General features: G+C 38.1%; 1 protein-coding gene, 1 long non-coding RNA gene and 2 pseudogenes across 6 annotated transcripts; 1 reads left to right on the top strand and 3 right to left on the bottom strand.

Annotated features, from left to right (window-relative positions):
• Nucleotides 1-41003: 41003 nt before the first annotated feature.
• Nucleotides 41004-41492, bottom strand: LOC122009898. Its single transcript, XR_006119697.1, has 3 exons — nt 41469-41492; nt 41138-41260; nt 41004-41051 (listed from the first exon to the last, which is right to left on the bottom strand). It is a non-coding gene; the product is annotated as an uncharacterized LOC122009898 (long non-coding RNA).
• A 17554-nt stretch (nt 41493-59046) lies between these two features.
• On the top strand, nt 59047-64269 carry LOC122010033 (type I inositol polyphosphate 5-phosphatase 10-like). 5 transcript variants are annotated; one of them, XM_042566399.1, is made up of 12 exons: nt 59047-59308; nt 59401-59509; nt 59649-59718; nt 60761-60823; nt 61330-61411; nt 61513-61617; nt 61724-62339; nt 62434-62624; nt 62705-62813; nt 63121-63269; nt 63605-63815; nt 63928-64269. In XM_042566399.1, exons 2-11 carry the CDS (start codon nt 59477-59479, stop codon nt 63804-63806), a joined length of 1620 nt encoding a protein of 539 aa, XP_042422333.1. In that variant the 5' UTR covers nt 59047-59308; nt 59401-59476; the 3' UTR covers nt 63807-63815; nt 63928-64269. The 5 variants fall into 5 exon arrangements, with proteins under 5 accessions (XP_042422333.1, XP_042422332.1, XP_042422334.1 ...); XM_042566398.1 differs by having other exon boundaries at nt 59047-59304; nt 63605-64269; XM_042566400.1 differs by having other exon boundaries at nt 61336-61411; nt 63605-64269.
• Nucleotides 64270-66077: 1808 nt separating this feature from the next.
• LOC122010034 lies at nt 66078-103070 on the bottom strand (annotated as a pseudogene).
• A 16825-nt stretch (nt 103071-119895) lies between these two features.
• LOC122011154 lies at nt 119896-123150 on the bottom strand (annotated as a pseudogene).
• Between the last annotated feature and the right edge of the window lie 21029 nt (nt 123151-144179).

The raw sequence follows: 144179 nt of genomic DNA, 5'->3' as shown, positions 1-144179 counted from the left end.
ATTCTATGGATTTGATCTAATCTAAGGCCAAAAGTAATTTCAAAATACTAAGTAAATGAAAATGTTTAGAAAAATATAAGTAACTAATTTACCCTAGAATTTGTAAAATAATTGAAAAAGTATTTTGAAAATATCAGTCCTAGTCTAAAAAGAAATTTCCTAAAATAATCAAATAACATAAAATTAAGTCATCCAAATATGCACTGTATAATAAGGTATTAAAACATAATCAAGTATGCTCATCGTTAGCTGGAGGAGGTGGGGGTTGCTTAGGTACTCGCAAAGTTTGAAGAATCTGTTGAAATCTAGTGGTCATCTCCTCCCAGATAGATGAGAATCTGATGGTCATCTCTCCCTGAATAGTGTTGAATCCATCTGAGACTAACTGCTAGATCTGAGCAGAGGACTCCTCAAGTCGAGCAAGACGGACCTCGATAGATAACGAAGTCGAGGGTTGGGTCGAAGAAGGTCCAAAGAGCTCCTTGGCTGTAAATGATAGCAACTCCTCTCCCTCGGCTAGAATGATAGGTGGAAAATCGTCATCGGCCTTGCCTGGAGCGTCTAGCTGTGGTCCCACTCTCCAAACTAGCCCCCCATGAGCGGTGACATCTATATGCACTAATGCAAGCTAACGTTGACCAATATCGTCATACACACTAAGGGAAGTGGACGGTAGGTCATATCTACCCCGATAGTCAAAAATATATATATCAAAATGTGACAATAGGGCATATGAACCTGCTTCCTAGTGATGAGACTGGATGCATGGATGATATTCTGAATTATGTGCAATGCAATATCAATGTCTAGACACTGGCATAGTGCATACAAGAAGAAAGAGTGGGAGGGTCACATTATTGCAATGTTGCGAGATGTGATCGACAGAATATAGGTGGTCAAGACTTGATACAGGACATAGTCCTAAACCTAAGGGAAAGTGACCTAAAGTTAGTCATAGTAGGTAGTCTCTCCTCCCTAACAAAAATACATCTGGATAGTATCCAATGTAACGTGGGAGTAGGGTTCGCCAAATGACAAATCCCTAATAGGGTAACACAAAAATAGACAGGTAGACCTCCTAAGTCCTAAGCTATCATGTAGGAAAGTGGGAGAGAAACTAAAGTCCTTCCCATCAACTCTAGTGGAGTATGTCAGATTGTCGATCTTGACTAGGTTGCTGTAAAACTATGCACATAAGTCTACGTTTACTGAATAATATAGTAAACTATCATATATAACTAGTAAAGTCAATGACATCAATGATAGGTACACAATATCTGGTGAAAATGATGTTGGGTTTTTCGGGCCGCGAAAACCGCTTTTTCGCGTCGCGGAAACCCCGAAACTCCCTAGCCAACGGATCCGTGCAAAGAAATTTTTTAAAAAACCTACGACTACGAGTTTACCTAGATCTACACTTAGATCTACATGGAGAAAATCTTATACCTTTGATGCGTGCCCTTCGCGAGTCCCGCTTGTCCAAGGAGATGCCGGATCTCTAGTTGTCAAAGTAGACAACTCTCTAGAAGTATCCACACGAACAAGATGTGTTCTCTAACACACAAGGATGGAGAAGAGAACACCACAAGTGTGCTAGCACTTCTTGATGCTCTCGGATGGGATTGGAAGAAGAAGAAAGGAAAAGAAGAGAACACACTCCTCTAAAATCTCTATGTGACTTTCACTAACCTTTCTTCTTGGATTAGATTCACTCTCCTTTCTTCTCCCTTGCTTGAAACCCACGACCAAGAGAAGAGAAGGAGCAAAAAGAGAGCTTGAGGAAGAAGATGATGTGAATGTGAGTGAATGAAAAATTCATTCTCATTCAAAACCAAAAAGGTAACCCCCATTCTCATTAAATGTGGCCATTAAAGAGAATAGATTTATAACCCCCATGAGGTGGCACACTTTGATGATGTGGCACATCATCATTAGTTTTCCTAATGCCAAATCACTAATGATGTGGCAAATAGGCAAGTCAAACTTGACTCTTCCTCTTCCTCTCAAGTCAAGTCAAACTTGACTTAATCTCTCTCATGGTTGATCTAATCCAACCATTTAATTCAAGCCAATTTAATATAATGAATCTAATTCATTTAATTAAATTGATTCAATGAGTCATAATCTAAATTAGACTCATTGAACACATGAATCAACTTGAGTCCAACTCAATTAGCCCAATTAGGATTACTCTTAATCCAATTTGATTCATCACATGAATCTAATCCTCTTGGTTCATAATATGAACCTAATCTCCATCCACTTGTTCTTTGTGTGTGACCCAATAGGTTCTTGTAACGTTGGCAATGCCCCTAAACTCATTTAGAAGCATAAGTAATGAGCGGTATCTAGCAATACATCATTACTACCCAAGTTACAAGAATGTTGAGATCCAACATCACCTTGTGACTACTAATTGTGACTGCTCACAATATATGACAAGTGTCCTTCTATCCTAGACATCTAGATTGATCAATGTGAGGCATAGACCGTGTCATCCTCTAATCAATCTAAATCTTGAACTCCAAGTAGACTCACTCAATCAAATGAGCTCAATATCTCATATTGACTCATTTGGGCATGGCCATGCACTTCGTGGTCTCACTCTATCAAAAATATCGATGTCTCTCCCGTCATATAGGAGGGATAGATCCCATCTACATCACTCACATCCCTCTGCATAATTTATTACATAATCAGTAATCGCCTTTATAGTCCACCCAGTTACGGGTGACGTTTGACGAAACCAAAGTACATAACTCCTTATGTAGGGAACCATGGTGACTTCAGGTCTAAGGACTAGTAGTCATACTAATAGCCACATGAGAAAGTATATGACACTCATATAACGATCCATGATACTTTCTCATGGCGGGTCATTCAGTATACATTCTCCAATACATACCCATGTGTCAACTTGATATCTCCATATCCATGACTTGTGAGATCAAGTCATCGAGTTGACCTACATACTAGTCTTATTGCATTAACATTGTCCCTGAATGTTAATACTCGACCAGGAATGATTAAGAGTAGTGTTCCCTATATCATCTCACTATCAGTTCAACTAACCGATTGATATCGGTGAGAACCTTCTACTCAAGGACGCTATTATACTTAGTTTATTTGGCACCAATACAAGTAAGTATAATAACCAAAACAAAATGCCTTTATTTATATAAGAATATGATATAATGAGTCCATAATACAATCATCAAATGATTGGCTCTAGGGCTCTAACTAACAAATGAACCAACTCAGAAACCTAGATTTAAGTGCAATATATGTATGCTATAGAAAATCTAGCCTAAATCGCTCAGTGGAAAATCTAACATCGGCAAATTGGGTGTTACTCGAGGTAGAAGCAACATTTCCATTTCCTAAAGTAGCACAGTGTCATATGCAAACACAGATTTACAAAGGAAACATACAAGCAGCCAAACATTAACTAGATAGATTAAGCTAGAATATACCTAGGAGGCATTATTGAGCCTTGGAGGTAGAAAACTTGAGAAAAGGGTTTAACTTGTTCCTATAAGGCGCCTTGATAGAGGGGAAAACGCCAATAGATAAGGTCTTTGTTCACTGTGAAAAATGTTGGGGTCGAAATGTAGCTAGAGGGGGGGTGAATAGCTCTTCGCGATCGTCGTGCTCGTCGTTGCTCGCTTCTTGGGATGATGTGCAGCGAAAAATACAAGAGCCAAAATCAACAACGCTAACTCTAGGGATTTACTTGGTATCCACCTCAAGAAGAGGTGACTAGTCCAAGGATCTATACACTCACGCACCCTCCACTATGAAAACACTCCTTTATGGTAACTACCGAAGGCGGAGAAGCCTTACAATCTCACAATACAACAATAAGAAAGAAGGAAGCCAAATACAAATAAATCTTACAAGATTTTATACAATGAAACTCTAGCTTCTTCTTCTTCTTATCGTAACTCGCCTCTTGACTTGGGCGTGCCTCCAAGAACCTTTAAGAACTGGTGGTGAGGATGAAAGAATCGCTGTGGAGGTTTTTCTGTGATCGCCTGTGGAGAAGGAATGAAGCTCTGTCGAAGAAAACGCTTGCCAACGTCTATATTTACGCCAACGGTCGAATCCCAATTGATTGCATTGCTCCCAATCGATTGGGGAGGCTTTGATCAATCGACCGATCAATCCAGAGTGCCTCTATGCTCTCTGGAATCGCCCTGAATCGATTGCCCGATCGATTCAAGGCTTCTCGAGCGATTTCCAGTGCTCCAATCTATCGACCAATCAATTGGAGGCTTCAATCGATCAATTGATCAATTCAGAAGCTTACTTTTTGCTCAAAATCTCTCCCAATCGATTGACCAATTGATTGGGAAAGTTTCGATCGATTACTCAATCGATCCACAGCTTTTCTGTACAAAATCACATCGCCCAATCGATTCAACCCCCCAATCGATTGGCCAATCGATTAGGAAGTAGAAATCTGTGTAGAGCTTGAAATTAGCTTCGTTTTGCATTTGAGATCACCTCATTCCGATATCCGAGTCAAAAGTTATGGTCTTCGGAAGTTTACTACGTCCGAACTTCCTAGTTCCATGCCAACTCCCTATTGGACTTACGACCGCTAAGAGTTCATCAACTTTTGATTCATCTGGTCTTTCTCTTTGTGCAAGTGTTCGGTCCTCCATTACCCACTTGGACTTCCTTCCACCAGATGTCCGATCAACCTTGATCCATCTGGATTTCCTCGTGCCAAGTATCCGGTCAATCCCTTTGACCTACTTGGACTTCCTAACACCAGATGTCCGATCAACCTTGATCCATCTGGATTTCCTCGTGCCAAGTATCCAGTCAATCCCTTTGATCTACTTGAACTTCCCAACACCAGATGTCCGATCAGCCTTGATCCATCTGGATTTCCTGTGTCTGGCTTCACTCATCAGGACTTCCCTTCTGCCTAGCTTTACTCACCAGAACTTCCCATACTACCTAGCTTCACTCACTAGGTCTTTCACAACTGCCTCGCTTCACTCACCAGGACTTTCAACTGCCCGGCTTCACTCACCGGGACTTTCCTTCTGCCTAGCTTCACTCACTAGGACTTTCCACAACTGTTTGGCTTCACTCACCAGGACTTCCACCTGGTTTCACTCACCAGGATTTTTCAGTCAAGTATCCAGTCAACCTTGACCTACTTGACTTTCTTTCACAATCTCCCCACATGAACAATCGCACCCGTAATCTCCATGTGTTGTCTACATGTATTGTCAAACATCGAAACTTAACCATCAAGACTCAAGCTTGACTCAATTCAAGCTCAGTCAACCAGGTCAACCTTGACCTAGGGAATATTGCACCAACAATCTCCCCCTTTTTGATGTTTGACAATACCTCCTTTAAGTTAGGCTAATCTCATAGCCTCAACCTCCTTCATGCCAATATATGAATGAGGATTCCCTCCATTCTCCTCCTTTTCTAGAGGGCAACCTCCCTCTTAGGTAATGAAGACCTAACTTAACCCTACATTCTCCCCCTATTGGCACACATCAAAAACTCTCCCCCTGAAGAGTTACCTAACATTGTTCACAACTTCACTCGTTCTTCACAGCACAATAACGAAGGTCTCATACCCTTCATTATTCTTAACGCTCAACCTTGAGCATATACCCCGTGAACAATGAAGATATCCACTCTCCATTGTAAGCAAATGTCCAACTTTGAGCATTTACGCTAAGGAAGGTTAACCACCTCCCAAGGTGTATGAAAAATAGATTTTCATGTCCTTAAAAAGTAACTCCCCCTAAAAACATGCACGCCACTTCTGTCATTGCACCAACAATGACTTGGAATCCCTAAATCTTTAGGAAACCCAAATTTAGAAGTTTTGAGGTTCAAAAATTCAATAATGAAACCAAACCTCAACCTAAACCTCTACTTAGTCTTCCTTAACCAATCCATCCTTGTTTTCATCATGAAAACTCCCCCTAAATGTATATAAATATGTTTCAAGGGGTTAGGAATGGTTACCTAGATAAAAAAAATGGTTTAAATCACTGAAAACAAGCTTTCCCAGCTGAAATCAGTGATTCAATCGATCAATGGATCGATTCAAACCATTTGGATGGATCGGTGGATCGATCCAACAAGCTTCTACTTGCGAGAAAACGCCTCTCAATCGATCACCCAATCGATTGAGGCACTCCAATCTATTGGGTGATCGATTGGAGGCCTGAAATTGTTGAAATTCAATTTCAGTCAACTTCAGTAACTCCTCAAAAATTCTACAAAATTCGAAAAATCATGAAAATTCATGTAGACACTACTTAGGGTATACACTATCAAGGAAAAATAGTTTTCTATGAAAATATTTCCTATTTTCAAATATTGACATAAACTTGAAAACTTGTAAAAACTTTAGTGTTTTCTTCCAAGTTTGTGCCTAACTATTCAATGATGATTACTATCAAAAGATAGACTTCATCAAGGTTTTCCGAAATCATTTTAAAATCATTTTAAAATCATTTTAAAAACCAATATCCAACCATGTTCCTTGGGCTCAATGTACATGACTTGTACACTAGCTTTCCCAATGATTGGAAAGCACATAACTATGTGTTTTGATGAACATAAAACTCAAAAGAATGTACTAAATCAACATCTTGAGTTTTGTTCATCACCCTAACATCTCACTTGTATTTAATGTGCACGAAAACACACACAAGTCTCCTTATAGTCCTTTTGTGAGATGCAAAGTTCGGTTTTGACCTAAACTAGGGATCATGCATATCTATCTAGGCATTTTAAAATATAAACATCCACCAAAAATGTTACTTGTTAGTAAATGCCATTTAGTCCTTAATTGCAAGGAATTAAACATAATGCATGATATATTATGGCATACATCAAAATAAAATAATTTTCAAAGGAAGATTTCCTATAACTACATGATGTACGTATGTCATGATATGATATTTTTGTATTTTTCATAATAAAACATGAAAAAAAACAAATAAATAAATATGATGTCATGACATATGATGGTCAAGCAAAACATGGCAAATTTGCATAAATATAATACCTAGATTATCTATCTAAGTATCCTTATCCTTAGTTAACTTAAAATTTGATCCTACATTGCCCACTATTTCCCAAGAAAATACCAAAATCCCAACTTGGCATTTCTTTACACTTGATTTCTTATGCCAATTAAAATTATATCCAATTTTTCAAATTATGGCACATCTTACCCTTTCCAAGAGTAACTTATTTATCCATTTCATTTTCAAAGGTTAACAACAACTTTGAAAATACTCTCCGAGTGTCAACTTTATCATGATTAAGTTAACCACCCTTTCAATTTGAGTTGACACTCTCTAATCCATCTAAGGGGTAGAGAAAATGCTCCTAGGAACCCAAAATCTATTGGTGCTCCTTGGATGCTCTAGGTACTCACTAGGGATAACTTCCCTAGATACCTTCCTAGTGACCTTGTTAGGCTTCTTAGAAGCCTTGGTCACATGTTCTAGGTCAACTCTAGGAATTACTTCCCTTGTGACCTTCTTAGTGACTTTCTTAGACCTTTTAGAAGTCTTAGTCATATTTGTTGTTGCAAAAATACTTCTAGGGATAACTTCCCTTGTATTTTTGACTTGACCACTAGGCCTAGAGTTAGTTCCATAACTATATGGAACTCTATGGTAAGAGGGCACATCCTTTTTGGTTTTAAGTTTGTATCCCAAACCTCTATGACCTTTGGATGATCCTTGTTGTCCTAAACTTAGATTTTGCTCATTTTGCCCTTTTAGGATATTTTTCATCATTTTTAGGGTCTTTTCTAATTTATCAAGTCTTGATCTCAAGACTCGATTTTCTCTCATTAAATCCTTAGTTTTTGGTTTTTCATTTAATCCTTGAGCATTTTTAATTTTAGGCTTGTAACTAAAATCCTTAGAATTCTTGCCTAAATTTTTATCTACCTTCCTAGACCTAGGTGTGGTAGTTTTAGCATGAAGAGCTACATGTTTTTCCTTAATACTATCATTCTTCCGATTTTTATGGTAAATAGCATTAAAATGATATAAATTAGAACTAGCATGCTTTTTTACTATAATTTAAAGAGGTAGGCTCAATAAATGATACCTTGCATTTTACCTTTGAAGCTCCCCCTTGATCCATGCTTCCTCCTTTAGCTTTGACCGCTTTTTTCCCCTTAGGACATTGACTCCGGTAATGTCCTTTTGTATGGCACGAGAAACACACAATGTGCTCCTTGCTCTTCTTTGTAGCGGAGACGGTCTCCTTAAGCTTCTCCTTGTCCTTTAGTGTCACTTGGCCCTTCTTCTTTGCCAAGTTAGGGCACTTACTTTTGTAGTGCCCATGTTTCCTACACTCAAAACATATGATATGATTTTTATTTTTAATTGAAATACTTATACCTTCACATGTAGGGATGACAATTGCTCCTCCTTTTGATGTTTCTTGATTTTTGGAGGATACATTGTCTTCTTCTCCATTTGATCCGGATGTAGAAGCTTCTCCTTCTTCTTGATCCGATGTCAACAAGGGTCGCTCCCCCTCAATCCTAGAGGTGGAGACTTCTTCATCTTGTACATGGAACAAGGAGTATGCTCCCTCTTTGCCCTTTTCATTGTATTCCTTTGAAGATGAAGCTTCTTGGATTTCTTCTTCAGAAGTTGAGCATCTCTCAACTTCGGAATCCTCTTCCTTTTGATCTTTCTCCATTGAGTCGCCCTCTTTGGATTTTTCTTGGATTGGTACAGTGGAGGGTTCTTCATGAAGCTTGGCCAACTTGCTCCATAGCTCTTTGGCATCCTCAAATTCTCCAATTTGAGTCAATATATTGCTTGGCAATAAATTGACCAAAAGCTTGGTCACTTTATCATTTGCCTCGCTCCTTTGAATTTGCTCTTGACTCCATTTGCTTTTCTTGAGGATCTTGCCCTTTGAACTTTTTGGAACTTTGAAGCCTTCTATTAGAGCAAACCATTGCTCTATCTCTATCATAAGAAAATTTTCAATTCTTGATTTCCAAGAATCGAAACTCGTGGATACATATGGTGGAGGCACCCTTGTGTCGAATCCGAGTCCATCTCGGAATTCCATCTTGAAGTTGAGCTTTTGATGAAGTCTTTGACTTGTAGAATTGCTCCAACTTCTTCACCCTCTAGATTTTTGCCCCTTCCGGCGATGATTCCGGTGAAGAGCAACCTCGCTCTGATACCACTTGTTGGGGTCAAAATGTAGCTAGAGAGGGAGTGAATAGCTCTTCGCGATCGTCGTGCTCGTCGTTGCTCGCTTCTTGGGATGATGTGCAGCGAAAAATACAAGAGCCAAAAACAACAACGCTAACTCTAGGGATTTACTTGGTATCCACCTCAAGAAGTGGTGACTAGTCCAAGGATCTACACACTCACGTACCCTCCACTATGAAAACACTCCTTTACGGTAACTACCGAAGGCAGAGAAGCCTTACAATCTCACAATACAACAATAAGAAAGAAGGAAGCCAAATACAAATAAATCTTACAAGATTTTATACAATGAAACCCTAGCTTCTTCTTTTTCTTATCGTAACTCGCCTTCTTATCGTAACTCGCCTCTTGACTTGGGCGTGCCTCCAAGAACCTTCAAGAACTGGTGGTGAGGATGAAAGAATCGCTGTGGAGGCTTTTCTATGATCGCCTGTTGAGAAGGAATGAAGCTCTGTCAAAGAAAACGCTCACCAACGTCTATATTTACGCCAACAGTCGAATCCCAATCAATTGGATTGCTCCCAATCGATTATGGAGGCTTTGGATCAATCGATTGATCGATCCAGAGCACCTCTGTGCTCTCTGGAATCGCCCTGAATCGATTGCCCGATCGATTCAAGGCTTCTCGAGCGATTTCCAGCACTCCAATCTATCGGTCGATCGATTGGAGGCTTCAATCGATCAATTGATCGATTTAGAAGCTTACTGTTCGCTCAAAACTCTCCCAATCAATTGAGCAATCGATTGGGGAAGTTTCGATCGATTACCCAATCGATCCACAGCTTTTCTGCATAAAATCATGTCACCCAATCGATTGATCAATCGATTGAACCCCCCAATCAATTGGCCAATAGATTAGGAAGCAAAAATCTATGTAGAGCTTGAAATTAGCTTCATTTCGCATCCAAGATCACCTCATTTTGATATCCGAGTCAAAAGTTATGGTCTTCGGAAGTTTACTACGTCTGAACTTCCTAGTTCCATGCCAACTCCCTATTGGACTTACGACCGCTAAGAGTTCATCAACTTTTGATTCATCTGGTCTTTCTCTTTGTGCAAGTGTTCGGTCCTCCATTACCCACTTGGACTTCCTTCCACCAGATGTCCGATCAACCTTGATCCATCTGGATTTCCTCGTGCCAAGTATCCGGTCAATCCCTTTGACCTACTTGGACTTCCCAACACCAGATGTCCGATCAACCTTGATCCATCTGGATTTCCTCGTGCCAAGTATCCAGTCAATCCCTTTGACCTACTTGGACTTCCCAACACCAGATGTCCGATCAGCCTTGATCCATCTGGATTTCCTGTGCCTGGCTTCACTCACCAGGACTTCCCTTCTGCCTAGCTTCACTCACCAGGACTTCCCATACTGCCTAGTTTCACTCACTAAGTCTTTCACAACTGCCTGGCTTCACTCACCAGGACTTTCAACTGCCCGGCTTCACTCACCGGGACTTTCTTTCTGCCTAGCTTCACTCACCAGGACTTTCCACAACTGTCTGGCTTCACTCACCAGGACTTTCACCTGGCTTCACTCACCAGGATTTTTCAGTCAAGTATCCAGCCAACCTTGACCTACTTGACTCTCCTTCACAATCTCCCCACATGAACAATCGCACCCGCAATCTCCATGTGTTGTCTACATGTATTGTCAAACATTGAAACTTAACCATCAAGACTCGAGCTTGACCCAATTCAAGCTCAGTCAATCAGGTCAACCTTGACCTAGGGAATATTGCACCAACAAAAAACAGGGTTGAAGGCGCCTTCAACCTGATGGAAGATATCTCCCATATGCTATGGAGGGTGCCTTCAACCGACTGAAGGCGCCTTTAGTTGGTTAGGGCGGGATTTTTGCTACCCATCTCGAGGGTGCCTCCAATTGGGTCAAAGGTGCCTTTGGTGGCGGTAATAGCATTTTTTTATTTATTAAGTGTTTTAATTTTAATTAATTTGAATTTGACTTTTAATTTTAATTTAATAGAATTTAATTTAAATTTAAATTTAAATTTGATTTTAATAAGAGTTAATTTTAATTTAATCCTTAGTCATCTCACTCGATCTATATTTTCAATCAGGAAATCCTATAATTTTGTGAGATAAGTTAGGTTGAAATTTAGAGTTTGGTTTAACCTTGTTTTAGATTCAAGTTTATCTTTGGGTTCAACAAACAAGCATTTTTTGGATAAACTTCTAAACTGTGGTGAGTCATCTGGACATCATTAGAGTAACCATGCCTTCAAAGTTTTTCAAATAGTTCTATTCATTGAAATTAATACAAAACTCTAGTCTAATCAGTTAGGATTAGTAAAGGGTAGCTTCAGTTAGTTCCACTAAGCCAAATGCACCAGGTCGAAGTCATATCTTCCTAGACATATATAGGCATAGCTTCCCTAACCTACTATCATCCAAAACTTCACCAGTACCGTTTATCAACTTAAACTTTTGTCCCTATTTAATCTAGTCCTAATTACCCACTTGGGTAAATTATTATTTTTAGAGGTGTCAATTAGTTTGGAGTCTCCCCTAAATTATTGGACTTTTGGATTTAGGTTTTAAGTTTGTGTCAATTTTCTTTATAGTTATAGTAGGCTTGGTTATAGCTTGAGTTTATATTGATTTTGTTTTTGTTTAATTTAGGTTTATTTATTTTATTCTTTAAATTTATTTGTGAGGTTAAGAGTGATTTATTTGGTTTATATGGATTTATATAGTGAATTTTATCTTTTGGTATATAGTATTGATTGAGTCCTACTTGTGTAGTTAGACACGCTTTCACAACTCAAGCTTTAGCTAATTTTGAATTTTGAGTTAAAGTTAAAAATGATTTAATCGTGGTGTTAGACTTGTATCCAAGTCCATTTTATTGTACACAGCTCTTTAGGATCCAAGCATCATATTTAGATATTTGGTTCACGAGGTAAACTTTTCCAACTGCCCTTTGAGCTTGTTGGCTTGACTTTTCAGGATAGAGTTTTCTTCCTCAAGTTTTGTAACTTGAGTTGAATCTTTGTCTTGAACTTAGCTAGTCACTGAGTTTATGTTCAGTTGTTTCTTAAGGATGTTATTTTCCTTTAGGAGTTATTTAGTGTGTTCCTCGATTTTAATTAATCTTTTGTTTAGGCAAGCAATTACTTTAAATGAATTTATGTTGATAAAAGAATTTACCTCGGGTCGGTCTAACCCGGATGAAGATTCATAGCTTGACTCGTATTCAGACTTATCTTATTCGTCCGAGTCAACTCCGGTTGCCATCAGTACGAGGTAGGTTGCTTGCTTCGTTTCATCTGCTCCTGATCCATCCAAAGACTCATCCCAAGTCACTTTTAGTGCTTTTTTTTTTTTGCTTTGTCTTCTTGACTTGGTCTTCATTCATGCATTCATGTTTAAAGTGCCCCTTCTTATTACAGCCGTAGCACATGATATTTACTTCTGTGTTGTTGGATGCAGACTTGGACATCTTCTTCATGTCCCATTTGGTGAAACTTCTCTTGCATCTAGTGAACATTTTCCTTACCAGGTTCACTAGTTGCTTTTCTTTGTCTAACTCTGATTTGGATTCAGTCTCAATTTCAAGTTTAGTTCCTTTCGATGTACTTGCAAGAAAGGCAATTCCTTTCTCGACCTTTTGGCCATTAGTTTGTTCATGCAATTCAAGCTTGCAAAACAATTCATTTAATCTTGACTTGGAGAGATTCCTCAAAACCTTATAAGCATCTATAATTGATGCCCACATGCATTCTGAGGAAATGAGTTAAGTGTGTACCTTACTACGTCTCGATTTTTGAGCTGGTGTCTGATTAAGTGAAGGTCATTGAGGATGTCCTTGATTTGAAAGTGAAGTTGATTCACGATTTTACCATCCTGCATTTTAATGTTAAATAATGAATTGAGAAGTATGTCGCATTTCGTTACTTTCGAATTGGGAGTTCCTTTGTGTAGCTCGATAAGCTTGTCCCAAAGCTCCTTTACCTTCTCGCGCGGACCGACTCAGTTGAGCTCTTCCTTTGTGAGTCCGCACTGGATCATGTTCAATGCTTTGGAGTCGATCTGAGCTTTCTTTTTATCTTCTGGACTCTATCTTTCTGGATTGAGTGGTACTTTTGTTGCTTCATCTATAGGTGCCCGGTACCCTCATCGGATGATGAACTATTACTCGATGTCCATCTTCAAATAAACTTCCATCCTTTTCTTCTAGTATAAAAAGTCATTTTCGTTGGAAAGAGGAGGACGAGCGACGCTAAATCCCTCAAGTTGGGCCATTTGATGTGCTAAAAGAGAAAAACTGAAAAACGTACCAAGACTTAGTCTTGGATTAGTAATGTTTGAGAAAATAAAAAATGTGTCGGCAACTCGAATGGTGTTGCACCAATTTTCAGTAAAATTGAACGAGAAATAATTACTTGAAAGGGAAAGTTTTGTTGGTGCAACATCCCTCAGGTCAAGGTTGACCTGGTTGACCAAGCTTGAGTCTTGGTTTGGGTTTCGATGTTTGACAATGCAAGGTTGATTGAAGAAGAGTCAAGTAGGTCAAGGATGACCGGATACTTGACTGGGAAGTCCTAACTGGGATGTTAGGCAGAAGGAAAGACCTAGTGAGTGAAGCTAGGCAGGAGGAAAATCCTGGTGAGTGAAGCCAGGTGAAAGACCTAGTGAGTGAAGCTAGGCAGGAGGAAAATCCTGGTGAGTGAAGTCAGGTGAAAGACCTAGTGAGTAAAGCTAGGCAATTGGGAAGTCCTAGTGAGTGAAGCTAGGCAGGAGGAAAATCCTGGTGAGTGAAGCTAGGCAATTGGGAAAGTCCTGGTGAGTGAAGTCAGGCAAGAGAAATCCAGATGGGTCAAGGTTGACCAGACATCTGGTGAGAGTCCAAGTAGGTCAAAGGGATTGACCGGATACTTGGCACGAGGAAGAAAAGTCCAAGTAGGTCATAGGGAGTGACCGGATACTTGGCAAGAAGAGAAAAGTCCAAGTGGGTCAAAGGGATTGACCAGACACTTGGTGAGAGAGTCCTAGCTGGTCAAGGGTGACCGGATGCTAGGTCTTATGTACCAACAAGTCATGGTTGACTAGATGTTGGTTTAGGGGGCTTTGGACTTGGTTTTGGGCAAAAACCAAGATCTGGATTAATCAGTCGATTGATCCAATAGGTTTGGATTGATCCGTGGATCGATCCAGCAGATCTGGATCGATCCGTGAATCGATCCGGCAGATCTGGATCGATCAGTGGATCGATCCAGAAGATCTGGATCGATCGGTCGATCGATCCGGTGAGTCCCCGCGAACAGAACCCCTCTGGATCGATCGGTGGATCGATCCAGAGGTCCCAATCGATCAGTGGATCGATTGGGACGCTGCTGCTTAGCGCGATAAGTGCTGGATCGATCCGTGGATCGATCCAGGCGTTTTTCCATAGCACAGAGGCGCTCTGGATCGATCCGTGGATCGATCCAAAGCCTCCCCGATCGATTGGGAGCATTCCAATCGATCGGGATTCGACCGTTAGCGTCGATTTAAGCCGCAGGCGTTCATTTCCTTCGGCATCTCTTCACCGATTCATTTCAGATCTTCACCAGCGTCTCCATAGCTCTTCTCAATCTCGAGATCGCCAATTCTTGAAGGCTCTTGGAGGTTCTTCCAAGTCAAGAGGCGGATCAAAGCAAGAAGAAGAAACTAGGGTTAGGGTTTTTGCTCTCATTGTAAGCTTGTAAGCTTGTATTTCATTACCTTTCCCTTTCTTCTTGTATTGAGTCTTGTAGGGCTTCTCCGCCCTTGGTAGTTACCATAAAGGAGAGTTTTATTAGTGGAGGGTGTGTGTGTAGGTCTGGATCCTTGGACTAGTCACCTCTTGTGAGGTGGATACCAAGTAAACCAACCTTGTTAGCGTTGTGTGGTTTGTTTCTTGTATTTCCGCTGCACATCTTTGAAGAAACAAGCAACGACGAGCACCTAGCGAGCAACGAGCTATTCACCCCCCCTCTAGCTACTTTTCGGTCCCAACAAGTGGTATCATAGCGAGGCCGCTCTTCACCGGAATCATCGCCGGAAGGGACAAACAAAACAAGCAAAGCTAGAGGGTGAAGAAGTTGGAGCAAATTCATCAAAGTCAAAGAATTCAAGAAGCTCAACTTCAAGATGCAATTCCAAGATGGACTTGGATTTGACACAAGGGTGGCTCCATCGTACACATCCACAAGCTTCGATTCTTGGAGATCAAGAATCGAAAATTTCTTGATGATGGAGATAGAGCAATGGTTTGCTCTCATGGAAGGATTTGAAGCTCCAACAAACTCCAAGGGCAAGCCTCTCAAGAAAAGCAAATGGAGTCAAGAGCAAGTTCAAAGGAGCAAGGCAAACGATAAAGTGACCAAGCTTTTGGTCAACTTATTGCCAAGCAATATTTTGGCTCAAGTTGGAGAATTCAAGGATGCCAAGGAGCTTTGGAGCAAATTGGCAACAATCCATGAAGAACCCTCCACTGTACCGAATCAAGAGGAATCCAAAGAGGGCGACTCATTGGAGCAATATCAAGAGGAGGACTCCGAAGTTGAGAGATGCTCAACTTCCGAAGAAGAGGAAGTCCAAGAAGCTTCATCCTCAAAGGAGTGCAATCAAAAGAGCAAGGAAGGAGCATATTCCTTGTTTCATGTACAAGAGGATGAAGAAGAAGGTGAAGCCTCCACCTCTAGGATTGAGGGGGAGCAATCTTCATTGACACCGGAGCAAGAGCAAGAAGAATCCTCCACATCCGGGTCAAGAGAAGATGAGGATGAAGAAGCTTCCACCTCCGCAAGTCAAGTAAAATCGAATGGAGGAATATCTTCGGATCAAGAGGAAGCTTCTACCTCCGGATCAAAAGGAGAAGATGTCACCCCTACAAGCAAAGGTATAAACATTTCAATTAATAATAAAAATCATATCATATGATTTGAATGTAGGGAACATGGGCATTACAAAAGTAAATGCCCTAAATTGATCAAGAAGAAGGGCCAAGTGGCACAAAAGGGCAAGGTGAAGCCCAAGGAGACCATCCCCAATACAAAGAAGAGCAAGGAGCATATTATATGTTTCTCTTGCAATCAAAAGGGGCATTACCGAAGTCAATGCCCCAAGGGGAAGAAGATGGTCAAGGCTCAAGGAGGAAGCTCAATTCAAGGGGGAGCCTCTAAGGTGAAAAGAAAGGTAACTTTCATTGAGCCTATTCCCTTGCATAATGGTAAAAAGCATGCTAATTCAAGTTTATATCATTTTAATGCTATTTATCATGAAAATAGGAGGCATGATAAAATTAAAGAAAATCATGTAGCTTATCATGCTAAGACTACCACACCTAGGATTAGGAAGATAGATAAAAATCTAAGCAATCACACTAAGGATCATAGTTATAAGTCTAGAAACAAAAATACTCATGGGTGTAATGAAAAATCAAAATCTAAGGATTTAATGATAGAAAATCAAGTCTTGAGGTCAAGGCTTGATAAAATGGAAAAGACCCTAAAAAGGATGGAGAATATCCTAAAAGGGCAAAATGAGCATAGCCTAGGTCTAGGAGCACAAAGGTCATCTAATGGCCATAGAGGTTTGGGATACAAACCCAAGGCTAAGAAGGATGTGCCCTCTTACCATAAGGTTCCATATAGTTATGGAACCAACCCTAGGTCTAGTGGTCAAGTCAAAAATACTAGGAAGGTTATTCCTAAGAGTATTTTTGCAATAAATGTGACTAAGACTTCTAAGAAGTCTAAGAAAGTCACTAACAAGGTGACAAGGGAAGCAATCCCTAGGGTTGATCTAGAAAAAGTGACCAAGGCTTCTAAGAAGCCAAACAAGCTCACTAGGAAGGTATCTAGGGAAGTTATCCCTAGTGAATACCTAGAGCATCCAAGGAGCACCAATAGGTTTTGGGTTCCTAGGAGCATCTTCTCTACCCCATAGATGGGTTAGAGAGTGTCAACTCTAAGAAGAAGGGTAGTTAACCCAACTTTGAAGAAATTGACACTCAAGGAGCATTTTCAAAGTTATTATAAACTTTTGGAAATGAAATGGATTTATGATTTACTCCTTGAAAGAGTAAAATGTGCCAAATTTGAGAAGTTTTGGTTTTATTTTAAAATGGCACATATTGGAAAATCATAAGACCTACCAAGTTGGGATTTTGGTATGTTCTTAGGAAATTAAAGGTAATTTGAGCCTTAATTTAAAGTGCTACTCTTGTGGAAAAATAAAATATGCCAACATTTGTGGAATAAGCTTAATTTCAATTGGCATAAATTAATCAAGAGAATTAGAAATGCCCCTTTAGGTTTTGGCACTCTCTTGAAGCACTTTGGGCAATCTAGGGTTTAAGTTTTAGGATTAGCTAAGATTAATGATACTTAGATAGGTAATCTAGGTACTTTATTTATGCTAGACTTTGCCATGATTGTTTGCTCATTATATACCATGGCATCATGTTTTATTTTTGCACTCATGCCTTATCATGAAAATACAAAAATATCATGTCATGCTATACATACATCATGTAGTTATAAGAAAATTTTCTTTTGAAAATTATTTCTTTTTGATGTATGTCATAACATTATCATGCATTATGTTTATTTCCTTAAAATTAAGGACAAATGCCATTTATAAACAAGTGGAATCAACAAGTAACATCCTTGGTGGATGTTTACCACTCAAAATGCCTAAATAGATATGCATGATCCCTAGATTAGGGCAAAACCAAAATTTACATCTCACAAAGACTTATAAGATGACTTGTATGTGTTTTGTGCACAATAGATACAAGTGAGATGTTAGGATGATGAACAAAACTCAACATGTTGATTTAGTGTATTTCTTTGAGTTTTAAGTTCATCAAAACACATAGTTATGTGTTTTCCCATCATTGGGAAAGCTAATGTACAAGTCATTTGCATTAAGCCCAAGGAACATGGTGGGATATTGGTTTTGAAAATATTTTTAAAATGATTTTGGAAAAACCTTGGTGAAGGCTATCTTTTGATAGTAATCACCATTGAATAGTTACACACAAACTTGAAGAAAACACTAAAGTTTTTGCAAGCTCTCAAGTTTGTGTCAATCCTTGAAAATATGATGTATTTTCATAGAAAACTATTTTTCCATGATAAATTATACCCTAAATAAAGTCTACACAAATTTTTACGATTTTTGGAATTGTGTAGAATTTTTTTTGGGGGTTTCTGAAATTGGCTGAAATTGAATTTCAGAAATTTTAGGCCTTCAATCGATCAGTGGATCGATTGGAGTGCCTCAATCGATCAGCCGATCGATTGAGAAGGCATTTCTCGCGAGCAGAAGCTCACTGGATCGATCCAAGAAGACTGAATCGATCAGTGGATCGATTCAGCAGGGGTCAATCGATTGGAACCCAACTCCAATCGATCGAAGATGTTGATTTTGGCTGGGAAGGTTTGATTTCAGCATCTTTGAACTTATTTTAGTCTAGGTAACCATTCCAAACCCCTGAAAATATATTTGTATACATAAAACGGGTATTTTCGTGTGGAAAACAAGGATGGATTGTTTAAGGAAGGCTAAGTTGAAGTTTAGGTTGAGGTTTGTTTTAAAATTTTGAATATTTGAACCTCAAAACTTCTAAAATTGGGTTTCCTAAAGTTTTAAGGATTCCAAGTTATTGTTGGTGCAATGACAGAAGTTACCACCATATCTTTATGGGGACGGACTCTTTAAAGACATAAAAATTATTTTTCATGAACCTTGGAAGGTGGTTAATCTTCCGTTAAGAACATGCTCAAGGTTGAGCGTTTGAACCTTAATGGGGAGTGGATATCCTCATTGTTCAAGTGGTTTCAAGTGGATAATGCTCAAGGATGGGCATTTGCCTACATTGGGGGAGAATGTAGGGTTAAGGATAATGAAGGGTATGGGACCTTCATTATCGTGTTGATCACAACGAGTGAAGTTGTGAACAACGATGAGCAACTCTTCAGGGGGAGAGTTTTCAACAAGTGAATTTGTTGATGTGTGCCCAAAAATGGGGCATGGTTTGATGTGTGCCAATAGGAGGAGAATAACTGGGAAGTTAGGCTTTTATCACCTAGAGGGAGTTTGCCTTCTTAGGGGGAGAATGAAGGGCTTAACTTATGTATTCATTACCTAGTGGCATGAAGAAGGTTTAGGCTATGGGATTAGCCTAACTGGAGCTGTGGTATTGTAAGTGATAGTGTTGGTATTGTCAAACATCAAAAAGGGGGAGATTGTTGGTGCAACATCCCTCAGGTCAAGGTTGACCTGGTTGACCAAGCTTGAAACTTGGTTTGGGTTTCGATGTTTGACAATGCAAGGTTGATTGAAGAAGAGTCAAGTAGGTCAAGGATGACCGGATACTTGACTGGGAAGTCCTAACTGGGATGTTAGGCAGAAGGAAAGACCTAGTGAGTGAAGCTAGGCAGGAGGAAAATCCTGGTGAGTGAAGCCAGGTGAAAGACCTAGTGAGTGAAGCTAGGCAGGAGGAAAATCCTAGTGAGTGAAGCCAGGTGAAAGACCTAGTGAGTAAAGCTAGGCAATTGGGAAGTCCTAGTGAGTGAAGCTAGGCAGGAGGAAAATCCTGGTGAGTGAAGCCAGGTGAAAGACCTAGTGAGTGAAGCTAGGCAATTGGGAAAGTCCTGGTGAGTGAAGTCAGGCAAGAGAAATCCAAATGGGTCAAGGTTGACCAGACATCTGGTGAGAGTCCAAGTAGGTCAAAGGGATTGACCGGATACTTGGCACGAGGAAGAAAAGTCCAAGTAGGTCTTAGGGAGTGACCAGATACTTGGCAAGAAGAGAAAAGTCCAAGTGGGTCAAAGGGATTGACCAGACACTTGGTGAGAGAGTCCTAGCTGGTCAAGGGTGACCGGATGCTAGGTCTTATGTACCAACAAGTTATGGTTGACTAGATGTTGGTTTAGGGGGCTTTGGACTTGGTTTTGGGCAAAAACCAAGATCTAGATTGATCAGCCGATTGATCCAGTAGGTTTGGATTGATCCGTGGATCGATCCAGCAGATCTGGATCGATCCGTGAATCGATCCAGCAGATCTGGATCGATCAGTGGATCGATCCAGAAGATCTGGATCGATCGGTCGATCGATCCGGTGAGTCCCCGCGAACAGAGCCCCTCTGGATCGATCGGTGGATCGATCCAGAGGTCCCAATCGATCAGTGGATCGATTGGGACGCTGCTGCTTCGCGCGATAAGCGCTGGATCGATCCGTGGATCGATCCAGGCGTTTTTCCAGAGCACAAAGGCGCTCTGGATCGATCCATGGATCGATCCAAAGCCTCCCCGATCGATTGGGAGCATTCCAATCGATCGGGATTCGACCGTTAGCGTCGATTTAAGCCGCAGACGTTCATTTCCTTCGGCATCTCTTCACCGATTCATTTCAGATCTTCACCAGCGTCTCCACAGCTCTTCTCAATCTCGAGATCGCCAGTTCTTGAAGGCTCTTGGAGGTTCTTCCAAGTCAAGAGGCGGATCAAAGCAAGAAGAAGAAACTAGGGTTAGGGTTTTTGCTCTCATTGTAAGCTTGTAAGCTTGTATTTCATTACCTTTCCGCCCTTGGTAGTTACCATAAAGGAGAGTTTTATTAGTGGAGGGTGTGTGTGTAGGTGTGGATCCTTGTACTAGTCACCTCTTGTGAGGTGGATACCAAGTAAACCAACCTTGTTAACGTTGTGTGATTTGTTTCTTGTATTTCCGCTGCACATCTTTGAAGAAACAAGCAACGACGAGCACCTAGCGAGCGACGAGCTATTCACCCCCCCCCCCCCTCTAGCTACTTTTCGGTCCCAACAAGTTTTACTAATTTAAGTAATATGTGAAAAACCAAAAAAAGAATCCAAAAAAATGGTTCGCCTGACTTGATTAGTGGTTGTACCAATTTAGAGCAGAACCTGCTCTGATACCACTTGCTCGATAGAGACACGCGTGAGAGGGGGGGGGGGTGAATCACGTGGTTTTGAAAAACTTTTTCTTTTTTATTTTATAAAATCAAGTGCATAGCAAAAAATTAAGGACTCAAGCGAAATAAAAGAACGAACAACAAAACATGCGGTCAATTTTACTTGGTTCGGAGCCTTCAGCAACTCTTACTTAAGACCCAGGTCCTACATACCTATCGATGGATAATCCACTAAATAACTCTTCTGGAACCGCCGGAAGAGTAATCAAGTACAAGGAAAGTCAAAGAAGTGTAACATGCTACACTTCTTATTTGTTGAAAGTAAATGTATTAATTAACTTGTTACCAAACACTTGTTTGTAGTCGATTAGCTTCAGCTCAGTGTTTAGGTGGCTTCTCAGCAGCAGTCGGGCATAGCAAAGTTGTAGCAGAGTAACAACAGTAAACCGGAGTAGTCGGAAAGTCGTTCGGACGTATAGAAGCTCGTATAGAAGTAGATGAAGAAGCCTTGGGTGAAACATCCTTTTATTGAGCATGGAAGGCCCCTTTTATAACCTTGAAGGCACCTCCAATGTGAGAAATTTGATTCCGAACCACCCGCTCCTTAGCTGCAATTGTTAGTATTAGCCGTAGTACCAATTATGAGATGATTGTAAAAGGCTCATTTTGTATCATATTTCATTATTAAGAAAAGCCAAAGTTGGTTATTATATTTATTTCAGATCAGTGTCGATTGAATAAGTATAATAATGTCCTTGGGTAGTAGGTTCTTATCTACAGCATATCAATTAGTTGAATTGAAAGTGAGATATTATAGATATATATAGAACACTACTCTTAACTATTCCTAGTTAAGTATAAATATACAAGGATAATATTAATGTGTTGAGGCTAGCATGTAGGTCAACGGATGACTTAATCTCACAAGTCATGGATATGAGATATCAGGTTGACACATGAGTATATATTAGAGAATATATACTGAATCACCCGCCATGAGAATGTTTCATAGATCATTATATGAGTATCATAAACATTCTCATGTGACTATCGGTATGAATAGTCCTTAAACCTGAAGTCACTATGGTTCCCTACATAAGAAGTTGTGTATTTTGGTATCTGCAAACGTCACCTATAACAAGGTGGACAATAAAGTTGATCACTGGATATGCAATGAATTATACAAAGGGATGTGAGTGATGTAGATGGGATCTATCCCTTTCATATGACGAAAGTGATATCTATGGACCCATTAATTAGTAGGACACAAGAAAGCATGACCATGCTCAAATGAGTCAATATGAGATATTGAGCTTATTTGATTGAGTGTGTCTACGTAGAGATCAAGAAACACAAAGGTTGATAAGAGGATGACACGGTTTATGCCTCATTGATCAATCTAGATATCAAGGATAGAGGGACCAAGTCATACAAGATAATAGCCACGGACAGGTTAGGTCGGATCTCGACTTTCTTGTCACTTGGGTAGCAATGATGCCTTGCTAGATGTCACTCATTGCTTATGTATCTAAATATTGATTTGGATACATTGTCAACGTTACGAGAACCTATTAGGTCACACACAAAGAACAAGTAGATTTGGAGATGGGTTCATAAGATGAATCATTGGATTAAGTCTCATCCGAATTGGACTTATTAAGTTAGAGTCAATTGGATCTAATTATTGGATTCAGTCCAATTCAAACTAGACTCAAGGAGACAATTCAAATTAATGAAATAGTGATTCATTGAATTTGAAATTGCATGAGATTAATTGAGTAAGACTCGATTGAACTAGACTCAAGTTAGACTCAAGTGAATTAGACTTGAGTTAGACTCAAGTGAGGATTAATGGAGATTAATTCATTGAATTTTCAAAATTCAATGAATCATTCAATTTTTGAAATTGAATTAAAAAATGAGGAGTTTCAAGTGTGGTCCTTAATGGAGAGTGAATGCTCATTAAGGCTCATTGATTAAATTAATGCTCATTAAGTGTTTTCATTGGATGAAAATACTTAAGCAATTTTTCTCTCATTTTTGATTACTTCTTCATTATCCTTCCTCTTCTCTACTCCTCTTGGCTGAAATTACCTTACTTGGTTGCTAGCATAACCTTAGGTAATTTTCTTCTCCATTTTTATGAGTTTGTGAGACAAACGGAGATACTTGTTCGTGTGGATACTGTAGAGGTGTGAACGTGTGATCGTGCTAAGATCCAAGCTGTCTGGAGTCTGTGAGCACGCATCAAAGGTATACTATCATGTTGTTGTTCAGACTTAGTATATTTTTCTTTCCCTTCGCATGGATCTCCTAGAGGAACTAGAAGTTTTCCGCTGCGCTTTCATGTGTTTAGCGCCCTAGTTCCTTACAGCAATGAGGTCTGAATTTTATCCTACGGAAGGCATCTTCCACAACATCGAAGGCGCCTTCCATGAAGAGTGTGAAAGCGCCTCGAGTATTGTTCACTCAAGGAATTTTATGCTCCTTTTGCCCTGCAAAATGTATTAGTCCAATAACCTACCAGACAAATATTAGCACAGTAATAATAATAAATAGAAATTAGACCCTGTCTCCTCGAGACCAGGATCTAGTCAGGGTTTCAATTTAGATTTCTAAAATAGACCTAAATTGGACCGACGTCTAATGTCCCTTCGAATGAGGATGCATCCTCACTTAGTCATTCTCCTCTAATGATTTACCTATACTTACCAGGTGTAGAGTTACCTTCTAGAATCAAACATTAGGACTTTAGGAATCAAACATCCCAACTTACCAGAATCACACATCTGGTCTTCTCCAATCGGGAATCATACATCTCGACCTACCGGAATCGCACATTCGGTTTTCGGGAATCCCACATCCTGACCCTTGCTAGAATCCCACATCTGAACTTCAACCTGTCAGGAATCAAACATCCCAACTTAGCAGAATCACACATCAGGTCTTCAACTAATCAGGAATCGAACACCCTGACTAGGGTTAGTCAACCCTGCACACTCGGTAACAAGGTTAGATGGCAACAACACCTAACTTAACTCACTTGTCATTCATCAAAACTTGAGTTAAACTTTTAGTGCAAATTGCACCAACATAGCCTATCACCCCAATCATTCGCTTCCTACGTATTCATTAGTGCACGTCAGAAATATGAAACTATTATGAATACAAAAGGTAAAGACAAGGAAGCAATGCAAACTCTAACATGTTCATTTAATATTGTTCGAAGATAAAGCTCCTACTTCACGGCTGTTCGGAAGGTAAACGATCCCTATCCGTCGGTGGATTAGTCTCCGACAAACACCAGCTAGCACAATCCTCCTTATCGATGAAGAAACCTGCCACAAACGCAATCAAGACTTTGGATTGTACTGAGAACTTAGAGACTCTAATTAGGAGTTGACCACCTCTAATTTCATCACCAAGGCTAGCCACCCCAAGCTCCATTATATAGAGCTTAGGGAAATCAGTAAGCTAATTTACCATTTTCAGTCTACTAGTCCTTGTACCAATCAACCGGTGCTGGCCAACGGTACTCCATAGAATCCATGATTCTGCCAATAGCTCTTTACCATCCAACTGGTAACATCATCAGTCGACTGGTGTCTCAGCCGTTGTGCATAGAAACATTCTGTGCTTTACCCCAATCGACTGGTCCAGTTGCCAGTTGACTGGTAAAACCCTAAATTCAGGGTTTCCCTTCCCGAGTATATTTCTTTAGCACTCGGACCCTCATAACTCACTTTACTCTTCCTCGTAGCCTTGATGTCTTGCCTTCAAGCCTCCTTCCTTTGGCTTTCATCCCTCGGATGCATTCAAGCTCGTGGCTTGTCCCAATGTCATCCTTTGTATATGCCTCGAAGTGCACTTTCCTCGGCTTGTCCTTGCTACCTTGTCCACGGTCCCTCGGATGCTCCATCCTTCACCGGACCTGAATCCATCAAGTTAAGTCATATGTGTATCCTCTAAACCTGCACAACTCAAATATACATATCAAATATAAGGGTAGACCTAATTTAAACTCTTTGCTCAAACATCAAAACTCATGGTCACACCGAACCCTTAAGATTACTTCCAACAATCTCCCCCTTTTTGATATTTGATAATACGTTTAAGTTAGGAAAAACATAATAGCAATTAACTATGCTAATGAAATATGCAACATGCATTGGAACCTATCACAAGGCTCCCTCTACACCTAAGCTTCCCATTAAACTAAGAATTTCTCATCGTAAAGGTATTTAAGGTTTTCCACTTAAACCTTAATTCTCCCCCTTTGCCTAATATCAAAAAGCTTCTAATAATATCCCAATTATTGAAACTTGATCATCTAAATTGATCCTAAACTCGTATATGTATCCCCAAGGATCTCATATACCTATGCAAGTTGTCCTGGTCAAACTCAATGTTGAGAAATAGTTTCAGACTGTATCAATCGACAGCTATAAACCCCAGTCGACTACCCTCATCGATTTCAACTCACAGAAACATTCTATAGTCGATGAACACTGTTATCAATCAACTAGTATTTGAGCCAGTCGATTGCCACCTGTTTTCAACCTAAATTGCATTTTGAATCCAATTTCAAAAATATACCAGAAATTCCACAGACCTTTAAAAATTTTCAAAATTTATAGAGATGTCTGTTTTACCATTATCTACTTAGGAAAAATATATTTAAAAATATATCTATCATAGATCCTAAGATTGACATAAAATCCAAAATTATCTAAATAGTTCAATTGAATCTTGACCTAAAATCCTAGTTTTGGCTCTCTCTTGATGTATTTGCCCATACTAAATCATAATACATTTCTAGTATTAGTTTATATGACATCTATACATCTAAAATTAAATTTCATGCAATATGAACCCAATATCATATTTCTTACATGATAACTCAACTTAATTGTGACAATTCTTTAGATTTGAAATTCAGTCCGTCTCCAAACCACTTGATACATTCCATGACTCATCTAGAATCCCAAGCAAGGTCCACTTGAGATACATTGACCATGGATCTCATCTTAACTCTTTGAACTCCTCCTAGAGCTCTTAACCTTGGACATCTCATCCTTGCCATAATTATATGCTATCCTTGCGTATTTCTTTTCATTGGTCTTGCATGACTCTCCCTTGCCCTTGGTTGCTTCTCCCTTACCATTATCATGTGCCACCCTAGTATATGATCTCTTTTGTCCTTGGAGGGACTAGATCGGTATCCCAAATCCGATCTATTATTATTGGATTTTTTACTACCTAAAATCTTATCTAACCCTATAGATCCAATCTTAAATCTTTCTAGGATTTTCTCCAAACTATCAAACTTTACCTTCAAAGCTTGATTTTCCTTTTCTAGACTTCAAATTCTAGACTCTTGTTGTCCACCTTGGACATTCCTAGACCTACACATCTTTTTGGGCATGTGCCTCCCCTTCTTGGAATTTTTGACTAGATCCTTCATTGCCTTCTTCTCCTTAGAAAATGAAAATCTAACTTGTCTAGGTTTATCATGCATAGGTACCTCATCGTTAATTCCAAAATTTACCCTACTTCTATCATGATATCTAAATTCAAAATTTTTCAATGTTATATGATGATAATCATTATCAATCCTAGCATGTATGAGAAAATAACAATTTAAATTACAATTCAAATTAGGGTATACCTCCCATACCCTTGAAGTTCTCTCTTGACTTGAGCTTTTCATCTTCTCTCATTTCTTCAAATGCGCTAACTTCTTGATTTCCCTCTTCTTAGGGCACTTGGTATGGTAGTAACCTTTCTCCCCACACGTAAAGCACACAATGCACATTCTCCTCCTTTCGATTCTTCATCCCAACAACCCATATTAGTATCTAAAATAACTTGAGTGAGTTTAGGATTTACCTTCTTCTTACCCATTGGGCACCTACTCCTGTAGTGCCCCTTCTCATTCCAACCGAAGCAAATGATGTGGTCACTTGACTTTGATGGATATGCTTGCAAGGTTGACTTCCAAGACTTCCTTTTCACTTATCTTAGATCCTTCTTCAACCCTTGAGGATGTAGATGACACTTCCTCAGCTTCCTTCTCCTAGGAAGTTGAACACATGTCAACTTCCGATTGCTCCTTCTCCACTTGAGCCACTACGTTCCTTTCCTCGGACTTTTCTTCTTCATGTGTAGGCTTAGGTTCTTTACCTCTAACCATCTTTACCTTGCTCCACAAATCATTGGCGTTCTTGTACTCACCTACATGACTCATCACGTCATTAATTAAAATATCTATCAAAATTGATATTACTTTTTCATTTTCCTTTGATCGTGAACTTTGCTCCTTGGTCCAATATTGTGGCCGGAGTCTCTTCCTTTTCTTGTCTTTTGGAACTTCAAACGGCTCCTCAACAACCATCATGATGTCCTAATCCATCCCAAAGAAGGTCTTCATTTTCACCATCCAAAAGGTGATATCCCATAGATGTCCTCCTTTATACTTTGATGAGACAATCAAATTGACTATCTTTAACTTCCTCAGCGGTTAGTCCAACGAAGAGCAACTTTGATCTGATACCACTTGTTGATATCGTTGCCCAGCTAGAACGAGGGGTTGAATAGATGATCATCCCAATTGTTCACTTTCTACATATTCGTTAGTGCACATTAGAAATACAAAACTAATATGAATACAAAAGCAAAAGACAAGAAAGAAATGCAAACTCTAACACATTTATTTAATGTGATTCAAAGATATAGCTCTTGCTCCATGGCTATCTGTAAGGTGGGCAATCCCTATCTGCTGGTGGATTAGTCCTTGATAAACTTCGGTTAGCACAATCCTCCTTGTCAGTGTAGAAACCTTACCACAAACTGGATCAAGACTTTGGATTGCATTGAGAACTTAGAGACTCAAATTAGGGGTTGACCACCTCTAATTTCGTCACCAAGGTCAGCCACCCCAAGCTCTATTATATAGAGCTTGGGGAAATCAACAAGCTGATTTTATTGTTACCAGTCGACTAGTCATTGCACTAGTTAACTGGTGTTGACCAATGACACTCCACATAATTCTCGATTCTACCAAATGCTCTTTACCAGTCGACTGGTAACATCATCAGTCGACTAGTATCTCAGCCGTCGAGCACAGAAATGTTTTGTGCCCTGCCCTAATCGATTGGTCTAATTGCCAGTCGACTGGTAAAATCTTAAACTTAGGAGTTCCTTTTCCGAGTACATTTCTCTAGCACTTGGACCCTCACAACTCACTTGATTCTTCCTTTCAGCCTTGACCTCTTACCTTCATGCCTCCTTCCTTTGGCTCTCATCCCTCGGATACATTCAAGCCCATGACTTGTCCCAATGCCATCCTTCGTGTATGCCTCAAAGTGCGCTTCTCTCAGTCTATCCTTGCTTTCTTGTCTACGGTCCCTCAAATGCTCCATCCTTCACTAGACTTGAAGCTATCAAGTTAAGTCATATATGTATCCTACAAACCTACATAACTCAAATACCATATCAAATAAAAGGGTAAAGCTAACTTAAAATCTTTACCCAAATATCAAAACTCATGGTCACACCGGAGCCTCAATATTGCTTCCAACACCAATTACATTTTTATTGGTGCAATCATGCCCTAAAAGTTTTAATGTATTGATAATTATTTAAGTTTAAGTTAATACATTGGATCTAATATGAGTTACGAGTTTGCAGGAGAAGTCCTTGCAGGTCGGAAGACCGAATGCAAGGGAAGAGAAGTCCAAGGAGGTTGAGGACTGGATTCTTGGCAAGAGAAACCCTTGTAGGTCGAAAGGCCAGATGCAAGGTAAGAGAAGTCCAAGGAGGTCGAGGATCATATTCTTGGCATGAAGACTTGAAGATGAGGAAGCTCCGAGCACAAAGTCCAAGGAACAGGAGGTTCATCTGGCATGAGGTACTTGGAATAATTTGGGTTTAGTTATAAATTGAATTGTGAGCTGAAATGTGTATTAATCAATTGACTGACCAATTGGGAAGCCGACAATCGATTGGTTAATCAATTAAGAAGCACCTTCATGAGAACAGTGTGCTCCTAGATTGATCAGCCAATCGATTGGCCAGACATTTACATAAAAGTACAGTGTGCTCCTAAATTGATTAGCTGATCGATTGAGAGCAACCAATCGATCAACGGATTAATTGACCAGGCTTTTACGCGAAAGCACAGTATGCTCTTGGATCGATCAACTGATCGATTGACTAGGCTTTTATGCAAAAGCATAGTGTGCTCGTAGATCAATCAACCAATCGATTGTGAGCCTTTTTCACGAAAAGAAATAGAAGTTTTAATCGATTAGTGGATCGATTAGTGAATTCACTCGATTAAGACTTTAGCCCAATCGATTGGGATTTAAATGAAATAATCTACACCGTTGATCTAGTGTTGGTGGCGCTCAACGAATAATTCTGAATCTATTGGAGATTTACCCCAATCGATTCATGGCGACATCTCCATGAGAAACGGCTATATTTTTGAAGATGTTTAAAAGAGCTTCTCAACAAAAAATGTTATAGGCTCGCGAACACTGTTTCATTGCTCTCAAGTGCTCAAGATCAACTCAAGCTCTCCTCCTTGCTAGGTTTTCAAGCTACTCAAATACAAAGAAGTTATTTCAAGGTTTGTGTTGTTGTCATGAGATATTTCTTTTAAGAGAGAGAGCTATAAATCTTGTAAGGTTTCTCCACCTTCGACGTAGTTTCGAGAAGGAGAGGTTCCATAGTGGAAGGGTGACTGTGGTGTAGATCCTTGGACCAGTCATTTCCTCAAGGAGAATACCAAGTAAATACAAGGAGTTAGTATTACCTTTAAGTTTTCGTTGCGCAAAATCAAGTCAACCAAGAAATCAAAGTGACCCATTCACCCCCACTCTAGCTCAACCGGTCCTAACAAGTGGTACTAGAGCTTGGTGGATTTTGAGGATTCACCTCTAAGGAAGCACAAGTTTAGAGTTACAAGATGTCATTGAAAGAGGGGCATAACACTTCACGACCACCATTCTATGAAGGCAACAACTTTACTTACTGGAAGAGTCGCATGGAGCACTATCTCATGACTAAAATTAACATGTGGTTCTCAATCATGGAGGGATTCACGACACCAACCGAGGATGGAAAAGTGCTCGAATCATCAAAGTGGACTATTGAACAAAAGATGAAGACTCAAGTAAATGCTAAGGCCATCGTGACTCTTCAATGTGGGTTGAGCTTGGAGCAACTCAACAAGGTTAGACCCTTCAAGAGTGCCAAGGATTTGTGGGATAAGCTCATTGAGCTAAATGAAGATACCAAGAATTGAAGAATTCCAAAGAGAGATCTCCTAATAAATCAACTTCAGAATTTCACAATAAAGGATGGAGAAACGTTAAGTTCACTACATAGGAGATTCAAGGAACTTCTAAACGGTCTCAATTCAATTGGAGAAAGTGTGGAGAACCGAGATCTCATAAGGTATGTACTAAAATCCTTCCCAAGAAAATCATTATGGTCATCCATGGTGTGTGTATATAAGGTTTTAGGAGACTTGAATTGCATGAGCAAGCTAACACAAGCCATAAAGAGAAAGGTATATCATTGGTTGCAAGTGAAAAGAGCAAGAAGAAGCACAAAGAAAAGAAGAAGGAGTCATCTTCAGAATCTGAGTAAAATAGTGATAGTGATGAAGAGTTATCATCAAGTGAAATGGTAAATTTTGTTCGAAGAATGATGAGATGCTCAAGGAAGTTTGACAAAAAGAATGTTAAGAAGATCTTCAATTATGATAAAATAAAAGATAAATCTCTTGTGGATTCAATGTCTAAAACTGATGTAATTTGCTATGAATGCAAGAAAAAGAGGTACTACAAAATCCAGTGTCCAAAATTGAAGAAGCAAGAAGAAAATATTAAGAAAAAGGCCTTGAAAGCCGCATGGGATAAATCATTTTCAAGCTCATCGGAAGAAGATGAAAGGAAGAGCTCAAGGTATGTGACACTCATGGCCTTAAGACATGTGGAAGATAGCGAAGGTGAAGATAGTCATGGGGAGAATGCAGAATCTTTAAGTGAGTCACTATCTAGTGATGACGAGGTAATTTCTCCCAAGCTTGGTAGGATGTATGCTACCATTGCATGTTTAACTAATGCTCTAGCAAAATCAAAAGATAAGGCTAGAAAGTTACAAAATAAATTGAAATCATTTAAGAATGAATTGTGCCATGTAAAATTTGCATGCATCATGAAAATGACATGATTGAATTTGATGACCTTGAGAATGAGAATGCATCTTTGAAATTACAAGTTGATGATCTTAGGGGTGTTTTACAAAAGTTTACTTCAAGCTCTAAATATTTGGGCATGATTCTAGGAGTTCAAAGGGGTGTTTACAACAAAGCGGGTTTAGGGTTTAAATCAAAATATAAAGAAATCAAATTCATGTCTTTAGTTAGTATAAACCATGCTTTAAGGATTAAGATTGTGCAAGCTTGGGTACCTAAGTAATTTGTTGTTGATGCTACCAGACCCAAAATTTGGGTACCAAAATATTTGATTTATAGTGTTTAAATAGGCATGCACCGAGGGGGAGCATCCAACAATATGATTTATAGATAGTGGATGCTCTAGGTACATAATGGGAGATTCATAAAAATTCTCAGCATTTAGACACAAAAGTAAAGGTACCATTTCTTTTGGTAATAATAGTAAATTAAAAGTCATAGGAATTGGAGATATTAGAATTTCTGAAAAATTTGTAATAAAAAATATTTTATTAATGAAAGGCACGACTTTTAATCTTCTAAGTGTTAGTCAACTATGTGATTCGAGTTATACAATTGAGTTTAACTCATCTCAATGCCTAATCAAGAATAGAGAACTAAACACCATTATGCTCATAGGCCATAGAAAAAAAATATTTATCAAATTAAATTATTTGGTGCTACTAATGTGTTTGCTAAGTATCTTATGTCTAAAGAAGAGGAGACTTAGCTTTGGCACCAGAGACTTGTTCACACCAACATGAGGAATATCAAAAGGCTTTCAAAGAAAGAGTTGGTGCAAGGATTGCCAAAGTTGAAGTTTCAAAAGGACAAAATATGTGATGCATGTCAAATGGGTAAGCAAATCAAAACTACCCATAAAGGTAAAAATGTTGTAAGTACTTCAAATACATTGGAACTCATTCACATGGATTTGTTTGATAGTAGTAGATATGTTTCCTTAAATAATAGTAGGTATTGTGATTGTAGATGATTACACTAGATATATATGGGTATTTTTCTTGAAACATAAGGACCAAACTTTAGATACCTTGATTGCTTTGTGTAAAATGGTAGAAAATGAAAAGAATCACAAGAGAAACAAAATAAGAACTGATTGTGGAGGTGAATTTGAAAATGATAGGTTCACAAATTTTTGTATAGAAAAAGGTTATAAACATGAATTTTCCACCCCTAGGACTCCTCAACAAAATGGAGTTCTTGAGAGGAAAAATAGGGTTTTGCAAGAGACCGCTAGAGAGCATATTAAATGAATATTCACTTCATAACAACCTATGGGCCAAAGCAATTAATACGACTTTTTATGTACAAAATCAAACATTAATACATAGTGGTGCGGTGATAGAGGGAGGCCTACCTGGCACGGGGTCAACTACCAGGGTGGAGGTCAAAGTCAAGGTTGTCAATGCCCGGGTGTCAAAGGGTCGAACGGAGGATCATTATAATAGTCGATCAAGCGATTAGGCCCCAACCGACAGGAGATGGGTCTGAGCCGACCCCTATTTCGGATCGGGATGATAGGTAAGACAACTGACACTCAATACGGAGCAGCAGGATGCCAAGGGAGACCGCATAGCTAGTCTGAATAGGAGAAGATATGTTACTACATGGTCACCACATAGAAGAACCATGGAGGCTGACAGAACGGAGGAGTCCCGGCCGAGCGACTGCCCCGCTCGGCCAAGCAACGAGACCTGGCCATGGACGGAGCAGAGTCCTGGTCGAGCGGTTACCCCACTCGGCCAAGCAACTGGACCACTGTAGCATCTCTCGACATCCTTTTCGAAGATAGTGTCGCTGACACGAGGCATGGTCGACAGGCGGATCGTATGGCAGAAGCTTCTACTATTGCCTCAGGGATATGTATGCCCTGTTAAGGTATGATGTTAGAGGTACTTTCCTGACAATGCCCTTTCATGGGACACATGGGAGGGCGTGTCCATGCCTCGAGAAGTGCACATGCTGCCCACCAGGGCTCTATATAAAGGGAGGCCTTCACCAGTAGAGGTATGTGTTATTCTTAAGTTCTACTATTGCTACTGTTGCTCCGCTTTTCTCCACATTCCGGTGATTGACTTGAGCGTCAGAAGACCAACACCGAGGACCCCTTCCCTAGCTTGACACTGACACCATTTGTTTTGCAAAGCAGAGTGAAGTTCACTTCCGGTCAGTGAAGTCGCCACCTCCCAGCTTTCCAGCTTCACGCTTTCTGACAGGATCATTTTGGTGTCGTCTATGAGAATGCAACCTGCATCCAAATGGGGAGATGGAAGATGCTGGATGATTCACAACGGTAATGTTGATGCAAGAGGAGCTTGACATTCTGATACAAGCCCGAGTGGCGAAGATAGTGGAACAACAGCAACAACAAGCGCTAGCCGAGCACCAACAGGCAATGGTTGAATGCCATGTGCAGGAGCCTATAGCCTCAGCTATAGGTCGTTCGGCTGAGCAATGTGACCGAGCGGACTGAGTCCGCTCAAGGTAATAGCAAGAAGCCTGTCGGCATGTATGGGGGTGTGCCCAATGTGCCTATCTCCTGCCACCGAGCGATGTTCAAGGGAGCGGGGCTAAGCGCACAAGAACCGGGGGTCATCCTCAAACGACGCGCCCATTCGGGAGTGAGGAAAGGGAAGGAACCCAGAGAGGATGATTCATCTAAGTGGGGCAATCAACAGTTTTCAAAGGAGATTTTGAATGACCCTCTATCAAAACACTACACTCCTCTAGCGATCGGAGAGTACAACAAAACCACCGACCCGGACGACCACTTGGACAAATTCGACAATGCGGCCACACTTCATCAGTACACCGATGGAGTTAAATGTCGGGTCTTCCTTACCACTCTCTCCAAATCTGTACAACATGAGTTAAAGAGATTGTCAAAGGGATCAATCCATAGCTTCAAGGACTTCCGGACGGCATTCTTTCACCACTTCGCCAGCAGCCGCCGCCACCAGAAGACGAGCGTGAACTTGTTCTTTCTCAAGCAAGGGCCTAGAGAGGCATTAAGGGCTTACATTCAACGCTTCAATCAGGTGGCAATGGACATCCCAGCGGTCTCCTCGGACGTGTTGTGAACACTTTCACCCAAGGGCTCACCGAAAGAGAGTTCTTCCGATCGCTCATTCGAAAGCCACCGAGGGACTTCAGCCACCTACAAAAGAAGGCCAACAAATACATCAATGTGGACGAAGCTCAAATGGCAAGGAAGAAGAGACGCCCGCCGAGCTCACAGGAGCGTCTGAACAGCGGTAGCCGAGCAGTCATCAACCCCCTAAGGGGCCTCAGTCGGGAGGAGCTCTACCACACCACGAGCCCAGAATACATGTCGTGCAGCATGTGGCAGTCGCTCACCCAAAGGATGCAAAGATAAGATGTGGACACCAATGTTCTGCTCCTTCCACCAGTCGGTGATGCACAACACTCAGAATAGCTACGACCTGACAGCTAGCAGGCCGACCCTATGGGAATATCGCCATCGATCCCCATCCCCTGATCGGTGACACAGGCGCTAATCAGCCGTCCGAAGGGAGGAGGAAATGACAACAGTCGAACCACACCACCATCATCCCCAGCGAAGGAACAACCCAAGCCTTTGCCGAGTCAAATAGGCATTTAGCTCGAGAAGAGGAGAACGGGAGCAACATCGCTTGGGGAGAAATAGGAATGATCGTCGATGGGTCGACCGATAGTGATTTTAACTGAGCGAGGAAGTCACACGCTCGACGACTTCAGATTCACACCGGGGGTTGCAGCAAAGAGAGGGTCGAAGGACCCGAGATCAACTTTGACCCCAAAGATTTAGAGGGAGTGGAGATCCCTCACGATGATGCACTGATCATCCAAGTTTTACTATTCATCAAACTTTTGTTGATATAGGGAGTTCGGTGAATATTATATCCAAGAAGGCATTCGCTCAGTTGCAAATTGACCGGACCAAGTTGTTGCCCATGATAACTCCGCTCTACAAACTCACAGGCAATGAAGTGTTACCGATCGGCCAAGTTCGCCTGGTCGTCTCGCTCGGGGAGGAGCCGCTGAAGAGGACAAGGACCACCAACTTCATTGTGGTTGATGCATTGTCGGCCTAAAATATTATATTAGGCCGACCGACCCTCAACGAGTTTCGGGTGGTGGTATCCATCTATTGTCAGAAGATCAAATTCCTAATGGACGACAAGGTGGGTGAGGTCAAAGGTGACCAGTTGGTCATTCAACGATGCTACATCGAGATGATCAAATCAGAAGCAAGGGTCGCTCGAAAAAATCCGCACTTGGAGGTGAACGCTATCACGGAGAAGCCTCCTACGCTGATTTATGAAGAAAAGGAGGAAGTTCATATCCACCCCAGCCGATCAGAGGCAGCTACCTTCATAGCCGCCAATCTAGAAAGCGCAAAGAAGGCAAAGTTGGTCGCCTGCCTTAGATAAAATTATGATGTGTTCTCTTAGTCGACACATGAGCTTCCCAGCATCTCGCCGAGTGTGGCTTAGCACGAGCTCCACGTCCGACCGGGCGCTCGGCCGATGAAGCAAAAGAAAAGGAACTTCAGCGTGGAGCAAAACTTGATCATCCGGGCGGAGATAGAGAAACTACTGGAGGTCAGCCACATATAGGAAGTCCAATTCCTGAGCTGGCTCGCTAACGTCGTGCTGGTCTCCAAGCCGGACAACAAATGGCGGGTTTGCAACGACTTTCGCAACTTGAATAAAGCATGTCGAAAGGATTTCTATATGCTACCCCAGATAGACCAGATGGTGGACTCTGCGGTGAACTGCGAGCTGATCTACATGCTCGACATGTATCAAGGCTACCACCAAGTGTCGCTTGTCCGAGAGGATCCAGAAAAGGTCAGCTTTATCATGGCCGATGGAATGTTCTACTACAACGTCATATCGTTCAGACTAAAGAACGTCGGCACCACCTACTAGAGGCTCATGAACAAGGTGTTTCGGTGGCAGATCGACCGCAACATGTAGGTATATGTTGACAACATATTAATAAAGTCACTCCGAGCTGCTGATCTATGTGCAAATATCAAAGAAACATGTCGAACCTATACGGGATAAAGCTGAACCCAAGCAAATGTCTATTCAGCATGAAGAGTGGACGCTTCCTCAGATACATCATGACCGAACGGGGCCTCGAGGAGAATCTAAGTAAGGTGAAGGTGATATATGATATGCCTCCACCTCGCAGCTTGAAGGAGGCCCAACGGCTGACCGGACGGATAACCGCGCTATCCATATTCATCTCCAAGTCATCCGATCGAAGTTACCCATTCATCAAGGTGTTGTGCCGAGTTAGAAAGTTTCAATGGGACGCGGAGTGGGACCGGGCGTTGGAAGAGCTCAAGGAGTAGCTTAACTCTTTGCCTGTGTTAGCTAAGTCGAGCGTTGGCACTACAAAAAAAACTGCAAACGACAATGGATATTATCCGTTGTCGTAGGGTCAAAAAACCGTTGTAACTGAGGGTGTTGTAGAATGTATTTCCCTACGACAACAATTTTGAATCCGTTGTCTTTGTAGACATTTGACAACAGTTTTTATCCGTTGTCTTTGTAGACATTTGACAACAGTTTTTATCCGTTGTTGTTTATATGCTCAAAATTTGTTTACGAAGGATACGACAACGTTTTAAAACCGTTATGGTAGATAATTTCAACAACATAAATAAACCATTGTGGTAGACTCTTTTTACAATAGATTAATTTTAATATATTTTACAACAGATAAAACTGTTGTCTTTTATCACTTTTTATATTAAAAAAAATCCGTTGTGGTTACGTACTTTTTACAATATTTCAAACCGTTGTCTTTAATGTTCATGTTGTAACATGATAATAACAAACAACCAATCTTTATTTAATATAAACAAACCACCAATACAAAACTAAATATTTACTACATTCAATCCATGAAAATATTATATTCAAATTTCAAAAATTAACTACACAAGAAAATTAACAAACAACCAAGCTTTAAGCTTCTGCTTCCATTTCAAGGAGGCCTCTTTATGATCCAGAATTCTCTTCTTCTTCTTCTCTTTAATGAATTATAGGAACTTCTTGCAGTCCATTTGATACTATACAAGAACAACTTAAAACCTGCATATCCATGAAATGATGTAAGGAAGTGCATCTCACAAAGAGAAAAAATTAATGTTAACTCTTCTAGGATATCATGAGTCAAAACACCAAGGATTCAGTGCATCATAAAGCATAATCTTAGTATTTCTAAAATGTAACTACCATATAGTGCTCAATTTTCCTACCATCTATGTTATACGTCATGTATAAGTGAGAAAACATTTCTAGACAATCATATTGCTAATATTGAAATTTCAGACAGATACTACATCAATTTTTATCTATAACCACGATAATAACTTTTTGACAACTGCCCTAAGATTATAGTTGGCAAAATAATAGATCCCTAAAGTAAATGCCCAGCATTGGAAACAGTAAATTCTGTAAATTTTTCATCTATAGACTAACTTTTGGAAAAATAGCAAAGAATCAGACAGATATGTATGTGTTTGAGAGGTATTGAATACTAAAAGATTCATTAGAAAGAAAATTGCACACTAAGGAGGAAATATAGGGTCAAATTTTTACTTTATGTAGATGTGAGAACGCACACTTGAACAAACAACCAATTCACTTCTTGGAACAGATCAATAGGAATCTCTATCACACAGATGCAAAATATGCTTAGAACCTGTAGACTTTTAACACTATCAAGTGCAAACTAAATAGCTAAAGAAAAGGCATGCAAATGTAACAAAATCCAGCAAATTTGCAAGTGTATTTAAAGGAAAGAACTGTCATGTATCTGCAAATGAAAATTTGAAAGAACTTCCAGAGTCAAATATAGAGCAGAATAAGACTAAGGCGCCTAGCTATTATAATAGTGGATCTCCCTAACATGAGAATATCCAGAGCCTCTTGAGCAACCTTTTCGGCCTCAAAATCAAGTCCACTTGTGACCTCATCCAGTAGAAGAATAGAAGGATTTGAAAGCACAACACGAGCTATTGAGATTTTTATTTTTTGTTCTTCAGTCAATGTTAAACCAGTCCTACCAACCTATATTGCATCATGTTCAATAAGTGTAATGCAAAATAGAATATCAAAGGAGACTCAACCCAAAATTAAACATGATCAAAAGACAAGCTCAAAATTAAACATGTGCAAGATCAACCTGAGTTTCGTATCCCATTTCAAGAGAAGTTATGAAATCATGTGCATGAATTGTTTTAGCAGCTTCTTCAATCTGATCAGATGTAGCAGATCTTCCATAAGCTATATTATCCTTGATGCTCAAACTTAACAAAGTTGGTTCCTGGGTAACTAGTCCAATTTGGCTTCTCAACCATTCCAACTTCAGATGTTTTATATCTCCCCATCCAATAGAACTTCACCTGCATCAAGAAATCAAGACGAAACTATCAAGCATCAATGAAACATACATTAGTGTATGATAGGAAAACATAGTCAAAGAAGACAAACCTAAGGTAAGATCATAGAAACGCTCCATAAGAGGAATTATACTACTTTTTCTAGAATCATTCCTACCAACAAGGGCCACAATTTTTCTAGCAGGTACATTTCCACTCAGTATGAGAATTTCTAGACGTGAAAGATAGCTGAAGTAAATATTCCTGAACTCAATATTTCCTTGCATTGTAGCTAAGGTACTTCCATCCTGATTAAGAGAAGAATTTGAACAGCTTATCATCTCAAAAAGTTTGTAAGCAGCAATTCTCCCTTGCTCAAATGAATAGAAATTGATAGCCGCTTGATTAAGTCCACTGAAAATGACAGACTTAATGAGAACAAAAGATATCCTAGAGAGAAAATGAAAAGATATACTGGAGATGAATGTAGATTTCATAACAAAGCTTACTTACAGGCTACTCAAAATTACAGCAAACAAAGCTGTAATAATTTCTCCACCATTAGCCTTTCCATTCGAAATCAGGAACCTCCCAACCCAAAGTTGTAAAGCACAAGAACATATAGCAATACCATATGTGAAGTCAAGACCAAGGCCTTGCACTAGACTAAAATTGTATGGCTGAACTATAAAATACGGCTAAGTTGTTGAATTTCCCAAATACGGCTAAGTTGTTGAATTTCCCAAAGTTTCTTCTTGTCTATGTAGTAGCTAGCCGGTGCTTCACCATCAATTTTTCTGGATGCTTGTCTAGACAGGTCTTTTATTTGGGCTTCCTTCCTGTCTTTGAAGGAGTTGTTTTGTGTGGCTACCAAGATAATTATATTATCCAGTACTCTGGAAGTGCCTCATGAATTTCTTCCTCCCCTGCATCCTCATGAATTTCTTCCTCCCCTGCATCCTCCATGCATTTCTTCCTCCCTTGCAGACACCAAATTGAAAAATAAAACATTGAATATAATAGACTCTTTATAACTTCCTCTTCCAAGAAGTTAAGGTATTGTTTTGGCACAATTTGGCACACGTCATAGTATGTTGAGATTTAATCTTATAGTATTTAATTTTGTCACCCGCTAGTTTAATTATTTCTGAATATAAATATAATGTATCAATTAAAAGTCAACTGAACTAATATATAATAAGTTTACTATACCGAAATGGTTGTTGCATCACTTAGAACATAACTTTTTAGTGGATCGACTTCACAATTTTTGAAGACTCATTAAATTACGGTAGCTCCTAGGATATCTTGTATATATTAGTGTTGATTACTCATTGTATCGATGAATTTATCTTAAAGGAATTGAATTGAGATTATAATTAAAACAAATATAGGATATTTATGCACCTAAATTCTTCTAACTCAGTATCACACCTCTTTAAAGAACAAAATTGTACGGTTGAACTACAAAATAGAGATCATTGTTTACCATTGAAATTATATTATTATAAATAGGATAAAGCACTGCCAGATTGATAATTTTGAAGATAAATCAACAAACTTTTTCAAATCAGTTTAGGTTTTAGTTTAAATAGCATAAAAAAGAATGAGTATGAATGTGCCCCACATCCATAAACTAGGAACACTTCACAAGAGAGTTGGCAAGAGGTATCCACTAAGCAAAAAATAGATGAACAACATCAAAGTGTTGCTCATTTATAATGCACATATTTACGGATAATCAAATGCAACACTAGAAGGGCCTAAGATTCCATGAAACATGGAATGATCTCAAAGAAAAACTCTCCAAAATAAAAAAAAATTCATATTGCATGGCTATGACTCGAAACACTTCCACAAGGTACAACCATATAAGGAAGGCGATCTTAAGAACCATGCTTCAGAAACTGGAGAATAAGAGCATAGTCATTGACCAAATTGTTGGGCTCAACCATGCACAAATGGAGTAACAACAATATAATACGTAAACAGGTAACTTGTTCCAACCAAAATCAAGTCTAATAGCATTAAGTACAGCCACTAAAAAGCCTATTTTATTACCATCAAACATGTTCATGCTGCTTGCTAATGTCAACTGAAGCAAAGAATTCACAACCATATGCAAAGCGAGAAAAAAGAAATATAGATTAACTTAATACCTGTAATACGAACAAGTGTTTCCCTCCCAGACAAATCTGTAACATGCTGCAAGCCCAAAACAGGTGAGAAAAATCAAAGCTTTAATTCCCCTTCTAAACCAACAGATCAGAAAGTGGACTTATTTGACTCACAATGAAAGTATCATTAAAAGAAGCAAAGATGTGGGCAACACCAAACACTTGCTCCCCCTCCCATACAGTTGGCCCAAGCGTCACATTCTCCTCCTTGGGCTCCCTAGTCTTCTTTCTTCCCGACTACAAAACCAACAGGCAATAAGCAAAAAGAGAAGGAAACAAAATTGAATACATACTAAATCTGAAGTTACATAGGAGAACATATCAAATTATTTCATCCAGGCACAAATCTGCAACCTCGTGAATCTGCAGTTAACAGATTTCAACTAAAAGGGAAACTATTCGAGGTCGCAACACCATATTCTGTACAAACTGACGAATAACTCACCATGGTGGTAGTGAGACGAGAGAGCAGTAACAATGAAGAGGAAGACGATGATGGCGACGGCGAGAGGCGGATCGAGCTTCGGTTGCGACAGGTCGAAGGGAGGATCCCATGGCTTGGGGTCGTGCTTCGAAAGGTTGTCGCAATGGCAAAGGAGGAAGTCGACTAGGGTTTTGAGGCACTTGCAAATCTCGCGCAAGTGCTCCATTTGGTGTCATGGCGTGAAGAGATAGTCGAGGAGAGGAAAGAAAAATGGCTTAGGGTTCGGGAACGCTAAGGGGAAAACACGGCGCGAAAAGATTTTTGCAGAGAGGGAAAGCAAAACTACGAGGGGAAATGACGAAACGAATAAAGACAAAGACAACGGTTTTATTAAAACTGTTGTCGTAGCACCTAAAAAAGCGCTTAAAGACAACGGTTTTAGAAAACTGTTATAAAAAGTGTTGTTGATTCAAAAAGAAATCGCTCAATGACAACAGTTTTCCCAAAACTGTTGTCTTTTATATTTAATGGGGAGTTCAAAGACAACGGTTTTTGAGACAACGGTTTTGGCAAAAACCGTTGTCTTTGAGCAAATACGCAACGCTTTTTCTTAAACCGTTGTCGTAGGGGTGTTGTCTTTTAACATTTTTGTTGTAGTGTGATGAGCCGCTCTGGATCTATCTGTCGTCCATCAAGTATGTGGTTGGCTCGGCATTAGTTAGGCAGAACAGCCACGAGCAGTAGTCTGTGTATTTTTTGAGTCATATATTGATGGATGCAGAATCCCGCTACACCTGCCTTGAAAAGTTAGCTTATGTATTGGTGCTAGCCGCTCGGAGACTCCGCCCGTACTTCCTGGCTCACTCGATTATCGTGATGACTAATAGTACTCTGGAAAGAGTCCTCCTAAATCTAGAGGCGTTCGAGTAATTGATCAAGTAGACGACCGAGCTAAGTGAGTTTGATATCCAGTACCAACCTTGAACGACGATTAAAGCCCAAGCTTTGGATGATTTTATCACAGAGGTCCAGAATACCGAGCCAAATGCAACATGGAAAATATATGTCGACGACTCATCCACTCGACAAGGCAGCGAGATCGGCATATTATTAATTTCACCGGGGGAAGATCGGATGCAAATTTTCATTAGGCTGAATTATCGGGCCACCAATAACGAAGCTGAATATGAAGCATTGATAGCCGATTTACAGGCAGCGCGATATGTCGGAGCCACAAAAGTTCTCATTCATTTAGACTCTCAGTTGGCCGCTCAACAACTCTCAAGGGCGTTCGAGATAGGCAGCGCCCAGCTCAAGCTGTACGCAAAAGCCTTCGAGAAGCTGAGAGAAAATTTCCAAGAAGTCATTATACAGAAGATCCCCCGATCAGACAACCAAGTAGCAGACGAACTGGCTAAATTAGCTAGTTCATTAGCCCCGGTCGTGATAAGCTAACTGATCAAAAAGGTCTCACTGGTGGCGAATATTGACCAGATATATGGAGGGAATTTCTTTCCCAAACGATTGGAGAACGTCGTTGGTCGAATTCCTCCGCTTCAGAAACACACCGTCCAATCAGGAAGCAGCTCACCTATTGAAGAAGAGAGTCGAAGGATTTACGTTGATCGGGGATTAGCTTTACAAGAGAGCTTTCTCGAGGCCATTGCTTAAGTACGTTGGGCCGAAAGACGTAGAGTACATTCTCCAAGAAGTGCACCAAGGTTCCTACGGAAGTCATCTGGGCGGTTGTTTGCTGGCTCAGAAGATTCTCCTGGCCAGATATTTTTGGCCCACTCTCCAAGAGGATGCCGCTTGGACGGTAGCCACCTGCCTGTCCTGCCAGAAGTATCACAATATCCCGCACCGACTAACCGAGGAGATGAATGTGCCCACAGTGTCTTGCTTGTTCGACCAATGAGGCATAGGTATTGTTGGGTCATTCCCATGGCGACCGCTCAGCGAAGATTCATGCTCGTCGCAGTAGATTACTTCTCCAAGTGGGTGGAGGCCACCCGCTGGCTAAAATAAGTGAACATATGGTTATCAAATTCATCTAGAAGAACATCCTGTGTCAGTTCGGCATCCCCCGTCGGCTTATCTCGGACATGGGAGGTAATTCGCTAGTCGAAGGCTCAAGGAGTGGTGCGAAGGCTATGGCATCTAGCAGGCCTTCATCGAGCTCCTTCCAAGTCGTTGATCTGGTGTAGAAGAGAATAAACCCAATTGGTGACATCACCAAGCTCAAGGCGCCATGGGTGGGACCTTACAAAGTCATACAGAAACTTTGCTCGGGAGCCTACTACCTGGAGGATAAAGACAGAAGATAACTCGAGCGGTCGTGGAGCGCAAACCATCTCTAACCCTACAGAGCTGGATGAGAGGTGTACGAGTGAATATCTGATGTATCTGTATAAGTGTATGTGTGCCTTCTGAATGCAGGATAAACATGAATGAAAAGCATAAGTTTTCCAGACTCTTGAGCCACTCGGCCAAGTTAAAAGTTAAGCGAAGACTATAAACTCCTATCTACACATTACAACCGTCGAGCAGCGATGTTAAACCCTAGTCTTCAACAACTGTCGAACGGCGATGTTAAACCCTGGTCTTCTTCAACCGTCGAGTGGCAACGTTAAACCTTAGTCTTCGACAACCGTCGAGGAGCGACGTTAAACCTGGTCTTCGGCAACCGTCGAGTGGCGACGTTAAACCCTGGTCCTCGTCAACCGTCAAGCGATGACGTTAAACCTTGGTCTTCAGGAACCATCGAGTGGCGACGTTAAACCCTAATCTTCACTGACTGTCGAGCCGCGACATTAAACCCTGGTCATCATCAGCGGTCGAGTGGCCACCTTAAACCCTTGTCATCATCAACCGTCGAGTGGCGACGTTAAACCTTGGTCTTCGTCAATGTTCGAGTGGTGACCTTAAATCTTTGTCTACTCATGTCAATGGTCGAGCAATGACCTTAAATCCAAGTCTGCGCCTTCAACAATCAAGCGTTGGCTATAAACCCGAGACCAACAAAAAATGACTTATCCAAGCGAGTAGTACGACGCCTACAGGTGGGCCACAAAGCCACACTTTGGAAGTTTTTCATGAAATGGTAAGCGGTTTACAGTCCTACTCGATCTTGAGCGATAGTGTAGCAACTCATAAAATAAAACAAAGAAGTGTCGAACGGCATGAAGAAGTGACATTAAATGAAAAGGTTCGTCGAGTGGGAGATGATTCATTAACACTAGTATTTTTTACAAGTTCCGGAAGGGCAATACAAAATGAGGCAAAACTCGCACGAGCAGGCTCACTCAAGATAATCCAAAACATCGTCGGGCAGCGACTCGATCATCTTGTCCTGGCTGATGACCTTGCTTGTCAGAGTGATTGGGATGTAGCCGTCATCCTTCAGTAGGTCGAGCATCCCGTTGATCGCAAGGTTGAAAAGACGGAGCGCCCGATCGGTGAAGTTGTCATTAAATGTGTCCAAGCGGAGGTATGCCTTTTTCTGCAGCTCGAACCAGCTGGACTCCCCGTTTTGGTAAACTTACAATGCCGATCGGGATGCCTCTAAATCTGCCTTCAAAGTGGCCAGCTTTACATCTTTGGCGTCAAGTTGGGCCTTCGCTATAGACCAATCAGCCAACTTGCCCTCTCGCTCAACATTCAGCTTGGCCTCCGCCTCCTTCAGGTTCTGAGCCAATACCCGAAATTCTTTATTTTTTATCTCCAAGTCTTTGATAGCCCAGAGCTTCCTGGTGTTGGCTGAGTGAATCTTGGACTTGAAGGAGCTAGCCTGTTTATTAAGCCAAGCTAATTGAGTAGCCTGTTCGGCGTTTTTGCCCTTCTCCACCTCCAGCAACTCGGAGCTCTTATTCAGATCAGCCTTTAGTTGGGTCATTTCGGCGCTCATCTGCTCCATGCGCACTTGTGAAGCCACTTCTTAGCCGCTCGAGGAACATAACTGCTGAACTTCATGCTCTAAATAGGCAAGCCTGTGGCACATGGCCAGGCTTTCTATCCAGTACTGCAACGACAAAAGAATTATACAAATCGAACTGACGATTAAGAAGAAAAGAAAGGTGCAGTACACATACCCCAGTGGATATCTGGGTGTACTATTGGTGAGTTCCCATGGAGCGATAATCATTGCACAGGCTCGGGCATCGGCCCAAATCTATGCGAGCTGTCCTTGGATCCTTATTTTATGCTTGGGGTGAGGGACGCTAAGTCATCCATATTGCGGTACTTGTCCGTCGATAAATGGATGATTACCGTTATTTGCCTTTGGCTGCTCGGGCCAGAGGGATCTGAGGTTGCCCGGCCCGAACACCAGGACAAGGGAGCCGGTCGGATGCAAGACACTTGGGCCACTGGTAAAGGAGGTGCCATGAAGGCGACCGGTGGCGCGCAAATCGTCCCTTGAGGCAACTCGGACAGTGATGGTGTCCGGTCGGATGATATGGACACAGGGAGTTCTACGACTCTCTGCTCAAGAGGCAGAAGGGAGGTCTCACCCTGCTTGGAGGAAGGTTAGGAGATGACCATTGTTGGGGTCTACAAGGCCGAAGTTGCAGATCGGGAGGAGCCCTCCGCTCGGCGTCTCTTGCGTTGTCGAAGGGGCTCACCGGAGGTGGCCGACTCTGAGGCGACCGCGATAGGGACCATCAACGGCCAAGCGGGTGGAAGGTTCGTTGTTGCAACCGCTGCGTCACTCGTGATTATCTGACTTCTCCCAACTCCACTCCCCAGCACCTGTGTTCCCTCCTCGTCGCCAAGTGGGATCCTTGGTGGAGCTGACCAGTTGCAAACCGTGGCTCTCGAGCTCGCCTATGGCTGCAACGTTGATCTCTACGTCCACAAGCTTGCACTTGCCAGCCAGATGCACTCGCAACATGATTCGAGTTACACAAAAGGAGGGAAAATCAGTTAGACTCAAAGGTTAGGAGAAGAAAGAGCATACCTAGGTTGGATGGAAGGTTCGTACGGATTAGGCTCAAGTTGAGGACACCCTCCAGTAGCAACTTGTGGATGTGTTACTTCTGACCGGCTAAGCTTGAAGCTGCATGGAGATAGTCCGATCGGCTTTTGTATTTCTTGAGCTCCAGAGGGTTTGACACTTCTAGCTATCAGATGGTTAGAAAATCTAGTCGTTCAGGAAGGTGAACGAAGAAGAAGTAGTCTCTCCAATACTTGTTGGAGGACGACATCTTATCAAAGAAAACTAAGCTCACTCGGGCTTGGAAGAGAAAAGTTCCCGGCTCAGACAATTTTGGATAATATAAATAATGGAAGAACCAAGGGTTCAGAGGAATGTCGTACAAGCAGAACAGGACGATGACCCTGCATAGCAGCCGAAAGGAGTTTGACACTAATTGATGGAGAAAAATGCGAAAATATTTACAAACGGTGAAAACAAAGGGGTGGACCAGGAACCACAAACCGACGGTGAACTAGTCCCTAAAGAAATATAGAGAACCCCGCAATGGTTCATGCGGCCGATCGGAAGCAGAAGGAAGAACGATTTGGTAATCATGGGGAAACTCATAAGCGGATTTCAAGCTCTCAGCGTCACCCCCGTCGAACTTGGACTCGATGGAAGTGTACCAGAGCCCAAGGATGGAGGTAGGGGGTTGTAAAGAGCTTTCCATCAAAAATGAGGACGACAATGAAGAACAATGAAAAGATTCGAATGAAGAGATGAAGAGGCTTACAAAAAAGGATCGCCGGAGAAGAAGCAGCAGCGAAACGTCATTGAGGAGCTTGAAGACGAAGGCACCGAAGTGGAGAAGAAGGCGACACACGCGAGGTTTATAAACCTCGCGGTCAATCAACCTGAGCTATACGATCCAAGGTTGTGAAAACTAGGAGGAGATCCTACCGTTGAATTCGAAAAGGAGTTTGTCACATCACCAGCGGATATCCGCCTATCACGTCAAACGTGCGGCGGTAAAAAGTGAGACACATAGTGCTCAGTCACTGGATGGCATTAATGAGGTTTAATTAAAAGGTATGACCGTGTGTTCGGCCATAATGGGTTGAGATTTATACGGTCTTCGAGAAATTTAGATGACGTCAGGGCGTTTGATCGAGGAACACAAAAGATCTTTCACCAAGTGTTGCCACCCATTGTTTGAGTGGCACGGATATGTGGTTATCATACAGCCGAACGGCTGAGGCACAGTTGGCTTTGAGAGGCTTATGCCAAATGACATCTACATGACCAGTCGGGTGATGCGAAGCCGAATGGCGAAGAAGTGGGAGCCACTGAAGACTACTGGTTCAGTCAGTCGAACTTACAACCTCCTTCGACTAGACTTGAGGGGGAGGCTTGTGATGCGACGATGGAGGGAGGCCTATCTGGCATGGGGTCAACTACCAAAGTGGAGGTTAAAGTTAAGGTGGTCAATGCCTGGGTGTTAATGGGATGAATGAAGGATCATTGCAATGGTCGGTCGGGCGGTCAGGCCCCGACCTGCAGGAGATGGGTCCGAGCCGACCTCCATTTTGGATCGGGATGATACGCAAGACAGCCGACCCTCAATATGGAGCAACAGGACACCGAGAGAGACCACATAGCTAGTCTGAACGGGGGAAGATATGTTACTACATGGTCACCGCATAGAAAGACCACGAAGGCCAACATAGCAGAGGAGTCCCGGCTGAGCGGCTACTCCGCTCGGCCAAGCAGTGGGACCTAACCATGGATGGAGCAGAGTCCCGATCGAGAAGCTATCCTGCTCGGCCAAGTAATGGGACCACTGTAATATCTCTCGACATTCTTTTGGGAGATAGTGCCATTGACACAAGGCATGGTCGACAAGCGGATCGTACGGCAGAAGTTTCTACTATTATGTCAGGAATATGCATGCCCTGTTAAGGTATGGTGTCAGAGTTACTCTCTTGACAAAACCCTTTCATGGAGCACATGGGAGAGCATACCCATGCCTCAAGAAGCGCACACGCTACCCACGAGGGCTCTATATAAAGGAGGGTTCTTCACCGATGGAGGTACACATTATTCTTGAGTTCTACTGTTGCTACTATTGCTCCATTTTTCTCCACATTCTGGTGAATAACTTGAGCGTCGGAGGGCCAATGTCGGGGACCCCTTCCTTGGCCCAGGACTGACACCGTTTATTTTACAAAGCAGAGTGAAGTCCATGTCCAGTCAGCAAAGCCGCTACCTCCCAGATTTCTAGCTTCACACTTTTAGAGAGGATCACATAGGTTTTTAGAAAAAATACCTCATGAGTTGTGATTTAGTAAATCGCCTATAATTAAATATCTTAAAGTGTTTGGATGTAAGGTTTACATTCTAAACACCAAAGATTAATTAGGAAAATTCTCCGCTAAGGCGGATGAGGGTATTCTTGTAGGTTACTCGAGTCATAGCAAAGCGTATCGAATTTACAATAAAAGATCTAAATTAGTTGAAGAATCATTAAATGTTGTGTTTGAAGAAAATCCTCCATCGAATTATACTAGAACAAATAATGAAGAATTATAATTTGAGTTAAATAAATTAATATTAAACGAAGGAAATGATCAAGGGGGAGAAAACCAAGAGAGTGATGGTGAGAAATTTGAAACTTTACTACTTGAACCTCAAATTGCAACAAATCAAGAATCAAGACCTACTAGGATTCATGTAAATCATCCCTTAGATCAAGTAGTAAGAGTTATCACACAAGAAGTGAGAATTAGAACTTATTTCAGAAATGAAGGAAGTCAAGTAGCCCTAATCTCTCAAATTGAACCAAAAACCATTGATATTGCCTTGATCCAAATTAGATTTTAGCAATGCAAGATGAATTATCTCAATTTGATTGAAGTCAAATTTGGGATTTAGTTTCTAGGCTTAAAGAAAAATCAATTATTAATACAAAATAAGTTTTCAGGAACAGACTCGATGATAAGGGAGTGGTTGTAAGAAACAAAACTAGATTAGTTACTATAAGCTTCAATCAAGTAGAAGGGTTGGATTATTATGAAACTATTCACCCATAGCTAAATTGGAGTCTAATAGGATGATTTTGTCTTTTGCTACAAATAAGGGATTTAAATTATACCAAATAGATGTAAAATTAGTATTTTTAAATGATGTTATAAAGGAAGAGGTATATGTTGAGCAACCATCGGGGTTTGAAAATTTGAAGTGTCCAAACCACATATATAAACTTTAAATGGCCTTATATGGGCTAACACATGCTCCCCGAGCTTGGTATGAACGATTATCAATATTTCTAGTACCAAAAGGGTTTCATAGAGAGCAAATTGATCCCACCTTATTTTTGAAAAATAGTGGTAATGATATGTTTGTGGCCCAAGTATATGTAGATGACATTATTTGTGGTTTCGCAAATAAAGATTTTTTAAATGAGTTCATCAATCACATGGAGAGTGAGTTTGAAATGAGTTTGGTTAGTGAGTTGATATTTTTTTTCTAGGTTTACAAATCTAACAAAAAAAAAGAGAGAATCGACATTCATCTATCTAAATATGTAAAAGAGTTATTTAAGAAATTTAGAATGAAAAATGCCAAACATATATCAACTCCCATAGCCACTAGCACTAAGTTAGATAGTGATCTTGAAGGAAAAGAAGTTGACTCTAACGTGTATCGTAGTGCTATAGGGAGTCTCCTTTATTTCATGGCTAGTGGACCCAACATACTATTTGTCATGGGTATGTGTGCAAGGTATCAATCATGTGCCAAGGAGTCACATTTGAGTGTCGTTAAGCGAATTCTTCGATATCTCAAGAGAACTCAAAATGTAGGCCTTTGATATCCTTGAACTGAAATGTTTGATATAATAGGATATACCGATTCCGATTATGATGGATGTAAATTGGATCCCAAAAGTACTAGTGGTGGATGTCAATTTCTAGGATCCTCGCTAGTAAGTCGGTCAAGTAGGAAATAACATTGTGTAGCTCTCTCCACAACTGAAGCAGAATATATTGCTATGGAAGAGTGTGTATTACAATTATTGTGGATGACCCATACTCTACAAGATTATAAACTCACTTATAAAAATGTCTAAGTTCTTTGTGATAATGTGAGTACAATAAATTTGACAAAAACATCTCATCCATCATTCAAGAACAAAGCGCATAGAGGCCAAGCATCATTTTATTCGTAATCATGTGACTTGAAGTGATATCATCTTCAATTATATTGAGTCAAAATTAAACTTAGTCGACGTTTTCACTAAACCTCTTCTCAAAGTTGAATTTAGCTTTCTTCGAATGGAATTGGGAATGTGTTGTATTAACTAGACTACAATCCTCTATAATCATTTCAAAGATAAAATTATTGAAGTTTTCCTTAACCTTTGTTTTGCTTCTCACAAAAACATAATATTTTTCTTGTTTGTTCTCTTGATATGTTTAAATGGGAGTGAGAGGTTAGGGACAATTCTCTTGGTCATAATGCTTGTTATGAGGCATTACTTTGATCAAGAAGATTGGGTTTTTCATAGATCATTTATTTGTCCAATCATAGGGAAAGCAAGTGTACAAATCATGTGCATTTGGCCCAAAGATTATGATTGGAAATTATGTTTTGAAAAACATCTCAAAATTATTTTTGAAAAACTTGGTAAAGTCTACCTTTTGATCGGAGTCACCATTAATTCATTAGATACAAACTTGGAAAAAATATTGATATTTTTAAATAGTTTCCAATTACATGTCAATCCTTGAAAATAAGGGGTTATTTTCATCAAAAATTATTTTTCTCCGATAGTATAATACATAAGTAATGTATACCCAAAATTTTATGATTTTTGGAATTGTGTATAATTATTTATGTATTTTTGAAATTCAATCCTAATGCAAATCAGAAATGCTAACGTATCAGTAATCCTAACTGATTGGTCAATCGATTGGGAAACCCATATTTCACACAAAGCATCATGGAATCTATCACTAGATCGATTTAGTGAAATTCAATCAATCATCCAATTGATTGATGTGTATGTTCGAGCGCACAGAACCTTCTTGAATAGATCAAGCAATCAATTCTATTAATCGCAATCGGTCGGACGATCGATTGGGGAAATCTCTTCGCAAACAGTATGACCCGGAGTTATTCACTTATTTAAATCTTGTGACATAAAATCAATTCCACTTTTCAAATGTCTCCGAGCATGTCCCGTGCCCTAGATTTTGAAAGATTCGAGTGATTTTCCCAACAATTCTCTCCTCCTTCCGACTTTCTTCTCCGACGATGAGAGCCCTCATTTTACTTTTCCCACTTCTGTTCTCTCCTCACAGAGAAGAAGGAGCTCAAGGTTTACTGCTCCCCTCATCTCGTAGTCAAACAACACAAGCTTCGCTCGACGACCATCCATTCCCACATTTTGGATGAGGAATCCGAACTCTAAGTTAACCTAAACCTTAACTCTATTTTTCTTTCAAATTCTGTGTTCTTAGTAGTGTTTTAGAGTTCTAATCCTGTTGTGTTCTGTCATGGCATATTATTCATGCATCATTTATGCATTGCATTCATTGCATTGATGTTATTTGCATTTCCTTTCATTAATCATGTTTAGGAAAAAGCAAAAGGTTAGTGAGTCCGGTGAGGGATCTTCTCAACTTCTACCCTGACCCCTACTCCCACTAACCAACATTTTCCTAATGCTGCTCTTTAGTAGGCGTTTAACTTCAAGCTTATCCCTCCTCGGCCCATTGATAGGCAATTTTATCATGATTCTTGATTTGAAGTCTGTTCTATCATCGAACATTATAAGCTTGAATCCATTGTCTATTGTGAGAGGAGTGTTAATGAAGGGCTTGTATTTAATTTCTATAATAACTTGCATACATCCAATGGGGTTGTTTACCAAACTCGTATCGCCAAGCGAAGTTTAGACTTTTTTTGTGAGATCCTTCAATCCTTTTTGGAGTGTCATCCAGCGACAAGTGAGTTTGTATTTTATTGCACATTATCTAATCTTTTATCTCCACCGTTTGAGCATATCACCATCAATTCTATGCATCAAAGTCTCTTTGGTTGTCCGTCCGGATGGTCCAAATGCACATCTTAATACCTTCTCCTTGTTGGTCTAATTTGCGCTAATGATCTAACTTAGATTTTGATGAATGACAAGTGGATTAAAGTTAAAGTGTTTTGTGAGTTAATTGTTTACCAAGTGTACAAGAGTTGATGAGTCTAAAGGACCTAACACCAAACTGAAATCCAGCTAGGTCTGTGGGACCCGAAAGCTAGTGGGAAGTCCAGATAGGTCCACAGGACCCGATATCTAGCGAGAAATCTGGTTGGGTATGCGGGTCCTCACAATCGGTAGAAGTTCAATTGGGTCTATGGACCTGACAACTGGTAGGAAGACCTGGTGGTTCAAAGATAAGTTAAGAAACTATAGTTGGTAAGTAAGAGGTAAGCAACTGGAGGAGAGATCCAGAGAGGATGCGTTCCCAGTTAAGGGAATTGTAAGTCTCGGTCCAACTTAGGTTCATTTGGGAAACCTAAGCTAAGACTTTGATTAGATCCTGATCTCGATGAGATATAATCTAATTACTACTCTTATGTTATTAATATTGTGCTAACTTTATTTTGTAGGATAAACATATTGTTATTTTCCTGGACTAACTCATTTTTATAGGAATTAAAAGGATGAAAAGAGGGAGTCTGGGTGCCCAGAAGGGATCCAGGCACCCAGGCCAGCCTCGCCCGGGCGGGCGCTTGGACCCGGGTGGTCCAAGTGCCTGGAGCTGGTCCAGGTGCCCGGACTAGAAAAATTATCCCGAGGCTGAGTTGGAGCATGTGACTGGTCGAGCCCACATCAAATGTCTAAGCGCCCGGAAGTGGATAAATTTTGCGGATGAAGTTTCAACGAGTGATCGCCATGTCAGCAATGGTCCAAGCACCCGGAGGGGTTCCAGGCTCCTAGAATAGACCTATATAAGGGCCTTCAACCAACAACTTCACATCATCATCTGCTACGACTTTTATTCCTGCGCGATGCTCCAGAAAAGCTCCTACAACACTGTAAAGCTCCTTTGACAACCGGTAATAAAGATCTATTTATTTTTTCTGTTGTTGGTAACATTTTCTTATAGTTCTTGTACTTAAATTTTATAATCATTCAAACTATTAATGTATTATCCAACGAAAGCACTTGACGAGTGCGAGCCTTAGAGTAGGAGTCATCGAAGGCTCCGAACCAAGTAAAAAACTATTTATGCTAGCGCTTGATTTTTCTTTCTCCATATTCTTTATTCCGCTGCGTAACTCATTTTAATTCGCAATTTTCGACGATCGCTATTCATCCCCCCCCCTCCTAGCGACTTTACGATCCTACACTCCTAACTTGAATTATCAATTAGGGGCAATGCATTGTTTAAAGTAGTCATTAACTATCTTTTACCTGTTATTTCCCGTGTTCTAGCTATCATCAGACCCTCTCACATATTCTTATTGTACGCCATGCGGCATTCCCTTGATGTCAACATCATCTTGAACATCTTTTATTGCATCGTTCATTTCATTCAGCCAGTGCATCAGATAGTCCATATGTCTTTTGGCCACATCATTACAAATTGGCTGGAGTCCATGAGCATTGATGTCTCCCGGGGGAAGTTGGAGACTATGACCATCGCGTATTTCAGAATATCTATGCGGTTCTTCACAAAAATCAGGATAGAGGTTGGTCTGGATGGTTTACGATGGATCGACCGGCGTGCACTTGGTGAGGGGCTGAGGGATTGACCTCGAGGGACAACGTAGGCGCCGGCTCCTATGGCAACTGATCTAGAGGAGGATGTTGAGGCACCTACTCCTCCTAGTCATGTCGGAGTTGCTCAGTTTTAGACACTCAAGGAGACCGTGGACACTCGCTTTAAGAAGCTACACATGAATATTATTGAGATATGCGCAAAGGTTGCCACCATTCGGCACCGATAGATTGTTATGCAGATGAGCTTTGACTCTCTGGTTGATCTAGTGAGATCTTGGATGTCGAGCTACTCTTCCCAGACTCCCATTCTAGCAAGTGATGTCCTGCCTATTATAGATGTTCCCATGAGTACTGCTACTGTTGATCCTATTGAGGGTGATACGATTGATTTTATGTCTCATTATGACATGTAGTTCTCCATTCTTGTATGGATATGTTTGTTTGACTTGTAGTTTATGATGCTCACTTTGGATACTATTTTGTGTGATATATATGATATGTCACTTTTATGGATTTATGTTTGTGATGCAGTCTATTTTGTCTTGCTATCATAGTATTTGTTTGCATGATACGTGGGGGTCTACCCTATCGTTCTTTGATTTAGGGGGAGTGCTCCTATCTGGTTATGTATCTAATTATATATTTTGATTGCTTGTGCTTAGGGGGAGTGCCCTTGGTGTATATCATGATTGATTAATACACATACTGAGGAAGAGCTCTTGTAATATTTTTTTGATATATGGCAAAGGGGGAGATATAAGTTTCAGTTTATGCTTATTTGAGATGAAGTTCATGCTCACTTGATAATTTGATAATAACATGATGATTTACTAATTTTAATATTACTATTTATCATTTTGTTATTATTATGATATGTTAAAAATTAGTTTAAACATAAATAGATTGTCAAACATCAAAAGGGGAAGATTGTTGGTACAATCATGCCCTAAAAGTTTAATGTATTGACAATTATTTAAGTTTAGGTTAATACGTTGGATCTAACATGAGTTGCGAGTTTGCAGGAGAAGCCCTTGCAGGTCAGAAGACCGGATGCAAGGTAAAATAAGTCCAAGGAGGTCGAGGACCAGATTCTTGACAAGAGAAGCTCTTGTAGGTCGAAAGGTCGGATGCAAGGCAAGAAAAGTCTAAGGAGGTTGAAGATCAGATTCTTGGCATGAAGACCCTGAGATAAGGAAGCTCCAAGCACAAAGTCTAGTGAGAAGGAGGTTCATCTAGCATGAGGTACTTGAAATGATTTGGATTTAGTTATAAATTGAATTATGAGATGAAATGTGTATCAATCAATTGATTGATCGATTAGGAAGCCAGCAATCAATTGGTTAATTGATTGAGAAGAACCTTTGTGAGAACAGTGTGCTCCTAGATTGATCAGCCGATCGATTAGAGGTAACCAATCGATCAGTCGATCGATTGACCAAGCACTTACGCGAAAGCACAATGTGCTCCTGGATCGATCAGATGATCGATTGGGGGTAACCAATCGAACAACCGATTAATTGACTAGACTTTTATGTGAAAGCACAATGTGCTCCTGGATCGAGTAGCTGATTAATTGGGTCGATCGATTGACCAAGCTTTTAAGTGAAAGCATAGTGTGCTCTTGGATCGATCATTCGATCGATTGTGAGCCTTTTCGTGAAAAGAAATAGAAGTTTTAATTGATTAGTGAATTAATTGGTGAGTTCAATCGATTAGGATTCAAATGAAATAATCTACACCACTGATCTAGAGTTGGTGGCGCTCAACTGATAATTCAGAATTGATTGGAGATTTCCTCCAATAGATTCATGGTGGTATCTCCGTGAGAAATGACTATATTTTCGAAGACGTTTAAAAGAGCTTCTCAACGAAAAATGCTATAGGCTCGGGAACACTATTTCATTGCTCTCAAGTGCTCACGATCAGTTCAAGCTCTCCTCCTTACTAGATTTTCAAGCTACTTAAAGAAGAATAAGCTATTTCAAAGTTTGTAATCTTCTTTTCTTCTTCTTCCTTGTTGTTGTTGTGAGCTATTTCTTTTAAGAGAGAGAGCTATAAATCTTGTAAGGTTTCTCCACCTTCAGTGTAGTTCCAAGAATGAGAGGTTCCATAGTGGAAGGGTGACTGTGGTGTGGATCCTTGGACTAGTCACCTCCTCAAGGAAGTGGATACCAAGTAAATACAAGGAGTTAGCATTGTCTTCAAGTTTACGCTGCACAAAATCAAGTCAACCAAGAAATCAAAGTGACTCATTCACCCCCTCCCCTCCCCCCTCCCTCCTAGCTCAACCGGTCCTAACAATTTTAACACCCTCAGAGAAGCTGAAATAAGCAATTATATTTTGACCAAAACTTACTGATGGACCTACACATGTCCAATTGTACCCATTTCAGATCCTGTGGATTTTTATGACAGCAAGGAGTCAAATGGTGTCATCCATTATTTATTTCTGTTTCTCCAGAGGTGTTAAAATATAAAATGTAAGAATTAATTCTAAACCCCAACGTGGGTTCATGTTAAACTTGATATGAATCATATCAGGTCCATGTTGGACCTGATATGAATCATATCAGGCCTACATTGGGCCTAATATGTATCTATATCAAGTCCACATTGGGCCTAATATGGATATATTTTAGGGTTAATGTGGGTTTGATATTTATGCATGAATGTAAAAAGAGAGAGAAGAGAGGAAAGAGGAATGTAAAAAGAGAGAGGAGAGAAAAGAGAAGAGAGAAAAAAATCAGATTTGGTAGGCAGGGTAAAACAGGAAAAGTATAAAATTAAATGTGTCTTTTAGTAAATATTAAAGTAATATGTATCTTTTGATTAATTTGGAAATGTAGATGCGCCTTTTGATAAATTGCTATATTTTAATAATTATTAAAGGGCACGCTAATATATTTGATCTTTTCACTGTATCCTGGAACCTTAACATCTCTCTCACTCCCTCCCTTTCCACTCGTGGAAAGCAAATCGTCCCCTCAAAACAGACAGTTGACTAGCGCATAGTGGTATTGCCACCATGAGGTCTGGGGGTCAATCCCGACTAGTAGCTGGGTGCATGCCCTCCCTCATGTGCTATTCAACTATCTAAGACTAGTAGTCACCCATGATTTACCTCTTCCGTATTAGCTTAGGAACGGACTGGCGAAGGTGCTAGGGCGAGTGAATCACCTTTTGCCACCACTCATGGAAAGTAAATCTCTCTCTCACCTATTGATTTTTATTTGGCTCGAATTTATTTTTACAAAACACTACCACTAGGGAAGATCGAAAATAATAATGGATGACATATTTGAATTCTTTGCAACATAAAAAATTCACAGAAGATGAAATGGAGATCTCTAGGCCAATCAATGGATTATGATGCAAATCCACTTATTGACCTAGAGAACTCTGATTGCGTCTATTTCAAGTCCTGTTGATTTTTGAGGTTGCAAGGTATTCAAATATGTTATCCATTATTTATTTTGACTTCTCTGAATAGATTAAAATGTTATGCTATCCATTATATTGTTTATTTCAACTTCTCCGAAAATGTTAAAATATTATTGAAAGGATCGACTGAAATCTTATATTGGATATGATATAAACTCATATCAAGCTCACGATCAAAACCCACTGATTGACCTAAAAAACTCCGATTGCACTCATTTTAAGTCTTGTGGATTTCTGAGATTGCAAGGAATCCAAATATGTCCTCCATTATTTATCTCGGCTTCTCTGAAGATGTTAAAATATTATTGAAAGAATTAGCTAAAATTTCACATTTGCTTGAACATATCCTAATATGAGATTTCAATCGATTCTTTGAATAACATTTTAACATCTCAGAAGAAGTCGAAATAAACAATGAATAGTATATTTGACTTCCTTACGATCTTAGAAATCTATAGGACTAGCTCTCTAGGTCAATTAGTGAGTTTTGATTACTTAGAAAGTTCTGATTACACTTATTTCACGTCCTATAAATTTTTAAAATTATAAGAAATTCAAATATATCATCTATTATTATTTTTAATCTTCTCTAGTGATGATGTTTTGAAAAAATAAATTCGAGTCAAATAAATTACTAGGTGAGAGAGATTTACTCTCTACGAATTGATAGAGAGGCGGGAGGGAGCGGAGAGAGGAGGGAGAGAGAGCATGAGATTACAAATGATTGATAGGAGGGATGGAATGGAAATATCAGATAAATTAATGTACCCTTTTGATAATTATTAAAATATGATATACTTTTTTAATCAATTCAGAAACGGAGTAAATTGTCAAAATCTACTCTCTCTGTTTTTTTTCCCAATAGAATTTTATGCTTCCTATCTTTTCAGGGTTGCATAAATAATTAACAGTAATTTACTGAACCACGTATTCTAAAGTTTCTGAATATTCAAATGGCGTTCCTAAGTTTGGATTTGAATCCAATGCAGGCAATTATATACCATAAATAAAGAAATGATAGGAGATGTTATACAGATTATACTAAGGAGTAATGACTTTCACGTTAAAGGCCCTTTAATAAAAAAATAATTACAAATTGGATTATTCATATCACATAAGCAATATTATATTTATATACGTTATTCTTTTTTATTCATAAAAGAAAATAATAATTCCAACTGTATATAGTCAGTCATATTAGCCCTTCATAGAGAGTTTACATTTTTCTTTAACCCCCCCCCCCCCCCTAAAATTTTAGATTTTTGTTAAATTGCCCTTAAAATATTTAACATTATTAAATTATTCCTTGATACTTGATGCCTCCCAGCTTCTGCGATAAAGTCGAAGAGTCCGCATCGGACTTTCCTACGCGAATTAACAATATTTTTATTTTTATTTTTTTTTATTTTATTTTTATTTAAATTTAATTTGTTTCTCGTCGGCCTCAAACCAACCCTACCTCACCACGTGAAGCGAAGCGGGAGAAGCCGAAATCTGATTCGCAGAGGGAAAAAAGGAAAAAGATCGAGAGAGAGAGAGAGAAGGGCGTCCATCTCGGGGGAGACAATCAAAGAAGGCGCACCCGCCGGCTTCCATTCTTTGCCCATAAGTCCGTGTCGCGAGTGGACTGTTCCATTGCGGGATCTGCTTGCGTTGTTCCACTTGGAACGGAGCTGGGGAGACGTTTAAGCTTTCGTTCTAGATGCGGTCGTCTTGAAGTCGGTAGAATCAGTCCACATTTTATTTTATGGTTGCTTCTTTATTTGTACATTGGATTGAAGATTCTTTGCTTATCTTAAAGCTGTCTGGTGCAGTTTGGAGTTGATTCGATCAAAAAGTTGCAATTTTTTTGGAGAGGGTTGGAGAAGGAATCTGGGGATTGCGTCAAAAATGAACTTGAAGGATAATAGCAGATGGAAAAAGGTAACCGTTTTTTGTTTAAGAGATTTAGTATTTGATATCACGATCTTTCCTGCGATAAGCTTGCAGAAGATTTCGTTCTTAGTTTAAGAGAAAGTCGTGGCAATCTTATTCCAGCTTTTAATCTTGATCATATTTGCAGTTTTCGGTTTGGAATATTATACGGAGCAATGATAATAATGTTAGAAACACAAGCAAAGGTACCACGCCAGGTAGGTTCTGGTTTTGAATTATTAATTTGTGGATTTCGTAACTTTACTGTTTAGTTTAGTCATAATCTTTTCATCTTTAAGTGCCTTTGTTGATCTTGTAAATAAATAATTTTTGCTGGCCTCTCTTAGATAGCTGATGTGTACTCACAAGGATCATTTGGATGACTTTCTTGGAAATTTTGGGAATAAATAATGGATTGAACATGTGCATAGATTTGTACAACTCAAAAGATAAATTAAAAATATTGCCTTTGCTAGGGGTGGACATCTATAACCTAAACCCAATAAACTAAACCAATTCAAACTAAAAAAGTTGGTTTATCGGTATGCTTTCAGTTGGGATACTAGGTAAGATTATTGATGTTGATTTGGTTTTAGTTTGAACAAATACAAACCATTAAATGAGCTGTTAAGGTTTTCATAATATGTATATATATGTTATATTGAAAAAGAAATAGAATGTTTATGATTTCTTATCGCTTTATACTTTTTATGTTCCTTAGTCAATATTGACATTAAATTATGATAATGTTTGTTATTAGTTTAGGTTGAATTATTGTTGCGAAACTATAATTGGTATATATATATATATATAATGATTTTAAACTGAACCAAACTGAGTACTTAGAGGTTCCAAACCAAACTGAAATGATTTTGGTTTGGTTTTGGTTTGGATTTTCCCAAATATTTTGGTTTTCCTAACCAAACAGAACTGTCCCTACCCCTAACCTTAGCACAATTCCTCACTTTTAAGATTAAATATATTCTACCACCATCAAAGAGCAAAAGGAGAAACCAAAGCTCATTTCAGCTAAGAAAAAAGAAATGACAGCAAAAGGCATATTGCAGAAGGATAATTCAACTGTTTGCTTTTTGTTTGTAATTTACTTATTATAGAGATCCTTTCTATGTCAGCCACAAAAGATAACATATTGTATCTGAAGCACCGGATATCTTCAAATACTTGTTCTGATATTATGAATGTTTGTTTGTTATTTTAATCTATCTGTGCTTCCCTTAATATTCTTAATGTGTAAATCAGTTGAATTTCGAGGAAGTCCACATTTCTCAACCTCTTCAGTTGCCATTGGGAAAAGCATTTCTGGTACAACCATATATATATATATATTTCTCTTTCTGTCCACTTGAACGATTTGGTATGGGTATTTATTTTGTTGAATATCACCCTTGACTTAGATGATAGTGATGTCATTGTTATTTTCATGTCAATGTTGATTGTTCTAAATCATCATGCTGATTGAATTATCCTCTAAATCTTCAAGTTCTAAAGCATGATGGTTGCAATTTGCAAATCACCACTTATTAAATTTGAGGTGTTTTATAGAATAAAAGAGGGCACATCAGAGAAATCTTGTCAAGGCGATGCCTAGAAGCCACTTACAAATTTGAAAATACCTCTGCTATTGTGTAGAATAGCGAACAACAAAATGATAAACCGCCTCCATTTTTTTCACCCTTAATCCACAATCACCATGATGATTGCATTGCCTATACCAAACATGATACGTATTTACTTAGTACATTCTGATTTCCAAGCGTCTTTCTTTGTAATTTGTCAGTAATCTCTTTATTTCTAAAATATCATTCAAGAAGCAGATTCACAGGTTGAGAGCGTGATTCTCAGTGACTATCTGTCTAGAGCTTCCAGCACCATAACTAGCAAGGCAATCAGGTATGATGTTATCCCTTGCACTTTTTATCTTAAATCTCACCATAATGTTGCTTACTAGTCAATTTATATATTGGCCCATTTCCATTGTCATGGTGATTTAGGATTTTTGTGGCAACATGGAATGTTGGAGGAAATACTCCTCATAAGGGACTTAACCTAAGTGACTTCCTCCCCTCTGATGATCACTCAGATTTATATGTTTTAGGGTAATTTGGATTTTATATCTTTTCAAAGGAAAGCGATGGATTCATATCCTAGCTATGTTTGGATCCTCTTAGAACCTTATGTTTCTATTTCTTTATGGTATTCCAGCTTTCAGGAGATAGTTCCTCTGAATGCTGGAAATGTACTTGTAATTGAGGACAATGAACCTGCAACAAAGTGGCTATCTCTAATTAACCAAGCGTTGAATGGTCCAATTGATTCAGAGACTGATATTGAATCACACACATCATCTCCTTATATCGACTCTACATCATCCCAGGCTTCCAACATTAAGACTCCAATATCTAGAGAGTCAAAATTGGCAGGCGGGCCATTGTTCTTTCAGAAACCATCATTCAAAGCTGTTAGCAAAACTTTCAGAACAGAGAAGGGGCGCCGTCTAAGGGCCTGCAACTGCCCTGCTGAAGCAACAAGGAAGTACTACAGGGAGTCATGTTTTAGTTGCCAGCATGCTCACTTCAGTGACAAAGACTCAGAGGAGGAGGAGGAGGAAGAAGAAGAGGAAGAGGAAGCAGTAAGTTATTCTCTTTCAGGTTTTCCTGTTACACCTGCAAGAAGTAAGCAGAAGTATAGCCTTATAGCCAGCAAACAGATGGTGGGGATTTTTGTTACTGTCTGGCTGAGGAGAGAACTTGTCCAGTACATAGGACACCTACGAGTCTCTTGTATCGGAAGGGGCATTATGGGTTATCTTGGTAATAAGGTGAGAGGAAGGCTTGTCAAATTTTTCATCAGCTTTCACTTGCATTCTAGTGTATTATTTTGTTTTGAAAGCTGTTCATTCTTTCACCTTTTAGGGATGCATTTCAGTGAGCATGTCATTGCACCAAACAAGCTTTTGCTTCGTTTGCAGTCATTTGGCTTCAGGGGAGAAAGGAGGTGATGAGCTGAAAAGAAATTCTGACGTTTCAGTAATACTGAAACATACACAATTCAGGAAAATTTGCAGAACTGGTCGAAGAATACCTATAAAAATTCTTGAGCATGAGTAAGATTTTCTTATAAATAATTGTCTACACTAAATGAAACAAAGTCCACTAATCTTGATTCACTTTTTTGATTGCTCAGCTGTGTCATATGGTTGGGGGATTTAAATTACCGGATTTCTTTGAGCTATAGTGAAACTAAAAATCTTCTTGAGGATAATAACTGGGATGCACTTTTCGAGAAGGATCAGGTAATTAATATTAACCTTCTCTACTAATAAAATCCACAAGTGAAAAACATGCATAACAAAAACAAATGTCTATCTAAATTTCCTTTGCAGACATTTGTAATACTTGAAGTGTCTTTTATCATTATTATTCTGGTTCATCATACCATTCCACGCAACATTCTTTTCTTATACCTAGTCCAAATGACTAGCAAATATGCTGAGGAGTTTCTTCTTCCTTTTGCTAAATGATCCTGTATGACATGTATTACTCACATCTGTGGTGAGAAACTTTCGGCTTGGTGATGTTTCATCCAAATTGTTTTGATAGCTTAAAATTGAAAGAGAAGCTGGGAGAGTGTTCAAGGGATGGAATGAAGGGAAGATCTACTTTGCTCCAACTTACAAATACTCAAACAACTCAGATATGTATGCTGGCGAGATTGCAACATCAAAGAAGAAACGGAGAACACCTGCATGGTAAAATTGCTTCTAAATTCAAACTAATTTGCTGAAAAGATCTTTTAGCTTTATAGTTTACCGAAACAAATACTAAACTATTGTTGCTTTAAGTTCTACAAATGCAAGAAGTTTTTGAAATATCATTAGCGCTAGGCGATCATAGGTTAAAGAAGTGCACCTAGTGCTAAAGGTCACATTCTTTTGATTGTTCGCAGATAATCAATCATCGAGCCATGACTAGAAAATAATATAAACTTCTGCAACTGTTTGATTCATTGTAGAATGCACCAAACACCTTGTTTTTCAGAATTTTCCTTCTGTTGGTTGAATAAAATGAATCCTAACAATTTCAGGTGTGATCGCATTTTGTGGCATGGTCATGGAATTGTGCAGTTGTCTTACATCAGAGGGGAGTCTAAATTTTCAGACCATCGACCGGTTTGTGCAGTGTTTACTGTGGAGGTTGGGGTGAGTGATGATAGGTCAAAGAATCTATCCACTCCTAACATGAGAGTTGGTGCAGAAGAGATCTTGCATCAGAGAGCCAATTGCTAACACATGCAAGTATGCCAAAAGCATGTAATTTACATTAATGTGAAACCGTAGTGGTTTCATTTTAGATGGCAAGAGCTATTCATTCTTGTGGATCTGTGATACATGTTGCTTCCTTGCACAGCATGATTTATACAACTTGCTTCTCCTAAGGAAGGATACATTGAGAACAAGAGAAATCTTAAAGGTATAATCAAGTTACTGAAGCGAAAGCTTCAATTTGATGTAATTAGCAAACTGTAAAGTATTATAGATCATGTCACACAAATGGGGTTACGAACTTTGAATATTTTGTTGGCCGGGATTTTTCCTGGACCCAGTTGATTTAACCTTCTTATTGTAATCATAATGCAGAAAAGTGAGTGTTTGATCACACATACAAACATTTTGGAGGCTCTTTAGTCTCTCATTCTTTCTACTGGCTCTTGCATTTTCTTCCATAAAAAAAGATTATTGGTTAATGCTAGTTGAGTGTTGTTTTTTCATGTTCAAATAGTTTTCACATGCTTAGTTTCCTTCATTTTGTAAGTTTTCATATAAATATTTAACCGAAAATTTGCAATTTCCGTTTAACTTTTTCTTTCGAAAATTACAGTTTTTTTTTTAAATTACAAAATCATATTTTGTAATTTTGTGCAAAAAAAATGTCAAATTAATTAAAGCACTTTAATTTCTATGGTCTCTAAATACAAGGGTAATCTAATGAACATCTTCTAATTTTTAGTCTCCAAATTTTTCAATTTTTTTTCTTCATGATGTCTATTAATCATCTTCTATTTATATTAACGAGATTCAAAAAAAAAGGAAACAAATATATGAATATCAATTATTATACAAAATGAGATAGGTCATTCATATTTAAAACAGGTCTTATCAATTAGATATGTTGGAATATCCGAGTATAAAATTTGAAAACCAAAATTGTTGATTTAAAAAAACATGAACTAATAAGACATTTTATTTTTATTGTTTTCTCTTTTTCTGAATGATGTTAATTTGTTAATATTTCAATACCAGTTAAGGAAGGATTTGATAATTGAAAATGAATAAATTAAAGAAAAATACGTACATTTCTTATCCATATTAGCTCTGCAACTTCTCATATTGATTATGCATTAATAGATTTCATGTTAGAGTTAAATATTCTATTCAATGAGTCATTAGTGGAACTTCTTTCTCTTAGTATAATTTTATATTCTAAAAATTCATTTGACTCAATGAACAGTGATGATATTTGTAAACTTACAACGAAATTTTATCTTGAAGATTTTACAAATTAAAACATAGTTACTTTGGAATATGAATTAGTACATTATAAACTTTATATAATTTAAAATTTAAAGGTTTCTACACTTGTTGAATTGTGTCAACAATTGACTGAGAATATACTGTCAAAGATTTACGTTATGTTGACTAAATTGATTCATTTTATTTTACCATTGCTTGTTTCTATTACCACTACCTCTTCAACATTGATGCATGTAAAGACGATACTTTACAATAAAAATAGAGGATAACTTTCTTGAAGAATATTTTAATTTCTAAATTCGTCCCTGTTCCGAATGGTTCGTGACGGTGCTATAGCGGGAAACAAATTTACTTTGTGAACAAACTATTTTCTTTAGGACAAAAAAACTTATAATTAGTTTTCAAAATCATAAAAGCAGTTTTTGTCGATTTTTGTTTTTTATTTAAAAATGTTCCGAATCCGAGTTTTTCATGCATTACTTTTGTTTAATGGCTAATGGATGAATTCCGTTTAAATTTAAATTATAAAATTACTAATGGATGAATGGATGATTTTTGTTTTTTATAAAATTACTTTTGTTTAATGGCTAATGGATGAATTCACAAAGTAGGGTTTAAGAGGAACCCAATGAACCAAACAGAGATAGTCTGCCCGGCTCAAACAAGTCAAACGCTTATGCATGCGTGATAGTTGGAATCAAAATGGAACATCATTTCGTGGACGAAGAGACAGAATAGCTCCTGTCGCATTGACCTCCAATGCATGGGCATTGTAGGAGCAGCTCATATCCTAACACTGGAAGATTTAAATGGATCAAGTAACTTTACCAATCTTAGGACTTGAGTTGATAATCCATCACCTTTTTTTGACCTTCTTTAACCAGAAGACATTAATTGCATAGGCTTAGCCGCATAGGCATGCAAAGTTCTACATACATATAAATGATCAATCTAAACCATCTGATCCGGTGAGGGAAGGGATAGCATTCCAGTCCTAAATAACACAGATGGAATTCAAGAGAAGAGTTGCCTAGATATGAAGCAGGGTTTTCCATTTTCACGGCAAAATGAATCAAACATATGAACATGTAAACGAATTATCCTTTTACATTAGACCAATGAAAAACACTACAAATTACCTCGACTGGTGATTGCCAATGATCTTCTGATCTGCATCGCCATAAAAAGATAGGAACCAAGGTGCTTCAATACACAAGCCCAGCATCTCATCTCATGATCCCAATACCCCCCAAACACTTAGCAGATAACTCTCATCGCTCATTTACATGAATCTAAGTGACCTGCAATATCATATGAAACAATCATCGCTAAAGTGGCTCAAGGGGTCCACTTTTCAGTCTCTCCATCCTTGCTTGCAACCCGGACAATGCCTTCTCATCCATTGGAAGGATATTGCCCTGTGTTGGGGCTTCCCCATCACCACCACGTTCTATTCCGTGAAGGGTATTACAGTTGACATGACCAAATGGTCGAGATGAACCATCCAAATTGCCAGCGGCAGCAGCAGCCTGTATGCTTTTCATCCGTTCTCTGATGGCATCGAGGGTCCCCATTGTTACTGCAGGGGCTGGAAAAGCTTGAAAGTAAGAGCATGAACACATCATTCTAGCAATAAGATGTAACTCAAGGCAGACCTACACTCACAACTTGATAAGTACATTCACACACAAACCTGGACATAAAGAAAGAGACGAGAGTGAGTTACCAGCTGGATATCGGTCCATTCGTTCATCTCCTAAATGAGACCTAAACTCTGAAAGGTCAGTTTGACTTCTCAATGCAGGAGTTGTTCCGGCAATACCATCATCTGTGTATGCACTGGGATTTATGCTTTCAGCTTTTGCATTAACTGACTTTGTGTGTACAGGAGAAAGTGGTCCAAACTTTGGAGATGAAATAGTTGCCAGTGGTGGTGGAGTAGCTATGGGAAGACTGGAAGGTGTCCTTCCAGCTGCTGCATTCTTCTCCATCTGGATGAAGAAAAAACAAAATCCAGTTACAATGAACACAATATTCACGGTGCTATAAAGGAAGCTTTTTGGGGAAATCCTACAAACCTGAGCGAGCCCATCTCTAATATAAGTTCTAAATGCTTCACTCGCATTTTGGAGCTGGGCAAATATATCTACCTATAAATAAAACCAGAAGTTTCAGCATGCATAGTACAACAAAATATACAAATGAGTGAACAATATTAGTAGTATTTGGAACAAGGAATTCACCTTGGGATAGAGTTGAGTAATTCGGTAGAGTTCATATAATCCAATCGTACAGGTTTGCTTATCACCAATTTTCTTAAACACGGCAGCAAGTTCTTGCTGTTGCAAGTAAAATACGACCAAAATCAGATCCAACAGACAAAATAGAAAAACGCTAAAATCAGTTACAGAATTAAATTCTGCAAAAATTGATCACCAGCTTTAACAATGATTAAAAGATTAACATAAAATATAAGGAACAATAAAAAATTGACGTCACCAGCAGGCAAGCTGCAGTTAAACACACCTTCAATTGAGAGTCTGCTGATTGTGTTGCAGGAGCTGGACTATTAGAAGCAGTGTCACCCCAATGTGTTTGTCCCATGGGACCAGATGGAGTTAACATTCTAGCAGCGGCAAGAGTCTAAAATATTTGAGGAAAGAGTCAGTCAATTCAGATATAATCAACCAAACAAGAAACAAATATACAATTTTGGTATGACCACAATTTACCTGAAGATTTAGGTCAATATAAGCAAGAATGATCGGCTGAGGTTCGGTGTCTATGGGTACCATAGAGAGGTGACCCTTTATAGCTGTACCTCGGAGTTTCACTAATTCATGCAAAACAGTTTTAACCATCCTAAGTGGTTTATCATCTGCTCCAGCCCTGCAAGTAACATTGAGCACAATCAAGAGGATTATTAATATGTTAATTATTGAACCATCATAACTAATATGTTGACTAAATTACAAGATACTAGAAGTTATACCTCCTCCGAATCTCTTCCATCCCTAGTCCTTGCAAGTACACATGAATACTTTGAAGAACATGGTCAAGATCGACTTCATAAATTGTGCTCTGCAGTACCTGTATGAACAACATTGGTTGAAGCAAAGAAACAGTCAATACAACGCAGTTTTATACTACTGGATGGTACCTTTGTCAGCTTGATTAGACATTTAACAACTAGATCAGAGAACTTCTGGTTTCTGATGATCAGAGCCTCAGATGATGCAGGTGATGGCCACCTTGATGGGTCCAAAGGTCTCAACAAGTTAATTAACACCACAAAAGAAGATGTTCTTTCTGCATTATCCTGCTCAAACAAAGATAGTTAAGGATACATTTTCTATTTCATGACACACTTCTTGTAAAAATAATAACAAAAAAAACTAACCAGAATTTTGAGCATCAATACATTAAGTGCTTTCAATAATTGACTACCATCATCCATCAAAGGAACTCTTTCATCCAAAAGCCAAAGAAGAAGTTCAGTGATGAGGTTGTCTAATGTATTCTCCTTCACAGCATGAGCAAGTTTTTTGATCTGGAAGGTCTACAGAAGAGATTTTTCATTCATTCCATCCAAGAAATTGATGGGAAAAAGAAATCAACTAAAAGATGAGAATACCTGCATCATCGTGTTAAGCACATATTTACAAGATCTTGAAGAAGCTCCAGAAAGACTGAAATTAAAGGTGCTAGGAACCTGAATAATTAGACATGTATTAAGCAAATAAACAATAACATAGTTCCTTAAAATCACAGAAGATAGATCAAACTACCATTGTCGCTAAGCATGAAACCAATCTATCAGCATCTTTAACTAGCTCTTCAATTGCACTGTTGTCAGGGTCAGCTGTGACCTGTGTCAGCTCATGGCATATAACTTTCATGCCTTCAACTGACTGCACCAAGGCAAACGAGAAAATCTAAAGAAGAGTCCGGTTATCAAAAAAAAAAAAAAAAGTCAAAAGGGAGAGGAAGGGGAAAAAGGAAAGCAAAGAATATAAACAAAAATGTGACTATGGTTAGCCAAAAAATAGTATGTGACATTATTATAATCATAATTTATAATTGCTATACAGTAGAAGCATCAAAATAAGTTTCCTTCTTGTAGCACTAGAAAACGTAGATATCTAAAATAAGATATAACAGAAAGGATTTCCTGGAGAACAGAAATCTCATCAAATTCAACATCAATAGCCAAAAACTCAAGTCCACATTCAGAAGATATTGTTTAAATTTTATTTGACTTTACAATATGACAGGAGTTGTAAACCCACATTCTTGAAACCTTTCTAGAATGTTTTAGCAGTTTTCTCAAGCCTAATAATTTCATAATTTCCTAACATGAAATCTTAATGTTTATATTTATCTATTTCAAATTCCAGTCTAAAACCAATCTTGATAATCTACTGAAATGACACTTACCTGAGATATTCATTTCTACATCATTTATGTTTCCTATAAAAAAAATTAATAAACAAAAACAATATAGTGGTGCAGTGATAAACCAACAAGAACCTAGTTGTTAAAATTCTAAAATTATGAGGCATAGAAACAAAATAGTATAGGTTGAGCAAACCGCTAATAAAAGTGAATTTAACATTTATAACCAAGGATTGCAACAAAAACATTTTATCCTGATTAATATGTACTAGTATCAGAGATATAATACAGGCAAATGGAACCAATAGAAAATTATGAAATAAAAAATAAAAAATTGAATTGAAGGACACTTCACGTTTTATCAAGCCAAATGTTCCAATTTTGATAAATGATCAAACAGGTATACAAGTATGAGTAATTATTTCAAAAGTTCAGAAAGCTCTAGGCTACAGAAAGGAAGAAAGAGACGTGAAACAATTGAATGAGGCTAAAAAATTTTAGACCCAGGAATTTCAGCAGATGGACGAAACCACTACAAAGGTCAATTACTTCAAAATCTTACACAACATAATCAAGGAAAAAATAGTTTTTACCTCTATCTAAGATGATATTATTTCTTTATGGATATCATGGAACTAGTAAATAGTATCTGACTCTCTATAAAGAAAAAGGAGAATCACTTCTTGGGCAAATACAATCCAAAGTTGCATTTAGTTCCAATGTTTTCAAATTCATGTTCATATAGTGAATCATTTTGGTGATTCCATACTGTGAATGTACGAATCATAACTAGTTGGATTTAAAAAATGATAGAAAAGGAAGATTTTCACATACCAATATATATTAAATAAGGAAATGTCCTATTTAATAATACAACATGCTGAATATAGGATTATGATTTATTACCGACAATAGAGTTCATATTTACATTGATTAAAATTTATGCAGTGATGTCTTTTTTCATTTGGAAGTGAAATGAAACGATGCAATCAAATAGAAAACATGACAGCCACCCAGGTGCTTCAACTATAGGCAGTGATTGCGGACTCCACCCTCATCACCGTTTCTGAGTTTCCATGTACATTGGCATGGTTGATGTGAGGAAGGAAAAACTGTTGAAACATGAAGAGAGGAAGAGGAAAAGCTGATTTGATGAATTAAGATTTCTTCTTGGTCACCATCAACTCCAAAATTGCAGCAAAACTTATTCTTCTTCTTAGTCATCATTGCATATTGACCAATTTGATTCTGATGGATTTTTTTTCTTTCCAAAAATAATAAAAGATGATTCATGTCCAATGTTATTGAGACGAATCAACATCATTCTTTTAAGTTTTGATTCATATAAAATGATCCATATTGTTTTACATTTAAATTGTTACAGTTCTAAAAATTATGAAAAGCCCAACTTGTGGGTCTGAAAGGAAACAATCAGTTAAAGAAAAAGCACTACCTATTATTTCAACACATTGGCTGAAAAATGACTTACTGAAACTAATAATGGCTGAAAATTTTGCAAATAAAAAACCTGTTCAGGTAGACCCAATGCAATGATGTCAAGAGCTTCGTGCCAGTCTGTAGGACCATTTGTGGTAGCAAACTGTCGAGCTAAAATGTGTCTTTCATCAGATTCAGCATACCCAAAAGTTTCCCTGCTGTTAAGCATTATCAATAAAAGATAGGCCAAAACAAGAAGGATGGTTGTACATGGAATATGTGATTGCAGTTTAGCACAAGAAGCAAATTTTATTTTTTTCATGAATTACCATACCTTGCTTCTATTGGAACAGAAACAACACGTGAGTAAACTTCTCCACACTGTTCTGCTACATCCAGCCTGTGAATTCAACATAAGTTTAGACATCATGACAACAAAAGTGTGAAAGATCAGTGAAATACTGAAAAAAAAAAAAAAGATTAGAAACAACAACTTGCAAATCAAATTAGAAAAATTATTAAAAAAACATAGGAAAAATTAATTTCTTTCTAGCAGAAAGTTTCTGATGCTTTAAGTAAATACTTCCATAGATTAAGTAAGACTAACCATTTGAAATAAAAATAAAAACAAGATAAGCATCTAGTCAAGCAAAGAAAGCAAGAAACCATATAGTATAATCCAGGAACCTTCCTCATCAGAAAACAATGATACGTAGAACCATGAATAGGTGAGAAATAGTCCTCTCATATTTTACATTGCCAACAACTATCCAATACATCTAACATGATACATCACCACTATACGACAATAAGATCCTGACAACAACAGAAAAATGATTGCACATTCAGCTCATCCACCTCTAAGACACAGATAAGTGGCAAACTGATACCCAACAGATATAGAAGCCCCAAACTGCTTATTCCTTTCAAAGAGCCTTAGTGAATATGAGCACTAACCCTTCATATATAGTAGGAACTTGTCTGTATCAAAAGTTGCCCAAAAAAAATAACAAAGGCAAAACAGAGTGAGACAAGAAGTGGTTGCTTACCTAAATATATAAGCTACCATGTAATCAGCATTGTATTAGTGATAATAGAATAACAAAACTCGAAAGGTATCATACAATAAAGACACAACAACTAAAATGCAAGGGCCACAAATATACAAGCTAATACATGTGATTCACTGCTTCTTTCAACTTCATCCTCCAGACAAAAGATAGAAAATAACCTAGGCTGTCAAAGTGGGAATAGCACTAAATTTGGTAGCTTTATAATGAATAGTATTTTCCATGTAACCAATCCTCGTCACTCGCCAGATTTCGTAAGGAGACCATCATTCAGACGTCAAGCCTACAGGCTGTGATGAAGATTTCTGTTGCACAAATGCTGAAACACAAGGATGTTATGTGTGACTTGGCATGCTTCTAGCTAGAGATAGGGCCACAATGTCTCATTTTTATTTTCTTTGAAAAGGATTGCCTGAGTTCATTTCAACCTAAGGAAAACAAAGACGAGCAATAGATAAAAGCTCTGGCCTTATGATGATAAAGTTGGTTTAATCTTTTGCTTCAAAGGAGTATAATCATGATAACTTCTATAACCTTTATATAACCTCCTTCAAAGTGAATGTACCATAAGGATTTTATGTTTGAAAACATAGGGAAAATATATGCTGCATTTCAAATGAGAAAGAAGAGATTACTGCTTCTATGTCTACTCTTAAAAGAAGAGGAAAAAGCATCCAGAGCAAATGACTAAATGGGTAAAAGAACAATACACCACATGAGAAGAGAAGATAACAGAAAAATGAGAAGAGCAAAATATTTTCTTGAAGAAGGCACAGGGGCTGCAGTCAATTAATTGTGGGTTGTGGAGGGCAGAGGATAAATGAGATGTGGAGAGATCAGGAGGGAAAGTGTGGAAGGGAGGCAGAAGCTGCACTGATTCTTAATCAATCTGCAGCCTCCCATGTAAACGAAAAAACCCTAGAAATGCAACGTAACATTCGCCAATTCCAAGCCCAAGTTACAACTGCGAGAGCAATATATGAAATAGGCAAAACGATAATCACATCTGAGTCCTATATCCTAGCAGTTCAAAAAGCAAAAGGAAAAAATAAATGCCTACTCATGCTGTAATCTTACAAAAGTTTTACAAAAAATCATGTCATATATCAATTTATTAATCAGATTAACTGTTTCTGAAACATAAATCTCTAGCAAAATGAAAATTAATTTATAAAAATATATGAAAATTTTAGTATAATGGAAAACTACACATACACTACCAAAGAGATTTTCCAGAAAAATAGAATTAAATAACTTGTATCCAGCATTTGCATCGTGCGAAACAAGGATTGCAGAATTTGATATTAGATAAATAAACACAGACAAATATAGAGAAAGAGAAAGAGAGAGAGGAAGAGAGACCCATTCTCTCGGACTGAACGCCTTAGAGCAGCTCTAGCCTCACCAGGCTTGCCTTCCTTTCTCTTCTCCATTTCTCGAGCCTGAGAATGAAAGGATAAAAAACACATACTAAAAAAAAGAGCATTGAAAACAAACAACAAAAAACAGAAAGTAGTCATCGCGATAGAAATTATTATAGCTTTACAGCTTATGACAATCCTATGATATCTCAGTCATCATAAGATGGAAAGAAGCATGTACTAACCTTCCATTTAAATCTATCATCTAGCATACTCCTTTGAGCATCAGAAAGCTTCCCAACATATCTCCAGACATCTTCACCTGTTACAGAACAGACAGATAATTGCAATCAATGTAACCTGAGCATCAGCCAGATAATATTTCAAAATTTAGAGCACAAAGGGCATACCCAGATGTTTGTAAGCAGTAGCCAATGTGTTAAGAGCAGCTTTCCTGATTTCACCATCACGCTCAGATGTTAAACCAGCAACAAGTTGCAAAGATTTCAACTGTCCACTAATCTAAAAAACAACATATAAGAAAAACATGTAGTTGATAAACAAATACACTGATAGTATGATGACTATAAATTAACCTCAGCTCCATAATGGTCAAGTAGGTATTCAATAAAATCAACACATTCTATCCGAGTCCGATTATTCTTTGATCGCAGGCCTTCGAAAATATAAGGAAAGAACTTTGATGCTGAATAATTAGTAACAATTTTCTTCATCAATTCACGCATCTTCTCCCGGACTTTTTCGATGTTATGACCAAACTGCAGCAAGAATAGTTGAATGCAGCAACCAAGCAGTGAGCACCAAATTAAAAAAGAAAATATAAATGTATTCCACCATGCATGCATTTACTCTACAGGTTTCAAAAATTATATATAAAGAGAATCTTCATGGCATCAAAGAACATATACGACCAAACTATATATTTAAAACAACCTTCTCAACAAGGCATGGAAGAAATATTGCAGCTTCAGCCTCAGTCAGACTGTAATTTTCATCCTTTAGAACATCAAAAAGTTCTGGGAGGAATTCAAGCACCTACAAGCAGTAGTTAAAAAGAGAAAAGATAATTTCTTACTCAACACTCTAAGCAGCAAAACAAGCTAGTCAATAAGAAAACAAAACATGTTTTACCTTCAACAAGCATGTCGTATTTGACTCGCAAAATCGTAGAACGAACCATCTCAAAAATATGTCGAGTAGTTCATATATATCAGTCCTATGAGATGGCAAAGCCTAAATAAAGACAAGAAAATTACTCAAAACAAAACATCAATGAAATATACATGCACAATCCTTTATAGCAAACTTGGGAGGAAAAAAGTCGATCCACCTTTTGCAACAACTCAAGTCCATCTACTTGCTTCTTGAAGTCTGGGCTTAAAAGTCTCCTATGGAGATCTTCTCTGAAATGCTTTATGAAATCAAACTGCAGTAGAAATTTTAATATCATAACAAAGAATGCTTAATATCTTATCACATAAAAACAAATACTCTTCTAAATTTATAGGAACAAAAAGTTCTGCATGTCCACACGGACCACACCATCACATGAGGGTATTGCCACCCGTGCACACAGGTCTGGCTCACTGCAAGGCCATGAGCAGTAGCCAAATAAAAATGCCTAATACGATAGTACAGTGATTTCCTAACGTTTAGCCTAAGTGTTTTAATGTTTTCTTCATAATGCAAACAAACCTAACTAGCACGTTATGTCATATTTATGTTATTTCTTTACATGATTAAATTTATCTCATGGTAGCTTTTTTGCTACTAAAGATTTTGAAACTTTAATTTTCTAGACAATGTAGAAAATAAAAATGGAGGAACATGATTATAAGATTGGCAAAGCTTGAAAAACAAAATATAGAGATTTAGAGATGCATAAAAGATAAAAAATGACTGTTCTTGCTGTTGATAAATTCATAATGCAATCAAGATTAAAATTGTACTACACTATTAATGAACAATCAAATAATAAAGATATGTAAACATAATACTTGGACAATAATTTTATTAAAATTTAGAAGAATTTAGGAGATAAAGTTAATTTGGTTAGCCAAGTTATTCAACAAAATTTTGAGAATTAAGATGGAATGAAGGAAAATTTTTTAGTAACACTTAATAAGAAGAAAGTGAAACACCCTGCTGTGTGCTTATAGAAGAAGGATCAGACATAGAAATTTGCTTAATAATAAGAGATGAAACGAATATTTTTGAAAGATAATTGGTTTATACCCGAACGACCAACATATATGCTATTTATTTGGACCACTAATAGAACATATCAAATGTAGAGAAAAGGAATTTGGAATGTTTATTGAATTTACAAAAAAAAAGTTAGGATAGCTTTAAGGCAATGTGGTGATTTTTTTTTAAAAAAATGATAAACTCAATTAGCCTCATTGACTAGCTTTGAGGGTGACCGGCCCAGCCCTATGAAATTTTTCCACCGACCACGAGGGTAATTCGGAAAGCGCGCGCGGTGACCAATCCAAAAATCCAGCATCCTTTGATTGCCCACCCCATTTGGAAGAAACATTCTTACAAATACGCCATAGCTAGGGATCCAACTACGGATGCCTGGGTGACAACCTAAATGTCTTACTGCGGCACCATAGCCCCGAGACAACAATTTTATTTAAAATGTGGTGAATTTTTTAGAATGGATATTTAGTAGTCATCTCAATGTAATAAGGATGCAAATAATAATATATTCACAAGTGTCAGAGCTATTAGCTTTTATAGCTTTTTATCGAATCATGTAGCTAAGTTTTCGAAATTACTAAATTACGTATCCACTTTCCGTTTTAGCCCTGGGCAGTCGACTGATAAAAAAATTCAATTGAATTGATTTCTGTTTGAAAATCAATCGAATGATTTTTAACACCAGTCGAATCAATTTCTCTCTATGCTGCAATTTCGAGCAAATCAGTCGACTAATAATGAAAATCAATCGAACCGATTTACTTCTGTATCAAAGTCGATTTTTTACAGAATCAGTTGATGGACTAAACGACCTCGGATTGATATGAAACTAATTCTTATGTGTTCGGCTAGTTCTCCTGATTATATTTATGCCCTCAAACTTCAATTTAACCAAATACATTGAGAGCAGTGATTTTTTGAACACGAATGTGTTCGAAAAATTTAATTCGTGGTCCATCAGTCGATGGACCACACATCTTCGAATTTACATCAAATTATTTCATATGTTAGGCAAGTTCTCCCTATTCTGTCCATGTCCTCAAATGTCAATTTGACTCAATATATTAAGAGCCTTGATTTTTTAAACACAAACAAAACCAGCTGATGGACCAAATAACTTCAAATTGACATGAAACTAGCTCCTATGTGTTCGTTGACTTCTTCCAATTATATTCATGCCGTCAAATATCAATTTGATCCAATATATTGAGAACAGTGATTTTTTGAACACGAATGTGTTTGAAAAATTCAATTTGTGGTCCATCAGCCAATGTTGCCCCAAACCGACTGATGGACCAAACGTCCTTGGATTGGCATAAAACTAGTTCCTAAGTGTTCGTTTACTTCTTATTATATCTATGTCCTTAAACATCAATTTGTCTCAATATATTGAAAGCAGTAATTTTTAAATACAAATTAGATTTTTCGAACACATTCGTGTTAAAAAAATCACCGTTCTCAATATATTAGGTCAAATTGATATTTGAGGGGAAGGATATAATTAGGAGAAATAGTCGAACACATAGGAATTAATTTCATGTCAATCCGAGAACGTTTGGTCCATCAACTGATTTAGGCAAAATCGGCTGATGGACCAAATGTCATCGGATTGACATGAAACTAGTTTCTATGTGTTCGGTTAGTATGTTCAAAAAATTCAATTCTCAATATATTGGGTCAAATTGATGTTTGAGGGCATGGATATAATCAAAAGAACTAGCCGAACACAAGAACAACTTCATGTCAATCCAAGATCATTTGGTTCGTCAATCGATTTTGTTCAAAATTGACTTTGATACATAGCAAATCGATTCGACTGATTTTCATTATCATTCGACTGATTTGCTTGAAACTTCAGCATAGAAAGAAAATTGATTGTTAAAAATCAATCGACTAATTTTCAAATAGAAATCGATTCAACTGATTTCTTTTTATCAATCAACTGATTTAAGAACGTAAAGTGGGTATGTGATTCGATAATTTTGAAACTAGCCTACGTAATTTGGTAATTTCGAAAACTTAACTACGTGGTTTGGTAAAAAGTTGTAGCTTGTAAGTTCACATCAATGTCACCTCCAAATCTTTTGCATTAATATAGATGAACTCACCAACATATTCAACATGAATATCCTGGGTGAATGTCATTTGTGCACTATGTTGTGCTAATTGACAAGAATGTAAATATGCTAAAATCAAAGCTTGAATTATGAGAAGAAACTTCAAAAATGAATACTTTGGGCATGCTACTCAAGAAGGATATATCAATCAATATCATTAATAGAAAAAAGAGCTTGTGTGATATTGTCATATGCCCATTAGAATAAATGAAAAATTGTATAATAACATTGGTTGGTAGCATGGCCCACTTTTTTGTTTATTGAAGTGAAAGACAATTAAGAAACACCTCGAAAAATAAGCATTGAAGGAATAAGAACACTAAGATGGATATGTAGTTACTATAAAAAAATACTACAATTACAATGCAATTAAGTGAATATCCAATAAATAACAAGATGCCGAATAATAGATTAAGGTAAAAACATGTTTAAAGGTGACGGATAAAACAAGTTAGATGCTTTGCGATTAGACCCTTCATCTACCCCCTTTGTACCTATATTATAATTCGGACAACCCTATTGATCACGTGTAACCTTTTACAAATAGTTGCCAAACATTTAGATCCATGCTTGTATGAAATATCATACCCGAGTTCGAGCAACGTAGATAAATTGAATTGATTACATTTGAAGGTGGCCACATTTGAGATGCTAGACATCCAATATCGACATAGGTGTGAGGTGACACACATATACAATCATATATCAATATATTACTATTTATTTAGAAGTAATTAAGTGTAGCTTCAAACATTTTAATATTCAAAGATGACTAACCAATTAATAGTTAGATGAGTTGAATCAATTAGAGTTAATGGTCCCAAGGATAGAGGGAGTCAAGAAACTGTAGTTGATGTAAAAAAAGATTTAATTAATTTGAATTTTACTAGTGAGGTAGCCTTGCGTAGTATTTAAAGGAGGGAAACCACAACATGGCTTGATGATGCATCACTATCGGCCATCTGCTCCGAAGAGTAGATGAATTCTTTTTTCTCAGAATTATAGAACATATCATATTATGAGATAAGCCCCCACAACAGCTTGAAAGAAAAGATACGAGGGAGATAGAACAGGAATAAAGAAACAAGCACCATAGCATGAGGATAGGAACTTTTTATCAGACATTTCTCGTCCATTATTATAGCAGTCTTAAGCAAGCTCCAAACTGTAAAAATAAATAAATATTTCAGATATTTTGAGAAAGAAACCTCTAACTCCTGAATTTGTTCTGGACGTGGCTCCTCAAACTTATATCTCCGAGGAACATGCTTCTCCCTATCTTCCTGCATAGTATTCATGCAGAAAATTTTGAGTAATAAATAAATACATGTTCAAAATATCAGCACAAATATAAGTATTTTTCCCATAATAAACCTTATTGGAGTCTTTAATGTTAAATAAAGGCTGTGACTGGACAGCAAGATCTTGAACAGTAGCAAAAGGGTCAAGTTTGGAAGTCCTTGTTGGAACATTTCTCTGGCAAAACAATAATATTAAAAGTAAGTCCCATCCACTTTTGAAGTTATTTTACAACTAGGGAGACAACCACACCATTGGCATCATCTTGCTGCCAGGTCTACGGTCATTGCCAACATTTGATACTAGCTTTCCATTCTTCATGGTGGACTTGGAAGTCAGAGCACCAGAAATCACTCTTGTGGATTCTGAAAATTCTGAAGGCAACAAAGTAGAATAAAATTCAAACCAGGTGGCTTTAAACACTCAGGTTGAGTTCAAGACATGAGACTTCAAGTAAGATACCTTCGATAGCACCAGAAGGCTTTAAACGCTCAAGTACAATGGTCAAAGCAGGTCCCTTCACATCCTTCATACATTTGTTAGTCTGCAAAATTAGAAGACAAATGGAAAAAGGTGTTGATAATCCATATCATCATTGTCTGAAGAAGAGACCAAAGGTTTAAAAAAAAGCTTCACATACTGCTTCTTGTCCACAGACTCTAAGGACTTCAACAATACAGGACTCAGCAGCCTTGCGAACATCTGCTGATTTATCCTGAACAAAGAAATGTATTTGATAAGAGTATTTCTACCCAAAGAAAGTGGATCTGATACAATTGTAACTTAGACTTACAGTCATAGCAGTAGAAATTGGCTTAAAAAGTTGTGAAGCATCAGCTAAATCATTTTCCTCTGACAAATGCCGTGTTAACCAATCAAAAAGATCTTTCCGGCCCTCAGCGCCAAGTTTTGCATCAGCCAAAGCAACTGTAATATATGGAATCTAGAAAAGATGCATCAGATAAGTAACCAGCCAATAAAAGGAGACAGCCAAGGAGATCACCATAGATCGAAAGGTACCATTTTATCAAGGTGAACTGCAAGGATCCACGAATCTAAAGTACTCAACGTGCATTCTCTCATGTGCTTCTTATTATCACCCAAACACTTTAATACATCTGATAGAATCCCCTATATAAGAAACAGCAGCAGTGATAACAAATAAAGGCTTAAAGTAGGTATGATGAAAGAAAAAAGTTAAAAAGAATTTGTTAAATCGGACTGCCTACCTTACTAGATTTCTCAATAGGAAGGCCCATTGCTGATGCAAGACCACTAATAGTAGCCAAAGTTGACATTATCAAGTTTTTGTTACTATCATATAGACGGCTTCTAAGAGCACCAAACAACTCAACTAGCATTGGAGAAATAAAATAGGCCAGTGAGTTCACAAATATTGTGACTGAGAAACAATGGGAATATGGTGCGACCTATACCAGTTCCAGCAGGTTGGATACGCCTATGTGCTTCTTCCATAATTTTATTAACAGATTCAATGGATTCCAAACGAACCTATATATCGAGAGAAGCAAATACAATTTGCATTAACACAGAAATGCTAATAATTACAAAAAGATTGGATAATCACTCTGAATCTCATACTTTCCAGTCAGGGCTTCCAAGGTCCTTCAACAGATTAGGTGTTATCTTTGCACTAATATCCTCACGAGGAAGCCCATCAGACCCAGATGCAGAAGTAGGCAGTCCTGAATCCAATACTTTTACCAATTTCTTGGGAGCTGCTGCAACACCCTATCAATTGTCAAATAAGAAATTTTAGTGATGAATTAAATAAGTTCAATGACAAGATCTCGTTACATGATTCATATTTTACCTCATATGGATTCTTTTCACACTCAGCATCCAAAGCACTTAAAAGAGCAGGCTTGACATCAGTCAGAAAACCTTTAATGTCTGTGAGGAAGCAAAGCTTAGACACCATTGTCATAACAACTATGATTTGAAAAGTAAGAATTTTACCAGGGCCAACAAATTTATGTAAGATCCCAATAAGTTTGACAGTTGCATTCCTGATTTGTGCAGTGCTAGATTGCAGCCCGAATTCTTTGCAAAAATCAATTAAATCCTGCAACAAGACACTTACCGTGAAGAGAAAATTTCATGAGAATCACTGATCACAAAAAGACACCAATAGCACATATCCATAAAGATCAAATCTAACCCATGTGATGAAGTGGCAATTTAGAAGGAAAGAGAGCCTTCAGTGGAGCAACTCATTGAAGAAAACTCTTGATTTAGAGATCCAGGAAATATAACAGTAGTTCCATACCCAAAAGGCACAACACCACACATCGTTTTGGAAATTTTTTGACAGTGGAAGCTATGTGCGTAATGACCTCAATGACTTGTTGTTGGACCTGTCCCATAAACATGTTAGAATCTTTTAGCAGGAAAGTATAAAAGTCAATAACTATCTTTCATAATTTCTACATTGGAATGTTACCTGTACGTTTTTCTCACTCCATCCAGGTACAACACATAAAAACCGAATCAAAACTTCAGCATATTGATTAAGATCCTGAAGATTCTCAATTTCCTGCTTAAAAAAGCCAATAGCTGCAAAAGATGTATCTTGGTCAGTGTCACTGTGTTTACCAGTATCAATTTAGCAATGATTAATTTGACCACATGATCTGAATTATGACAAAGCAATGAAAAACTTCTAGGTTACACTACTTTGGAATTTGATAGTTACAATAAAACATGCTATTCAAATTAGCAACACAATTTATATTGATATTTCTATATGAATGGAAACCATATAGAGACAACTAAAATTAATAATAACTGGAGTTCAGAGTTATTACTCTTTAGTTCAGAGGGATTCATTACCTTCTAGCCTTTCCTTCCAAACACTACTCTTTAGTTCAGAGATAATTTCCATCTTTATAAGCGATCCCAATCTTCCTTCAATTTCCTCTAAACTCATTTCACCAGGCTATTATGGATCATGTAAATTTGAACCGAGATAACATAGAACAGTGTATTAGCAACAAATCTACCCAAAAGATCTATTAAAAAAATATTCTACATAGTTTTTTCTCTTTCTTTGATCAGATTCTATGTAGAAGAAGAAAACAAGATATCTTTAATCCCAAAGAAAAAGGATATGGAGTTTTGCTGGACAAATTACCTCAACATCTTCAATCTCGACAAAAGCCTTTGATTGTCCCACCCCATCCACCTTTTTCACACTGGTCTTTGCAACAGCACTTTTCTTAGTAGCGGGCTAAAAAAGATATTCAGTCAAATTGCACTTTACTAGTTGGATATGAAAATCACTTGTTATATATTATATCACAACTCACCAATACTTGGGCAGATTTCTTCCCATTAAGCATGCTAGCAGCAGACCGCCTTACAAATGAGTTATCAGTGCCCTATAAAAGGTGATGTTAAGGAACAAAAATTAGGTACTCCCACCACATGATATATAATTAGCTATATATTGTACTCATTTATGTGGTAGTTCTTCCAGAAAAAAAGCAGCAGGGAAATGGTATTATGGCTGCACATGTTCACACACATATATACAAAAGCCAAAATGACAGAACTATGGCAACATGGTTGAAATAGCTTAATGTCTATAGTATATCAAAGATACAAGGTTTAAAATCTTGACCCGTGCCAAGGTTTCAGTCTCAGACCGGAACGATATAGTTTCAGTATCATATCGTATCGTGCCGATACGATTTCGGTATTTTTTTTATTTATATATAGTGATTATTAGATAAATATATTTATTGTGTATAATTTAAAAATAAGTTATATGTTGATTTTATATAAATTCTCCATTATTAAACAACTTAATATTATTAGAAAAAATAATTAAATATAGTTTTCTTTTAAAAAAAATGGATTTATCAGTAACTCAAATTAAAATTGATACATCATATTATCATAATATGCAACATTACTAATACTAAAAAGAGTGACGTGAATCACATTGAAGGGTTCTTGTCATATTTTGCTTAAATAACCTTTATAGTTCTCCAATGTCCAAATTAAATAATTATTATATAAATTAATACAAAAAACTATTTTATATATAATAATCATATAAATTAACTATTTATTTATTTATTTAATAATTTAAATAATATATATTTAAAATAGTAAAAAAAATTAGAATATCAATTAAACATTAAAATAGTAAAAAAAATATAAAATAATTAAAAATATATATAAGAATATAAATTTGATTTATTAGAATTTTTATATATTTTTTTTAGAATTTTTAAATAAAATTTAAAACAGTAAAAAATAATTTCAGAATATTATTTAATAAAATTTATTAATTTTTAAAAAATTTTAAATATATTTTTTATATTTTATTAGAATAATTTAATTAGGGTTTATGAAACCTCTTTAAAATATCATAGTTAAGTAGGAATTGTTTGATTTAATTAAGGTTAATTTTGCATGGTAACGCCATGCGCTGCAATCGCGGCGCACCGCAACCCACAGCTGCTTCCGACTTCGCCGAAGGAGTCCAGCAGCACTGGAGGCGTCCGGCGACATTTTCGGCGCTCACAAAAACATTGTGTTGTGACGCCTCCAGCACCTGCGCCGCTTCAGGTGTCGAAAGCATCTGGCGACGTTACCCATGTTGTCGCGCGCGCGCGTGCGCGATTCTTCTTGGTGCATGCAATGATGCGACAAAATCGTCGCTGGCCTGGTACCGGTTTCGATGCGCGGGTAGAACGGTAAGTTTTGCCCATTCCGCCCGGCACAAAACGAAATTTCGAGCTGTGCAAAGATATGTATTCGTGTATACATGATTGAAGTATCAAACAAATGAACAGAAAATATGCATGATACAGCCTTGGAGCTTCATCTAATTTAGTCAATTAGCAAACAAAAATCAAGTCATATCACTATATGCATTGAAAAGGAAATTTATATTTCTGTCATGTCACAAAAGTTGATCAATTTGAAAGGGAAAACACATCTAGAACTACTTCATAAACCAGAGAATTTAAGAAATCTTCCAGGTGACTGTATATGTAATGAAAACAGAAAGCGTCAAAGAAATGACTTCAAGGCTTCTAGATTGTTTATTCATCCATAAGGTCGAGAGAGGAATAATTCTGATGATGATAGTGTAACAAGAAATAAAAATCGTAGTTTAAAGCCAATCAGTTCAAAGCTCCTAAAATTATATAATCTTTTGAGATACTAAGGTAATATACAATACAAAGCTTCTATATGATACTTGGTGGATGTAAAATTGACTTTTTCCTCTTCTATCTTCAATGTAGTTACTCAAAATTGCTCTTTATTTCTTTACTGTGTTGAAATATCATACTAGCATCAATATAAGAAATTCTCATTTAATTATTTAGTTTATTGATAAACCAAGATAATGACTATCAAGAAAACAAAGTTATAAGTAATTACTGCAAGTGACAAATTGGTGACAAAGTGGAAATTTAGGTGAATGTTGATCACTGTCATAAAAATAAAATAAAAACTCACCCTGGAACCAGATAAGCTGGTACTTGAATTAGCGGGTGGAGCTGGATAAACACAGTAGAAATTAAGAATGTTAAAATCAGAAAAAAAAAAAAAACTCATAAAAAACTATTGGATTTGTCAAGAAAATAAGAAAATGTTCAAACCTGATCCTGAGGTTAGGGCCTCACCGCCACCAGGGCTTCCAATCATATCAGATAACTTCTTTTTCCTAACCTCATCAAGTTTCTCTAATGACCTTTCTAAGGGTCTCATGCCAACCATCTTAAAGAATTAAAATACAAGGTTAGAAAATTTTAGAATATAATCTAATAATAGTATCCACTAGTGGGGGGAAAAGAAGCTTTTCTCTTGCACCTTAGCAATAGCCGCTAATGAAGCAAAAGCTGCATCTCTCACTTCAGGGGTCCCGTCATTTAGGCTCTTCAAATTTTACAAATGAATCACGAATAAATATCCACAAATTCCACAATTAGTTAAATAAGTCATGTTTTGTTTTAAGAATAAACAAAACATTCTCTTGCTGACCTCCAAAAATATAGGAACAAAATCCTTGTGCAATTTAAGAATAGTAGCTTTATTATTTGTCTCAATGCAAAAAGTGACCCAATTCAGTGTCAACGAGCGTACAAGTGGAACCTTATTCTTCACAGCCACTTTTACATCTGTAATGAAAACAAGCTACATTCAAACAAAAGATAGTTCCACATTTAAACATCTAATATAACTTGTCGGGTAACAAGTTGAAGCTCCATACCGACATTCATAACAGATATCAAGAGAACAAACAATTTTGAGTTACTATTTTCATAATGAAAACATATAGATAATAAAGGTTAAATTTAGAATGCAAATCCACCATCTGCTTCATAATAAAAGTTGGTCATTCAGAAAGTTGATGATCATGATGGAGGGAAATGACTAATGCAGCCAACCCCAAGTTGCTGGAAAAAACACATAATGATGGTGATGAAACAAGTTAATTTCAACATGAAAGATTTAGGTCATATGGGTTAATTTCTATTCTGCATGTGACTAAAATCAAGCAGTTGGTTATTTAGAAAGCTGTTGATGATGACAATAAGTTACTAATTTCATCACAAACCATATGAATTACTAGTTTCATCACAAAAAACCTAAAGGTAATAGGGGTTAGCATATAGAATGCCATCCTTCTGCTGCATAATTAAAAAAAAAGCAGTTGTATGGTCTCTCTTAGATGCAATAGTTAAATCTATACAAAGAAAACTTATTCATTTTCAAGAGAAAGACAAAGGATTCAAGTACAGATTCCATATCTGATCAAAACATAAAGGTTAAAAACAGAAAAGTTACTGAACATCCATCATCACAATATAAACATGGAAACATTGGTTATTCAAAACAAGTGCATAGACTTAGCATAATCGAGTGTTTGGAATCACTATAAATATAGCCATAGTTGGTATTTACTTATTGAAAAAAAAATACACAAATTTAAAAATATAAACAATTCGTGCATCAGATGTGACACACAGAATTGTGCAATATGTTGGTTGTAAGACAAGAATTACCTTCAATAACATCAGCCAACATTAAGCATCCAGACTTGTGCATCGCCTGAAGAGTTTGAGTCAAAGCATCAGTCAGAGTTGGTTTTTTCTCCTTCAACTTTTCCTGAAAAAAATGTAAATTTGTATGATGATTAGAATGGCAATTTGAAACATAATTAAGTAGGAATTAGAAAGCCTATGTAAAAAAAAAAATCTTAAACCAATAAAGATGATAACTAACATAAATTTGCATTCCAAATATACAAGCCAACATTTATTTTGAGTCTACTTGAGAGGAAGGGAGCCCAGATGATAGAAGGGAGGAAAGAAAGCAACCAATTCCCTTGTGTCCTTCAGTATTAGCCAAAAGGAGCATTTTCATTTGTCAAATTAAAATCCAAGTTTCTTAGAAAGATTACATAATTGTTCCTCTGCTTCTTTTCTATTGTTCAAACAACAATTAACACATTACTCTTCTACTTCAAATCCTTTGTTTCTAAAGTTTCTCTCCTCAATTAAACCATTGGGTATGTTCTACCTATACAAGTACTAATTAGCAAAATTTCATCTACTAATTTGACTAGGGAAATTTATCTATATAACTAGAAAATTAATTTCTCCTGGATTACTTTATTGTCAACATGAACCTTTTAATTTTAATCTTTTATATTCTAATTTTACTCAAACCTCTACATTCTATATCCTAGCTTTAGTAATTCCATAAATATCATTGGCTTTTTGAAGTTTCTAAATTTTTGTATGATTTAAACTTTGCATCTTTGCCTCGATTTTAGAAGGGGAGTCTTGGCGCAATGATAAAATTGTTGCTTTGTGACCAAAAGATCACGTGGCGGGAGCTTCGTGCACCGGGCTGCCCTTTTTTTATCTTTGCCTCGATTTTAGTTATATTATGCATAATAAATCCTCCCTTTTATAAATTTTTCAATCTATTAAAATATATTTCATCAAACTAATAGTCATATGTAACTTATTACAACTCATCAATTACTCGCTATACGTTTATACAACATCAACTTTCCAAGAATTTAACAACAAATAACTTGCGCTACAATAACACAACACATCCAACCATAAGGTATTATATCCATACAATTCACAATTTGCGATTCAGTTCACATATAAATCAATACTATTCTTACATATGAATGAGAAGTAAAAACAACTGTGAAAATTTAGTTCAATTTAATATGATTCACTGCAAATTTTATTTTGTCAAACTCTAAATCTAAGAAAGAAAATAATCTAAAAGCAATTTGACTGAATAAAAGTAAAATTAACCCATTAAAAAATTAAATTAAAAATACACAATTTGCTAGAAATTAAACCAAACTTATTATAGTATAAGAAAATTGATGAATTTTATATGGTGCGGTATTAGTAAAATGGCCAAAGAGTAAAATATCAAAGTTAACATGGAATAGATTAAAAAAAAAATCAAATAGAGATAGAGTTCCACCATAGGTAATGTGAACTCAACCCCTAACAATGGTTGAGAAAAATAAATTTTCACATTAACACATAGAATAATAATTAAAGCAAAGTCAATATTGACTTAAGAAGGCTATATCATATCTAAATTCTAAATTGTCTGATGACAATGATTTCCTATTTGAAGAGGAAGCTTTCTATTGCTCATATTTTATTTTAATTCTTAATAAAAGAAAATAATAAGAAATTGTGTATTGTTATTAATGGAGGAAATAACTGGTATACATTTGTTATGGATCAAGATTAACTTACTCTTTCTATTCTATAATGCTATTAAAACATTATATTATTTTACATACTTTTAGATATCAACTTTCTTGGCTAAAGTAAAATTATTTTCAACATATTTCATCTTTTTTATCCAAACTTTCTGATTCACTGTTTGATAAAGAGTCACGATTCGTAATTCACCAAATTGATTCACAAAATACAAGCCTTATTTGATAACCTTGCATCCAACAATAAAAGCATAGTGGAACCAGTTTTGAAAAAACAGACAAGACAAAAGAACTACAAAAACTTACAAGTAGAATAGGCAACAGATATCTTGAGCTTGCAGCAAAATGATTTCTCAGACCTTTGGCCAAATTTCCTATAGCTTGAATTGCCTCTACTGAAACAGTGAGATTCACGTCTGTAACAAGCTGAACCCACAGAAAAGGGTACAATTAGATTAATGAAGAACAACTGTTACCTTAGCAAACTAAGCCATAATTAAAGCCACAAGTCTAGAAGGGTAATAAAAAAGCACAAGGATGACACCAACTAGAGACTAGCACATTCAATATTACTTGAGCAGCATAAAAATGACCGAAGAAAGTATGCTGATGCTTGTGTTCTAGGGTACAACACCAATGACAAGCAAATAAATACTAACCCAGAATGACAATAAAAAAATCAAGAAAAATATATTTCAAATGTGTTTGTAAATTACATCAATCTACCTGAATATGACATGAAGTTTAAGATGATATAAAATTTACCTTTTTAAGTGTTCGACAGACTTCAGAAAAGTCACCAGGAGCAATTCTTTTAGTTGAAGCAAGCTTAGTAAGTTCACCAACGGCATCCCTTCTTTCAGACCATTTAGCAGCTTTCTAGAAACAGATAGTGGCATATCCATTATCACTAATGCAAGAAAAAACCAACAGTAGGATTTTCTAAAGGCAGAAGCAATGCAAGCAAAAACACTAACCACTCCATCCCAAAATCCAGACTTATCCAAAGGGGTCAAAATATCAACAGGATCAACGAGCTCATATTCATCGATTTCCTGAGGAACTGGAAGATAAGTCACATTAGCACAATGTAACAGCAGAATGTAACAGTCAAATTCAAACAAAAACATATCATAAGGAAAAATTTATTTAAATTACTAGCAGAATTTGTTAGGTAGTTATTAATAATCAAACTCTTCCTAACCATCTGTTATAGATTCTTCAGGAGCACCAGCAGTCACTGTTTCAGAAGCAACTTCTTGTTCAGGTTCCTTGTCTTGTTCAGATCTAAAAAACACTTTGAAAAGTATTATTCTAATAAAATACACAAGCTAACATTATAGTATGTACATATTACAAAATGATCATTTTATACACACACACATACATGAAGTGCATCTGAAACTGTAAGTAGTCTCAGAAATGAAGCCCCCCGCCCCCTCCTTTTGTATGCTTCTCACATTGCCCATTAGATTTTTAAATGAGAACGATATTTCAACCAATAAGCAAATACATACGCACAGCTAGTGCCATTTCCAACTTGCAATCAAGGACCAAAGTCAAAATGGATTCAATTTTTAATATCAAGATGTAAGTTTTGAGTTTAGGGGGGGGGGATTTCATGAATATAAACTTTTTATTAAAGAATCAAGATAAACTAACTTTGCTAGTACTAGATTTAAAGGGTAGTACCGCCATAATTGATGAGCATATTGCTAAGCCATATTTGGTTAGACGAGTGATGGCCTAAAAATTTATTATGAATTGAATATCCCAGATTCTTGGTTTAAGCCATGCCTTACAATCTGCAAGGACTATTTGTTCATAAATCAGTTGCAACTAGAGTAAATATACTTTCCTGGTAAAAAAATTGAGAAGTTTCTAACTGGCAAGCAAATAAATGCCCTATGCATAATACTTTAGTCATGATAAACATTTTTTTGTTAAAGCTCATAGTATTAAATATATTGCATGACAATTAATAAGTCATTAATATGACTGAATTATTAGTTAGTTATGTGGCCTATAAGGTATTATGTTGAATCATAAAGAATTATATCATGCAAGAGTTGCATCTAACTATCAATCCTAATACAATATTTCATCCTCTCAACTTTAGTAGTAGAGCAGGTCCCTCTTTTAGGGTTAGGATTTTCTTTATACCATAAGGTGGCGTCTGCAAATCATTTTTGATGACATGAACTCGCCTCCACCATCATAAACCTTAATTGTCGTGAACCTAGTTTTCTTTTCCTCATTCACCTCCATCATAAACCTTAATTTTCTTCCACACTTCCTCCACTATCAAAATCTCTAAAACCATCATGAATCCTAATTTTCTTCGCCCTCTCCTGAGATTCCTAATTTATGTTGGGTTGCAATAGTTGCAAATAAAGTCCCATATTGAAGACACATGGAAAGGATTATGAACTTATAAGGGAAAGATATCTCCATTGGTATGAGACTTTTTGGGTAGAGCCCAAAAATAAAATCATGAGGGCTTAGACCCAAAGTGGACAATATCATACCATTATAGAGATATCTAAATTCTTTTGGTCCTAACAATTTCCTCATTCTCTCTCTCTCTCCTCCTTGCATGTTAATCATCATAAATTATAATTTACTTAATCTACTTTCTCGATTGTTATAAACCATAATTTTCTCCCTATCTGTCTTGTCATAAGCACTACTTTTCTTCCCATCCATCCTCCGATAGTCATGGTGAATCAAAATAGAGAAACATTAGGAAAAAATGATGAGACTCTGAAAGCACTTAGTTTTGCACAACCTTCAATTTTCCTTTTTCTACTCCTTTTTGCCTTAAGATCTTTAGTTTCAATTTTATCATACATTTCATATACGCATGAGTTAAGATAAGATTTGTTTGAGTTTATAGTTTCTAACATCTACTTCTTCTCTTGCAGTAAAATGACTGATAACCCAGTCTACTACTAAAATTTCTCCCTGTTATGTTTGGATGATTGGAACCACTATTTCATAATTCAGCAACATTGATTTTGAAGGTGAGGAAAAAAATGACAAGATAGAGTAGTAATCTTTCCCTTTTTGAGTATCCTCTTTCTCTCAAGTAGTATCAGAATTTCAATCAATATATCCCTGGCATCCTCGTCTCTTAATCATCAACCTTCACACAGTCAACTCAACCATTATTAGCTCCCCATTATTAGGGTAGATGTTGGAACCTTAATATATCTATTTTAAACTGAAACCTCATACATATTGTCATCCATATTCACAATGTAGAGTCTTCAATTTAAGGGAGGAGTCAAGAAAGTTATAGCATAACCTTTGGAGAGAGCTATATTGAGAACTTTTGAAGATCATAACTAACTTCAAATATCTCTCTCCAGGCTTCATAACAATCTAGTGACGGAACTCTTTGAAAGATGAATACAAATTCTTGTGTCTTCATGCCACTACACAAGTATCGCGTCTTTATCAATTTTGTTGCTTTTTTAGGCTTTTTCTAATCTATGTAACAAAGTAGACACTGATATTATTTGAGTCCTAATTTGTGGGGGAGTGTTGGTATTGGAGTAAGCATTAGTTATTGGGTTATTAGAGTTATTAGTTATGTGTTGTGGGGTTCAGTGCCACACATACACACGTATTGAATGTTTTATATTAAAATGGCAGCAGGTCACATATCTGTGTTTATCTAAACCCAAACTCAATTAACTACCTGCTACCACTATGGATGAGAAATGAGTACTCAGACCCACAGGTATCCATAAATAAGTCAGATATCATAGGCACCCACAATTTCAAGTAAACCAAATCACAAACAAATAACATAAAAAATGACCAAATAATTATTACATTTCACAAGGGGCAACTTGCCATCTTTCCATATAGAAATTTCAAATTTTATTAGAGAAATTCAACACTACAGCAAACATACTGTGTATAATAAGAATAAAAGCAAGAAAAGATTAGAAACATCATTAACTAATAGATAAATTACCTTATTTTCCGAGTAGGCCTAGCAACTCCTGATACATTAGCAAGCTCTGCCTCTAGCTCTTTTTTCTTTATATAATCAGAAGAACATTAGAAATGAGCAAAAGCATAAGACATGAACTAAAAATGACCAAAATCTTACCATAGTATCCCGCATTTTTTCAAAGAGAATAGACTTTACAGGTTCCTTTCCAATCCACCGACATAGTTCAAGGGTAAGTCCTTTCGAAGAAGCACGAACATTCTGATCTTGGTGATCAAAAAGTTCAGGAAGCATTTTTAGGATCTTCTTGGGAGGAACCACCTTTGCCCCAAATTCACTGAAGTAAGAAAGTGAAAGAATATTAATTCTTAGATGTTGCATAAAACTACAGTAAATGAAACAGAATTTAAGAATGGGTAAGATATACACCTAAGAGCCTGAAACATCACATCAATAGCAGGTACAACTGCTTTTGCAACTTTATTTTTTATTGCTTTCTCCATTGCTTCCTGACATTCCAAGTAGAAGATAAGAAGGTAATCTACCGTTCATAGAAATATTTGAGCAACGAAAAAATATCATTAGGAAAAAGAAGAGCAAAATATGCCTAACTAACGCCAAAAAATATTTTTTCTTTTAAAAAAAACTACATAGAAAAAGCATTGTCACAGTCTCAAGATTTGCAAGTATATGATGTGTCAATCAACTACTTTCTTATTTAGTTGCATAGTTAAGTGTAATGATCCAGTTAAATATATGAATAATCATAATTAAGAAAAAAAAAGATATCCTCTATAAAATCCATATCAACTTTGCAATAACAAGTCTAGGAACAATGCTAAGATTTGAGTTTAATCAAGAAGATATATCGACATATAGACAGCTCCATCCCTACATCCAAAGAAAGACTCCAACTAAAACCTTAAAGAAAAAAATAGCTATCCTACATAAATCCCAAGCAACTTTGTAATAATAAGACTAGGAACAATACTAAGATTTGAGTTTAATCGAGAAGATATATCGACATATAGACAGGTCCATCCCCCCATCCAAAGTCTTCCCACATCCAAAGAAAGACTCCAACCATAACCATATGTTACTCTTAACAATAACATCAATTATCATATTAATAGTGCAACTCCACCAAACCAAGAAAAGAGCAGTGACAATATCACAATTAACAGGATTGGCCAATGTGCTGATCCAGATTAATCTGGAATATGATTGCCCAAAGACAATCAAGTAATTGTTAATAAATCCAACTTCAGCTAAATTAAATATAGGAAAATTATATATGCCCCTAGGAGTTTCAGAGTATTCGTGTCTAATATTTCTGCTCTAGTCCCTAATTTAAAAGTCACTACAAATTGAATAATAATTAACAAAAGAAGATATTCAAAACATTTTAAAAATTCAGAAAATATTTTTCTAAACTTTTCTTATGACTTGATTCCATTTACATGTTAAATTGGTCACATGGAACTGATGAGGGTACAAGAAGATTTTAGATTTAAAAAATGGGCACCTAGATTACCCTTAATAAAGAGGTACATGTGATTAAGGTTTAAAATTTTGACCCGTAACAAGATTTCTGTCTCAAACCGGAACGATGCGATTTCTGTATCTTGCCGATACAATTTCTGTATTTTTTATTTATATAAAATAATTATTAGATAAATATATTTATATTGTGTATAATTTTAAAATAAGTTGTATATTGATTTTATATAAGTTTTTCATTATTAAACAACTTAATATTATTATAAAAAATAATTAAATATAATTTTATATAAAGAAAATTGATCTATCAATAATTTGAATTAAAATTAATACATCATAATATGTTACCTTACTAAAACTAAAAGGAATGACATGAATCAGTTGGAAATATTAATTCTTGTAATATTTTGCTTAGCTAACCTCTATAATTCTTCAATGTCTAGATTAAATAATTATAATTATGTAAATTAATACAAAGATACTATTTTATATATAATAATTATATAAATTAACTATTTATTCATTTAATAAATTATTAATTTAAATAATATATATTTAAAATAATAAAAAAATATTAAAATATCAATTAAATATTAAAACAGTAAAAAAAATACAAAATAATTAAAAATATATCAGAATATAAATTTAATTTATTAGAATTTTTATAAAATATTTTAGAATTTTTAAATAAAATTTAAAACAGTGAAAATAATTTCAGAATATCATTTAATAAAATTTATTATTTTTTATTTTTAAATATATTTTTTATATTTTATTGAAATAATTTAATTAGGATTTATAAAAATCTCTTTAAAATATCGCATTTGAATTATTTAAATTACAATATTAATTTTGCACAGGACATGCCTGCGATGCACACTCGTGATGCCTCCAACGGCCCGCACGCCTCCGGCAGAACCAGAAGGATACATTCAAGACACCCTGCTACTTGTGACGCGCGCTCGAAATGGCCGCGCGTAGGGTGCCAATTTTGCTTCCCCAACAGAATGGTAAAAATCGTCCGTGCCACCCAGCACAGAATAACATTTCAATCGCTACATGTGATTAACCTTAATTATAATGATATACAACAGTATGAACTAAGAAACAAAATTTCATCAGATATCAGTTAAGGATCTATTATTAAATAACATATGTTTGAAATTAAAACAATGAAGGTGATTTAGCTGTAAATTTCAAAGACATGTTCTCTATTTTCTCCTCTACATACACTTCAAAAAACCTATATTCATAATATATCTCCTAAATTGACTCGAGCTTGCTTGGAATTCAACAATTCAACCTCTAGGCCAAGCTCTGATCATGGACTATATCCAGACAGCGAGCAAAAAGCAAGACTGAACATAGTGCCGCCTCATAAACTCGTTAGTTTTTACATGTTAGGAATATTGTAACACAAATGTATTTACACTTAATTTATAATCAAGGAGTTGTCTCACACAATTTTGCATTCAGGCCATTATTGAGAACGGTTTATTCAGAATTCAAACAATGTGTTGGCAAAGTCATCCTTATAACTCACTTTACTCCATAAAGCCCATCACCAACTAAAAAACAAATGACAACCAAGTTCAACTCAGTTTCAGGTCAATTTATTTTACCAACTTTTGACAAGATCATGTTCTTCAGGTCGACAAAAACAAGTCATCCGTAGTTGGCAAAATTGGCAAATGCTAATATGGATCGCTCATGTTGGATCAGTATCCGCAATGACAGATCCAATTTTTTTCAGAAAGATCAGCATCTCAGAAAGTTAGAGAAGTTTTGAAAAATAACACAAACTAATTAGATTCAATTATAAATTGACAGAAACCATGAAAGTTTGATCAGGTTAAGAAAGAAAATGAATGAAATCAAGTGAAAATTTAGTCAAATTGAGATGATTTTAAAACCTTGGGCAAAGCCTTCCTTTAATCCAGGTTGATTCTTAAAGAAATCACATAGGAAGGGAAGAGAGTTTTGCTCATTGAAGATGATACCTCATCATATTTCTCGAGCTCACTATTGACAAGTGAGGTTATCATGCATCGATAGAGTTATTATGGATCAAGATAGAATGAAATAATATCTCTCAATCAACAATAATTCTAAAACTATTCTTCCTTTAACTTAAAAAGATCTAAATGTAGTTAAAGACCCAACTAAATCCTATATTAAATGAATATTAAATAATAAAATTTTTATTTAAAAAATCCACTAACAAACTAGTGTTATCAAGTAACCTAAACTAAAAATTGATTTTATTATTGTTTACAATCTATTTTTATATTAATTTTATATTTACAAATATGATTGTATTACTAATGATCGGATATGTAATGAAATATAATAGCCAAGCTTCTCAAGATTTTATATTTGTTGTAATCATAAATACAAACTGATTTTATTATATCTCTCTCTTTTTTTTTTTTGTCCGTTATGATTTCACACATATCAACCAATCTCATCTAGTGAGATAAGACTTGGTTGTTGTTGTTGTATGATTTCACATATCCTTAATCCGATATAACTAATCTTTGTTTTTTTTTTTTTTTGACTATCCAATCCCAATCCTAATACAACTTTGACAACAATGAACAAAAGAGAATTGAAGTATGGGCTTGCCCACTTGATTTGGCTTGGATTGATTACAAGTTTTTAGTCCATGTCAAAAACAATAAGTATCTGGATTAGTTATCTGAGTTTGCGAGAAAATGAGGATTTGGGAAGGGAAAATGAAAGTGCTGCAACTTGGAATGTCATTGTAAATAATTTATGATCATTATCTAAATGAATTGATGACCCTTACATTGCATGTTATACATAAAATATAAATGAGAGAATTATCTTAGCATTATTGCTTACTTAATTTAAAATATGTTACATTATAATATTATTTATCATTAATGGATCCATTAAAATATTGTGTTAATGTTAGGTTGTTCCCTGAAAGGAACGCGTTATAGAATCCGACTGTAACTTCTTGACAAGGACCGCTACATCTCCAAAATTCGGGTGTAGTGTTAAATATGCAAGAGATAACATTGTAGGATCCGATTGCAACGTATCGACAAGGACCGCAACATTTCCATAAGAACTTAGGTGTAATGTTAAATAGACAAGAGTTCTCACACCATCAGTTAGATAAGAATAAATATGATAGAAAAACTAATAGTCTAAGATTTGGAATATGGAACATAGGAACCCTCAATCAATTAAGATAGTAGATACAATAATTAGGAGAAGAATTAGTATTTTGTGTGTATAAAAGACAATGGGTAGACGAGAAGGTAATGATGATAGAGCACTCGAATTTTAAGTTATAATACACAGGAAAGAGTAAAACAAGAAATGAAATAGGTATTGTCAGAGATAGTTCGTTAAAGGATGAAAGTTGGAGTAGTTAGAAACGAGGATAGAATTATAGCCTTAAGATAATAGACTATGAACATAATTAGCATATATGCACCGGAAATAGGATTAGATGAAGCTACTAAATCAAGGTTTTAGGACAACTTCGATAAAGTATTACAAAACATTCCATAAAATAAAATGATTTTAATATAAGGTGATCTAAATGGGCATATTGGAGTGAAAAATGAAGAATATGAGAAGGTACATGGAGTTATGGATTTGGAACGAGAAATAAAAGGAAAACTCTTATATTAGCTAAAATATTTTTTAAGAAAAGAGAAGAATACTTGTCACGTTCAAAAGTGGGAATAATAAATCACAAATTGACTTTCTTATGATTAGGAATAAGGATAGAAAGATTTATAAAGATTGCAAGGTCATTCTTAGAAAAAACTTAACTACCCAACATAGATTAGTAGTGTTGGATATACGCCTTAAGCATAGTATCAATGAAAGAAAATATATACGACTTCTATTAGGTGCAACATATGGTGATTTTAATACGACATGGGATAAAATGATATCAAAGTTGAAAATAATAGCTAAGAATGTACTCGGTGAGTCAAAGGGAAATGCGCTATTAAATAAGGAATCTTAGTGATAGAATAAGAAAGCACAAGAGAAAGTGAAGAAAAAACGAACAACTTATAAGGAATTATATATTTGTAAGAACGAGAAAAACTTTAAAAAATATACAATAACCCAAAAAAAAGGCTAAGAAAGCAATGAATGAAACAAAGAATAAAACTTTTGAATAATTATATCAAAAATTAGATACAAAAGAAGAGGAAAGAGATATTTATAAATTAGTTAAAGTGAAAGAAAGGAAGACAAGAGATTTTATTCAAATAAAATATATTAAAGATAAATGTAATAAGGTACTAGTAAAATAAAAGAGCGGTGGAAAAGATATTTTTCATCAACTTTTTAATGAAGATTTAGGTAACTAACTTAATTTAGATAATTTAAGTAGGTAAAATAAATATAGAAATTTAAATTTTTATCATAGAATTCAAACTTCAGAAGTAGAACAAGCTTTAAATGTGATGCACAATGGAAAAGTCGTTGGACCAAATGATATTCCGATAGAGGTATGAAAATGCTTAGGGAATTGAATGGCTTACAAAATTACTTAACATGATATTGAAAACGAAAAAAATGGTTGATCAATAGAGTGTAAGTACTCTAGTTCTCGTATATAAGGATAAGTGAGAGACGTACAAAATTGTGTAAACTATAGGAGTATTAAACTAATAAGTCATACCATGAAACTTTGAAAAAAAATAATAGAAAATAGATTAAAGAAGGAGACCACGGTGACCGAATATTAATTTGGGTTCATGTTTGGAAAGTCAACAATAGAAGCTATACATCTTCTTGGATAATTAATTAAAAAATATCGGAAGCAAAAACAAGATTTACAATTCATTGACTTAAAAAAAGCTTAGTATAAAGTCTCAGAGAAATTATATGGAAAATTCTAGAAAAGTTAGGTGTTAGTGTAACATATATTGAACAAATTAAGGATATGTACGAGAATGTAACAACTGGAGTAAAGACTTCAGGCGGAGTAACTGAAGCATTTCTAATAAAGATAGAGTTACATCAATGATTAACTCTAAATCTCTATCTTTTTACACTAATTATGGACGAATTCACTATACATATTCAAGACAAGTACCGTAGTGCATATTATTTGCAGGTGCATATTATTTACAGATGATATTATTTTGGTAGATAAAATACGTGAAAAAGTAAATGATAAACTAGAATCTTGACGGAAACACTAGAAGAAAAAGGTTTTAGGCTTAGTAGAATAAAGACAAAATATATGGAATTTAAATTTAGCAACATTAGATATAATGAGACAATTGTTAAGATAGAAGATGATGAGTTGCCCGAAACTAAGAATTTAAATATTTAGGATCATTTTTGCAAAACTATGGAGGGATTAAGAGAGATGTCTTACATAGAATACAAGTAAGATGATTGAAATGCAGAAGAGCGTCGGATATTTTATGTGACCATAAAGTGCCTTTAAAACTTAAATAAAAATTCTATAAAACCACATTTAGACCTACTATATTATATGGAGCTGAATGTTGGGTTATAACTAGAGCACATTAGCAGAAGATGAGAGTTGCAGAGATGAGAATGTTAAGGTGGATATGCGGGCATTCAAGAGAAAGTCGGAGTTGCATTTATTAAGAGAAAACTCCGAGAGACGCGTTTAAGATAGTACGGGCATGTACTTAGACAACCAATCAATGCTCCATTTAGACGATATGAAACTATGACAAACACATATATCAAACGAGGAAGACCATAAAAGACTTAGCAATAATAAAATAAGATAAAAAATTATTTAAGTATAGATGATGATATAGTAAAAGATAGAGTTCAATAATGTAAAAGAATCCATATAGTCGACTCCATCTAGTGGGATAAAGATTGGTTGTTGTTGTGTAAGTTAGTCACAAAAGTTTAATATCAAAAACTATTCTCTCCATTCTAAAATTCTTAAAGCTATTATAAGGTAAATTAGTAGGATTTACCAACAATCTTATAGGATACTTGTATAATATTAAAATTTTAGTCATAGAATGAGCAGAATATAAACATGGAGAGTATTTTGAGCAAGGTTCAAAATCTTGAGTTGTCATTGTTTCCATCTTTACCTAGAATAAATCTTTTGATGCATAATGTCGGAGATAAATTGGAGATTGAAGGAGGAAGGAGATAAAACATAGGAATGAGACATTATCTGCGCTAAGTGGAGTATTGAGTTATGATAATTTATCGAAACAATATGTTTCAATTGTTTCGCTCAACACAATACGAGATTTAAAATAAGGATTTTGTGTATATTATGCTAATAGGTAGTGTTCTAAATAGCGGTTGAGACGGTCGCCTAGGCATTGCTTAGGCGGGCGGCGGACCCTAACCGCATCGCCTTGAACCACACCGCCTTGTGTTTAGGTGATGGTAAAGTGTTTCCGATCAAGAGGCATCACTGGGCTTGGGCGGACGCGTCGTCGGGCTAGACGACGGGTTTGAACTCATCACCGAGCTTAGGCGACGAGTCCAGACGTCAAAACACCGAAGTCGATCACATAATAGAATAGGTTTTTTTTAACTTAGGATATATTGAAACTTTAGATTAATAATTTTAATCATTGTTGGAATAATTTAAATAATCTTAATTAAAGACCAATGAAATTATCCTATTAATTCAATATATATTTAAAAAATTATTATTATTTATTTTTGAAAGAAATATTTAGATTATAACTTTTTTATTTTTAGTTAATATATATTATAGTATTTTTTAAATTTGTTATCCTTTATTTAATTTTTTACCCTTTAGTTAATATATTATCTAATTGTGTATAACAATAGTAAAAAAAATAAATTAAACCGCCTAGTCGACCAAGACGAAAGGCGGTCACTAACCACACCACCACCGCCTATTGCTTTTTACAACACTACCAATGGGAATATATTATTAAGTAAGAAAATTATATTTTATTGATAAATAGTAAAAAATAATTAATAATATAAAATAATTAACTAATTTGAAGCAATTTCAAAAATATGGGCATGAAGAAAAATTCAAGCATTAGAGTAACATTAGTAAATGAGAATTGTATTCTTACTTCGCTATGAGTACTCAAAAGCTTTATACATCCAGTAGTTGGCAATTGTGTTGAGATATGGTACTACATTAATTGGATGGTAAAGAAACATGATTAATTTATTGAATTAAAATCAATAGAGGTTTTGATTGTCCATTAATTTTAAAGCTTAAATACATCACTACGAAATAGGAAGTCAAGTTGTGCACACAAATTTTAATATATGCTATAGATTTTGAGGAGATGGCCTATTGGAGATAATTTACTATGCTTAATTAGGTTGTTCATTAAGTTTTTATGCTTACATTAAATATAGTTTAAAATTTGAAACTCAAATCAAGCTGAGTTAATTGGTATTTTTTTAGACCTAATAACTTAAACCAATTTTTCACGTTGGCAATCCATAAGCCAAAGTTTTTGACATTTATTACATGCCAAAACAACCTAAAAAATGTAGAGAAAGAGAAATGGAACTAGTGTGTTTCCCTTTCACTCTTGTGTTACTTTGAACAAAATTCCAAGCATTGTTACACAAGGTTCAAAATCTCAACCATTCCAATTCTTTGATCTTTGTTTAGAACGATATTATTTTGATATCGTACCAACATTCTGATACTATTTTGATATCGTACCAAAATGGAAAGGAATCATTTGAGCATTATCAAAGAGAAGTGCTTTAATCTAAACTCCAAAGCCCTACATGTGATGGAACTCAAACAAGTGAAAGCATTTATGCGACACTAGGGCTGCTATTGCATGGTGGATTCATTCATAATTTTTGTTGGACTCCAATAGTGTTGTAGATATAAACAACTTAAAGGCAGTTTAACAAATATTCTTTGTCGGTTAGCATTAAAATCTACTTGAGAACAGAACTTAGCAAGCTAAATATGATCAATGTAATCAAGATCCTAAGGGAGGCTTCATGCCTTAAACTACACAAGCAAACCCACAGAAGTTGCACAAATCTTTCAAAAATGATATCCTCTTGACAGATGTTCCTACCACTTTCTTGAAGTAAAATGTCATGTCCCTTGTTTGCCTCAAAAAAAAAATGACTAGAGAAAAAAAGGATCACACTCAACAAGTTCAGATGCACCACATTCCTTGAAAAGCCACAATGATTCATGTTCTCATGATCTATCGTCAATGTTCAAGCTTGCCACGATACAAATATGTTGAATCAAATTAGGGTAGGAAGGTATGCTGACTTCACACAATTCAGAACTGATCTACTCCCAACTCAAAATCTGATTTTTTTTTTTTTTGTTTGCATCAGAGTATTAGTCTACCATGCTCATCCCCAGTGTTATACTCTTTCCATGCAGAACAGAAGGAATCCAATCCAAATATTCTGCTCCAAATGTCTGGAAATGAACTCTCCCATTTTATGGGCTAACCAACTGAGATCCAGTTAGAACAAATGCCAGTGGATATGACATTTCCAAAAGTAGTTTTCTTAATATTGATTTAGCAAGTGCATAATGAATAAATTGTAGAAATGACTACTTGGAATCCTTTTCTCTAATTCTATATGCTATACAAACAATGTAGTGGACGTCGCATTGCCAACAAAAATCTAATATAATAATTCAGGTATCATGATATTTGGTATTATATTTGTGAATCCTGAAACCCATAATCAGATTGACAAACCCTAATCATGAAATTTGGGGAATTCTCTCATTCTGTAATACAAGATTCTGTATTATTAGGCTTAGAGATGTATGACAAATTAGAAGAATGTGATGAACTTGAAGATGTACGCTAACAGAAACCATGCAAGAAAAGAGGAAAAGTATTACTATGCAGGAAATTAAACACAATGATAAGAGACATGGTTTCAATTCATGCCTGACAACCAATTTAATATATTTAGAACATTGGAAGAGAATCTAGGAAAGTTATTATCTTCATACCAAGAACACTTCGGCTGCCTCCAACTCGACCCACAAGAGAAAGGCTGCCTGGGCTTTCTCTACTGTCTTTGGCCTACCAGTGAGACATTTTGAAACAATGGAATCACAAACTTCCTTCGCATACCTAAATTAAACAACAAATTCGTTAACCAATTAGTAGTAGGGTATGTGTCAACACCGAGAGAAAAAAAGCATTCACCTTCCCACATCGGCGTCGGCTGCACGTAAAAATGCAACCAGGGCATCAAGCGCCTTCTCCTGCACTGGCGCATTGGAGTCGGCCACTGTCTTTCTGAAGAAAGGACCTAAACACCAGAATTTCAAAACAAATTAAAACCTAATAGCTTCGCTCAGATTAAGTACCGACGATTAAAAAATATTCAACTAACAAAGTCACCACTCGGACCAGAAAAAAAAACCATGGATCAGGTGGAAGCGCACACAGGAAAAAGGAAAAGGGAACGACTCGGATCGAGGAAGGATCAGGGTTTACCGAACTCTCTGAGGCGCGGGTCCTTCGGATCGGTAATGGAGTCACAAACGGCGGCCAGATCGATGTTGGCTTCGTTTCGCACCTTCCAGTTCTTATGAAGGAGCCGATCCTCCCATGGAAGTTTTTTCGCCTCCTTTAGCAACTTCTCTTCCTCCGTCGACATCTCTCCGCCACCGCCGCCGCTATCTACCCCCTCCCTCCTTCTTCTTTCTACCCTACCTCACCTTCCAGCAAATGCTGGCGGGCCAGTAAGAAAAGCGTCGGATCGGAACGCACAGACGAGGGTTTTGCCTCTCCTCCCCCTCTTTGATCTCTTCGCCGACGAGCGATAGCGAAGACAAGGCAAGAAAACAAAAGAATAAGCGAGAGAAATGGGTTGAAGACGAGAGGGAGAGAGGCGAGACCGGAGATTTGTTTGGGCGTCGGCACGTGGGAGCCGGTAGGTTTTGGTTCGGAATTGGATCAAGAGCGAGCCCTCGCACATACGAGTATACGACTCGACCCGTGCCACTGGACCTCGCACGTGCGTGATGGCCCACGCCGCGCTCGATTCGAACTAAACTGGGGCGGAGCGTCTCCTCGTCTAAAGACGTTCTATTCTTGCTTACCCGTCCCTTCTCGATATGACCAGGAACGTTACCAAGCGGTGCTCGTGGGATGACGAAGCGGGCCCCATGGTAGGGCCAGCTTGATGCTTTCACGGTAGGTCAGACAGGTAAGTCAAGAATTTATGTAAAAGGAAAAGCAGTGAGTAGCACGTGATCTGCACGCGTGAGTGGGGGGGGCCTCATCGTGTCTCTTTTGAATTTAGAGACGTTAGTGATTAAGCAAAACAGATGAAAATTGTGATTATTTTTTTTTAGCACCGATTAATTTTGAGGAGGATAAATTCAGTCCTATAAAAGAAAATTATTAGCTATTAAAATAACTCAGAAAGCTTTCACTCATTAACTATTAAAAAATATTATCCATTAATTCATTAAAATTAAAATTAAGATTCGATTCCTCTTTGTTTGTTAAACTGGAAACAATTTAATACGAAATGACAACATAGCTTAGAAAAAACAAAAAGAGGAACAATGAGGTTGAGGTTGAAATTAAAAAGTACAAGGGGCAAAAACAATTTACACTGGACACTTTCCAATTTGGAGATTCGAATGCAGTATGCCTCAGGCTCAGACTATATACCAAATGAATGATGCAATGTAAATGATATGCGATCTAATATCGTAGGTCCCGTGATCAAATATAAATAGGTTAATCATAAAGGGTATTTTGTCTAGTCCTTTATACGGAGAACAGATTTTTTTGATCCATAAAAAAGTAAATCAGATATGAATCACTCACAATTACGGTCAGACCATGATCACGATTTAACCGTAATGGGTTATGATGTCTCCCTAGGTTTACCGTCCCCACCATATTATAGTTTAGATTGAAGTGGGCGGCCGAAAGCTGCCCCCTGCTCAACGCCTAGTAACTTGGACACTTGCCCACTTCCAGCACCCCTCCGGCCGCCCGCTCCGACACAAATTATAATCTGATGGGGACGGTGAACCCAAGGAGGAATTGCAACTAATTGCGGTCGGATCATAGTCACGATTCGACCGCAATTGCGAGTGGTTCATCCCCTGATCCACTTTTTTTTTACTAGGAGATATAATCTCCTTTATATAGGGGAGATCGGACACTCAACATGACATTTTGCATCTGTAAAAAAGTTCAGAAAGCATGACCATGATCTAGCCATAATCATGGTCCATAAAAAAATGAATCAGGGATGAATGGAGAGTAGATTTTTTTTGTCCATAAAAAAATGAATCAGGGATGAATCACTCAAAATTACTGCCAGATCATGACCATGATCTAGCTGTTAGAATTTTGGGACCATAATTGTAATTATAAATGTCTAATGTCATCAATTAAAGAAGTCATAGTTTAATGTGATCTAATTTAAGATTAAGGAATATGACTTAAGGGTTTAATTGTTATGAATAAATTAATGTGGATACCATGTGCAATTTCTAATTTGTTGAGGGGCCAAATTAGAAATAAGTAACTTAGGCTTCTATAAATAAGGGTTATGGTCCCAGTTTGCAGATGACGCTTTTGTTTTGTTTCCTCATCAACAAAACTCTCTAGATACTAAAGAAGATCTGCAAATTGAAGATCTTGCCCAAAATCAATTGCATACTATGGATTCTGGTACGCTTCCGTAATTTTATCTATCCAGTTTATACTTTCTTAAGAATTTGAATAGGATGCATATATTTTGTGTTGAGATTTCTCAACCCAATTAATTTAACAATTGGTATCAGAGCGATCTATTCCAAATTCTTAGGGAAATAATTTTTGATTACAAAGTTTTATCTTTGTGTAATCTCGATTTTGGTTCTGGATATATCATCTTGCAATTTTATTTCTGCATCGCAACTTCCACTGGATTCTGGGAAAGTATAGTGGGAGGTTGTTTGTGATCATGTTCCTGGACCGGCGATGACCTTCAGGATGGTTGGCAACACGCTGAACTCCGCTTCTTGAGTTGTCTACTCATCGCGAGTGAGCGTCGGTGACCAACAGTAGGCTACCAGCAATAACTTCATGTTGGAGGTTGTTTTTCCGGGCAGGATAAAGTGTTACAGTTGGCCGGAGATACGTCTGTGGCTGTTGAGTTGACTGTGGCCACCTCTCACTGTTTCTGCACAAACAGAAGCCGGCAACCACGCAGGCAAAAGATGACCGGCGTTCCGACATTGGAAAGGTCGGCAACGGTCCTGGTATGCCGTCGGTTGATTGCCGTGGTCGACAACCACGGTTGTGGTGGTTCATGCGGCGTGGAGGCATAATTAATCAGTTGCATGTGACGGTTCATGCGGTTGTGGTTCACACGACGAAACGTCGATTTTGGGAAGATGAACAGTTGCAGTTTTTCAACAATTTCAGAAAATGATGCCACGTTTAGGAGAACAGTGGCCACGATGGGAAAAGGATGGTCATGTTTAGTTGTCAGGTGTCATTTAATATTTTATATGACATTAAAAAAAAACGTGATGATTATATGGGTATAAGTGACCTTCATTATCCCCTTTAAAATAATCTATTAAATTTAAATTATTTGGATAAAATAATTTAATTAAATTATTTTATAATATTGATTTAAATTTCTTAAATGGATTATATGGGTTCGGTTAATATCTATTATTTTAATTTTAAATTAAATTTAAATTATATACCGCCAAAATGACCTCTATTATTTGAATTTAATTTTAATTAAAATATTATTGAGATATTAAATAAAGTGTAAATGTATATATTTATGTGAGTATTAATCGGCCCAAAGGAAGATTTGTACTTACAAATTATACATTTACTTGTGATAATAAACACGTAACAATTATAAGGTTTTATCTGTTATAGTTCATGCATATAATAAATCGATCTAAAGATAGGTTTATTATTTGTCATGCATTATTGTTAGTGTTTGATTATTACAGAAAGAGTACCACTTGTAAATAATATTACTGTCGAAAGACTTGATATTGTTGTTGCACTAGGTATCTTTAGATGAGATTTGCCATTTGTTTTTAATTAATTCAAAATGAGCGTGTTATTTATGTTATAATTCTTGTGTTCTCTTTTCAGCAAATGTTGCTACTATTTCTGTTAACTTAAGTTCAGTACCGATCCTTAATGGTACAAATTTTAAGGATTGGAAGGAGAACATTCTAATTGTTCTTGGCTGCATGGATCTAGACCTTGCACTAAGGACAGAGCAACCCACTGCTCCTACAGATACTAGTTCCTCTGAACAGAGAGCTAAATATGAGAAGTGAGATCGCTCTAACCGCATGAGTCTTATGATCATCAAGCGCGGCATACCTGAGGCTTTTAGGGGCGCGGTGTCAAATAGTGTCACCAAAGCTAAGGAATATCTCGATGAGATTGAAAAACGCTTTGCCAAAAGTGATAAGGCGGAAATAAGCACACTTCTAAAGAGCTTGATTTCCATGAAGTATAAAGGCAAGGGAAATATTCGGGAATATATCATGGAAATGTCCCACCTTGCATCAAAGTTGAAGGCACTTAATCTTGAATTGTCAGATGACATGCTCGTGCATTTAGTGCTTATATCTCTCCCGAACCAGTTCAGTCAGTTCCAAATAAATTATAACTGTCAAAGGGAGAAATGGACTCTTAATGAGCTCATTTCATACTGTGTTCAAGAAGAAGAGAGGTTGAAGCAAATCAAGGCTGAAAGTGCCTATTTGACAAGCACCCCTAAAGATAAGGGCAACAAAAGAAAGAATGAGGCTACTAAAGGTCCTTATATGAAGAAACACAAGCAGGATACTGACAAGAAAGGTTGTTTCTTCTGTAACAAGCCTAATCATATCAAGAAAGAATGTCCTAAGTACCATGCCTGGCGTGCGAAAAAGGGTACATTTTTTACTTTGGTATGTTCTGAAGTAAATTTAGCTTCAATACCTAGAAACACTTGGTGGTTAGACTCTGGTGCTACTACTAACATCAGTGTTTCAATGCAGGGTTGCTTGAGCTACCGAAAGCCAACTAATGCTGAAAGATGCATTTATGTGGGTGATGGCAAGTCGGTTGAGGTGGAAGCAATAGGGCATTTTAGATTATTTAGACTTAATAGATACTTTTGTTGTACCGTCATTTAGACAGAATTTGGTTTCTGTTTCTCATTTGGACAAATTAGGTTATTGTTGTTCATTTGGAAACGGTCAGTTCAGTTTATCTATTAATTATACTGTTGTTGGAACTGGTTCACTTATGATTTATGACAATCTATATATGCTTGATATAAATGTTTCTTATATTGAAACTCTGAATGTGGAATCGCGTGGTACTAAGCATAAATTTAATAATGAAAATTCAGGTGTCTTATGGCACAAACGTTTAGGACACATCTCTAGAAATAGAGTTGAACGACTTGTATCAGATGGAATTTTACATTCCATTGATTTTTCATACCTAAATGTTTGTATTGAATGCATTAAGGGTAAACAGACCAAAAGAAAGAAAGAGGGTGCATATAGAGCTACAGAAGTATTGGAATTGATACATACAGATGTTTATGGACCATTTCCAACACCTTCTTGGAATGGTCAACAATATTTTGTATCATTCATTGATGATTATTCTCGATATGCATATCTATTTCTTATTCATGAGAAGGCTCAAACATTGGACGTTTTCAAATCATTTAAGTTTGAAGTTGAGAACCAACTAAACAAAAGAATTAAGAAAGTCAGATCTGATCATGGTGGTGAATACTACGGTAGATATGACGGTTAAGGTGAGCAACGTCCAGGACCTTTTGCTCAATACCTAGAGGAGTGTGGAATCGTCCCACAGTACACCATGCCAGGCTCACCAAGCATGAATGGTGTAGCTGAATGACGTAATAGAACTCTTAAGGAAATGGTAAGGAGTATGATTAGTCATTCAACCTTACCAATGTTACTCTGGGGAGAAGCATTAAAGACAGCAGCTTACATTCTAAATCGAGTACCCACTAAAGCAGCTACTAAAACACCTTTTGAGCTTTGGACAAGGCGAAAGCCAAGTCTCAAACATTTTCATATTTGGGGATGTCCAGCTGAGGCTAGACCGTATAGGCCACATGAAAAGAAACTGGACTCCAGAACAGTAAGTAGCTATTTTATTGGATATTCTAAGCGATCACGGGGCTATAAGTTTTATGATCCCAAAGTAAAGACCATCTTTGAGACAGGAACTACAACGTTCTTTGAGGATATTGAGTTTGGGGGGAAGAATAAAATAACTGACCTTGTCTTTGAGGAGGAATGTATTCCCACTACTCTTCAAGAGGAAATGGTTTATATTCCTATGATTGCTTCTAATAATGATCAGGATTTTATTCCTGTTAGTGATCAGGATGTAATACAAGAACAACAAGACATTGTTAATCAACTCCCAGAAGAACAAACTCAACAACCTCAAGAACCAGTGTGTGTAGAACCAATGCCTTTACGAAGATCCACTAGAGAAAGGAGGAGTGCTATTTCGGATGATTACATAGTACTACTTCAAGAACATGAAGAAAATGATGGTATGGTAGAGGATGATCCTATCAACTTTCGTCAAGCCATGCAAGATTCAAATTCTCAAAAGTGGATTGAGGCAATGAATGAGGAGTATAAGTCAATGCAAGACAATAAAGTTTGGGAACTTGTCCTATTACCTGAAGGTGTGAAACCCATTGGTTGTAAGTGGATTTTTAAAACCAAACGGGATTCAAATGGTAATGTGGAAAGGTATAAGGCACGTCTTGTAGCTAAAGGTTATACTCAGAAATATGGGATTGACTTTAAAGAGATCTTTTCTCCAGTTTCAACGAAGGACTCTTTAAGGACAATCATGGCACTTGTTGCACACTTCGATATGGAACTCCATCAGATGGATGTCAAGACAGCCTTTTTCAATGGAGACATTGAGGAAACAATCTATATGGTGCAACCAGAATACTTTGTATTAGGAGATTCAAAGAGTATGGTTTGCAAACTTAAGAAATTCATCTATGGGTTAAAACAAGCATCTCGTCAATGGTACCACAAATTTCATCAAATAATCATCTCATTTGGTTTTGAGGTAAATATGGTAGATGATTGTGTGTATCATAAGTTCAGTGGGAGTAAGCATATCTTCCTCGTTTTATATGTTGATGACATTTTGCTTGCCACAAACGATATAGGTATGTTAAATGATACCAAGAGATTTCTATCTAGATATTTTGAAATGAAAGATCTTGGTAAAACATCTTTTGTATTAGGAATCCAAATACATCGAGATTGTTCTCGAGGTATTCTTGGATTATCGCAAAAGAATTATATCGATAAGGTGCTTAAAAGATTTGGCATGCAAGATTGCAAATCAGGTAATACCCTAGTCGCTAAAGGAGACAAGTTTAGTCTTAAACAATGCCCTAAAGGAAGCCTTGAGATTCAAGAAATGCAAAAGATTCCCTATGCTTCGGCTATAGGAAGTCTTATATATGCACAAGTTTGTACGCGTCCAGATATTGCGTACATTGTTGGAGTGTTGGGCAGATATTTAAACAACCCAGGAATGAATCATTGGAAAGCAGCAAAGAGGGTAATGAGATATTTAAAGAGAACTAGTGATTACATGCTCACATATAAGAGGTCATATACTCTTGAGATCATGAGATATTCTGACTCTGATTTTGCGGGATGCCAAGATAGCATGAGATCCATTTCAGACTATATTTTTCTGTTGGCTGGCGGAGCCATTTCTTGGAGAAGTGCCAAACAGGCATTGACAGCTTCTTCCACCATGACAGCAGAGTTTATAGCATGTTATGAGACATCTAATCATGGAATATAGTTGAAAAATTTTGTCACTGGGCTGCGTATTTTGGGAAAGGTAGAAAGACCACTGAAGTTATTTTGTGACAATCGATCAGCTGTATTATATTCTAACAACAATAGAAGCTCGACAAAATCGAAGCACATAGATATCAAGTTCCTTGTTGTGAAAGAAAGAGTACAAAGTGAACAGATTTCGATAGAATACATAGGCACAAACTCCATGATAGCAGATCCTTTTACAAAGGGTTTACCACCCAATGTCTTCTATGAGCATACCACTCATATGGGTGTTATTCAGTTTAGTGAAATCTAGATCTAGTGTGAGTTTGTACTATATATGTTTTCTATATATGTTTGATTGTGTTGATGAAACATATGTATTTGGAGATTATCTGATCAGATATAAAGTTCAATATTTACTTCATTACACTTTGTATAACTTAAGTTAAAGTTTTGATCTCACTTTGGTTATAAGGAGGACCAGTTGAAAATTGACATGAATAGATCACCTTGCATGTAATTTTCATGCCACATATTCATAATTGATCTATGTCATTTGATTATATTGATGTACGTGACCATTGATGGTTTAGTTGTGAAAGATACAACGAAGACTACATTGATCCTATGTCTATATAATTAATGGACGAGATTGTTAAGGAAACACTACAGCTATGATGACAAAAGTTATGAGCTCATTAAGGTTAACATTTATAAGTTTACACATATGGTCCAGTGGGAGATTGTTAGAATTTTGGGACCATAATTGTAATTATAAATGTCTAATGTCATCAATTAAAGAAGTCACAGTTTAACGTGATCTAATTTAAGATTAAGGAATATGACTTAAGGGTTTAATTGTTATGAATAAATTAATGTGGATACCATGTGCAATTTCTAATTTGTTGAGGGGCCAAATTAGAAATAAGTAACTTAGGCTTCTATAAATAAGGGTTATGGTCCCAGTTTGCAGATGACGCTTTTGTTTTGTTTCCTCATCAACAAAACTCTCTAGATACTAAGGAAGATCTGCAAATTGAAGATCTTGCCCAAAATCAATTGCATACTATGGATTCTGGTACGCTTCCGTAATTTTATCTATCCAGTTTATACTTTCTTAAGAATTTAAATAGAATGCATATATTTTGTGTTGAGATTTCTCAACCCAATTATTTTGGGAGCTTCAAAGCTTGTTGGTTGGTGTATATTGATTCACATGTATTGAGGATGTGAACAAATACATGGGGAGAGGCTCTCTCTCACGCATGGGTGCGTAGGGGGGTTGCAAATCCAGGACTCGGATTACATTGAACCATGTTGGCTCATGTATGGGCACGACCTGTGCGCACTGAATGCTGGGCCAGTCGGGGCAAAATTCGCTCAAGTGGAACAACCAACATTTTACCACGTAAACCTTTTGCTGTTGTATAACAGATGCATTAAGTTTGAGATTAATGTAGAATTTAAACGTTCGAGTAATAATGAGTGAAACAGTAGATGTTTCACTGCTCGGCTAGTAATGGTCATTAATCGGTCATTAACGTTGTAGTTAATCTGAGCTCCTATACAAGGAGGTTGTGATCACATGCAGAGAACACACACGCAGCGAAGCAAGCAGAAGCTCTCCACCTCATTCCCCTCCTCTGCCATGCAACTCCTACTCGGCAGAGTTCCCATGATAGCAATCGGGTGTCACTTAGCTCGTCGTAACCATCAGTGCTTGGTGGGGTTCATTGTCAAACCGTTATATCCTGGAAAATAAACGACCCGAGTAGGCCTTGAAGCATAGCCGGAGGTGGGGACGAATCTATTTCAAGGAAATTGCGACTCTCACAGGCCTTGGTCCGCTCAGCCGATCCGCCTTCTCGGTCGATCCGCCCTCCGCTCGACCGATCTGCCCTCTGCTCGTCCAATCCGCCCTCCCTCGGCCGATCCGCCCTCTACTCGATCGATCCGTCCTCCTCTTGGCCGATCTACCCTCTGCTTGGCCAACCTACCCTCTCGATCAATCCACCCTGTTCTTGGCCGACCTGCCCTCTTGGTCGATCCGCCTGCTCGACCGCACAGACTAGCGGCTTAGCCGATCTTCTTGCTCGGCACTTCTTCGGCTCGTAGCAGAAATCAGCCCCTGCTGCAGCCTGAGATTATCCGCTCAAGTCATCTCGACTGTAAGTTAAATTTAATTCAGAGTAGTTTAAATTCAGCTAATACCCTGTATATCTCTGGCAACAGATTGTTTATATCCAACAATCTTGAAATAGATTCGATTCTGTTGAGATGGCCACAGAATGGAATGTTGAGGTGCAACAAACTCAACACGTACAGGCCCCCTCCGCCATGATTGGAATTGTGTCAATCAAACACGGAGAAAAACCAGAAAAGTTCAGTGAACTGAATTTCAAGAGGTGGCAGCAGAAGATGCTCTTCTACCTGACCACGCTCAATCTGACTCGGTTCTTGACCGAGAACCCTCCCAAGCGTGCTGAGGATGCTGATGTTCAGACCATTAGTGTAGTGGAGGCATGGACTCATTCTGAGTCCCTTTACCGAAACTACATCCTTAACTGCCTTGTCGACTCGCTGTACGTTGTGTATAGCATGAAGAGAACAACTAAGGAGCTGTGGGAGTCCCTAAATAAGAAATACAAGACGGAGGATGCAGGGGTCAAGAAGTTCATCGTGGGTCGATTCTTGGACTACAAGATAGTTGACTCCAAGACGATGATCGACCAAATCCAGGAGCTTCAGGTGATCTTGCACGAGATCCACTCAGAAGGGATGGTTCTCAGTGAAACCTTCCAGGTGGCTGCTATCATTGAAAAGTTGCCTCCCGGCTGGAAGGATTTCAAGAACTACCTTAAGCACAAGAGGAAGAAGATGAATGTGGAGGAACTCATTGTTCAACTTTGCATCGAAGAAGACAACAAGAGTTCAGAGAGAAAACCGTTCTCTCAGGCTACTGTGAAGTCCAACGTGGTCGAGCACGGTCAAAGCTCAAAACGGAAGAACCCTAAGTCTTCCAAGATGGGACCTAGAGGAGGCATCAGCAAGAAGAAGTTCTCTGGGAAGTGCTTCAACTGTGACAAAGTGGGTCACAAATCTTCGGAGTGTAGAAAGCCGAAGAAGAAGCAAGAGGCCAACCTGAACGAGGGACTAGAAATGAACGACCTCTGTACTGTGGTCTCTGAGTTGAATCTGATCGGTTCAAACCTGCGACAATAGTGGATCGATACTGGAGCCACCAGACATGTCTACTGCAATAAGGAATTGCTCCACAACTTTGAAGAAGTCACTAGAGACAAGCTGTTTATGGGGAACTCAACAACCTTGGACATCATGGGCCAAGGAAAAGTAGTGTTGAAGATGACCTCGGGGCAAGGACCTTACTCTGAACAATGTGTTGTATGTTCCGGAGATTCGGAAGAATCTAGTATCTGGATCACTATTAGGCAAGCATGGCTTTCGCATTGTCTTTGAGTCGGACAAAGTTGTATTGTCCAAGAATGGAGTGTTTGTAGAAAAGGGCTATGTATTTGATGGGTTGTTTAAGCTCAATGTAATGACGATTAGGCATAAGATAAATAAAATTGAAAGTTCTTCCACTTATATGCTTGAGTCTTCGTGTTTGTGACATGGTAGACTAGGAGATGTTAACTACGATATATTGCGTAGATTAATTAATATGCAAAGCATACATACATTCCACCTTGGCCCAAAACATAAGTGTGAGATTTGTGTTGAAGCAAAAATGACAAGGTCATCCTTTCAACATATTGAAGGAAGTAACGAACCACTTAACCTAATACACACTGATGTGTGCGACCTAAAAGGTACGCCAACACGTGGTGGTAATAAATACTTCATCACTTTTGTAAATGATAACACAAAATATTGTTATATGTATCTTCTCAAAAGTAAGGATGAAGCTATAGAGAAATTTGCTCTCTATAAGAATGAGGTTGAAAACCAACTTAATAGGAAAATTAAGGTGGTTCGAAGTGACCGAGGCGGTGAATAAATATCACCATTTGCTAAGTTGTGTGCTGAACATGGGATCAGACATGAAACAACAACTCCTTATACTCCTTAGCAAAATGGAGTTGCTGAGCGAAAGAATCGAACTCTAAAGGAGATGATGAATACTCTTCTATTGAGCTTTGGATTGCAGAGTCTATGTGGGGGGAAGTTGTGTTAACAACTAATTACCTTTTAAATAAGGTACCCCGGAATAAAATAGATAAGAGCCATTATGAGTTGTGGAATGAAAAACAATCATCCTACAAATATTTACGAATGTGGGGGTTGTAAAGAAATATGTTGCTAAACACGCAAACGCGCAGCGGAAAAACATATTTCCTCCAGCAGATCCATGCGAAGGGAAACAAAATTATATGCTAAGTTTATATCTAAGAATATGATAGAGTATATCTTTGTTGCGTGCTCACGAACTCCCGACAGCTCGGATCTCAGCATGAACACATGCTCGCGCCTTTATGGTATCCACACGAACAAGGATTCGTTTGTCTCACAAACTCACTAAGTGGAGATGCCTACCACCTAAGGTTGTGCTAGCAACCTATGAAGGAGTGAAGGAGGATTCGGCCAAGAGGAGAAGAGAGGGAGGAGATAATGAAGAAGTGAGAAAAATGAGACTAAATTAGCTTAAGTATTTTCATCTAATGAAAATATTTAATGCTCATTAACTCCATTAATGAGTCTTAATAAGTATTCACTCCTTATTAAGGGCGATATTGAAACTCCTCATCTTTCATATTCAATTTCGAAAAATTGAATCTAATGATTCATTAAATTTAAAATTTAATGAATGTCACCATTTATCATTGAATTTAAAATTCAATGAATATCATCATTAAGCCTCACTTGAGTCTAACTCAAGTCTAACCCACTCGAGTCTAACTCAAGTCTAAGTCAATCGAGTCTTACTCAATTAATTCTCATGCAATTCAAATTCAATAAATCACTATTTCATTAATTTGAATTGACTTTCTCTAGTCTAGTTTGAATTGAACTTAATCCAATAATTAGATCCAATTGAGTCTAACTCACTAAGTCTAATTCGGATTAGACTTAATCCAATTATTTATCATATGAATACATCTCCCAATCTACTTGTTTGTTGTGTGTGACCCAATATGTTCTCATAATATTGGCAATGTACCCAAATCAACATTTAGATACATAAGCAATGAGTGACATCTAGCAAGGCATCATTGCTACCCAAGTGACGAGAAAGTCAAGATCCGACCTAATCTGTTCGTGACTATTATCTTGTATGACTTGGTCCCTCTATCCTTGATATCTAGATTGATCAATGAGGCATAGATCGTGTCATCCTCTTATCAACCTTTGTGTTTCTTGATCTCTAAGTAGACACACTCAATCAAATAAGCTCAATATCTCATATTGACTCATTTAAGCATGACCATGCTTTCTTTGTGTTTTACTAATCAAGGGACCCACAGATATCACTTTCGTCATATGAAAGGGATAGATCTTATCTACATCACTGACATCCCTCTGCATAATTCATTGCATACTCAGTGATCGATTTTATTGTTTATCTTGTTACAGGTGACGTTTATCGATACCAAAGTATACAACTCCTTATGTAGGGAACCGTAGTGACTTCAGGTTTAAGGACTATTCATACTAATAATTGCATGAGAATGTTTATGACACTCATATAACGATCCATGAAATATTCTCATGGCGAGTCATTCAGTATATATTCTCTAATATATACTCATGTGTCAACCTGATATTTAATATCCATGACTTATGAGATTAAGTCATCCGTTGACCTACATGCTAGTCTCAATGATTAATATTGTCCTTGTATATTAATGCTTGACTAGAAATAGTTTAGAGTAGTGTTCTATATATATCTACATATTTCACTATCAATTCAACTAATTGATATGTTGTAAATAAGAACCTACTACCCAAAGACATTATTATACTTATTCAATCGGCACTGAACTGAAATAAATATAATAACCAATTTTACCTTTTAGTGATAATGATATATGATACAAAATAAACCCTTTTACAACCACCTCATAATTGGTACTAGGCTAATACTAACAGGGGTGTCTTGCCACAGTGTTTATGCCTGATCTGAAAAGGATTAAAATATGACCAAAGACTGTTGATTGCATATTTATTAGATATGCACAAAATAGCACTGCGTATAGATTTTGTGTGCATGAGTCACACATACCGGAGATACACAAGAACTCGATAATCGAATCGAGAAATGTCTCGTTCTTCGAGCATGTGTTTCCGTATAAAACCCAAGAGGATGTTAGCTCCTTAAAACAGGCAAATGAAACACAAGGTGAAGAAGAAGATGATGATGATGAGGAACCTATGGAGGTTGAGCCTAGACGGAGCAAAAGAGTTCGGGTAGAAAAATCCTATGGATCGAATTTTATCACTTTTGTGTTGAAAAGTGAGCCCTGAAGTTACTCAAAAGCTATAGGCTCTTCTAATTAATCTCATTGGAGAGAGGCAATTTCATCTGAGATATAATCTATCTTGCAAAATCACACTTGGGAACGTGTGGATCTTCCTCCGGGAAGTAAATCACTAGGTTGCAAGCAGATTTTCAAGAAGAAAATGAAGTCAGATGACACGATTGATAAGTATAAGGTTAGACTGGTAATCAAAGGATACCGATAACGAGAAGGTCTCGATTACTTTGATACGTATTCTCCGGTTTCGAGAATAACTTCCATTAGAGTAATGTTAGCTATCGCCGCTTTATGGAATCTCAAAATATATCAAATTGATATAAAGATTGCCTTTTTAAACGGGGATTTATAAGAGGAGATCTAAATGAAGCAACCTGAAGAGTTTTCTGTGTCAAGACAGAAAAACATGGTTTGTAGATTAGTGAAGTCATTATATGACTTGAAACAAGCACCAAATCAGTGATATGAAAAATTTGATAATGTCACGAAGGAATGTGGATTCAAGATCAATGAATTTGATAAATGTGTCTACATGAAAGCCACAGAAAGTGATTATGCCATCTTATGTCTCTATGTAGACGACATACTTATCATTGAAAGTAATGATAAGATAATAAAATTCATAAAAGGTATGTTGAGCTCAAGATTTGATATGAAATACATGAGCTTAGCTGATGTAATTCTAGGAATCAAAATTCTTAGAACAACAGAATGACTTATTCTTAGTCAGTCCCATTACGTGGACAAAATTCTTGAGAAATTCACCAAGGGTGATACTGCGTTGGCACGAACATCGATAGATACGAGTCAACATCTATCGAAAAATCGAGGTGAAAGTATCTCTCAGATAGAGTATTCTCGAGTGATTGGAAGTATGATGTACTTGATGAGTTGTACACGACCAGACTTGGCCTACGCAATAAGCAAACTGAGTAGATACACGAGTAATCCTGGTGTTGAGAACTGGAAAGGGATAACAAGAGTACTGAGGTACTTGAAGTATACTCGTGAATATGGACTGCACTATACAAGATATCCTGCTGTGATAAAAGGATATAGTGATGCAAGTTGCATATATGATATAAATGACTCTAAGTCTGCGAGTGGATATGTCTTCACTCTAGCAGGTGCAGTCATTTCCTGGAAATCTTCTAAGCAAACCGTAATAACCAGATCCATGATGGAATCTGAGTTTGTAGCTCTTGACAAATGTGGTGAAGAGGCTGAATGACTACGGTAATTCTTAAAAGATATTCCACGATGATCGAAACTTATGCCGACAATTTGCATACATTGTGATAGTCAATTAGCAATCGGTCAGACACAGAGCCATTTGTATAATGGTAAGTCTAGACATATATGTAGTAGACATAATACCATTAGACAACTACTCTCAACGGGAGTTACCACTGTTAACTATGTGAAGTCAAAGGATAACCTAGCGAATTCGCTAACCAAAAGGTTAAACCGAGAGTTAGTTACAAGCTCCTCACAAGGAATGAGTTTGATGCCGTTGTCAGCGATCAGTGCAGAGGACACCCAACCTATGCTGATTGGAGATCCCAAGAACTAGGTTCAAAGGGACAACTAATCTGCACTAACTAGACACACTGTAGGGAATAACCCAATGAAACAATGACTAGACCAGGGTAAGCCGATGAACTTTTAATGATCAAGAAGAGTAGATGACAACTCTTGAGGGATCACCTATGTGAGAAAGAAGTGGGGCCGCTTCGAAAAGAATTGGAGGCACAATTCTTAGAGTTTTTCACATAACTAAGCGTGTTCATGGCCAAGAACGAACACACTCATGAGAACTGAGTTATATCAGAGAGAGAGTCTTGGGTGAGAGTTGTCATTGTTTACATAGACGACAGTATAGTTCAAGGACATTGTGTCTACTATCAGCCAGGAAGCAACCAAATCTTCACAAGGAAAGGTTCAAAGGGTAAAATCTACCTATCCTATACTTGACTCAACTGATGAGTGCTATCACATACCCTATCTCCATTCATGTGGGGGATTGTTAAATATGTGAATGGAGAAAAGGTAGAAGAAAAGAGAAGCTCCATTGTGAATGAGACTTTAGTTCCATATTGGGAGCTTCAAAACTTGTTGGTTGGTTTATATTGATTCACATGTATTGAGGATGTGAACAAATACATGGATGAAGAGGCTCTCTCTCACGTGTGGGTGCGAGGGGGGTATAAATCCAGGGTCCGGATTACACTGAACCATGTTGACTCGTGTGCGGACACAACCTGCGCGCCGAATGCCGGACTGGTTGGGGCAAAATTCGCCCAAGTGGAACAACCAACATTTTACCACGTAAACCTTTTGTTGTTGTGTAACGGATGTATTAAGTTTGAGATTAATGCAGAATCTAAACGTTTGAGTAATAATGAGTGAAACAGTAGACAGTAGACGTTTCACTAATCGACCATTAACGCTGTCGTTGATCTGAGCTCCTATATAAGGAGGTTGCAATCACATGCAGAGAACACACACGCAACGAAGCAAGCAGAAGCTCTCCACTTCATTCCCCTCCTATGTCGTGCAACTCCTGCTCGGCAGAGTGTCTGTGATAGTGATCGGGTGTTACTCAGTTCGCCGTGACCACCAGTATTTGGTGGGGTTCACAGTCAAACCGTTGTATCCTAGGAAACAGACGACCTGAGTAAGTCTTGAAGCACAACCGGAGCGGGGGCGAATCTGTTTCAAGGAAACTACGACTCTCGCAGGCCTTGGTCCACTCGACCGATCCGCCCTCTCGACCGATCCACCCTCCACTTGGCCGATCTGCCCTCCGCTCGACCAATCTGCCCTCCGCTCGACCAATCTGCCCTCCGCTCGGTCGATCCGCCCTCCACTCAACCGATCCGCCCTCTGCTCGGCCGATCTGCCCTCTGCTTGGCTGACTTGCCCTCTCGACCGATCCGCCCTGTGCTTGGCCGACCTTCCCTCTTGGTCGATCCGCCCGCTTGGCCGCATAAACTAGCGGCACAGCTGATCTTCTTACTTGACAATTTTTCAGCTCGTAGCATAAACCAACTCCTACTGGCAGCCTGAGATTATCCACTCAGATCATCTCGACTATAAGTTGAATTTAATTCAGAGCAGTTTAAATTCAGTTAATACTCTGTATATCTTCGGCAACAGATTGTTTGTATCCAACAATTACAAGTGATCCATCTCCTGATCCACTTTTTTTGGACTAGGAGATTTAATCTCCTTTATATAGGAGAGATCGGATACCCAACAAGACATTTTACATCCGTAAAAAATTTCTATTGGAGTAAACACTCATATAGATACCAACTGTATCAATCCAAATAAATGATGCAATGTTGTATCTATAATCTATATGCCTAATCATAAGCCTAAATCAATTATATGATCAATCTCATGAACCAACTACCATCAGAAACCTCCCACTCCAAGTCTGTTGGTGACTCTTCAAATGCTGTTCTAAGAGCCTTGAAATTTAGTATCGGAAGTTTCTTGAAATTTGAAACCAGGAAATTCGATGGGCTTTGCTTCAATTTAATCCTACACTTCGATTTATATATTAACATTGCATTCTTCCATAAACCCCTCTTCTTATACTTGGGAATGCCCAGATCAAGCCAAGGCTTCATGTTGCCATCAAAGTGTAGCACTGCTGCATTCTTTACATTGCTCTTACAGACTTGATAATCATGATCGAGTCCTTGCTCAAACAAAATATCATCAAGCGCATATATCTGATCATGGAAAACAAGTAAGCTGGCTTGTATTGCTGCAGCTCTCCATGATGCTTCATTTTCATGATGCAGCTGCAGCTGTTATTCGCAGATGAACAGAAATAGTTTACAAACTATAGAAACTGACAAATTTAGCTGCAATATCGAGTAAACTATAGTAAACGCAGCAATTACCTGACGGAGAAACCTTTGGTACTTTCCTGTGATATCATGTTCTCTCCATTTCTCCAAATTAAGTACATTTATTCCAGACATCCAGGCACAAGAGTTACCATCATATCTATCAGTGTCTAGATAAGATTTTAACTCACTGAGTTTGATCCCACAATATTCTACAGCACCATTCACTTTCCCTCCTAAGTCAAGATTCCACAAGAATGATATGTCTTTCTGGACAACACATCATCATCAAGAATTATTATCTTAGATTTGTGAATAAATCAGAAAGAGTAAAATGACAATGACCAAATACTGATATGTATTTAATTTTCGTCTGCAAAGGGGAGGGTTGAACAACAGCATGAGTGGAGACTCGGAATTCCTCAGACATTGACATCTCTTCCAAATCTAGGTTATTAAACTCTTTAAGCTTAAGCTCGTTAAAATTCAAAACGTGAATGGTGGTTGCCTTTCCATATGAGTTTCTGGCAAACCACTGCTTCATAGAGTAGAAGTTTTGTTTATTGGTTAGCACATGGAAAATCATGTTACCAGAATCCTGTGATACAATAAAGTTGGTTAATATAGGGAACAAAATCTTTGATATCAAGATATAGAAGGCCAAGATCAGAAGGCTATTCCTCCGGGTTCACTACAGTTGAGTTGATAGTTACTGACAGGGCCAATATGTTTCTTGAAAATATCACACTGTTGAAAACGTGGATCATCAATTTTGTTGGAAATTGAGTGTTCTGTATCTGCTGAGGGCGATTTAAAATACTCCACTGTCAATCTCATTGAAAGGCAATGAAATGATTTGGACATGGTCTGGACACCAAGCTGATACAGGAATGCACTTTGCTTCATATGAAAATGAGCTTCATCTTCTATTAAATCAAGTATTTGTCTTAGTTTTCTATTGATATTATAGCAATCTACAGTATGTGCCTTGGCTTTGGCAATAGCCTCATCCATTTTGTGTATCTTCACCTGCACGCTGAAAAAAAAAGGAAGAAGTCAAAATCTTAATATTTACAAAGAATGAAAAACCATGCAGCAATTCTGAAAAAAAAAATTCAATGGTTCTGTTGTTCCCTAGGCATAGCAGTAGTTCCTACTTCCTGGTCAAGATTGCATCTTACAAGTATTGATTTTGGTACAATTTTGGCTAATATAACAATTTAAACAGTAATTTGGCATATCAACCTTCCATATTATTTGCAGATCATTCAAGTCAGTAAGGAGTCTATGGACCATAATAGAAACATGGTTTGTGTGTTTGCAGTAACTATGTATACATATACACACATCTGAGACCAACAACATTCAATCAGTATATACCCTAACTATAACTGTATGTTTATCTTGGTTAAACAACTGATACCTACATTGGGACATGCTCTCCTAAAGGGTTGATAAAGTTCTGTGCCAATCAAACTGCCGTGCATAGCCTCTAATCCAATGCCCCACGAGAAAAATACACATAGATTGGTTCTCAATTTGCTAGATAGAATGTGCAATGCAATGAAACTATCACATTGCATGTCAGCCCAGATGATTAATTAGCAGATTTGCTAATCAAGCCTTATTGTTAAGAGATTCTAGGATTGAGTATATATACAACAAGCTTTCACAATATCATTGAGCTAGCTTGAGGGATAATAGTAGGGACCTAATTTAAAATATTAATGCCATATATTTCAAGGTTCAAATTGTAATTTTTGTGATGGATAATAAATGGACATAGAGGGGGCTACCATGGGTAAGTTATGATCTCAACTAATTCAGGTTGTTAAGTGAGTGAGTACATTTATACCAAAATATTCAAAGTTTCCAGAAGTTTTAACTAGCATGAGTTGGTTCCATAAATAAGTTGAACAACTTCAATACCAGACGTTAATAGTGAAGATGAAGCTTCAGAGAACATGTTACTTACAATGGTTGAAGATCATAATCAGAGACTGCATCACTAAGCATGTGTTCATGATCTTGAATGTGCAGCTTCACTTCCAGTGTAAGGCTTTCCTGTTCCTTTAGTTTTGCGATGCTTGGATAGTAAGCTCTTGCCTCAAACAGCTGATCCTTGAGTTTCTTCACAATAGAATCTTGTTACTTCTCTATGTTCCCTAGACCAGAGGCAATAGCTTCCAAATTCAAGTTCACAAGACCTATCAGTCTAATAAGAATTTGAACCAACAGGATGATTATTCTTTCCTGCTCCCCAGTAGCCTGCTAGAAAGAGATGGATACAAACAAAGCAATGAAACTTTGGTGATAAATATTAGTCAGAAACAAAATCCAATAGACAAGAAATAGGATATGATTAATTATATAACCAACAACTAGAGAGCTCTGCAACTTTGATTTCCTAAATTTTACTTAACCTTCTGGAATCTCTTGCAATGCATTCATAATCACGTGATTCCTTTTCTGTGAGTTCCTTAGGCAGCAAAACAATAGCATGCTTACTCTGTTACTCTGATGCAATTGCAAAGATTCTTTCCCAGCAGCAGTATTCCCTGTAACCGAATCTGCACAGCTTGATAGTACAAGGTTAGCATATTTGGAAAGAAGAGAGATGAAATAACCATAAACATAATTTAGGTATCTAGGGTGAGATAGAATTATTATTCTAAACAGTGAGTAGCTTCCTGAGTCATGCTCTCCTTTGGAGGAGTCTGATAAATATGTTCCTTTTGTGAGATAGCTGGCAAACTAACATATCTTGACCACGAGGCACATTTTCACTATCCTAATAAACAAAAATTGGGAAGTTTTCAGAATAACTGCTACTCCGTATGATAGAGCAAACTTGGAAAGTTTCAAATAAACACAGATGTCAAGAGCTTCTCACAATAGAAGCAAGATTTCATGTCCACCATAGTGTCAACCTATGAAAGAAATTAAACAAGCAAATATAAACCACGCATCTGTGGATGAGAATGTGAGGCAAAAGGATCATTTCGAAGGAAACTACTTTAATGTTTGAATTCCCTCCGATACCACTATTGCAAATTGCAGACCTAATATAAAACCATCTTTAACGTAGTTCTTTTTATTAAATATTGTAATTAGTAATCTTGGTCTTAGCACTTAGTAATGGAGGTCAGTAGCATGGGAAAGAAAAAGAAGTAAATAAGTATGGGGAAAAGGAGTAGAGTAAATGAGTTCTCTAGATTATTCTTGAAAAGTCTATTTAAGGGGATTCAATCTTCAAGTGATTGTAAGCCAAAAATAAAAGGCATTTGGGAAAAAGTAAATGAAGATTATATAGTTCGTATTATTCTCAAAAGAAATCTTGTTCAAATATTCTTACCAGTGATGCGGAAACCACCACTGTCCAATTAACCCCAACAAATTTGGTATCAGAGCATAGCAGATCATGGCTACGTCTTCCAGCAGCATGTTTTTTACCTATTCGCCAAGCCAAAATCCGATCTTTGATGGAGAGCACTATGATTATTGGAGTTCTCAAATGGAGACAATCTTTCTCTCACAAGATTTGTGGAGTATCATAAATGAAGACGACAACTCATCAAGCGATGAAGGAGAAGCCACGACATCTGAAGAAAAAGGGAAGGCGGTAAAGGAAATCGTGATAGAGAAGGCGGCGAAGGAGAACGTGATGAAGGATGCGATGGCGTTGCGGATCTTGCAGCAATCCGTAAGCAAGACAATTTACCCAAGGCTTTATGGTCTTAAAAAGGCGAAAGAAGCATGGAGTGTCTTGAAGAAGGAGTTTCAAGGCTCGGAGAAGGTTATTTCCATCAAGTTGCAAGGATTATGGAGGGATTTTGACAACTTGGCTATGAAAGAGTCTGAAACAATAAAAGATTTCTTCTCAAAAGTTGTTGAAATTATGAATCAAATCAAGTGTTGCGGTGATGAAGTTCCTGATAAGAAGGTTGTAGAGAAAGTACTAAGAAGCTTACCACAGAAGTTTGAGCACGTAGTTGCTGTGATTGAAGAAACAAAGAATCTGAGAGAACTTTCTGTGTATGAGCTGATGGGTTCTCTTGAGGCACATGAAAGAAGAGTAAGTAAGTACTCAACTCCTGTTGAACAAGCTTTTCAAACAAAATTAAATATTTCAGAAAAGAAGCAAGAGCAGAAGGATTGTGCTGAGAATAATAGAGAGTCCTATGGACGTGGAGGTCGTTCTCGAGGAAGAGGCAGAGGACGTGCAGGAAGCCAGTTCCGCAGAGATGACCAATTCTGGAACAGATCTGGGAATATAAAAGGTAATTGCTATGTTTGTAAGAAAGCTGGACATGAGTCAAAAGACTGTCATTTCAGGTGTAGGAGATGCAAGATTCCCAATCATTCAGAAAGGGATTGCTATTACAAAAATAAGCAGCAGCAACAACAAAGTTCTCAAAGTACGGTAAATTTTTCAAAAGAAAATGAATCGAAGCAAGTATTCTACTCTTGTTTCAATACAGTAGAAGATATGAATGAAGTGTGGTTTTTGGATAGTGGCTGTAGCAATCATGTGACAGGAAATAAGGAACATTTTGTGGAGATCGACAATAGCTACAACTCTCTGTTGGAGCTTGGAGACAGCAAAAAATTGAAGATTGAAGGAAAAGGAGTCGTTGCCATAAAAGCCGCAAATGGTGAAGAAAAGCAAATTAATGATGTGGTTTATTCTCCAGGTATCACTCAAAATCTTTTGAGCATAGGACAAATGATGAAGAAAGGTTATAAGATTACCTTTGCCGATGGTCAATGTGAGATCATTGACAAGAATGAGAAAAGGATCGCTGTAGTAAAGATGACAACGAATAACCTATTTCCATTGAAGATGAATTCGTGTATTAATGTTGCATTGAAGAGTGAAATTACTGATGAAGCTCAGTTATGGCATCTACGATATGGGCACTTAAATCACAAGGGTCTAATGTTGTTGAAAGAGAAGAATATGGTTACTGGTCTTCCAAGAATCCAACCTACAGAAACAGGCTTCTGTGAAGGATGCGTGTATGGAAAACAACATCGTTTTCCTTTTCCGAAAACCTCTTGGAGGGCAAAAGCCCCTCTTGAGTTGGTGCATGCTGACATATGTGGTCCAACGCAAACTCCGACAATCGGTAACAAGAGATATTTTCTTTTATTTGTCGATGATTATACTCGTATGATTTGGGTATATTTTCTTGAAAAGAAATCGGAGGCTTTCACTATTTTTATGAGTTTCAAAGCAAGTGCAGAGAAACAAAGCGGATTTCAAATAAAGACGTTGAGGACAGACCGCGGAGGAGAATTTATCTACAAATCGTTTCTCGATTATTGCAAGCAGCAGGGCATACATCGACAACTTACTGTGAAGTATACACCTCGCGTTGCTGAGAGGAAGAATAGGACTATTGTGGAGATGGCTCGAAGTATGCTTAAAGGCAAGGGTCTTCCAAATTCATTATGGGCCGAAGCTGTGAACACGACAACTTACATCCTCAACCGATCCCCAACAAAAGCCGTTCAAAACATGACGCCTTATGAAGCATGGTATAAGAGGAAGCCTGTAGTTGATCACTTGAAAGTCTTCGGATGTGTAGCATATGCACTCTCAACAAAGCAGAAGGAGAAGTTTGATGAGAAGAGTGAGAAGTTGGTCTTTATTGGTTACAGCAATGAATCAAAAGGTTATCGTTTGATTGATCCAAAAACTAATAAGCTTGTGATTTCACGTGACGTTATTTTTAATGAGAATGCAGCATGGAAGTGGGAGAACGAGACTTCTCAGTCTCATCCAACATTTTCTTATCCAGAAGCACCAGTGGCAGTGCCTTCCTTAAATCCCACCAATTCAACAGCAGCTGGTTCCTCAGGAACAAATTCTGAGAATGAAATTTCTGAAGATGAAATGCCACCACAGAGGTATCGCTCCTTGACTGATATTTATGAGCAAGCTAACCTTGCACTTGCTACTTTTGAGCCACAGAATTTTGAAGAGGCAACAAAGGAAGAGCAGTGGAGAAATGCAATGAAAGAAGAGATGTTGAGCATTGAAAGGAATGATACGTGGTCCTTGGTAAATCTTCCCAAAGGAAAAGAAGCAATAGGCTTAAAGTGGGTATTCAAAACAAAGTTCAATGAAGATGGAGGTGTGCAAAAGCACAAAGCTCGTCTCGTAGCAAAGGGTTACTCACAACAGCCCGGCGTTGATTTTACAGAAACATTCGCTCCTGTAGCCAGAATGGAAACTATTCGAACTGTGCTAGCACTTGCTGCACAAATGGAACTTGAAGTGTTCCAACTCGATGTGAAGTCGGCCTTTCTCAATGGAGTACTAGAAGAAGAGGTTTATGCTCAACAACCACAAGGGTTCGTTGTTAAAGGAGAAGAAAGCAAAGTTTATAGACTGCACAAAGCTCTTTATGGATTGAAGCAAGCGCCGAGAGCATGGAATTTCAGGATTGATTCATATTTGCAAAAGAATGAGTTTGCAAAAAGTTCAGTAGAACCGTCTCTCTATGTGAAGAAATGTGATGCTGATTTTCTAGTAGCATGTCTCTACGTGGATGATCTCATCTACACTAGTACCAGCAAAGCGTTATTGGAAGAATTCAAAAAGGCGATGATGGATGAATTCGAGATGACGGATCTTGGATTAATGAAATATTTTCTTGGTTTTCAGGTGAGGCAAAGCAAAGGAGAAATTTTTATTTCTCAAGAAAAGTACGTTGATGATATATTAAAGAAATTTCACATGGAGAAGGCCAAAGTTGTAGCAACTCCTATGGCTCTTAATGAGAAGTTGCAACAATATGATGGTGCTGAGAAGTTTGACTCGAAGATTTATAGAAGCCTCATTGGGTCATTGATTTATTTGACCCACACAAGAATGGACATTGTTCAGAGTGTGAGTTTGTTATCGAGGTTCATGAGCAATCCTACCAAGATTCATTTTGCAGCAGCGAAGCGTGTCTTACGTTATCTTCAAGGTACAAAGAATATTGGATTGAAATATACAAAGGAAGAAAACAGTAACCTTGTGGGATATGTTGATAGTGATTGGGCAGGAAGCATTGATGATCGAAGAAGTACTACAGGATATTTATTTTGTCTTGGCACAAAACCCATCTCTTGGAGTTCGAAGAAACAATCTACTGTAGCATTATCATCTGCCGAAGCAGAATATATTGCAGCAAATGAAGCTATTCGTGAAGCAGTATGGTTAAGAAAGTTATTAATAGAATTACAGCAGAAGGTTGTTCATCCAACAACAGTTTTCTGTGATAATCAATCAGCCATTGCTATGACAAAGAACCCGGTGTTTCATGCAAGGTCAAAGCACATTGAATTGCGTCACCATTTTATCAGAGAAATGGTATTAAAGAAGGAGATCGCTTTGGAGTTTATCCCGACACAGGATCAGCCCGCTGATGTTCTTACAAAGCCCGTAAACTTGGAGAAACTCATCTTGTTTAAAGACTTTCTCAAGATTACAAATTAAGAGGGGGTATTAAATATTGTAATTAGTAATCTTGGTCTTAGCACTTAGTAATGGAGGTCAGTAGCATGGGAAAGAAAAAGAAGTAAATAAGTATGGGGAAAAGGAGTAGAGTAAATGAGTTCTCTAGATTATTCTTGAAAAGTCTATTTAAGGGGATTCAATCTTCAAGTGATTGTAAGCCAAAAATAAAAGGCATTTGGGAAAAAGTAAATGAAGATTATATAGTTCGTATTATTCTCGAAAGAAATCTTGTTCAAATATTCTTACCAGTGATGCGGAAACCACCACTGTCCAATTAACCCCAACACTTTTTACCATCTCCTTATTCTTTGCCAGTGGTTCCCTTCATCATTGTACAAAACTTAAATGTGAAGTTTTTGTACCTAAAGTGCTAGCTTGCTGCTGAAGAAAGAATAAACTAATTCAACTAAGATGGACATAATAAAAATAAATGAAAATGCTAAAGATTAGTGTTTATTGGCTATCAATTGGCATTCAAGTAGAAGATAACAAAGATCTTTCAGAAAATAAATTGCCAACTGAGATGGAGCACCCAGTAGCCAGTTTAACAAACAGAAAACACAAACAAGAAATAATGAATTTCTAACTAACTCGGAGGAAGGAAAGTTGATATATTCGGGCATACTGATTAAAGGGGAAAAAATAACAGAGATGGGAAAGAAAGATATCTAGTTCTTGTTGGAAATCAGTTTCGTAGCCAAATTAATCGAATAGGAATATGGATGGTTATTTCACGAGTAGACCGTCATAAACCAATTTCGTAGGTGAATGAAAAATTAGTATCTGTTAGAATTAATGTGTTGTAATCAACACCATCTTTATTAGACATTATGAGAGAATTGCAACCATCACATTAAAGTGATTGTCTTTATGGTTGCTGCACATTAAGAATGAGTGAAACGAAGAGTCCTCATTATGAGAGACTTTTGGTCTTCCCATTCAGTTTCTTTCAAAACTATATATATGCTTTGTAAGGCTAAGTTGAAAGCACGATTCTTCATTTCTCTCAACAAAGTCTATTCAACATTTGGTATCAGAGCATCAAAGTTCTACCAGTCCACCCAAATCTATGTCTACCTCAACCTCAACAAATATCAACCATCTCATTCCGGAGTTTAATGGCGAAGATTATGATTTCTGGTACGTAAAGATGAAGACTATCTTTCGATCTCTTAACCAATGGGAGACTGTGGAGAATGGAGTGAAAGAGCCCGAGGAAGGAGCCGAACTCAATGAGGCCAGTTTGAAGAAATTAGAGCGATCTCGGCAAGCCGACGCAAATGCTCTTTCAATCCTCCAAAGAGCAGTCACTAAAACTATCTTTCCTTGAATCATGCGTGCCGACACTGCTAAAGAGGCGTGGAAGATCTTGCAGAGCGAATTCCAAGGAGATATGAAAGTAAGAGCAATTAAGCTCCAATCACTACTCAAGGAATTCGAAAATGCCAGAATGAAGGAGAAAGAAACACTCATGGAGTTCTCGACCAAAATCTTTGATTTGGTCAACCAGATGAAATCTCATGGTGAAGATGTTACAGACCAGAGAATGGTGCGAAAGATCCTCATCAGTCTTCCTGAGAAATATGATCCCATCGTTGCCGTTATCGAAGAAACAAAGAATCTGTCAACACTCACAATCCAAGAAGTGATGGCGTCCCTAAAATCGTTTGAGCAAAGATTGTCTAGACACTCTGAAAAATCAATAGAGAGTGCATTCCAATCAAAGCTCAATACTGGCAACAACGAACGAGAGGATAACTCGAGTTACAACCAGTCAAAAGGTGGAAGAAAATCAAGAGGACGAGGTGGACCTAACTCAAAAGGAAAAGGAAAATACAACACATCAAATTGCAGCAACTGCAATAAGCCAAACCACTCTGAGAAGGACTATTGGTTCAAAGGCCAATCGAGATGCAACAAATGCAATCGATTTGGTCACCTCGCCAAAGATTGTCGAACTAGGAACACTCTTCAGGCAAGTCAGACTGAGACAAATCAAATAGCCCGAGAAACATACGGAACGTTCTATGTGTGCCACACAGCAATTGACAAGGAGAGTAGAAAATGGTTACTATACAGTGGATGTAGCAACCATATGATGCCGACCTCAGAAATTTTCTCCGAGCTCGACGAAAGCTTCATCGCCCCTTTCAGTTCGGGAATGGAGAGCAAGCAAAATCAAAAGGACTTGGAAGAATCACCATCGAGATGAAGGAAGGACCAAGCTACATTAACAATGTCCTCTGTGTGCCGAGCTTGAGTCAAAATTTACTCAGCCTCGGACAATTGGTGGAAAATGGGTACAAACTCTGCTTCGATAATAACGAGTGCATTATCTTTGATAAACAAGATAAGTCAAAGGTGTTCACCAAAATCAAGATGGTCAATCGAAGCTTCGCTCTTAACATCAATTATGCCGACCTAAAAGCTCACCGAGCTTCTACCTCAGACTACTCGACCTCAACGCTATGGCATCAACGACTCGACCATCTCAACTTCCAAAGCCTCAAGGAGTTGTCTGACAAGAGTACGGTGCAAGGACTTCCTCGCATAAAAGAAAAGCAACACGTATGTGAAGGATGCGTGTTCGGAAAGCAACACGTATGTGAAGGATGCGCATTCGGAAAGCAACACCGACGTCCTTTCCCAAAAGGAGTATCATGGAGAGCTAAAGAAAAGCTGGAACTTGTCCACACCGACGTCTGCGGACCAATGGACACCCTTTCTCATGCTCATAATAGGTATTTTATTCTTTTCATAGATGATCACACTCGTATGACTTGGGTCTATTTCATGAGACAAAAGTCCGAAGTATTTACGATATTCAAAAAGTTCAAGAGTCTCGTCGAAAAACAGAGTGGATGCTTCATCAAAACCCTACGAAGTGATAGGGGCAAGGAATACACTTCCAAGGAGTTCCACAAGTTTTGTGAAGATGGAGTAGAAAGACAACTAACGGTAAGGTACACCCCTCAACAAAATGGTGTTACCGAGAGGAAAAATCAAACGATCGTTGAAATGGCAAAATCAATGATACACGAGAAAGGTTTACCCAAAACCTTCTGGGCTGAAGCAGTTTACACTTCCGTTTACCTATCCAATCGATGTCCAACCACGGCCATACCAAACAAGACTCCGTTTGAAGCATGGAGTGGTAGAAAACCAACAGTGAACCATCTCAAGGTATTCGGAAGCATATGCTACTCTCAAATTCCAAAAGTGAAACGAAGTAAACTTGATGAATCTAGCGAAAGATGCATCACTGACAAAGAAGACAACGATGAGCCTATTTCATCAGTGACAAGCCCATCAGATCCAAACTCAGCTCAACTCAATGAAGAAAGCCACAACTCAGCTGATTCGACTTCATCAAACTCCTCATCCTCGAGCTCAACTCTAAAAAGGTATAGATCGATAGACGATATATATGCTACGTGCAATTATTGTTCAGTTGAGCCCGAAAATTTTGACGAAGCAATCAAAGAAGAATCGTGGAGGAAAGCAATGGAGGAGGAAATCCATGTGATCTCGAAGAATCAGACATGGCAGCTCGTTGACAAACCAACAAACAAAGAAGTCATAGGTGTTAAATGGATCTACAAAGTCAAGCATAACTCAGATGGATCCATTCAAAGGAACAAAGCCAGGCTCGTTGCGAAAGGCTATTCTCAGCAGCCTGGAATTGACTACGAGGAGACATTTGCCCCAGTAGCTCGGCTAGACACAATCCGAACCATAATTGCATTCACCGCCAGCAAAGGATGGAAGCTTTATCAACTCGATGTCAAGTCAGCATTCCTCAATGGCGAACTGAAAGAGGAAGTGTATGTAGATCAACCTCAGGGCTTCATCCTCAAAGGAAAAGAAGAGAAGGTCTACAAACTCAAGAAAGCGCTATACGGACTTAAACAAGGTCCTCGCGCTTGGTACAGTGAGATCGACAACTACTTCAACCAAACAGGATTCAAGAAGAGCAAGAGTGAAGCAACCTATGTCAAACGTCAAGGTATCGATGTTCTTATAGTCACTCTATATGTTGATGATTTGATTTTCACTAGAAGCAACAAAAAGATGATCGAAGAGTTCAAAGATGACATGACTTAAAAGTACGAAATGAGTGATATGGGTCTACTTCAACATTTTTTAGGCATGGAGATCTACCAAGAAGAAGAGACCGTCTTTATTTGCCAAAAGATGTATGCAGAAACGATTTTGAAGAAATTCAACATGTTGGGATGCAATCCCGTCTCTACACCACTCATTATGGGGGAGAAATTGAAGAAAGAAGATGGAGGAAAAGCAGCGGATGTCACTCATTACCGTAGCCTCATCGGTAATTTACTATACCTCACAACAACCCGACCTGATCTCATGTATGCCGCAAGCATGCTCTCAAGATTTATGCAGAGCCCGAGCCATTTCCACCTCGGTGCAACAAGGCGTGTCTTGCGCTATGTCCAAGGAACAACCGACCTTGGTCTAAGTTTTTAGAAAAATCACGCAGTTAACCTCGTCGGCTACTGTGACAGTGATCTCAGTGGATCCTTAGACGACATGAAAAGCACCTCAGGATACTGTTTCTCTTTTGGTTAAGCAATAATCTCATGGTTATCCAAGAAACAACAAAGTGTTGCACAATCATCTGCCGAAGCCGAGTATGTCTCAGCATCACTAGCCACTTCACAACAATATGGCTTCGAAGAATTTTAGCCAACCTTGGTCATCATCAGGATGAAGGAACCGTGTTGTACTGCGACAACAATGACTACCGACCTTGTTGATACAGTCTGACCTGGCTGTTGTTTTGATGTTGACACTGATTTAAGTTTGTATCAGATATTAATTAAACTCAGAATGACTACTGATCGAGGTTGATCAGTTGGGAGGGAAAGTCCTGGTGAGTGAAGCCAGGCAAGGGAAATCCAGATGGGTCAAGCTTGACCAGACATCTGGTGGAAAGTCCAAGCAGGGAGCTTGGCACGGGAAAAGTCCAAGTATGGTGACTTGGCACGGAATGGTCAGAGAGGGCTCGGTAGCTCGTTCTCTGGACTGGACGAAGTCGGAGAGGGTTCGGTAGCTCGTTCTCCGGATTAGGTCGGAGAGGGCTCGGTAGCTCGTTCTCTGGACCGGACGAAGTCGGAGAGGGCTCGGTAGCTCGTTCTCCGGACTAGGTCAGAGAGGGCTCGGTAGCTCGTTCTCCGGACTAGGTCGGAGAGGGCTCGGTAGCTCGTTCTCCGGACCAGGTCAGAGAGGGCTCGGTAGCTCGTTCTCTGGACCGGACGAAGTCGAAGAGGGCTCGGTAGCTCATTCTCGGACCAATCCTAGTATCACATAGGCGTTGGATCGGTCAACAGACCGATCCAGTGTGATTTTGATTGCCTGATCGGTGCACAGACCGATCTGGTGAAACTAGGTTTGCTGATCGGTCTGGTGACCGATCAGGAAACACTCAGTAGCACACTGAGTGTAATCTGATCGGTCTGTAGACCGATCAGGAGATGATGTCGCGAGAAGGAAAAAGGCAGGGGATCGGTCTGTGGACCGATCCATATGCACTCTGATCGGTCTGTAGGACCGATCAGGCCATATCCTGATCGGTCTTGGGACCGATCAGGTGACGATCTTAGGAGTGCGAGGAACCGCACTCATTAAGCCCTGATCGGTCTGCAGACCGATCAGACATCAATTCAAAGGTGTGGATCGGTCCGCTGACCGATCCACCACACTGTCTGCACACACTGTCAGGTTCTGCTGGTTTCTGATTCGTTTGAACTAATCAACTTCTGCTGTGAGCTTTATGTGGTGCAGGTTGCAGGTTCCATTCCAGTGCTTAATTTCAAATTAAGCCTCATCAAAGGAATAAGACAGAGCTTACTTTCTTCTGTGTATCACTGCGATGAGGGAAGATTGAGCATCAACGGATACTGATGCTAACAGACTGCAATCTCTGTTCGCGATCAGCTTGACTCCTGTGGGTTGGTTGGAGCTCAGAAGACACCAGCAAGACCAAGGATGGTATTGGTGTGAGTTCAGAGAACTAGCTGAGGAGGAAGAGTGATTGGCGATGCTTGTGTTTACAGCAGAGATTCGACGCAGAGTTTCTGCAGCAAAAGAGCAGAGGCATAAGAAGAGAGACGAGGAAGCAAGGAATAGAGCTCTCGGTTGATTGTGTGAAATAAGCTGTGCTGTGCTTTGTGCTTGAAGAGAGGCTGTATTCTTGTGTTCCTGCTTGTGCTTATTCTTCGCTGATTGTGGCTGTGAGTTTCCTTTGATCATTTCACTTGAGCCACTACTGTAAGTCTTGTGCTTAATTTCTTACTGCTGTTAAAGACTTTGTGGAGAGGTTACTCCACCGAGAAAGAGAATCCTTTAACCGGATAGCTTCCGGGGTGTGATCTACCGGAAGATCAAGGGATCGTCCACCTTACCGACACGCCGAGGAGTAGGGGCAAGTTATCCCCGAACCTCGTAAATCTCTGAGTTAGTGTGCTGTGTTCTCTCTTTGTTTTAGTTTTCTAATTCCACTGTGCTAACAAAGTTCTTGAAGAAATTTGTGTTTAGTATTTTTCAAAGAGGCTATTCACCCCCCTATAGCCATCTAAGATCCTAACAAGTGGTATCAGAGCAAGGGGCTCTTTGATTCGGATTAACACCCAAAAGAGCAAACAAGGATGGCTATGAAGGAAGGCTTTAGCACAAATCGACCACCCTACTTCGAAGGAGCAGATTTTCAATATTGGAAGGGCCGCATGGAGTATTACCTCAAGACCGACATTGCCATGTGGTTCTCAGTCAAGGAAGGTTTCACACCACCAAAGGATGAAGAAGGTAAGGAACTCGATTCGTCAAGGTGGTCTACCGAAAAACTCCGCAAAGCACAAGCCGATGCCAAGGCTATGGTCACCTTGCAATGTGGAATCGCCAAGGACCAATTCGTCAAGGTAGGTCCGTTCTCGAGTGCAAGAGACCTATGGAACAAACTCATCGAGCTCCAAGAGGGAACTCGAGATTCTCGGATTGCCAAGAGGGACCTATTCTTGAATCAGCTCCAAAATCTAACCATGAAGGACAATGAAACGGTAAGTGAACTTCATGGGAGATTCAAGGAGATCATCAACGGTCTACACTCTGTGGACGAACGAGTGGAGAATCGCGATCTAGTAAGGTACGCTCTTAAATCTTTTCCTAGGAATGCTTTGTGGTCATCTATGGTAGATGCCTACAAGGTATCCAAGGATCTTTCCATTGTTAAACTAGATGAATTTTTCTGTGAGATGGAACTTCATGAGCTTGCTAACAAAGGTCAAAAAGAGAAGGGTATTGCTTTATTTGCAGGACCAAAGAGCAAGGATGGAAGAAGGAAGAAGGAAAAGAAGAAGGAAAAGGAGATTTCCTCATCCACCTCTTCCTCCGAATCCGATGATGAAAGTGGATCATCATCAAGTGAGATGGCGAACTTCGTAAGAAGGATTATGAGAAGAAACCGAAGATACAAAGGAAAAGGTAAAACTAATGATCAAAATTTTGATAAATCTAATGTTATATGTTATGAGTGTAGCAAGAAAGGACACATTCGGAGCGAGTGTCCGAAATTAAAGAGGAAGGAGGAACGAGCCAAAAAGAAGGAGGAAAGAGTCAAGAAGAAGAAGGCTCTCAAGGCCACTTGGGATGAGTCCTCATCAAGCTCATCGGAGGAAGAAGAGAAGATTGAAAAGAGCACACGACAGTTAGCACTCATGGCAAGGGAGGTTTCGGACTCCGGAAGTGAGGGAGATTCGAGCGACGCTTCAACCGCGGCTTCATCATCGTCGGATGATGAAGAGGTAACCTCTTCTCATATAGAAAAGTGTTATAAAACTATCACTCACTTATCTACATTGCTTAAAAAGTCAAAAACAGAAAATAAATTGTTAAAAGAAGAAGTAAAAAACCTTAAGGACCCTTAGGGAAGATGAGGTCGATGACCTACATCTAGAAGTCCTTGAGGATGAGAACAAGGCTTTAAAGGGTGAGGTTGAGAAACTCAAGAAAATGCTTGAGAAGTTCTCAACTAGCTCTAAGATTCTAGACATGATTCTAAATGCCCAAAGGGCAGTCTACAACAAGGTCGGGCTAGGGTATCAATCCAAGGAGTCGAGTTTCATTTCTCTAATGTCTAGAACTCAAAATAGTAGATCACATGTTTCTAGGGCTCATGGAACTAGGAAAGGTATGACCAAGGCATGAATTCCTAGGTCTTTCGTTGTAGAAGCATTAGGTCCCAAGATTTGGGTACCTAAAACCTCTATCTTCCGTGTCTTGTAGGCATTGGTCGAGGGGGAGCATCTATCAACTTGGTTTGTTGATAGTGGATGCTCCAAGCACATGACCGGGGACAAATCACTGTTTACAACCATTCAAAACAAAAGTAGAGGTAATGTGTCTTTTGGTAATAATGGTAGCCTTAAGGTTGTAGGAGTTGGAGACATTCATATATCCGAATGTCTCCATATCAAGAATGTCCTTCTAGTCAAGGGGATGACTTTTAATCTCCTAAGTGTCAGTCAATTGTGTGATACGGGTTACACAATTGAATTTCATTCAAGTCAATGTTTGGTTAAACACATTGACACACTTGACACGGTACTAGTAGGCACAAGGGTTGATAATATTTATCAAGTATCGTTTAAAAGTGCTACTAATGCTTTGATTAAGTGTTTCATGTCGAAAGAAGAAGAGTCTTGGCTATGGCATAGAAGGTTGGCACATGTAAACATGAAGAACATCCGAAAGTTGGCCAACCAAGGATTAGTGCGAGACTTACCCAGCATCAAGTACCACAAGACCAAACTATGTGATGCATGTCAAAAGGGTAAGCAAACAAAAGTTGTTCATAAAGGTAAAAGCACTGAAGTACATCTACTGCTTTAGATTTATTGCACATGGACCTATTTGATTGCAGTAGTGTAATATCATTGAATGGAAGTAGATATTGCTTGGTAATCGTTGATGATTTTACTAGATTCACATGAACTTTCTTCTTGAAACATAAGGACCAAACCATAGATATTTTTATTTCTTTTTGTAGAAGAACTGAAAATGAAAAATCAACAACGATTAAAACCATTAGAAGTGATCATGGTGGGGAATTTCAAAATCATAGGTTTCTAGAATTCTGTCAAGAAAAGGGATATAGGCATGAGTTCTCTACTCCAAGGACCCCACAGCAAAATGGGGTTGTGGAGAGAAAGAACCGAGTCTTACAAGAGGCTGCACGAAGCATGCTCAATGAGTACTCACTACCGAGTTACTTGTGGGCTGAAGCTGTAAATACAGCTTGCTATGTGCAAAACCGAGTCCTGATATATAGGTTTTTAGGAAAAACTCCTCATGAACTTTGGTTTGGGAAACCACCTACAATTAAACATCTTAGGGTGTTTGGTTGTAAGGTGTTTATTTTGAACACCAAGGACCATCTTGGAAAATTTTCGGCCAAGGCTGATGAAGGGATACTGGTCGGGTACTCGCTCACCAGCAAAGCCTATCGAGTCTACAACAATAGGACTAAATTGATTGAAGAGTCCTCTGATGTAGCTTTTGAAGAAATCCCTAACTTAAATGATCAATCAAGGGCTATAGGAGAAATTCAATTTGAACTTAGAAATCTAAGTTTGAATGATCAAAATGAAGAACGAGTCGAAGTTGACTCTGATATTGATGAGCAAAGGCAACAAAGAACTCAATCTGATCCTTTGCCTGATACTGAGTCTCTGCCTGTGCATAGTGAGACCATTCATGAGGCACCGCCAACACCAAGGCAGTCTAGGTTAGCCTCTAGTCATCCCCAAGACCAGATTGTGGGAGACATCCAACAAGGGGTTAGGACTAGATCATTCTTTAGAAATGAGTCCAATGAGGTTGCTTTAATCTCAGAAATTGAACCAAGACTAGTTGATGAAGCATTGCACGATCCTGATTGGACCATAGCTATGCAAGACGAATTAGGTCAATTTGAAAGGAGCCAAGTATGGGATTTAGTTCCTAGACCTAGGAAGATCACCATTATTGGAACCAAATGGGTCTTCAAAAATAAATTAAATCAAAAGGGTGAAGTTGTAAGAAACAAGGCAAGACTTGTAGCCAAAGGCTATAGCCAAGTCGAAGGTCTTGATTATGATGAGACATATGCTCCCGTGGCCCGATTAGAGTCCATTCGCCTGATGCTAGCTTTTGCTGCACATAGAGGTTTCAAGCTCTATCAAATGGACGTTAAATCGGCTTTCTTGAACGGTCTCATCAAAGAAGAGGTATATGTTGAGCAACCACCGGGGTTTGTGAGTACCGAAGCTCCAAACCACGTATACAAGCTCAAGAAAGCTCTTTATGGGCTTAAACAAGCACCTCGAGCTTGGTACGAAAGACTGTCAACTTATTTACTAGAGAAGGGATTTGTAAGAGGTCAAATAGACCCAACACTATTTCTACGAAGAGATGGTGAAAATATTTTTGTAGCCCAAGTATATGTCGATGACATAATTTGTGGCTCAAATAACAAGGGCTATTTGAATGAATTCATTTCTCATATGGAAAGTGAGTTTGAGATGAGTCTAGTAGGAGAGTTGACATTCTTCCTCGGACTTGAAATCAAACAAACTCGAGATGGAATTTATGTTCATCAGACAAAATACACTCAAGAGATGCTTAGAAAATTCAATATGAGTGACTCTAAGGAAGTGTCCACTCCAATGGCAACAAACACTCGCCTTGACAATGATGAGAGTGGAAAACCAATTTATCTAACGCAATATAGAAGCATGATTGGTAGTCTTCTATATCTCACAGCTAGTCGACCGGACATACTCTTTGCTGTGGGCATGTGCGCTAGGTATCAAGTCTGTGCCAAGGAATCTCACTTAATTGCAGTTAAGAGAATTCTGAGATACCTTAAAGGCACAATTAGAGTAGGTCTTTGGTACCCACGTACTGAGTCTTTTGACTTGATAGGTTATACCGACTCCGATTATGCTGGGTGCAAATTGGATCGGAAAAGTACTAGTGGGGGCTGCCAATTTTTAGGTTCATCTTTAGTTAGTTGGTCAAGTCGGAAGCAACATTGTGTTGCTCTCTCCACGACCGAGGCCGAATATATTGCCATGGGAGAGAGTGTATCAAAGTTGCTGTGGATGATACACACCCTAGAAGATTATGGACTTTCTTATAAGGGTGTACAAGTGCTATGTGACAACATTAGCACGATCAACCTAACTAAAAATCCAGTCCATCATTCGAGGACCAAACACATTGAAGTGCGTCATCACTTCATAAGAGATCACGTAGCTAGGGGAGACATTGCACTCACATATGTTGAGTCAAAGTCAAACCTAGCTGATATTTTCACCAAACCCCTTCCGGAGAATGAATTTAGTCATTTAAGGAGGGAGTTGGGAATGTGTTTGGCTCCTTAGGTCCTTAGGACTTCATCATGATCAATAAGGACAATTAAAATGACAAGAGAAATTGGGAATGATTTTGGGCAACTTGGGAACATCTCACACAAACTATAAGGTTGAACAAAATGTTTTTGCTTGCTAGAAATGGGGTGAGATGCTAGGATCAACCAAATTGTTCAAAATGTATCATGCATCCCTTGAATAATGAGGTTGACGAGATATAAATTGAGTATGGGAAAGACCATTACATAATTTATGTGTATTTGGTTCCTAGATCTTACTCATATATTCCAACCAAGGAATCTTGGTTGGACATTTGCCTAATAAAAAAAAACATCTAACATGGTTGATGTGGTTGATTGATACCTTTGCTTGATACATTTCGTGACCTTGATTGAAAATAGGACAAGTTGGTGAAGAAATATCAGCAATTTAGACATATTTTGATAAACTTGAAACTATTCATAGAAAGGACGAATTTTGAACCAGGTTATAGATAGCCTAAGTTAGTTTTGGTACCTTGGTTCACTATAGATTATAGTTTCAGCAAATAAATAACACAAACTTCTCAGGTCTTGAAAGTTCTCTGGTTTTGAGACTTTCAGATTCAAGAAGAAGTTTAAGTATCTGAAATTTTCGAGCCCTGGATGATTCCAAACCAGGAGAACAAATCCTTAGAAAATATTCATTGGTATCACTGAATATAGTCTGTGGGCTCTCCAAATCCTAGGTTCTGACCTTAGAAGTTGTTGAACAAAGTTTCAGAGTCTTTGATACGAATTACAGAGATTGAAATCACTGGATCTCAGTAACTGATCGGTCCAGGGACCGATCAGGATGTTCTCTGATCGGTCTCTACGACCGATCAGGAGAGTTTCAACCTCTCCATTCGACATCTGATCGGTCTGCAGACCGATCAGAGGTTCTGGCACGCTTCAACCTCTCTGTTCGACCTCTGATCGGTCCGGGGACCGATCAGGCGATACTGGATCGGTCTGTCGACAGATCCAGAACGAATCCATAACTCTCTGTTCACTAACTGATCGGTCCAAGGACCGATCAGCTCTCTATGGTTCGCAGGAAGGCCCCCTGATCGGTCCGAGCACCGATCAGAGGGTTTCCTGATCGGTCCGGGGACCGATCGGTCAGCATTTCTCGATTCGGACAGCCGTCCGATCAGATCACACTGTGCACTATCCCTCATTAAATCCTCCCGACCTCCTCTCTTCCCGATCTTCTTCCTTCTCAAAACCCTAGCCGACCGACTCATAACCTAGCCGACGCCCCTCTCTTCCTCCCGTCTTCTCGACCCATCGTCTTCTAAAAGCCGAAGGTCAAAATGGCACCGAGGTAATCTCTCGATCTCTACTGTTTATTGTCTTTGGCAGGTCATGTTATCATGTTCTTACTGTCATTGTGGTTTGTGCTCGGTGGTTTGCCCATGGCCGGTGCTCTTTCCTTGTTCCCATTGTCCTAATTGTTAGAAAGAAACCCACTGGTGGTGAGGGAACCTCTAAGGAATCGACCAAGAAATCAAAATCCAAAGCTCCTGCTCCCTCTCGACCCCAACCAGCTAGTTCCAGTAGATTTTCTAACCAACAGTTTGAACAAGCGTTTAACCAGAGGACATTCAAGCTACTCCCTTGTCGATCTGTTGATAAGAAGTTCATGCAGGAATTTTGTCCATCTATTTTAGAAACCATTGCCTATTACAAGCTCGATTCTTTGGTTTTTCTAGAAAGGGACATCAACTTTGACCTAGTATCTGAATTCTACAACAATCTTCATCAGCTCGGTGATGGTATCTATAGAACTAGAGTCGCTAAGAGATCTATCGATTTCTCCATTGCAGAATTCTTTGAGTATCTAGATTGCCGAAGGAGTTCAGGAAATCATTTTTCTATTTATCCTGATTTACCAGTCCCATTACTTCCCCCACTTGATGTATCATCTGACACCATCCATGAGTATTTCTTTGGACATCCTAGACCGGATGGGCTAGATGAGTTAGATTCTGAGTTCCCTACTTTTGCAGCTTTGAAACTTTCTGCCTCCGATTATATTCTTTTTAAGATTGTCACGAACTGTCTCCTACCAATCACATCCAAACCCCTGGCTGAGATCCGATCATTTCATTGTCTGATGCTCTATGGATTGCGTCGGCGTCTCGATTTTGATATCATGTCGAGCATTTACACTTCGATCATCTCATATAGTCAGCCTAGCAGCTTCACTGTTTATATGCCTTATGGGTATATAATTACAGATTGGCTCGCGTCCCTTCAGGTAGATGTGTCCAAGGGTAGGATAGTGAAGATGGTAAGACAGGATTGCCGACTTGGGAAACGGGCATTTTCCAAGTCTGGTATCATAGGCCAGAATGGGGCAGTACGGTGGAAGGATGGGAGAGCACTTGGTGAGCTACCACGGGCGCTTCCACGACAGGCTGCTGTTGCTGAGTACGGAGAGGCGGATCCGGATCTGCGCTGGCAGATTGCAGAGCTGGAGAGCCGCTTTGATCAGCATGATGAGATGATATCTGCTGAGCTGGATGGCCTGCGTATTCGGATAGACCAGCGCTACGATGACCTGCGCAGGCAGATTGACCAGCGCTTCGATGATCTGCGCAGTCATCAGGTGGTGACACAGCAGTTGCTACTCGGATGGATGGCGCGCTACCCGCCTCCACAGTCTTACCCAGGCTATCCATCCTCCAGCGTGCCGCCTCAGGATTTCACCCCTCCTGCCGATGATGGTGATGTTCCTCAGTGTGAGGATATTGATTGATACAGTTTGTTTGTTGACTGTTTGTATTTTGGATGCTATTTGTTAGTTTTTATGTCTGACCTGGATGTTTGCACTTCTGATGCTACTCATGTATTTATGCTACTCAGTTTTTATATTTGCTTGCTCTTTATTATGCTTCATTTTCTATCGGCTATTAATATGCTGTTCACTTGCATGTCTTGTTTGTCCTTTATTTCTTTATTACTGTCTTATAATACACTTAGAGAGAATTCTAAGTGCTTTAAGAAACAGACAGTAAGGGTTAAGGGGGAGTTCTTTAAGTTATCTTACCTTATTCGCACCTTTTCGGTGTTTGACAAAGGGGGAGAAGATAACTAAGTTTAGATGAATGCGAATTTGATTTTAGAAGACCCTCACATAGTGTTGTATCCGTCTTAGGGGGAGGATCTTGATTCCCCTAAAATTATGAAAATTTGAACAATTTTGATCTAAACTTAAATCGTGTTGTCAAACAACAAAAAGGGGGAGATTGTTGATACAGTCTGACCTGGCTGTTGTTTTGATGTTGACACTGATTTAAGTTTGTATCAGATATTAATTAAACTCAGAATGACTACTGATCGAGGTTGATCAGTTGGGAGGGAAAGTCCTGGTGAGTGAAGCCAGGCAAGGGAAATCCAGATGGGTCAAGCTTGACCAGACATCTGGTGGAAAGTCCAAGCAGGGAGCTTGGCACGGGAAAAGTCCAAGTATGGTGACTTGGCACGGAATGGTCAGAGAGGGCTCGGTAGCTCGTTCTCTGGACCGGACGAAGTCGGAGAGGGCTCGGTAGCTCGTTCTCCGGATTAGGTCGGAGAGGGCTCGGTAGCTCGTTCTCTGGACCGGACGAAGTCGGAGAGGGCTCGGTAGCTCGTTCTCCGGACTAGGTCAGAGAGGGCTCGGTAGCTCGTTCTCTGGACCGGACGAAGTCGGAGAGGGCTCGGTAGCTCGTTCTCCGGACTAGGTCAGAGAGGGCTCGGTAGCTCGTTCTCTGGACCGGACGAAGTCAGAGAGGGCTCGGTAGCTCATTCTCAGGACCAATCCTAGTATCACATAGGCGTTGGATCGGTCAACAGACCGATCCAGTGAGATTTTGATTGCCTGATCGGTGCACAGACCGGTCTGATGAAACTAGGTTTGCTGATCGGTCTGGTGACCGATCAGGAAACACTCAGTAGCACACTGAGTGTAATCTGATCGGTCTGTAGACCGATCAGGAAACACTCAGTAGCCTACTGAGTGTAATCTGATCGGTCTGTAGACCGATCAGGATGCTGTAAGCGATTGGGAAGATCGCTATCTGATCGGTCTTGGGACCGATCAGATTAATGCCTGATCGGTGCGCAGACCGATCAGAAGCTGCGCGTATTTGGAACAGCGCCATCTGATCGGTCTTCACGACCGATCAGACATCAATTCAAAGGTGTGGATCGGTCCGCTGACCGATCCACCACACTGTCTGCACACACTGTCAGGTTCTACTGGGTTCTGATTCGTTTGAACTAATCAACTTCTGCTGTGAGCTTTATGTGGTGCAGGTTGCAGGTTCCATTCCAGTGCTTAATTTCAAATTAAGCCTCATCAAAGGAATAAGACAGAGCTTACTTTCTTCTGTGTATCACTGCGATGAGGGAAGATTGAGCATCAACGGATACTGATGCTAACAGACTGCAATCTCTGTTCGCGATCAGCTTGACTCCTGTGGGTTGGTTGGAGCTCAGAAGACACCAGCAAGACCAAGGATGGTATTGGTGTGAGTTCAGAGAACTAGCTGAGGAGGAAGAGTGATTGGCGATGCTTGTGTTTACAGCAGAGATTCGACGCAGAGTTTCTGCAGCAAAAGAGCAGAGGCATAAGAAGAGAGACGAGGAAGCAAGGAATAGAGCTCTCGATTGATTGTGTGAAATAAGCTGTGCTGTGCTTTGTGCTTGAAGAGAGGCTGTATTCTTGTGTTCCTGCTTGTGCTTATTCTTCGCTGATTGTGGCTGTGAGTTTCCTTTGATCATTTCACTTGGGCCACTACTGTAAGTCTTGTGCTTAATTTCTTACTGCTGTTAAAGACTTTGTGGAGAGGTTACTCC

This window comes from Zingiber officinale, chromosome 8A (assembly GCF_018446385.1).
Source record: "Zingiber officinale cultivar Zhangliang chromosome 8A, Zo_v1.1, whole genome shotgun sequence".
Lineage (NCBI taxonomy): Eukaryota > Viridiplantae > Streptophyta > Magnoliopsida > Zingiberales > Zingiberaceae > Zingiber > Zingiber officinale.
Note: the sequence above shows the minus strand (reverse complement) of the source record. Positions and strands in the feature narration are given on the sequence as shown.

Coding starts and splice junctions, on each gene's coding strand:
- LOC122010033 (XM_042566398.1), top strand. CDS start 59,477: ATGAACTTGAAGGATAATAGCAGATGGAAAAAG. Junction 59,510..59,648: donor ATAATAGCAGATGGAAAAAG/GTAACCGTTTTT, acceptor TCATATTTGCAG/TTTTCGGTTTGGAATATTAT. Junction 63,270..63,604: donor AAACGGAGAACACCTGCATG/GTAAAATTGCTT, acceptor TAACAATTTCAG/GTGTGATCGCATTTTGTGGC.